Below are 144,179 nucleotides of genomic sequence, written 5' to 3'. Positions count from 1 at the left end.
AAATGCAAAATGGCAAAATGGTTGTCTGAGGAGGCCTTACAAATAGCTGAGAAAAGAAGAAAAGGGAAAGGCAAAGGAGAAAAGGAAAGATATACCCATCTGAATGCAGAGTTCCAAAGAAAAAGGAGAGATAAGAAAGCCTTCCTCAGTGATCAATGCAAAGAAATAGAGGAAAACAATTGAATGGGAAAGACTAGAGATCTCTTCAAGAAAATTAGAGATACCAAGGGAACATTTCATGCAAAGATGGGCACAATAAAGGGCAGAAATGGTATGGACCTAACTGAAGCAGAAGATATTAAGAAGAGGTGGCAAAAATACACAGAAGAACTATATAAAAAGATCTTCATGACACAGATAACCATGATGGTGTGATCACTCACTTAGAGCCAGCAGACATCCTGGAATGTGAAGTCAAGTGGGCCTTAGGAAGCATCACTACAAAGCTAGTGGAAGTGATGGAATTCAAGCTGAGCTATTTCAAGTCCTAAAAGATAATGCTGCAGTCAATATACCAGCAAATTTGGAAAACTCAGCAGTAGCCCCAGGACTGGAAAAGGTCAGTTTTCATTCCAATCCCAAAGAAAGGCAATGCCAAAGAATGTTCAAACTACTACACAATTGCACTCATCTCACACTAGAAAAGTAATGCTCAAAATTCTCCAAGCCAGGCTTCAACAGCACGTGAATTGTGAAAACTCCCAGATGTTTAATCTGGATTTAGAAAAGGCAGAGGAAGCAGGGATCAAATTGCCAACATCCATTGGATCATAGAAAAAGTAAGAGAATTCCACAAGTGCACATGGAACATTCTCCAGAATAGATCACATCCTGGGCCATAAATCTAGCCTTGGTAAATTCAAAAAATTAGAAATAATTTCAAGCATCTTTTCTGATCATGATGTGGTAAGATTAGATGTCAACTACAGGAAAAAAAACTATTAAAAATATATACATATGGAGGCTAAACAACACACTTCTGAAAAACCAACAAATCAGAAGAAATCCAAAAAGAAATCAAAATATGCATAGAAACAAATGAAAACACAACAACCCAAAGTCTATGGGATTCAGTAAAAGGAGTGCTGTGGGGAAGGTTCATAGCAATACAAGCTTATCTCAAGAAACAAGACAAAAATCAAATAAATAACCTAAACTTATACGTAAAACAACTAGGAAAAAAAAGAAATGAAGAACCCGAGGGTTAGTAGAAGGAAAGAAATCTGAAAACTTAGGGCAGAAATAAATGAAAAACAAAGGAGACCATAGCAAAGATAAAAAAAAAAAAACTGAAAGCTGGCTCTTTAAGAAGATAAATAAAATAGACAAACCATTAGCCAGACTCATCAAGAAAAAAAGGGAGAAGAATTGAATCGACAAAATTAGAAATGAAAATGGAGAAATCACAACAGATAACACAGAAATACAAAGGATCAGAAGAGACTACTATTAGCAATTAGGTGCCAATAAAATGGACAACTTGGAAGAAATGGATAAATTCTTAGAAAAGTATAACCTTCCAAAACCAAATCAGGAAGAAATAGAAAATCTTAACAGACCCATCACAAGCATAGAAATTGAAATTGTAATCAGAAATCTTCCAACAAACAAAAGCCCAGGACCAGATTGCTTCACAGGTGAATTCTACCAAAAATTTAGAGATGAAATAACAACTATCCTACTCAAACTCTTCCAGAAAACTGCAGAGGAAGGTAAACTGCGAAACTTATTCTATGAGACCACCATCACCCTAATAACAAAACCAGACAAAGGTGCCACCAAAAAAGAAAACTATAGGCCAATATCACTGATGAACATAGATGCAAAAATCCTTAACAAAATTCTAGCAAACAGAATCCAACAACATATTAAAAAGATCATACATCATGACCAAGTGGGCTTTATCCCAAGGATGCAAGGATTCTTCAATATTTGCAAATTATTCAATGTGATATACCAAATTAACAAACTGAAAGATAAAAACTATATGATTACCTCAATAGATGCAGAGAAAGCCTTTGACAAAATTCAACATCCATTTATGATAAAAACCTTCCAGAAAGCAGGCATAGAAGGAACATACCTCAACCTAATAAAACTCATATATCATAAACCCACAGCAAACATTATCCTCAATGGTTAAAAATTGAAAGCATTTCCCCTAAAGTCAGGAACAAGACAACAGTGCCCACCCTCACCACTACCATTCAACATAGTTTCGAAAGTCTTAGCCATAGCAATCAGAGAAGAAAAAGAAATAAAAGGAATCCAGATTGGAAAAGAAGAAGTAAAACTCACTGTTTGCAGATGATATGATCCTCTTCATAGAAAACTTTAAAGACAGCATCAGAAAATTACTAGAGCTAATCAATGAATATAGGGCTTCCCTCATAGCTCAACTGGTAATGAATCTACCTGCAGTGCCTCAGTTGGTAATGAATATAGGGCTTCCCTCATAGCTCAGTTGGTAAAGAAACCGCCTGAAATTTAGGAGACCCCAATTCGATTCCTGGGTTGGGAAGATCCCCTGGAGAAAGGTAAAGGCTACCCACTCCAGTATTGTGGCCTGGAGAGTCCAGAATCAATGAATATAGTAATATTTCAGGATATAAAATTAATACATAGAAATCCCTTGTATTCCTATACACTAACAATGATAAAACAGAAAGAGAAATTAAGGAAACAATTCCATTCACCATTGCAATGAAAACAATAAAATACTTAGGAATAAATTGACCTAAAAAAACAAAAGACCTATATATAGAAAACTATAAAACACTCATGAAAGAAATCAAAGAGGACACAAATAGATGGAGAAGTATACCATGTTCATGGATCAGAAAAATCAATATAGTGAAAATGAGCATACTACACAAAGCAATCTATAGATTCAATGCAATCCCTAAACAAGCTACCAATGGTATTTTTTCAGAGAACTAGAAAAAATAATTTCACAATTTGTATAGAAATAAAAAAAACCTCGAATAGCCAAAGCAATCTTGAGAAAGAAGAACGGAACTGGAGGAATCAACCTGCCTTATTTCAGTTTATACTACAAAGCTACAGTCATCAAGATAGTATGGAACCGGCACAAAGACAGAAATATAGATCAATGGAACAAAACAGAAAGCCCAGAGATAAATCCACACACCTATGGACACCTTATCTTTGGCAAAGGAGGCAAGAATATACAATGGATTAAAGACAATCTCTTTAACAAGTGGTGCTGGGAAAACTAGTCGATCACGTGTAAAAGAATGAAACAAATACTTTCTAACACCATACACAAAAATAAACTCAAAATGGATTAAAGATCTAAATGTAAGACCAGAAACGATAAAACTCCTAGAGGAAAACACAGGCAAAACACTCTCCAACATAAATCACAGCAGGATCCTCTATGACCCACCTCCCAGAGTAATGGAAATAAAAGCAAAAATAAACAAATTGTACCTAATTAAACTTAAAAGCTTTTGCACAATGAATGGAGAAGGCAATGGCACCCCACTCCAGTGTTCTTGCCTGGAGAATCCCAGGGACAGGGGAGCCTGGTGGGCTGCCGTCTATGGGATCACACAGAGTCAGACACGACTGAAGTGACTCAGCAGCAGTAGCAGCAGCAGCACAATGAAGGAAACTATAAGCAAGGTGAAAAGACAGCCTTCAGAAGGGGAGAAAATAATAGTAAATGAAGCAACTGACAAAGGATTAAAATATACAAACAGCTCATACAGCTCAATACCAGAAAAATAAATAACCAAATCAAAAAGAACTAAACAGACATTTCTACAAAGACATACAGATGGCTAACAAACACATCAAAAGATGCTCAACATCACTCATTATCAGAAAAATGCAATCAAAACCACAATGATGTACCATCTCATGCCCATCAGAATGGCTGCTATCAAAAAGTCTACAAACAATAAATGCTGGTGAGGGTGCGGAGAAAAGGAAACCCTCGTACACTGTTGGTGGGAATGAAACTAGTAAAGCCACTATGGAGAACGGTGTGGAGATTCCTTAAAAAACTGTCAATAGAACTGCCATACGACCCAGCAGTCCCACTTCTGGGCATACACACCAAATAACCAGAATTGAAAGAGACACACGTACTCCAATGTTCATCGCAGCACAGTTTACAATAGCTAGGATGTGGAAGCAACCTAGATGTCCACTGGCGGAAGAATGGATGAGAAAGCTGTGGTACATATACACAATGGAATATTAATCAGCCATTGAAAAGAACACATTTGAATCAGTTCTAATGAGGTGGATGAAACTGGAGCCTATTATATAAAGTGAAGTAAGTCAGAGAGAAAAACACCAATACAGTATACTAATGCATATATATGGAATTTAGAAAGATGGTAACAATGACCCTATATGCAAGACAGCAAAAGAAACACAGATATAAAGAATAGACTTTTGGACTCTGTGGGAGAAGGTGAGGGTGGGTTGATTTGACAGAATAGCATTGAAACATGTATATTACCATATGTGAAATAGATCACCAGTCCAAGTTCAATGCATGAAACAGGGCACTCAAAGCCAGTGCACTGGGACAACCCTGAGGGATGGGATGGGGAGGGAGGTTGGAGGAGGGTTCAGGATGGAGCACACATGCACATCCATGGCTGAGTCATGTCAATATATGGCAAAAACCACTACAATATTGTAAAGTAATTAGCCTCCAATTAAAATTAATTTTTTTAATAAGAAAAAGCAAGAGAATTCCAGAGAACATCTACTTCCGTTTCATTGACTATGTCAAAGTCTTTGACTGTGTAGATTACAACAAACTGTGGAAAATTCTTAAAGAGATGGGGATACCAGACCACCTGACCTGCTCCTGAGAAATCTGTATGCAGGTCAAGAAGCAACAGTTAGGACATGGAACAAGGGACTGGTTCCAAATTGAGAAAGGAGTACGTCAAGGCTATATATTGTCACCCTGCTTATTTAAATTATATGCAGAGTACATGATACAAAATGCTGGGCTGGATGAAGCACAAGGTGGAATCAAGATTGCCAGGAGAAATATAAAAAACCACAGATATGCAGATGATACCACCCTTATGGCAGAAAGTGAAGAGAAACTAAAGAGCCTCTTGGTGAAAGTGAAAGAGGAGAGTGAAAAAGATGGCTTAAAACTGAATATTCAAAAAACAAAGATCATGGCATCCAGACCCATCCTTTCATGGAAAATGGATGGGGAAACAATGGAAACAGTGACATTCTATTTTCTTGGGCTCCAAAATCACTGCAGATAGTGATTGCAGCCATGAAATTAAAAGACCCTTGCTCCTTGGAAGAAAAGCTATGACAAACCTAGACAGCATATTCAAAAGCAGAAACGTTACTATGTTGACAAAGGTCCATGTAGTCAAAGCTATGGTCTTTCCAGTAGTCACGTATGGATGTGAGAGTTGGACTATAAAGAAAACTGAACGCCAAAGAATTGGTGCTTTTGAACTGTGGTGTTGGAGAAGACTCTTGAGAGTCCCTTGGACTGCAAGGAGATCAAACCTGTGCATCCTAAGGGAAATCAGTCCTGAATATTCATTAGAAGGGCTGATGCTGAAGCTGAAACTCTAATACTTTGGTCACCTGATGCAAAGAACTGACTCATTGGCAAAGACCTTGATGCTGGGAAAGAGTGAAGGCAGGAGAAGGGGACGACAGAGGATGAGATGGCTGGATGGCATCACCGACTCAATGGACATGGGTTTGGGTGGACTCTGGGAGTTGGTGATGGATAGGGAAGCCTGGCGCGCTGCAGTCCATGGGGTTGCAAGGAGTTGGACACGACTGAGTAACTTAACTGAATTGAATAAAAATAAGAAACTCAGATGATGATACTGAGTGCAAATCAGGGCAATGGGAGAGGGAGTTTTGGGTGACTGAGACAAGGAGGTCTTGCTATTTAATATGAGATGGTCAGGGCAGACCCTACTGAGGAGGTGACAGTCAATCAGAGACCTGAAGGAAGCCTGGATTATTAGGCTGATTGTTTCCCCGGACCTGTTCAACATGTTCCTCTGATGCCTGGATATCTATAAACTGGTAGTTTGGTCTATAAGTTGACCTGCTACACATTCGGTTTGGGGGCAAGAATCCTTCCTACGTGGTGCTGTGAGGTCTTCCATCAGGAAGCATGTACATCTGGGTCTCGTGACTTTGTGGCCCTAGATAGCCATTGCCTGGATCCACTATTTCATTAGGGTTATGCAAGTGATGAGAATCCATCATTCCTTGTTCAATATGAGTTATTTTTAAAATTCTTGTTACACAGAGATTACTTTCAAACAATTCTCCCTCCCTCATCCTAAAGTCCCTCAGTTTAAAAACATTATTGAATAATTCCTTAAAGTCTATCAGTTCAGTTCAGTCAGTCAGTTGTGTCTGACTCTTTGAGACTCCATAGACTGCAGCATGCCAGGCTTCCCTGTCCATCACCAACTCCCAGAACCTGCTCAAAATCATGTCCATTGAGTCAGTGATGCCATCCAACCATCGCATCCTCTGACATCCCCTTCTCCTCCTGCCTTCAACCTTTCCCAGCATCAGGGTCTTTGCCAATGAGTCAGTTCTTTGCATCAGGTGACCACAGCATTGGAGCTTCAGCTTCAGCCTCAGTCTTTCCAATGAATATTCAGGGTTGATTTCGTTTAGGATTAACTGGTTTGATCTTGCAGTCCAAGGAACTCTCAAGAGTCTTCTCCAAAACCACAGCTCAAAAGTGTCAATTCTTCAGCATTCAGCTTCTTTTATGGTCCAACTCTCACATCCATACATGACTACTGGGAAAAAAAAAAAAAAAAAAAACAGCTTTGACTAGATGGACCTTTGTCAGCAAAGTAATATCTCTGCTTTTTAATATGCGGTCAGGTTGGTCATAGCTTTCCTTCTAAGGACCAAACGACTTTTAATTTCATCTGCAGTGATTTTGGAGGCCAAAAAAATAGTCTCTCACTGTTTCCATTGTTTCCCAATCTATTTGCCATGAAGTGATGGGACCGGATGCCATCATCTTTGTTCTTTGAATGTTCAGTTTTAAGCCAACTTTTTTACTCTCCTCTTTCACTTTCATCAAGAGGCTCTTTAGTTCTTCTCCGCTTTCTGCCATAAGGGTGGTATCTTCTGCGTATCTGTGTTTTTTTATATTTCTCCCAGCAATCTTGATTCCAGCTTGTGCTTCATCTAGCCTGGCATTTCGCATGCTTTACTCTGCATGTAAGTTAAATAAGCAGGGTGACAATATGCAGCCTTGACGTACCCCTTTCTCAATTTGGAACCAGTCCACTGTTCCATGTCCAGTTCTAACTGTTGCTTTTAGACCTGCATACATATTTCTCAGGGGAAAGTAAGGTGGTCTGGTATTCCCATCTCTTTAAGAATTTGCCACAGTTTGTTGTGATTCACACAGTCAAAAACTTTGGCGTAGTCAATGAAGCAGTAGATGTTTCTCTGGAATTCTCTTGCTTTTTCTATGATCCAATGGATATTGGCAATTTGATCTCTGGTTCCTCTACCTTTTCTAAATCCAGCTTGAACATATTGAAGTTCTCAGTTCACGTACTGTTGAAGCCTGGCTTGGAGAATTTTGAGCATTAATTTGCTAGTGTGCGAGATGAGTGCAATCGTGTGGTAGTTTGAACATTCTTTGGCATTGCCTTTCTTTGAGATTGGAATGAAAACTAACCTTTTCCAGTCCTGAGGGCACTGCCGAGTTTTCCAAATTTGCTGGTATATTGACTGCAGCACTTTCACAGCATCATCTTTTAGGACTTGAAATAGCTCAGCTGGAATTCCATCACCTTCACTAGCTTTATTCGTAGTGATGCTTCCTAAGGCCCACTTGACTTCACATTCCAGGATGTCTGGCTCTAGGTGAGTGATCATTGTGGTTATCTGTGTCATTAAGACCTTTTTTTGTATAGTTCTTCTGTGTATTCTTGCCACCTCTTCTTAATATCTTCTGCTTCTGTTAGGTGCATACCATTTTTGTCCCTTATTGTGCCCATCTTTCCATGAAATTTTCCCTTGGAATCTGTAATTTTCTTGAGGAGATCTCTAGTCTTTCCCATTCTGTTCTTTTCCTCTATTTCTTTGCATTGATCACTGAGGAAGGCTTTCTTATCTCTCCTTGCTATTCTTTGGAACTCTGCATTCAGATGGGTAAATCTTTCCTTTTCTCTTTGGCCTTTCACTTCTTTTCTTTCCTCAGCTATTTGTAAGGCCTCCTCAGAGAGCCATTTTGCCTTTTTGTGTTTCTTTTTCTTGGGTATGGTCTTGGTTACCGCCTCCTGTACAATGTCACAAACCTCCGTCCATAGTTCTTCAGGCACTCTATTTTCAAACGTTTCAGATACATGATTTCATAGCTCCCTCTTAAAACCCTTCAGTTTTAATGCTCATGTTATAAGAGTCCCAATTTGGTTGAAGTCATCTACCAACTTTCATTTCTCTAGAACTTTAGTTCCTAGATTGCTATCCCTGTCTCCAATACCTTGAGCCTTGCTAATTTGATTTCTGTTTAAATGACCTTTCCACCTCTGCACAGAGACCTGCCCTCCCTTCCTTGACCTCCTCTCCTCCAGTGATCTACTCAGTTCCTCACTCACTCCCACAGAAATAACCTTGACATCATCACCCAAAGCAGAACACGTACAATATTAAGTTCATGTATCCCACTCTCAGACAATTTCTTCCCATTGCTTCAGCTCATTCTCTCTAGTACCCCAACCAATCATTTGTTGTTGTTGTTCAATCACTCAGTTGTGTCCGACTTTGTGACCCCATGGACTGCAGCATGCCAGGCTTCCCTGTCCTTCACCATCTCCCAGAGCTGGCTCAAACTCATGTCCATTGTGTCAGTGATGCCATCCAACCATCTCATCCTCTGTTATCCCCTTCCCCTCCTGCCTTCAATCTTTCCCAGCATCAGGATCTTTTCTAATGAGTCGGCTCTTCACATCATGTGGCCAAAGCATTGGATCTTCAGCATCAGTCCTTCCAATGAATATTCAGAATTGATTTCATTTAGGATTGACTGGTTTGGTCTCCTTGCAATCCAATGGGACTCTCAAGAGTCTTTTCCAACACCACAGTTCAAAAGCATCCATTCTTTGGTGCTCTGCTTTCTTTATGGTCCAACTCTCACATCCATACATGACTACTGGAAAAACCATAGCTTTCACTACACAGACTTCTGTCCGCAATCATCATACCCTAAAAACAGACACTGAAACATCTTAAAGACTTTGCACCCATGAATATAGACACCAAGGCATATCAGAGACAATTCACCATGAAAACACCCCCCACAAATCATTATGATTTCAAATCCTGACAAAGATCCATGAAAATCTCAGCTACCTCCCACATGGACTGAACCCCCAAATTCATAACCCTGTAATCCCCCAGGTACCTCACATGCTGGGATAAAGACCCTCCAAAGTATAGAAATTTTACAATCTGAGGCACAGACCACCAATAACACAGACCTCATCCTCCAGAACAGACCAGCAAATAACTTAGATACCTCATACATTAGACACATAACCCCCAAAAAGTTCTGAGACCTACAACCCTGACACAGACCTGCTCAAACCTCAGAGACCCCAATCATGTCTAACACCTCACACATCAGACACAAACCCTTAAAGAGCTCAGAAGTATCCCACACCAGATCCCAAACACCTTAGAAACTATACATCCTTAATCACAAATCCTTCAAAAGCTCATAGGCCACATGCGGTGGGCACAGACCCCCGGAAGGCTACACATTCTCATAACATGGACACAGAATCCCAAACAGATTTGTAATCTTATACCTTGTGACACAGAAACTCTAAAAGAATGCAAACATCAGATCCTAAGACAGAAAACTTAAATCAACTCAAAGATCCTCAATACATGGTTCATCTCCACAAAAGCATCATAGAGAACTTACCACCCAGAGACACAGCCCTAGAAAGAATTCAGAGACAGCACATCCTACAAACAGATCCCAAACAGAGGAGAGACAGCTCATTCTACAAAAAAATCCCCCAAACAACTGTAGACGCTACACATCCAAGGATATCTACCCACAAATTGCTTGGGTGCTATCATCTTGAACAGAAACCCAGACAACTGAGTGACCTCACATTCTGGACACGGGAACTAAATTACCTCAGCTCAGAGCCCTGAAACATACATCCAAACAGAAACCAGCAATGCAAACCTTAAAATGCCAAAGCCTCCATACTCGGGGATACAGACCCATAGAATATCAAAACCTCACCATCAGGGAAAAGTCTCACGAAGGTTGACAGTCCCCATACCCTGGACAGCAAAACCACAAAGGGCTCAGAGGCCTCGAACTCAGGTAGAAAGTGGGCAAATCAGCTTAAAAGAATTCACAACCTAGAAAACAGGACACCTGGTGGAAGAGGGGTTAAGATCATATACTTCTACCGCAGGGGCATGGGTTTGATCCCTTGTCACGGAACTAAGATCTCATGTGCCACACAGCATGGCCAAGAAAAAAAATAGAAAATAGGACATGAGACAGCTTAGAAATCTCGTACTTCGGACACAGATCTCCCAAAAGCCCAGAGACCTCACACCATGGGACCCAGAAGAGCTAAGAGATTTCACTCTGTGGAACAAAGACCCAAGTAACTCAGATACCCCACATCATGGATAGAGATTCAACATACTAAACTATAAAGATATCATGACATAGACAAAGACTCTCAAGCAACTCAGACACCTCACACCCTGGGACATAAAACCCCTAAGCACCTAGTATTACCATATGATAAACTGTCCCCATCAGCCTTTGGGATTTCACAACTTGGAAGACAAGATTCCCCAAATTACTCGTACGTTTAACATACTGCAAAGAGACATTAAAAAGTTTACTGATGGGATTCCCATGGTGGTTCAGTGGCTAACACTCCATGCTCCCAATGCAGGGGGCCTGGGTCCAATCACTGGTCAGGGAGCTAGATCCCACATGCTGCAACTAAAGATCCCGAGTGCCACAACCAAGACCCAGCACAGCCAAAAACAGAAAGAAAGAAAGAAAGAACAATGTTACATTAAAAAAAAATATTTTTTAAGAAAGCTTATTGATCTCACATTTCGGACAGTTGCTAAATCACTTCAGAAACCTGGCACATGACTAAACATACCTTAGAACAGCAATGCGGCCTCAAATTTAAGGAGAAAACCTCAAAAATTCAGAGATGTTAATAGTCAGGGATGCCAACCCTCCAAATATCAAACACCTCACAACCATGGTAATGGACCCACAAAGATTTCAGAGAACTCATGCCACAGTCAAATACAAATCAGCTCAGAGACTTGCACGTGCTCAGAGATACACGTTGAGAAGTAGAACCACAAAGGATTCAGAACCTTCACAGCCTGAGATACAGCTTAGAGACCACACACTCGCACATACAGACCCCCAAACAGCCAAAGGAAGTCACAGCCTGAGACAAAGAAACATAGATATCTCAGTGACCTCACATCCATGTGACACAGACTCCCAAACATCTTAGAACCTCAGACTGTGGGTCACCAACCCCCAAATGGGCTTCCCAGGTGGCTCAGTGGTAAAGAATCTTCCTGCAATGCAGGAGACCTGGGTTTGATCTCTGGGTCAAGAAGATCCCCTGGAGAAGGGAATGGCAACCCACTCCAGTATTCTTGTCTGGAGAATCCCCACGGACAGAGGAGCCTGGTGGGCTACAGTCCATGGGGTCACAGAGTCAGACATGACTCAGTGACTAAGCATGTGCACACCCTGGAAACATAGACCAAAGTACTCAAAGTCTTCACATACTGGGAAGCAGAGCCCCAAACAGTTCATGGACTCCGCACCCTAGGACACAGATCCCCAAAGAACTAAGATACGACACTGTCCCTCAGCCAGCCTAGAAGCATTATTTTGCCCCCTGCAGAAAAGGTGACAGTGTAGGTGGTCTGGTGTTGTGGCTGCTGTCTCCCTCCTCCTGCCATGGGGCCAGACAGGGAACTTTCTCCAGATTCTCCTGTATCCTTACTGTGAGAGCTTGGTGGGGTTCTGGAGTAAAAACCTGCCCTGCAGCCCCCAGAAGCTTCACACTCTCTAGCCTGCACTCAGCCTCCAGCAATCTGTCAAAATTTCTAGTTAACGTTCCTCTCAGCTCATATAGCATCCAGTGGCTTCTGCCCCAGGTGAGCAAATGCTCTCTGGTCCTGCACTCCTTGCAGGCACTAGTTTTTTTTTTCCCAGATTTCAGGATGACCATCTGTCCTGTGATCTCAGTTCTCTGATGAGTTCATGCTATTGTTAATTTGCTCTCTGTCCAACTTCTTTCCTGTTGAAGGATAGGAGTTACTTTTCTTCAGTTCCTTACATGTCCAAGTTGAAACCAGAAGTCTTTAAGCACGTTTTCTCTCTCTCTCTCTTTTTAAACTATTTTATTTATTTATTTTTGGCTGCGTTGGGTCTTCACTGCTGTGTGGGCTTTCTCTAGTTGCAGAGAGCAAGTCCTACTTTCTAGTTGCAGTGTGCAGGCTTCTCATTGTGGTGGCTTCTTTTGTTGCAGAGTACAGGCTCTAGGGCCTGAGGGCTTCAGTAGTAATGGCACGTGGGCTCAGTGGCTGTGGCTCGTGGGCTCTAGAGCACAGGCTCAATAGCTGTGATGCACCGGCTTAGTTGCTTCACAGCGTGTGGGATCTTCCAGGATCAGGGCTTGAACCTGTGTCTCCTGTGTAAGTAGATACTTAACCACTGAGCCACTAGGGAAGCCCCTCTTTTCATTTATTTTTTATCTTAAAAGCTTTCCTCCTTTTCATCTATTTTTCTTAAGCCATTATCTGTTGTGTTTATTATGTTCCTTCTAGTTCAGTCTTTGTTTCTGAAATGAGTTTTAGTCCTTTCTAATTCTTTAATTCTATTACTTCATTTTTGGATTTTTCTCATTCTGATTTAAGCTGCTCTTTCATATCTTATACATTTATTAATGTCTTAGTTCATTTGGAAATACTAGGATGGAAGTTTCATTGGTTTTGTTTATCTTTCTGACATTTTCTTATTATCCATAGAGATGTTATTCTGCTCCTTATACTCTTTTTTCTTGTAATAATGTTATATGAGATTTGACTTCCCTTCTTTTATATAAAATCCATTTTCTTGAATGTTCAGAAAGGAACAATGGTTCAGGATTGCTTTTTTAACTTCATGGCTTTATAGCTCCCTCTTCTGTTTTTGCAAAGAGCTCAAAACTGTGGGAACTTGTTCTCTTCTATTCTACTCTTTCACTTTTATCTGGACCTTCTTTTTCCTTTAACTCTATGTTCTTCCTGCTCACATTGGATTCTGTTCCCAGTATTTCCAGTGTGGTTGTTTTGACAGTTCATAAGACTTAAACTGTTCCTCCTTTCAGAATTATTCTTTATTTTTGTGTATGAATGATAAGTTCTATTAATAAATTTTTAAAAATCTCTATGAGATACACAGAGTTGAGTGGGGGGAAGAGAATGAAAACACTAGAATATTATTAATAAAGAATAATTTTAGGGGATTCTCTGGCAGTCCAGTGGTTAGAACTCCAAACTCTCATTGCTGATGGCCTGGGGTTCAATTCCTGGTGGAAGAATTAAGATTCCATAAGCCTCGTGACCAAAAAAAATAATAATAATGTTAGCAGTCCATGGGGTTGCAAAAAGTCAGACACGACTTAGTGACTGAACAACAACAATGTGGGGGAGGGTGGATACTGGGTAGATGGACAGCGATGGCAGGAAGCGTTTCACTGCACATCTGTTAATCTTCATTTTTTAAGTAAATGCATATCACCTATTCCAAATTTAAGTAATTCTTCAAATTGTGCCTCCAAAATAAAAGACATCAACCCATGAGGACAAGAATTGGAGAAGAAAATTCTAGAATATATTTTGGTATATAGGAGGCATATGGATGAGTGGTAACAGCAGAACAGAGAAATCAAAATCATATACTAGCAGTTGGGAGGATAAAAATCAGCATGATATTAAAAATGGAATCCCCAAATGACTCTGAAATCAATAGTATCAGGTACTCTGGAAGTAAGAATGCATTCTAAAACATGAAAAGATTCTCAACATGGTTAATCAGAGAAATGCAAATCAAAATCACAATAAGATTTCACCTCACACCTGTCAGAATGGCTATCACTTAAAAAGTCTATAAATAACAAATGTTGATTAGGATGTAGAAAAAAAGGAAAACTTGTATACCATTGTTGGCAATATAAATTGGTGCAGCCACTAGGGAAAAAAGTATAGAGGTTTCTCAAAACAACAAAAATAGGCTTCCCTGGTGGTCCAATGGTTAAGAATTCACCTTGCAATGTAGGGGACACCGGTATGAGCTCTGGTCCAGGAAGATCCCACATGCTGTGGAGCAACTAAGCCCCTGTGCCACAACTATTCAACCCGCACTCTAGAACTCATGAGCTTCAACTACAGAAGCCCAGATTCCTAATCTACATAACAAGAGAAACCACCACAATAAGAAGCCCTCGCACTGAAACTTAGAGAGCAGCCCCTACTCGCCACAACTAGAGAAAGCTCAAGTGCAGCAACGAAGACCCGGCACAGCCAAAAAAAAAAAAAGAACTATCACATGACCCAGCAACTCCACTCCTGAGTATTTAACTGAAAAAAAAATGAAAACACTAATTAGAAAAGATACATGCACCCCAATGTTCATAGCTTTATTTACAATAACCAAGATATGGAAGCAATCTAAGTGTCCATCAAAGATGAATGGATAAAGATGTGATGCATATATATACTACTCGATCATAAGAAAGAATGAAATTCTGCCATCTGCAGCAACAAGAATGGACTTGGAGGGTATTATACTAAGTGAAATAAAGTCAGACAGAGAAAGACAAATACTGTATGAGATCACTTATATGTGGAATCTAAAAAATAAAACAACTAGTGAATATAGCAAAAAAGAAACAGGTTCATAGATATAGAGAACAAACTAGTGGTTACCAGTGGGGAGAGAGAGGGCGCAACAAGAGAGGGGTAGGGAATTAAGAGGTACAAACTGCTATGTATAAAATAAATAAGCTACAAGGATACATTGTACAGCACAGAGAATATAGCCAATTTTTTATTATAACTATAAATGGAATAAAATCTTTAAAATTTTTGAGTAACTATGTTATGTACCTAAAACTTATATAAATAATATTGTACAAAGTATATAAAATATACTTTGATATAAAAAATGAGAACTTAGACCCAAACATCTCCAGTTCTACCACATGAGTCTGGAAGGATATAAAAGATCTGAACAATTATTAATAACTGACATATACAGGACATTTCAGCCAATAACAGAATAATAAACTTTTTGAGATGCATACAGAACATTTATCAAAATTAACCACATCCAGAGTTTTAGAGTAAGCTTAATAAATTTCAAAGTGCTAAAATATCTCAGAGCATATCCTCTCATAATAGTAGAAATATGTGGTATTGGGACTTCCCTAGTGGTCCAGTGGTTATGACTCTGTGTTCCCAATCCAGAGGGCCCAGGTTTGATCCCTGGTCAGCCAGGAGTTGGTGATGGACAGGGAGGCCTGGCATGCTGCAATTCATGGGGTCGCAAAGAGTTGGACACGCCTGAGCGACTGAACTGAACTGAGGGAACTAGATCTCATATGCAGCAACTAAAGATCCCACCTGCCACAATTAAGAGTTCACATGCCATGGAAGGTTAAGACAAGGCCAGAGGAAATAAGAAATGTATACAAAATAAAACTGTGCATGTTAACAATTTAAAAAGAAAAGTTCACATGCCACAACTAAAAGACCCCACATGCCACAATGAAGACATGGCCCAGCCAAATAAAGAAACAAATAGGGACTTCCCTGGTGACTCAGTGGTAAAGAATCTGCCTGCCAACGCAGGAGACATGGGTTCAATTTCTGATCCAGGAAGATCCCACATGCCACGGATCAATTGACCCTGTGCTCTAGAACCCGGGAGCAGCAACTACTGAGCCCACATGCCCTAGAGCCTGTGCTCAGCAAGAGAAGCCATCACAATGAGAAGCCTGTGCACAAGTAAAGGGGAGCCCCTGCTCACTGCAACTAGAGAAAAGCCAGCACCGCAGTGAAAACCCACCACATCCAAAAATAAATAAATAAAACTATTTTTAAAATGAAATACATATTAAAAAGAAATATATGATATCATAACAATATGATGACAAACATCTAGAACTTCTAGGAAATTTAAGTAGTACATCACTAAATAACAGATGGGTCAATGTAGAAATCAAGATAGAAATTAGAAAACTGAATGATAATGAGCATAGAGTATATCAAAACCAGGAGATACAGCCAAAGCTGTACTTTTATAAGCCTGGGTGCATATGTAGGGAAAAGAAAATCTTGAAGTTAAATAACCTCAGATTTCACCTTAAGGAACTAGAAAATGAGGAATAAATAAAACCCAAGGCAGGACTTCCCTGGTGGCACAATGAGTAAGAACTGGCCTGCCAATGCAGGGGACATGGGTTTGATCCCTGGTCAGTAGCCCCTGCTTGCCACAGCTAGAGAAAGCCCGCACACAGCAACAAAGACCCAGCACAGCCAAAAATAAATAAATTTAAAAATTTTAAAACATTTAAAAAATTAAATCTTAAAAAAATTGTCTGTCTATTATTATTATTATTTTTGGCCATACCACAAGGCATGCAGGATCTAAGTTCCCTATCTAGGGATCAAACTCACACCCCTGCACTGGAAGCATGTAACCTTAACCGGTGGACTGCCAGGGAAGTCCCGTGTAGCAATGTCTATTTTATTCCTGGTATTTGTTATTAGTATATTCTCTCTTTATTCTTGATTAGTTCTTCTAGGTGTTTATCAATTTTTAAATAAGTTTTCTAATAACCAACTCTTGGTTATTAATATATATATTTTATATATTTGTTTCCTATGTGTTTGTTTTCTATACTTCCTTTTTGCTATTGCTTTGGGTTTTTTTTTAATTTTTATATATGTATTTATTTACTCATATTTTTTTATTTTTGGCCATGCTGGGTCTTTGTTGCTGCCCTCAAACTTTCTCTAGTTGTGGCGAGCGGGAGCTACTCTTCATTGCAGTGCATGGGCTTCTTAGCATGGTGGCTTCTCTTGTGGAGCACAGGCTCTAGGGGCGTGAGCTTCAGTAGTTCTGGCACATGGGCTCAGTGGTTGTGGTGCATGGGCTTAGCTGCTCCTTGGCATGTGAAATCTTACTGGACCAGGGATCAAACCCATGTTCCCTACATTGAAAGGCAGATTCTCAACCACTGGACCACCAGGGAAGTCCTAAGATAGATATATATATATATATTTTATATGAACCATTTTTAAAGTCTTTATTGAATGTATTACAATACTGTTTCTGCTTTTTATGATTTGGTCTTTTGGCTGCAGGGCACATAGGACCTTAGCTCTCCAACCATGGATTGAACCCACACCCACTGTGTTGGAAGGCAAAGTCTTAACCACTGAACTACCAGGGAAGTCCCAAATAAATTTTTTTTTTTAAACAAGGATATCACTACAGGTCTTATAGACATTGCAAGTATTAAAACAGGGGAATTGCCAACATCTGTTGGCTCATAGAAAAAGCAAGGGAATTCCAGAAAAATATCTACTTCTACTTCATTGACTATGCTAAAGCCTTTGAGTGTGTTATTACACAGATCACAACAAACTGCAGAAAATTCTTTAAGAGATAGGAATAACACACCACCTTATTTGCCTCCTGAGAAACCTGTATGCAGGTCAAGAAGCAACAATTAGAACTGGACATGGAACAGACTGGTCGTTGAACAACAGAAAGGTCCAAATTGGGAAAGGAGTACATCAAGGCTGTATATTGTCATCCTGCTTATTTAACTCCTATGCAGAGTACATCATGTGAAATGCAGGGCTGGATGAAGCACACGCGGGAATCAAGATTGACAGGAGAAATATCAATAACCTAAGATATTCAGATGATACCACCCTAATGGCAGAAAGTCAAGAGGAACTAAAGATCCTCTTCATAAAGGTTAAAGAGGAGAGTGAAAAAGCTGGTTTAAAACTTAACATTCAGAAAACTAAGATCATGGCATCCAGTCTCATCACTTTATGGCAAATAGATGAGGGAAAAATGGAAACGGTGATAGACTTTATTTTCTTGGGCTCCAAAATCAATGGGGATGGTGACTGCAGCCATGAAATTAAAAGACATTTGCTCCTTGGAAGAAAAGCTATGACAACCTAGACAGCATATTCAAAAGCAAAGACATCACTTTGCCAACAAAGTTCTGTATAGTCAAAGCTATGGTTTTGCCAGTAGTCATGTATGGATGTGAGAGTTGGACCATAGAGAAAGTTGAGTGCCAAAGAATTGATGCGTTTGAACTGTGGTGCTGGAGAAGACTCTTGATAGTCCCTTGGACTGCAAGGAGATCAAACCAGTCAATTCTAAAGGAAACCAACCCTGAATATTCACTGGCAGGACTGATGCTGAAGCTGAAAATCCAATACTTTGGCCACCTGATGCGAAGAGCTGACTCACTGGAAAAGACCTTGGTGCTGGGAAAGACTGAGGGCGGGAGAAGGAAAGGGGGCAACAGAAGATGAGATGGTTGGATGACATCACCGACTCAATAGACATGAGTCTGAGCAAGCTCTGGGAGATTGTGAAGGACAGGGAAGCCTAGCATGCTACAGTCGGTGGGGTCACAACAGTCGGACATGACTGAGGGACTGAACAACAATGCCCTCCTGCACTGTTGGTGGGAATGTAAACTGATACTATTATGGAAAACAGTATGGAGATTCCTTAAAAAACCAGGAATAAATCTACCATATGACCCAGCAATCCCACTACTGGGCACATACTCTGAGAAAACCACAATTCTAAAAGACACATGTGCCCCAATGTTCATTGCAGCAATATTTACAATAGCCAGGACATGGAAGCAACCTAGATGTCCATTAACAGATGAATGGATAAAGAAATGTGGTACATATATACAGCAGAATATAACTCAGCCACAAAAAAGAATGAATTTAAATCAGTTCTAGTGAAGTAGATGAACCTAGAGCCTCTTATACAGTGAAGTAAGTCAGAAAGAAAAAAAAAAGTATTGTATATTAATAACATATGTGGAAAATGGCACTGATATATAGAAAAATGGTACTAATGAACCTAGTAGAGAACGAACTAGTGGACACAGTGGGGGAAGGTGAGGGTGGGACAAACTGAGAAAGTAGCATTGACATATATGCACTATCATGTGTAAAACAGTGAGTAGGAAGTTGCTATATAACACAGGGAGCCTGTCCTGGCACTCTGTGATGACTTAGAGGGCTGGGATTGGGGAGGGGAGGGAGGATCAAGAGGGAGGGGATTTGTATATAATTATGACTGATTTTTTGTTGTTGTATAGCAGAATCCAACACAACATTGTAAAGCAATTTTCCACCAATTAAAAAATTTAAAAAACAAAAAACAGAGCTATGAACAATTTTATGCAAATAAATTTCACAATTTAGATGAAAATATGCAAATTCCTTGAGAAACAAAGCTCTCCAAATGAACACGAGAAGATATAGACAGTCAAGTTTTGATCATGGTAAGCTGAAATAAAATGAGATAAGAAATATCCCCTCATTCTCTATTTTCTGTAAATAAGCATGTAGAATTGATATTTCCTCCTTAGAGGTTAGATAGCATTCACTGGTGAAGTCATCTGGGCCTGGAGTTTTTTGTAGGGGAATGTTGTTGAATCCAATTTCTTTAACAGTTATGGAACAATTAAGAATATCTATTTCTTCTAATGTCATTCTTAGTCATTTTATTTTCAGAGAACTTGCCCATTTTATGTAAGATATCAAATTGTTCAACTTGTTTATTATATTTACTTATTATCCTTCATATGTAAGATATGTAATGATGTCCTAATTTTTATTCCTGGTGTTAGTAATTTGAATTTTCACTTTTTTGCTCTCAGTCCTGCTAGAAAATTTTCAATTCTACTGACCTTTGAAATGATTAGTAAAACTTCATGAAAAGAATGCACCTACATACTGTCATGTACTTCAGGTAGGAATGCAAAAGAATATAAGACCTATGGAGAACAATTTGGCAGTATTCATTGAAATTACAAATGCACATATACCCTTTGACCCAGTAATTACATTTCTGGAAATGTGCAAAACAATGCATATATGATTATTCATTACAGCATTTTCATAATTAGAAACTGAAGACAAGCCAAGAATAAATACATTATGGTACATACACACAAACGAATGCTCAGGAAGTATAAAAAAATGAAGTTCTCTATGTATTGATTTGTAAAGATTCCCAGGATATATGGTTAATAAAGCAAGATGCAAAACAATGTATCTAGTTAGTATGCTACATTTTGTGTAAGAAAGGTGGGGGTGATATCTAGTCATAATTACTTGTACATGCATAAAGATATTCTGGACAGATACACAGTAAACTAACAAAGATGGTTACTGAAGAAAACCCAAGTTCTTTGGCCTGGAATACAAGCCCTTCTAGGAAATGCTTTGAAGCCAGATTGCCTGACACTTTGGTATAAGACTTTGGTCAAATTACTGTTCCTTCACCTCAACACAAGATAACAGTACCTATCCTCATAGGGTTATGAGGATTAAATGGATTAATGGAGTGTCTGGCACATAGTTAACATTCAATAAATCTTAGCTCAGTTATCATGATAATTCTAGCCTACCTTCTCATTCACGTCCTCAACAACTTCTTTACAGCTGTGGCTAAAGGAATATCTCCAACAGATATTTAGTCCCTGTGCTTTCAAGCCTAGCTGCAAATTAGGATCACCTGGGAGACATTTTTTTCAATACTGAGGCCTGGCCCCACTCCCATATAAATCAGAGTCTCTAGGGAAGGGGGTTAGTGGCGCCCAGGCACTGACATTTTTAAACAGCACCCCAGATGATTTTGATCATGCCTACCAGATTATTGATTCCCTCAATGCACCTGACACATGTCAGGCTCATTCCTGCCTCTGCACTTTGGCCCACATTATTCCCCCTCCCACTCCCACTCTGATTTGGGAAGCCTTCTCCATCCCACATCCATTTCTACTCATCTTCCAAGACCTAGTTTAGATACCCTGTCCTCCATAAGGACTTTGCTGTTTTCCACACACTCCTCTTTGATGATTCCCTGCTGCCTACAGGGTAAAGTTCTTCTCCAACAGATATTTAGTCCCTGTGCTTGCATCATTCCAAACTACTTGTTCTTCTGCAGCCACACTTATGCCTGAGCCTCTGCACATTCTCTTCCAAACCCCCAGCCTCAACCATACCCTTAACCAACTACTACTCATCCTTCAAGACCCAGCTCATACAGCACTCCTATGAAGCCTACTCTGAGCCCCTCTGCTAGTCCCCCTAAGGTAGAGTTAGGTATTCTCTGCCCTCTATTCCCTCGCACTTTGGACTTATTTCTAACACTTAGCACATGGTGTTGTCATATATTTGTCTGGGTTGCCAGTTAGTCTGAGCTTCTGGAAGGCAAGGATTGTGATTTTTCCATCTCTCTAACTTCCCTATAGCACAGAACCTGCACAAAGGAAGTACTTAGAGAATATTTGACAAATTCTATTGCTCTGTCGGGGTTTACTGGTATTCACTCTTTTTTTTTTTTTTGGTATTCATTCTGAAAATTGCTAGTCTCCCCTTCAAGTTAAAGCCCTGATAATTGAACAAAATAGTTTGAGGTTAGTATGAACAGCACTGAGGAAACTGGATTATCACCTTTCATTTTAGCCCATTTTTGTCCATAGCCCTTAGATCTAGGGCTAAGATCTCAATACCTTATTTATAAGCCAGGCTTTGAGGTCTAAGATCTTATTAAGGTTAACAAGCCAGCCTTTGAATACCGCCCCCTCAACCAATTCACTGCCTGACAAATAGCTCTGCTTAGTCAATGGTCCTCACCTAGGCTATACATTCAAAATTCAGCTGGGGAGCTTTTTAACATCCTGCTGCTCAGGAGGCCTGGCAGGTCGGTTACTTAGGAATCTCTGGGGGTGGGCCTCAGACATCAGTGCTTCTTGAAGTTACCCAGGTGATCCCAAAGAGCCGTCAAGCCTGACAGTCACTGGTAGATTTAAATCCATACGGATCCCGCCCCTGGCTCTGCTCTTATTTTTTCCTCCGGACTCTACCCTTTCTTCATAACCTGTCTCCATGCTCCTCTTCTCTCACTCCCACTGGCTTGTTCTCCAGTCGTTCACATTTATTGCCTTGATATGACCTGAATGGAAACTGAGTAGTGGAAACAGCACCGAGCTGGGAAAGCCTGCATTGAGCCTGGGTCTCTGACCCTTTGTGGTCTTAGCCCTTCATTCTGGATGTTTGTTTCCTCTTGAGTTGAATGGGGGATCATGCCACTTTTTCTGCCTTCTTAAGAGGCTTGTGTGAGAAGCACAGGAAATAACAGACCCTTCTTTGGAAGGAATGATGTTAAAGCTGAAACTCCAGTACTTTGGCCAACTCATGCAAAGAGTTGGCTCATTGGAAAAGACTCTGATGCTGGGAGGGATTGGGGGCAGGAGGAGAAGGGGACGACAGAGGATGAGATGGCTGGATGGCATCACCAACTCAATGGACATGAGTTTGAGTGAACTCCGGGAGTTGGTGATGGACAGGGAGGCCTGGCGTACAGCAATTCATGGGGTTGCAAAGAGTCGGACACGACTGAGCGACTGAACTGAACTGAACTGAAAGTTCTTTGGGTGCTGGAGAGCCTGTGGAGATGTAGGGAGTATCTAGAGCTGCACAACCAGCATAAGGGTCATACAGTGTTAATACCACTCATGCAATACAAGACCATATCAGGAATTCCCTGGCAATCCAGTGGTTAGGACTCTGTGCTTTCACTGCAGGGGGGCATGGGTTCAATCCCTGGTCGGGGAACTAAGATCCCACATGCCACAAGGTAACTAAGCCCACGCACCACAACTAGAGAAAGCCCTCCTACCACAACGAAGAGCCGGAGCACTGCAATGAAGACCCAATGCAGCCAAATACACACACACACACACACACACAACCTGGGGAGATTCCTGGTGGTTCAGGGTTTAGGATTCGTGCTTTCACTGCAATGGTCTGGATTCCATTCCTGGTTGGGAACCTGAGATCGCACAACATGCACAATGTGGCCAAAATAAAAAATAATAAAATAAAAACCAAATTTGAAGGTTTGACAAAATGTGAAGCATTTTGTCAGCACTATGACAAAATGTGAGGGTTTGATAAAAATAGCAGTTTTATATTATTCTCTACTTTTCTGTACACTTGAAAAGAAGATGATAAAATAACTATACAAGAGAAAGACATAAACTTTTTTTGGCTGCACTAAGTCCTCTTTGCAGTGCATGGGCTCTTTGTTGCTGTGCATGGGCTTTCTCTAGTTACAGCGAGCGGGGGCTACTCTCTAGTTGCGGGCTTCTCATTGCAATAGCTTCTCTTGTTGCAGAGTACAGGCTCTAGGTGCATGGGCTTCAGTAGTAGCAGCTCTTAGGCTGTAGAGTGCAGGCTCAGTACTTGTGGCACATGGGCTTAGTCGTCCCAGGCCACGTGCAATCTTGGTTCTCGAACCAGGGATAGAATCTGTGTTCCCTGCACTGCAAGAGGGATTCTTAACCACAGGACCACCAGGGAAGTTCCAAGATACACACGCTTTTAAAGCAAAATAAATCAAAGGGATTTTTTATCATCATCTTGTCCTAGCTTAATTTTTTTGCCCGCCCTGGTATAGTGTCAGGAAATGATATATCTTGGAATTGACAGCTGCTTCAAATCCTTTTTGTAAGATAGAGATGTATAAATCAATAACAATAATTTTTTTTTAATTTGTCTGTTTCCTCTACCTGATTTTGGACATGTTGCTGAGGACATTTTTGCATGCACTCCACCAAGTAATGAATGCTCAGTATGTTCCCTTGAAGAAAACAAAAGGAATGGGAGAGACCCAGGAAGAGCCTGAAGGGGGAGAGGGAATAGGGGTTCCTTCACTTGGATGAAGTCACCCTCAGGTGTCAGTGGCTACCCAACTATCATCCTCTCCCTTGTTCAGTTGCTGCTGCAGTTTCTTGCAGAGGGGTTGAACAATTCCACTGTGCAGCCACTAGGGGCTCTGTAATAAGGTAACAAAGTCACAGTTCATGGTGCTCTTTTTTTTTAAATTATGTATTTATTTATTTGACTGTGCCAGGTCCTAGTCGCAGCACACAGATCTTCGATCCTCGTTACTTTTTTTTACTGCGGGATCTATAGTTGTGGCATGTGAGCTCTTAGCTGTGGCATGTGGGATCTAGTTCCCTGACCAGGGATGGAATCCGGGCCCCTTGCAATGGGAGTGCCACTGGACCACCAAGGAAGTCCCTATAATGCTTTTTAAGACAGTTGCTCAGCTTTTACAACAACCTAAGAACTGATCTGCTACTTGGAAAACACGGGCCTGGCAAACAAGCTACAGTCACCCGTGTAGCACTTTCATTTGATTCAGACACGGGTGCCCTCCTGGGCAGAGGCAGCTCTTCTGGGTTCAGTGTGGCTAGCCTGTGGATTCTAGAAAAAGGCCCCTGAAACTTCCCTGGTGGTCCCTGGTGGTTAAGACTCCATGCTTCCGGTGCAGGAGGCTAGGGTTCAATCCCTGGTGGGGGAACTAAGATCCCACATTCTGCAAGGCAAAAAAGCAAAGAAAAAGCCCCCCTCTCTCCTGGCTGGCACAGCCTTGCACCAAGATCCACAGCACAGCTAGGTGAACATAGAAACGATTGACTTTAGGATCCCTCTTCCTGAGAAAACTGTCTCTTCAGCAAGTGGTGTTGGGAAGTTGGGTAGCTACATGTAAATCAATGAAGCTATAATACACCTTCACATTATACACAAAAATAAACTCAAAATGGCTTAAAGACTTAAATATAAGACAAGACACCACAAAACTCCTAGAAGAGAATATAGGCAAAACAGTCTCTGACATAAATTATACCAAGGTTTCCTTAGGTCAGTCTCCCAAGGCAATAGAAATAAAAGCAAAAACAAACAAACGAGACCTAATCAAACTTATAAGCTTTTGCACAGCAAAGAAAGTCATAAACAAAACAAAAAGACATTCTATGAACTTGGAGAAAATATTTGCAAATGATGAGACTGACAAGGGCTTAATTTCCAAAATACACAAATAACCCAGTTGAAAAATGGGCAGAAGACCTAAAGAGACATTTCTCCAAATAAGACACACATATGGCCAATTCAGTTCAGTTAAGCCACTCAGTCGTGTCCGACTCTTTGCGACCCCATGGACTGCAGCATGCCAGGCTTCACTGTCTATCACCAACTCCTGGGGCCTGCTCAAACTCATGTCCATTGAACCAACCATCTCATCCTCAGTCGTCCACTTCTCCTCCTGCCTTCAATTTTTCCCAGCATCAGGGTATTTTTCAATGAGTCACTTCTTCACGTCAGGTGGCCAAAGTATTGGAGCTTCAGCTTCAGCATCAGTCCTTCCAATGAATATTCAGGACTGATTTCCTTTAGGATTGACTGGTTTGATCTCCTTGCTGTCCAAGGGGCTCTCAAGAGTCTTCTCCAACACTCAGTTCAAAAGCATCAGTTCTTCAGTGCTCAGCTTTCTTTATAGTCCAACTCTCACATGCATACATGACTACTGGAAAAACCATAGCTTTGACTATATGGACCTTTGTCAGTAATGTCTCTGCTTTTTAGGCACATGAAAAGATGTTCAACATCACTAATAAGTAGAGAAATGCAAATCAAAAGTACAATAAAGTACCATCTCATACCAGCTAGAATGGCCATTATTAAAAAGTCTACAAATAACAAATGGTGTAGTGAAAAGGCAGCCCTCTTACACTGTTGGTAGGAATGTAAATTGGTACAGCCACTATGGAATACAGTACACACACACACACATATACACAATACACACACACACTGGAATATTACTCAGCCATAAAAAAGAATGAAATCATGCCATTTGCAGCAACATGGATGGACCTAGAGATTATCATACAAAGCAAAGTAAGTCAGAAGGGAAAGACAAATACTATATGATATCATTTATATGTGGAATCTAAAATATGATATAAATCAATATATTTATGAAACAAAAACAGACTCACAGATATAGAGAGCAGATTTGTGGTTGCCAAGGGAAAGGTGGATAGGGGAGGGAAGGAATGGGAGTTTGGAATTAGCAGATGCAAACTATTATACATAGGATGGATAAAAAAACAAGGTCCTACTATATAGGATGATATTTAATATCCTGTGATAAGCCATAATGGAAAAGAGTATGAAAAGTATATACATATATATATTATATATATATATATATAACTGAGTCACTTTGCTGTACAACAGGAACTAAATACAATATTGTAAATCAACTACACTTCAATAAAATTTTAAAATAAATAAAATGAGACAGTTAAAAAAATGATCCTCCATCCTCATCCTCTCAGCACAAGATGTCCTCTGTACAGGGAAAACTTTCATGACTTTATAGGGCAGTACTGCTGACACATAAAATAAGTACTTGTGATTTGGCTTGTGAGTATCCCCAAGATCTCAGACTTCAATTGTCCCACCCTCTCCTGCTTTCATGCACTGCTTTCACTGCAGGTTATCTGCATTCCCAAGACACTGGCCTTTACTCTGACCCTGGCTGAGAGGAGCCTGGCCCTGCCTCAGGGCTTTTCACTTGCTCTCCCTGCCTTGCTCCTCCCACTTCTTTCTTTACTTCCCAAACCTTTGCAGATCAGGGTTTTCAGTTCACCAATACAGCCAATCCTTTCTCCAAGTCTCCCAGGCCTTCAGTACCCTCACTACCCCCTGAAAGTCTTATTTACAAGTTTATTGTTGATTCCACCTCCCTAGAGAACTGTGAAATCTCTTTGCAGGGAACACTCCATTCAAACATCACCACCCCTCCCACCCAAACCCTGTACTAAGGGACTTGCCCAAATTTTAGCCTGACTTCTAACAGCCTTCCCTGGTGGCTCAGATGGTAAAGTGTCTGCCTACAATGCAGGAGACCTGGGTTCAATCCCTGGAAAGGGAAGATCTCCTGGAGAAGGAAATGGCAACCTACTCCAGTATTCTTGCCTGGAAAATCCCATGGATGGTGGAACCTGGTAGGCTACATTACAGTCCCTGGGGTCACAAAGAGTTGGACATGACTGAGCAACTTCACTTTCATTTCACTTTCTAACAGCCTAAGGCTGGGTGCCTGAATAACATAGCCTCCTTTTGAGTTCCTGTCTGAAAAAGTTCAGGGTTGTCAAAACAAGCTACCATATGTTCTAGCCAACATCTGACGACAGGCCGCTGATCTCTCTTATGGCATTTACTAAAAAGGGCTTACAATTGTGAATTCCCCTGTCTCTTTGAGATGTACTCTTTGGGACCCTATGGACTGTAGCCTGCCAAGTTCCTCTGTCCATGGGATTCTCCAGACAAGAATACTGGAGTGGGTTGCCATGCCCGCCTCCAGGGGAATCTTCCTGACCCAGGGATAGAACCTGAGTCTCTTATGCCTCCTGCATTGGCAGGCAGGTTCTTTACTACTGAAGCCCATATATACATATACATATATCTCCTAGGACTCAGAAACATCTTTCTCAAGGTCCTGAGAGCCAGTCCTTTGAAATATAATCAAGGAAGGACAGGGCTTCCATTTCCTTCCCAGTAACTATGAGAGGATAGAATAATCCTAACTTCAATAATTGCCAGCTAACAGACACAGCTGGCCTAATTGTAAGCCAATAGGGTAGGGGGCCTCCCCAGAAGAAAAGAACCAGATACAGCTTTTTGACATAAGAGAAGCCATTTTATCACACCAGTCAGAATGGCCACTATTAAAAAGTCTACAAATAACAAATGCTGGAAAGGGTGTGGAGAAAAGGGAACTCTTCTACACTGTTGGTGGGAATGTACGTTTGTGCAGCCACTATGAAAAATAGTATGGAGTTTTTTTAAAAAACTAAAAAGGTCTCTAACCTTCTCAAATGGCCTACTCTGTCAATAGAGTATTTATCTCCCTGAATAAATCTGCTTTCAGTCTAAAAACTAAAAAGAGTTGTCATAAGATCCAGTAATTCCACTCCCAGACATATATTCAGAGAAAGCAGCACTATTTACAATAGCCAAGACATGGAAGCAATCTAAATGTCCATCGACAGATGAATGGACAAAGATGTAGTAACTGTATACAATGTAATATTATTCAGTCATAAAAAAGAATGAAATAATGCCACTTGCATCAACATGGATGGACCTAGAGATTATCATATTAAGTGAAGTATATCAAGAAAGAGAAAGAAGGGAATTCTCTGCTGGACCAGTGGTTAGGACTCAGCACTTTCACCGCTGGAGCCCAGTTACTTGGTCTGGGAATGAAGATCCCAAAAGCCGCAAGGCATGCCCCAAAAAAAAAAAGAGAGAGAGAAAGAGAAAGACAAATACCATATGATATCACTTATATGTGGAATCTAAAATATGACACAAATGAGCTTATCTACGAAACAGAAACAGACTCACAGACTTAGAAAAGAGACTTATGGTTGCCAAGCGGGAGGAGAGGTAGGGGAAAGAAGGACTAGGAGTTTGGGATTAGCGAAAGCAACCTATTATACATAGGATGGATAAACAACAAGGTCCTACTGTATGGCACAGAGAGCTATAGTCAATATTCTGTAGTAAATCATAATAGAAAAGAATATGCCATATATATAAATATAAATATAAAACTGAATAACTTTGCTGTACACCAGAAACTAACACAACATTGTAAATCAACTATACTTCAATTTTAAAAAGAGAGAGAGAAGCCATTTTAGGCCTAAGCCATTTCGTGAGCTAAGCCTGGCCACAATGATTGCCCTTGAACACATGCCCTTGAACACATCTTAAGGAAACAAAAGAACAAACAACTGTTGTCAGGAAAAAGAAGTAACAGCAAAGATAATGAATCAGCTGTAAAGACTCAGTTCTGTTTCAAAGGTAAAGATTAGCCTGAAGCACTTTCTGGAGCTGTTTTGCAGAATTCAAACCTACCTCCAGCACTCAACCACCAGATCAACTGGAACCTAAGGGATGATGATGTTGACCTTTGCTGACCATCATGGCTTCAACTATAGCTTGGACTCTGACAGCCTTTGCCCCAGTTCTATGCTGAATTTTCCACTGCTCAAGCTCCCCCTACCCCAACCCTGCCATGGATATATATACACCATGCAATCTCCTAATAGAATATTTATGTACCCTCAGCTTAAAACTTCCCCGATTTTGCTGTTCAGGGAGACACTGCTTTGGGAAAAATCCCCACTGTTCTCCTTACTTGCTTCAAGTAATAATAAATCCTTCTTTCTCCCACTCTTTGCCTTGGTTATATCTTTTGGCTCGACACCCACCAGGAAGCAAACCCAGTTTTTGAGTAACATAATCGCTCTTACACTGACCAACTGTCTTTTTAAAATTTTTCACTTCCCTCACTCTACTTGAGCCCCTGCTTCTTGTTCCTCTCCCTCTCTCATTCTCCCTTTAAAACACCCTGCACAAAAAAATAAAATAAAATAAAACACGCTGCACAAATCGGAATGGAGCCCAGCTTTTTCCCCTACTGTCAGTACTTACTGAACAAAATCTGTTTTCACTGCTCTAGAGTCTCAGTTCAGTTCAGTCACTCAGTCATGTCCAACTCTTTGCGACCCCATGGACTGCAGCACGCCAAGCTTCCCTGTCCATCACCAACTTCCGGAGCTTGCTCAAAACTCATGTCTATCGAGTCGGTGATGCCATCCAACCATCTCATCCTCTGTCTAGCTTTGTTGTCTAGCTTTAAAGTCTAGCTTTGTTGATATTTTACACTCTCTACCTTCACCCTCCCTCAGAGGGAAGGGACCATGTTTATTTTGTTCACTGCTGAATCCTAAGTGCCTCCAAGAATGACTGGCACAACAAACATTTGCTGAATGAACAAATAAATGTTTGTTAAAATGCATATAGTAGGGGACTTCCCTGGTGATCCTGTGGTTAAGAATCTGCCTGCCAATGCAGGGCACACAGGTTCAATCCCTGTTCTGAGAAGATTCCACATGCCATGGGGCAAATAATCCCATGCACTGCAACTACTGAGCCTGTGCATTCTAGAGCCCACAAGCCCCAAGAGGAGCCACCGCAATGAGAAGTCCACACATGGCAACTAGAGAGTAGCCCCCGCTTGATACAACTAGAGAAAGCGCATAGCAACAAAGACCCAGCACGGCCATAAATAGATAAAATAAAAATGTTTTTTTAAAAATGTATGTAATAAAACGACCCTGTTGGGCTGCTACCCCGCAGGCCTAAAAGGCTTGTGCATGCCCAGCTTCAAGACCGAAGAAAGAGCCCAGAGCCCAAGACAGAGACATCAGTGATTTAATGGATGGGGGATCTTACATGTCTGAAGCAAGGTCCTGGAGCGACACCTCACTGTGTGTTGTGGATGGCGGGCAGGACATGGCCGCAGTCTTCGCTCTGGGAAAGGGGAGACTGCCAGTTATAGGGGGAACTGACGTCAGGTTGGCTCATTGGTTACGAGAAACTAGCAGAGGAGCACGCCCCTCACTGCCCCACTGATAAGAACATTCGTCAGTAGCTGGGGCCTGGGGCAAGTATGTGGGAAAGTCAGTCACGTGAGTAGGTTACAGGTGAAGCAGGCACTGGTCCAGCAGGGGATGTACACAGAGCAAGAGAACAGCCATCTTGAGTGGTCCTTGACCATACAGACCCCAAGACTGGGAGATAAGAGGCCTAGATTTTAGTCTCATCATTTGTCTTGGTTAACTTGTTATGTGAGTCAAGTTACTTCATCAATTTGGTTCAACTACTATCTGTGTAATCTGGGGCAGCATATGGAACATCTCTTTATCTCCGTATCCAAGCAATTCCTTCTGCACAAGATTATTGGGAAGACTGAAATGGTGTATGAGAAACACAGCAGTGTGAGAGTAGGTGCTCAGGAAATAAGTTCCAAGTTTGACCTTTTAGTGGGTCTCCCTTATCTGGTCTCTTACCCAGAGCCTGTAGGTTGTGCTCTTAGAGGAGTACAGACTCTGGAGCCAGACTGCCTTGAATGTGAAGTCCTGCTTTCCTCCTTACTAGAGAAGCACTCACATGCTTATCTGTAAACTGAGGGTGATTGTAATCCCTACCTCATAGGGTTGTCCTGAGGCCTAACAAAGTAAATATACTCAAAACAGCACCTTATGTAACATATACATGTTACATAATATGATTGGGCCGTCTTCATTCAGAAGAAGCATCAAGCTTCAAGAGCCCCAGTGCCTCTGTGACTTCACACCTGTAGCTGGAGCAGTCAAAGGCCCCTTCGCTGTCCTTACAGGGGCCTGGGGGTCAGAAGTCAGTTAGTAACCCAGTCTCAGATTGGGCCAATTAGCACCTAATTCCGTCTTCATTGGGCCAATTCGTACCTCATTCAGTCTACACTACCTGTTCTGTAGTCTGAAGTCACTCTTCTGTGCCCCGCGCCTGCTCCGCTCGGCTTATCTGTGGAAGCAGCGGTTTTCCCAGGCCAGAGACGGCTCCAGAGCAATTTTTTCAATTGCTGTAATCCCACCCTGCTTCACAGACCCCCTTTTCAACTGAGAGTCCCCTGGAGTGTGGGTGAGCCCTTTGGAACTGACTGAAAGACTGAGGGTGGGGTCTGACGCGGTTACTGTGCAAATTTAGCTTTTCTTCAGGGGTATGATATGGGGTCCAATGGACCTAAGATTGAGTCCTCTCTAGGCCTTGGAGATGTGAGGAGGGGATCGAGAGGGGTTTCCTCTGGGTCTAACACAGCCACCCCGTTCCGTTCTCTGGTTTTCTACCTCCCGCGGGCACCACAAACGGCAATCCGGAAGAAAGGAGGACCCACAAGCGCTTGTCTACCGTCGAGGACTCTGCGCCTGCCTAAACTGCCCCGGGTGGCCGCACCCCTCCTCTTTCTCTCTGTGACCTGTTGCTGTCGCACGCCGCTTTGTCCACATCCCCTTACAGTCACTTCCTATGGGTCGGGCCGCACTCTTCCCCTCAATCGCAACGGCCAGCGCCACAACCGACTCCCACCCGACTGGCAGAACGGAGCGAGCAGGACGCGCATGCGCGGACCCCACCTCCACAGAGCACAGGGCGACCCCCTCGGAGGGCCTGGTAGGGGCGGAAGGAGCATGCGCAGATGCCGGGAACTGCTCCGGAAGGGAAAATGGGCTGAGTGGGTGGGTATTGGCAAAGCCAGACCCGTTCATCTCTGCGCCCCTGCTGCCCTCCTTCTCCCTGAGTCTTATCTTCCCACACTCGGTCAGGACTATAGGACAGCCGCGTATTGGAATCTTAGTGTGAATACTTCCGTTTAGCTAGCAACCCCTCTAAAAAAAAAAAAGAAGACTGAGTTAATAAAAATCATATTTAATCTGTTGACTTGCAGGGTGCAGCCTGTATATCACTGTCCAGTCCTTGGTTCCAGAGCAGGCGACTCTTCTTCCTCACCTGGGAGTGGCAGAAATAAAAGGGGAACTTGACCCCTGCTGACCCCCTTTGCTGAACTCTTTGGGTTCCCTCCTTCTGAGCCCCTTTGCCAGTCTCTTCGAGGGCCTGAGCCATCTTTGGGTTCCCTGTGATGATGGATCAAGGTCTCCTCACTGTGTCCCACATCCCCACCAATGGGACAGTTTCACATGGTGCAAGTGGCCTAGGGTGGAGGGCACAAGTGCTACGCATGACAGTTACTACTGACAGACCACCTTTTATACTAGATATGATGCGCTAGGATAGAGTATTCGACCCACTTCACTGAGGAGGAAACTGAGGCCAGAAGAGGAAGACAACTCGACCCAGATCACACAGCCACCCCTTCAGTAGGTGCATGATCAAGACTTATCACAGACAGTGCCTCTAAATCCTCACACTTGGAATAGGAACCCCCGCCCTGTGGGCCTCCCACTTCTGGGTGTTGTCCAGTCACACTGGCAAGAGTTTCACTGCCACTTCTGCCTCACCTGGGCGGACTCATCTCCCGCACCCATCTGTTCTGTTCAGAGTCTTTCCCAACTCAACCCCGGTGGGCATGGAGGGGATTTGAGAGCCAGGGCTCCCCTCATAGCCCAGTAGGTAAAGAATCTGCCTGCAATGCAGGAGACCTGGGATCGATTCCTGGGTTGGGAAAATCCCCTGGAGAAGGAAATGGCAACCCACTCCAGTATTCTTGTCTGGAAAATCTCATGGACAGAGGAGCCTGGAGGGCTACAGTCCATGGGGTCACAAGAGTCAGACAAGACTTGGTGACTAAACCACCAAAATTGTTGGAGAATTGTTGGAGAATTCTCCACCAAAATCATTGGAGAAACTAGACTAGATCCAGGGCTGGAAAGCTGGGAGGCCCCGAGAGGGCCAGCCCTGGGTTGGCCTCTGGCCAGGCGCTGGGCGGGAGTGCTTTGCACCTCCTGGAGGAGGGGTGATGAGGAGCCCCAAGGGAGAAGCATGCTTCCACCCGCATTACCTCCCTCCTCCCAGGCTCCTGCCCCCTGAGGGCGCCGGCTGTCACTCCCAGCTTCTTCGGCGCCAGCTGGCTCCTTGTTCTCAGCCTTCGTGCCTGCCTGCTCGATTTCCTGCTTTCCTACCAGCTTGCCTGCTGGGTCGATATGTCAATCATGTGAAGACAAGGTGGATACAAGTGGAACTGAGGCAGTGTACTGATCACAAGACATTGATTCCACCAAATGATGCAGGTTTATTGGGATGTCACATATGCATTCATTCACTCAACAAACTGTGTTCTTTGCTAGGCCCTGAATGGCAAATGAAGGATTCAGAGATCAGAATACAGCCCTGAACTCTCAGGGATCAGGATAGGTATTGGTGCGGAGGTGGGCATAGAGAGCCATGGGAGCCTGAGGAGGAATATTTCAACATCAGGGTGGTTATCCGTGTGGTAGTGTTGCCATATTTAGAAAATAAAAAATAGAGAGCCCCACTCTGATGAATTTCAGTTAAATAACAAATACTTTTCATTAGTGATATTGGGGGAGTATATAATTTCCTCAGTTCTGTCTCACCACAGCAAAAATTTGAATCGATGGACGGATCAGTGTTATAGCTCAGTTTTATTTGGCAATCAAACTAAAATACATCCTTGAGGCATGAGGGTGGGCCAACCCAAAAGACACAAAGAGAAGAGAAGCCAGAAGTTCAATTTGGGCTCCTCTTTTTATATGTTTTTTCTCCTCCCCTTGAGCCTGTCCTATGTAAACTGGGCTAGCCAGGAGGGCTGTTTGTTTCACCTGAGGTTCTCACTCCAGTCCTCCAAACTTCCTTTGTTCTATTTTCACAGGCTTTTTCCTTTCTTTGTCTTTTAGCCACAGCCATTATGGACTCCTTTTTCCTATTTTAACTACCTAACAGGAATAAATGAGTTAACAACTACATAAGGAAAAGAAAAATATACTTAAAACTGTACCTGGCCTTTAGGAAGAGCTATGTAAATATTAGCTACTGTTACTCTTCAGAGTAGTGTCTCTTAGCCTTTTTTTATGCCAAGGACACTTCTGGCAATCTGGTGAAATCTAAAGAAACCCTTCCCAGAATAATGCATGCCTAAGATAAATAAAGATTACAAAAGAAATACAAATACTAAAATAAGAAAGATATCTGTAACATAGTTATATAAGTACGTCTTTATTAATATATTAAATATCAAACTCTATCAACAGGTTTAGTGACTAACAAAATTTCTAAATAGTTGATGTAATTTGAGAGACCTGAAACAACTATGATGTGCTATGAAAATCTGATTCCTATTGGTGACAAAACCACAGGTACTGCTAATACTACTGTAGTGTGTTAACCACATTTCCTATAATGACATGCTACATATCTGTTAGTGATAGTGAAAATAAAGATGCAACCTTCCCCCCCAAATCCATGGGCTCCTTAAATTCTCTCTGCTGCTGCTGCTGCTGCTGCTGCTGCGTCGCTTCAATCATGTCCAATTCTGTGCGACCCCAGAGACGGAAGCCCACCAGGCTCCCCCGTCCCTGGGATTCTCCAGGCAAGAACACTGGAGTGGGTTGCCATTTCCTTCTCCAATGCATGAAAGTGAAAAGTGAAAGTGAAGTCGCTCAGTCGTGTCCGACTCCTAGGGACCCCATGGACTGCAGCCTACCAGGCTCCTCCATCCATGGGATTTTCCAGGCAAGAGTACTAGAGAGGGGTGCCATTGCCTTCTTTAAATTCTCTCTAGAGACTCTGAAAGGACCCTGGACTCTGGGTTAAGAACTACTGCGTTTAAAGTAAATGGAGCCATTAGTTGAACACTTCCTTTCTTGTCACCTCCAACCTTGTCTCTGCCCCTACTGTCTTTCCTTGGGTCTCAGAGAAAAGAAGTCTTATCTGGGGCTTGCCCTTCGCACTGGGCTCTTGGTCTCGACCTCTCCCACTTCTTTGGGGAATTGTGCCATTGAGTATCTCCTCTCTTTATTGTTTGAACCTCTGTCTCAAGATAATTAGAAAATAGGGAACAGAGTGAACTCAACTTTTGCACACAATAGATACTCATCAGTTAGGGTGCATGAGGGCCAGAGATGAGCCAGGAGGCATGTCAGGGACACCAGAACCAGCAACATCCGGCATTACCCAGAGTTAAGGTTAGGGTTAGCTCTACCAGGAGGTGAGAGAAGAGCAAAGGTTTTTCTTTACTCCTGGGAGATAAAAACCACAGGATAACCCATTTAACCCTTGTGGGTGCCTGAAGTTATCCTGGCAAAGGCACTAGCTCTGACTCTGAGATGACATTGACAAATACAAAGGACCCCAGCAGATGAGTGGGGAGAGCAACTGAACATGTGCCTATAATTTGAGTGAGTTGGGGCACAATTCAAATGAATGGTTTAAATTCTGAAGGAGTGTGTGGGTTGTGAGAATGACTGTAGCGAACATCTGAGAGCATGCTGAGGACGCATGCTAACCAAGTGTTTATCATTTGTATAAATGGAACTGATGTCTAAATGAGCCTGTGTGATGCCAGCCTAAGGTCATGATGACTTTACCTTTGCCCAAATCAATGGCCATTGTTCAGCCTTTGTGTAATCAGAACTTTCTGACTGCACTCGACATGGCTGACCAACTCTCCCTCCTAGAAACTACCCCTTAGCTTTCATGACACCTCTTTTTCCTGGTTCCCCCTGCTTAGCTGTTTCTTGTTGGCCTTCTCCCTGAGTTCCTTTTTGGGGAGCCCATCTAAGTCCTGGTATCAGTAGTGCCTCTCTGCTGAGGACTTTCCACTCTCTAGGCTCATTTTTTTCCACTGAATTTCAGAATGAGACAGCCAATCATTTTCTGTCCCTCTACACCAGATGTTCCTTGAGTGAGTGAGTGAGTGAAGTTGCTCAGTCGTGTCCGACTCTTTGCGACCCCGTGGACTGTAGCCCACCAGGCTCCTCCGTCCATGGGATTCTCCAGGCAAGAATACTGGAGTGGGTTGCCATTTCCTTCTCCAGGGGAATCTTCCCAACCCAGGGATCAAACCTAGGTCTCCCGCATTGCAGGCAGACGCTTTAACCTCTGCACTTAGGCACCTCCAACACATATCCTAAACTAAACTTAGTCATTACCTCCAACATCTGTTCTATCTCAGTTCAGTCCCTGTTGTCTCTCTTAAAAGAAGCCTCCAAGAAGCTAGAAGGAACCTCTTCCTAAAGCTAAAATTTTAATATGTTACCCCCTCCTTGCTTTAAACCCTTTGACTGGTTCTCTCTCACTTCTAGGCCTCTCCATAAGTTGCTGCATTATAATTGTCTGACTTCAGCCTGTACAACACTACTTTTCAGCAACAACATGTGACTTTATAACTCCCCACAGTAGTGCTACCAGGTGAGATAAAAGATGCTCAGTAATGAAATTTGAATTTCAGATAAACAACAAATAAATTTTAGTATAAATATCTCCCAGGCAGTATTGGGGACATACTGATACTAATATTGTGATTTCCCTGATGCCTCAGATGGGAAAGAATCTGCCTGCAGTGCAGGAGACCCAGGTTCGACTCCTGGGTTGTGAATCTCCCCTGGAGAAGGGAACTGTTACCCACTCCAGCATTCTTGCCTGGAGAATCCCATAGACAGGGGAGCCTAATGGGTTACAATCCATGGAGTCACAGAGTCGGAAACGACAGAGCAAGTAACACTTTCACTTCTTTTCACACTAATATTATTTGTTACTGTCAGGAGGGTGTGTAATTTCCTCAGTTCTGTCCTGCTACAGCAAAACTTTGAAGTGATAGACAGATCAGTGTTACAGCTCAGTTTTATTTGGCAATCAAACTAAAATACATCCTTGAGGCATGAGGGTGGGCCAACCCAAAAGACACAAAGAGAAGAGAAGCCAGAAGTTCAATTTGGGCTCCTCTTTTTATATGTTTTTTCTCCTCCCCTTGAGCCTGTCCTATGTAAATTGGGCTAGCCAGGAGGGCTGTTTGTTTCACCTGAGGTTCTCACTCCAGTCCTCCAAACTTCCTTTGTTCTATTTTCACAGGCTTTTTCCTTTCTTTGTCTTTTAGCCACAGCCATTATGGACTCCTTTTTCCTATTTTAACTACCTAACATTCCCCCTTCAAGAGATGGGAGGCTCAATTCTTTGGGAATGGGGCATCAAGGTCTCTCTGGCTACTTCCTGCTGAATTGGGACAGCGAGGGGCATTGGGCCTCCCTCTCTTGTTAGTCTCAAGTCTCAGAGTCCTTATAGCGGTGTCCATCTAAGGGTGAGTGATATTTTCCATGGTCAGCTGTAGTTTTATATATCTTTGTTCAACTGGCACTGCATGTTGTAGCTTGTTGACCTGGGCAGAGATAAAACGGGTTAGACAATCAATAATACATGGAGAAATCATAAGCAGCATCAATATGGTGATAACAAGGATTAGTAGGGGCATTAGCCAACTCCAAATTCCCTCCTGTCAGGAGAAGGATCCCCCAAAGAGATATTATAGCCACCCCAAGAACTCTCCAGCTCATTCTTTGAGATCCTGTAGGATCTGAATGTTTTTCTTGTGGACTCTGAAACTTTCTGTAACTTAGCTGGTGGTATTTACCCAGAAACAACACATCTCATTCCAGATGGCTTGAGTTCCTCTTTGTTCAGGGATCAGGAGATCTATCTCCTGTCTGTTTTGGAGTACAACCCCTGCCAAGCTGTGTTGGCTTTTTAGAGCTATCCTGAGAAATCTTACCCTTAGAAACTTAATTTTGGGGGTGTTCATTAGAATGGCACTCATTTGCAGTCCTGAATAGGTATCTGAGATCTCCCAGGGGCTCATACGTGTATTGAGTGTCCTCTTCTGTTTTCTTCCATGGCTTGACTCATGAGTAGTGAATCCAGGAGTTATGTCCTAGTACCTTGACTGCTGTGGGGGTATAGAAAGTACTACAGGGTAGGGGCCCTTCCACGTGGGCTGGAGTTGAGCATTTGAGGACCCCATCTTTCCAGACTTTAATTAGGACTTGAATCTCTGGAGCATATAGTGGTATCTCTTTAGAATCTTTTGGGTCCTGGTTGACACACCACAAGCATATATCTTGTTGGAATTGCCCAATGGCCATGGTATAAGACTGGAGGGTCTGAGCCTCTGGATCTAGGAAGAGGTCATTGACATAAACAAAAGGTCTCCCATATAGCATCTCATAAGAACTAAGACCAACCTGCTCCTTAGGGGCAACATGGGTGCAGAGGAGAGCTATTGGTAAAGCCTCCTTCCATCCCAGGGTGGTCTCCTGGTTTATCTTTTTTATCACTGATTTTAAGAATTGGTTGGGTCTTTCTACTTTTCCTGAAGACTGAGGCCTCCAGGCACAATGGAGATAATAAGTAATGTTCAATGCTTTAAAGACCCCTTGGGTGACCTTAGAAGTAAATGATGTCCCATTGTCACTTTGTAATGATCTGAGCAGACCAAATCTCGGAATGGTTTTAGGAAGCAGTTTTTTTTACCACCTCCTCAGCCTTCTCAGTCCAGGTAGGAAAGCCTTTAATCTATCCTGTGAATGTATCTATCATGAATAATAGGTATTTATACCCTTGAGAAACTGGCATCTGGGTGAAGTTCATCTGCCAGTCCTCTCCTGGGTAGGTCCCATGCCATTGGACAGGCTGGGCCAGCTAGGGTCTTTGAGCTCCTTGGGGGTTGTTTAATTGGCAAGTGGGACAAGAGGAGACCACTTACCTTATAGTCATTTGGAGGCCTGTTCCTCTGAAGGACCTTTCTAGTAATCCTTGGAGGGCCTTCTCCCCTAAATGAGTGGTGGCATGTAAGGAGTTAACCAACTTCCACTGGAGGTTCCCAGACATAAAAAGGAGTCCTTCCTTGTGGAACCACCCAACACGATCTTCTTGAAAGCCCTCACTCTTAGCTTTAAGAGTCTCACCTTCAGTATATGAAGGAGTTTCTGACAAATTAATCTGTGGAACTGAGGTGGCAACCCCTATTAGGTCATTGTTCTGTAATCCTGCTCTCTTAGCTGCCTGATCGGCTGTTTGGTTTCCTTGTGCCACTTCTGTGCTTCCTTTTTGGTGTCCTTTATAATAGGAGACTGAAACCTCAGTAGACTGAAACCTCAGTGGGCAAATGGACTGCCTCCAAGAGCCTAAGGATTTGATCACCATATTTGATTGGGGACCCTTGGGTGGTCAAGTGGACTCTTTCTTTCCAAATAGCAGCATGTGCATGTAGCACCAGAAAGGCATGCTTGGAGTCAGTATAAATGGCTACTCTTTTTCTTTTTCCCAGCTCTAAAGCTCAAGTCAGGGCTATGAGCTCAGCTAATTGGGCTGAAGTAACTGGTGACAGAGGCTTAGCCTCTATGGTCTCAAAATTGGAGACTACTGCATATCCGGCTCTTCTTTTTCCATCAAAGACAAAGCTGCTTCCATTAGTGTACCAGATTTCCTCAGAATTGGTCAGAAGATCTGATAACCCCTCTCGGGGTTTTGTCCAGTGGTCCAAGGTTTCTAGGCAAGAGTGAAAGGGGTAGGCAGGAGGGTAGCTGGGTTAAGAACCTCACAAGGTGATATAGTCAGGCCTGGACTTTCCATCAGCACTACTTGATATCTGAGGATCCTTTGATCAGACATCCATAAATGGCCTCTCCCATTCAGGAGTTGTTTCACTTGGTGGCTGGTAAAAATAGTTAGTTTGCCCCCAAGAGATAGTTTTAAAGCATTTTCTATCAGGACTGCAATAGCTGCAAGATTTTGAAGGCAGGGAAAGATCTCTTCCCAATAAGGGAGTAGGATACTCAGGGACCACCAAAAACTGGTGGGAAAATATTTGTCCATCCCAACAGCCAAGTGCTCAGGTGAATCTTTTTGTAATTGCTTTTCCTATAGCACCCAAAATGGTACAGGTTTGGGAGGAGAAGGCTCAGGAGAAGGAGGTCAGGACAGAGTAGGTAGCCCCTGTATCAACCAAGAAATTCTCGGACCTACCTGCCACATCCAGTTGCACCCTTGGCTCCAGCCCCATAATGGTTACCTGTGACAGGCAGGCTGGCTGGAGTGGGCCGCTTCAGTCCTGTTGAACCATCATGAGGGAAGGCTTGGCACTTGACCTTGAGGCTCTTGGGTCCTGAGGGCAGAGTGCTGCCCAGTGTCCCAATTGATGGCATTTGTAGCAAGCTGTTTTAGGAGACCTGTCATGGTTTGGGCACTCTTTGGCCCAATGTCCTGCCTGTCTACAGATTGGGCATTTGCCTCGTGCCTTGTCCTTCAAGGACTCAGGGTTTGCCACAGGGTTTCCCTGGAGGGCAGCCAGCATCTGGGCATGCCTTGTCTCTTTCCTTTTCTCCCTCTCCTGGGCCTTGGCCTCCCTCTCCTGTTCTCTGTTATGACAGGTATTGGCGGCTGTCTGGACCATCTCATATAAAGAGGCAGCAGGGTCCTGCTGCTGTAGCTGTTGTAACCTTATCCTGATGTCTGATGCATATTGGGACAGGAATTTGTCCTGTAAAATCACCTGTCCCTCGTAAGAATCTAAGTCCAGATTGGTAAACTTTTGGAGGGCCTCTTTTAGACTTTCCAGAAAGGCAAAGGGGTTCTTGTTGGACTCCTGAGTTATTGCTGAGACCAGGCACAGTCCCACAACTAATAGGCTTCCTTCTATTTCCATGGGTGGACTTCCTCAGGGGTGAGTCTTTCTGAAGCTTATCCTACCCAGTACCATTGCAACCTGAGAGCTGGGTGTCCCCGGGTCAGGGTGCAGATCTCCAGGCAGGCCAAGGCATGACAGCCTCCTGAAGATTGAATCCCCAGGCAGGTCGAGGCATGTCGGCCTCCCGAGAATTGGGTCCCTGGGCAAGTTAAGGCATGTCGATCTTCTGGGACCCCTGGACTGGCGGATCCCCGAGCAGGTTGGGGTATGACAACCTTCCAAGGACCAGATCCCTAGGCAGGTCAACGTAGGTCGACCTCCTGGGACCCACGGACTGGAGTTGGGTGTCCCCAAGGTCTCCAGCGTGACCAGTGCTGGGTAGGATTAAGGGGTTGTAATCTTAACTCATTGCTGGTTTGTCCACTGAGGATGGGAATAGATATCATGATGTAAAGCAATCCAAGCCTGTGCCCTGAGACTGGGAACCTGGCAAAACAGCCACAGGCCCTATCCTCTTATTGCTCTGAGGGAATGTAAGTCACTGATTTCCTCCCCTAGTCCTCCAAAAGAGCAATTAGGGTGTTTCCAATGGTAAACATTTCATTGTCATAGACCCACTTCAGGCAATAACAGAAGTAATGACAAAGGAGTGGGCTATCTGGTCCTGTTAAGGGCATTAGAGTATTTTAATAATAAATGGGGTGGAGTGATGTTGCCTACAAGGGAGCAGGGTCCTGGTTGTAGCAGTTACTAAGTGGCTTAAGAACAAATTGATAAGAGGCAATAGACCAGATGTTCTATAAAAGTGGAGTGAAGATTTGATCCAGGGGTGTGTTTGTAACTTTAGGAGAACATGGTAAGAGTTTGGGCCCAAACAGCCTCCAGAGCTAACTCACAAGGTGGCAAACATTATCCCTGGAAGCCCAGTTGCCCTTGAAGGGATGCCACCAATAGACGGACTTCTAGCAGGCATTGTGTGCCTGTCACCTGCCCTCACAGGTTCACTGAGAAACGTTGTTGCACATGTTGTAGGAAACATGGAAGATGAAGGCCTGAATATCTAGAGAGATTGGATATTATGCAGTATTTCTCTCCCAAGGGCCAGCTATTTTCTGGTTGTCCCTCCAGAAGACTGTAGGGCAACACTGTGGGCCCAGGAAAAGAGCATGAAACAGGAGGGAAGAGGGCAGGGCACAACTTTTGAAAGAATGACATAGCCCAAGGGCATAACATAAACCAATTAAAATCAAAATGGATCCAAGATGACTAAACCTTGATCCTCAACTTGCAAGCTAAATGACACACCTAGAGGTGACAGGACAGTTCCAAGGCACTGTCAAGAGACCCAGGAGTGGGTAGGCCCCCAATTGTTGGAATGACCCACTTATTAGCGTATGAAATCACCCAGCTCATGGCCACCACACTTGCCCTCTGTGATGGCCCACACTCTTGTAGAGCGCTTCTCTCTGAACCCATACAAATCTACCTCTTATCTATTGCTGTATCTCTCATTGATTTTTTTTTTCAATGAGACATCAAGAACCTGAGGTTCATTAGGTCCTGAAACCAGGCACCATGGGTTTTAGCTGGGCTCAAGTCCCAGTTGGATGCGACTGAGTGACTAAGCATAGCACAGAGTCCCTGCCACGTGGGTTTGAGTCCCAAATCTTAGGTAAACGGTTTCAAGTACAACTTTCAGGAATGGAAGGATGATGACCTGCCTAATACTTTGTAAGCAGTGGCACAGATGGAGAGAGGAGCTGGAAGATGGGAGGAAAAAGCAGTGGGGAATATGTGCCAAGGAATCCCCTTCATAATCTGCCAGAAAATCTGCTAAATACCCGACCTGTGCCCACAATTTTCATTGGCCTGATCCTTGGCACAAAGGAGATTAAGGACAGAAGAACCCTCACCCACTTGGCCACCCACTAGGACATAGCAGATGGTGCAACCTTTGGGACACACTGGGGAGTAGAGGAGCCCTTGCCAGAGTCCCTCAGTTGCACCCATTGCTGCTCGCCTGTTTGTGGGGGTTGGGGGGGGGTGCGGGTGTAGAGGAAACAAGAAAGGAGAGACTGTAAAGGAATTAAGATTTTGTTAGCCATATGTCCTTCCAGCCATAGGAGCGAGGACCTCCTACCTTAATCAGAGGTCTTCTGGAACCTGAGCTGTGTGACATTTCTGCCGAATTTGCTTTTGTTGTCCCAGTTTCCAGCACACTGGGCTTCTTGTCACTTCCACTGCACTGGGCTTTCTTGAGTTCAGCTTCCACCGTGGGAGCTTTCACTGAGTTGGGCTTCTGCTGTGCTTGGGCTCCGCCTCGTGGGGGCTGAGCTGAGGTTGTTTCAGCCAGGTTAAATCTGAGAAATGGCACCATATTCCTAACAACCTTACAAAGGAGGTACTTTGATTTTATCCATTTCATGGAAGAGGATAAAGAGGCACATTCAAGTAGCTTTCCCAAGGTCATCCAGTTAGCAAATGATGAAGCTGAGATTCAAACCCAGACCTCTGGTATCAGAGTCTGTGCTGAAAATTCAAGGAGTTGAATTAGTAGGATGCCAAGGGATAATGGATTGAGGACACTGGTGGGAATGGGTAAAGAGAGAGGAGGAATGAGAGAGTGTCTACACTGTCCAGAAGAAAAGTAGGAAGAAACTGCTGGGCTGGAGAAAATAGAAAGGCCCACAGATCAACAGGGTTCAAGGATATAAAAGAAGTGGTGGAGAGAAGACCTGAGATGACTGAGAGAATATGGTCAGAATCAGAGGCGGTGGTTTGTAGATGTGGGGGAATCTTTCCAGGACATGACAAGGTTAACAGTGTGGTTTAGACAGAGGTGGTTAAAGTAGAAAGGAGGTGAAGGTCCTTGGAGCTGAGCATAATTCTTCATGAAAGAATCATGAAGCTGGCCTGAAAATTCTCCCAAGATTGACTGGTTTATTCCTTAATTCATATTGATAGTGTGTAGTACATGTCAGGCAGTGTTCTTAGCATGAGGTAGCCAAGAGGTAAAGGACAAGATCCTGCTGCCATGGGGTTTACCTTCCAGCACATGGAGAACACACAAACACTCACACAAACAAGGCCAGGTTAGACAACACTTAAAATCCTTAAGGCACAATTCCACAGTGCCAAAAGTTTTGGGAAGTATCAGGCTGTTTTTTCATACTTTGGAGCCCAAACTCATTAGGTGACAAAACCTGACCTGAAATAGCATAAGGCTATTTGTAAGTCTTGATTCATTCAATGTAAATTTTCATATTTTTGCCTCTAGAACTACTAATGTTTAATAATTAGCGACACTCCAGACTTTTCTCGGTCGTTATGTATAGAGTATATGCAGTATATAGAATTATGTAATATAGGGTATGTGTCTTCAGAATTGAAAAAATTTCGAATTCCAAAGCATATCTAGCCCCAAGTTTGGAAAAAGATGGTGGACCTGTAATTACTATGCAGAGAATTCAAATATGCAATGTGTTGATTCAAAAAACTGGCCCCTGCACAGGAAGGGCAGGGAGAGACTGAAGAAAGAGGCAGACCATTCCAGATTGGTAGGTGGCAGATTTAATGAGCAAGGGAACTTCTAAGGTTTGTTCTGGGTGACCAAAAGACTAGTAATCTCCACACCCATCTGCCAGAATCTTAAAAGTTTATATAGAGGGGCTCATGGGATTCAGTTAGGTGGTATTCAGTCCAGATGGTCCCAACACCTTACTCTCTCAAGGCTATGTCCTTGAAACAGCTCTAACTGTAGGAACAGTGAGCATATTCCAGGGACAGAGGCAGGGTATGGAGTGTCCCAATGCCTGGGTCCAGCTCTGTGGTCAACCTGAGGTTACGTCCTCTTGATGACATCCTCCAACACAATGGAATGGCAGCTAAGTGGCTCACAGCTTGAGAGGTGAGGGAGAGGAGGTGACATTGAAGTTTAGTTCTGAATGACCAAACAATAGCAACAACAGCAGCAACAAATACAGTCATGCAAAGATCAGGAGAGCATTCCAGGCAGAGAGAATAGTTAATTCAAAGATGAACACAGCTGGGGTGGGAAGATAAATTGGGAGATTGGGATTAATATATAAAAACTACTATACATAAAATAGCTTCCTTGGTGGCTCAACGGTGAAGAATCCACCGGCCAAGCAGGAGATGCAGGTTCAATCCCTGGGTCATAGATGCTGGGAGAAGGCAATGGCAACCTACTCCAATACTTACTCTTGCCTGAGAAATCCCACCGACAGAGGAGCCTGGTGGGCTCCAGTCCACGGGGTCGCAAAAGAGTTGGTCAGACCGAGTGACTAAACAACATCATGTATAAAATAGATAACCAAAAAGAAACTACAGTATAGCACAGGAAACTCAATACTCTGTAATGGCCTATATGGGAAAAGAATCTAAAAAAGAGTGGATATATGTTTATATATAACTGATTCACTTTGCTGTACACCCACAACTAACACAATATTGAAAATACACTACACTTGAATAAAAATTAAAAACAAAAGAAAGAACACAAACACGGCACTGCGGTTGGACCATATTTGGCTCCATTAAGAGTGATATCACTGAGGGATGGGGGCGCTTCATGTTGTCTGAAAGATTGTGAATCTGGTACTAAATCCTTTCATGGATATGGTGTAGTGACCATGAGTGTGGTAGTAAGTCAACATTTAGGAGGCCCAGAGGGAAGTTTTCCTGGGTGGGAACCCAGATAGGGAGATACTTAAAATAAAGGAAATACACAGCTCAATGAGGCTGAAAATGTAGACTAAGGTTATGGTCTGAAGACCTTGGTTTGGGGAGAAGTATATAAAGAAGTCAGATAAGGTAGGCTCAGAATTATAATTAGGATACTGGTGAAAAGATGTTTTAGGGTGTTCTGGGTCTTAAATGACAATCTCTGGTTGAGGTCCAATGTGAAATGTGTGATCTAGGCTTTGGGGTTTAAAATAGGTGGTTAGACATAGAGGACAGTACCAAAGGCTCAAAGATGTTTTTTGCTTCTCTGCTTATGCCTCTTTGGGTTTGTGTTTCTCAGCAGCTGTCTCAGAATGTCGTTTTCTAGTTTCTCTTGTTATGGCTTTCCACATCCGTATCTCTGAGAACCTGTCGGTCACCTCAACATATTTCTCTGTATGTGGCTCTCACAATCACCATCTTTGTATATCCATGCCTGGGTTCTAGAATCTGGTTCTTTGTCCCTTCCTTTGTCTGTGTCTGTACTGAAATTATTTCTTTTTCCAACTGAACTTTCCAACTTCCCTCTCAGAAGGCATGAACCTTTTATTATTCCTCTGATTATTTTATCATTCCTCTATTATCCCTAGTGCCCCGCACAGAGACTGGAATATAGGAGTCTCTCCGATATGTTTATACTTGAACCGAGGCTTTTTCCGAGGAGTAAGGAACACTTTCTCAATCTCCTGTCCCCCTCCCCCCAGCCCGGGGGTGTGGTAGTGTTGCGACGCGGCTATTCGTCGCTTTTCCCCGGGTGTAGAGACTCTCTGCCTGGACCTTGCCCCGGCCGGCCTTGCCCCTGCGGCGGGTGACGTGAGAGGCTGGCGCCCACTTGTTTGGCTGAGCGGCGGACCGCCCACCTCGCCGGCCCCGCCCCGCGGCTCCACCCCGGCCAATTAGCGAATGCCCGACAGTCCAGCCCCGTAGAGAGGCCTGAGCAAGATGGCAGCTGCATGTCGGAGCGTGAAGGTAAACTGGTTTTCGCCCTTCTGCACCCGCTGGGACGGCGCAGCCGTAGAACCAGCGGGGAGAGATCAGTGCTGGGAGAAAGCATCACTCTTATCTAGGCCTGTTATTGCGACGGTGGGGCTCGGGAGGTGAAGGTCAACTCTCCGGGGCACGTGCATGTGGGGTGACTGGATGGCTGTCTGAGAATGAGACACCCAGAGGGTCCCATCGTTAACATGAGGAGGCACATCTGGGTCAAGTCGCGGCGGTGACCGGGAGCCTCCCTCGCAGAAGCCTGGAGAATGGGTGGGGGTGGTCCGCACAGTGTAGCTGTTGACCGAGCTCCTCTTCACAGGGTCTGGTTGCCTTAATAACCGGCGGAGCCTCAGGCCTAGGCTTGGCCACAGCGGAGCGACTGGTGGGGCAGGGGGCCACTGCTGTACTTTTGGACCTGCCCAACTCAGATGGGGAGGCCCAGGCCAAGAAGTTAGGGAAGAGCTGCGCCTTTGCCCCAGCCGACGTAAGTGGGGTTACCTCACCTCTCCCATGGGGTTCCTTTTATAAGAGTGCCTGTCTATGTGGGCAATGGACCCATCTCCTTTTCCCTTTTGGTCTGAGCTGTTTTCATATGCCTCTGGATAAAAAATTTCTAAAGCTGTGATTCACAACAGGGAGGAGGGTGGGGAGGTAGGTTGGGGATTAGCCATATCAGAATCTCCTCAAGGAGATATGTAGAGTTATTGTGCCCTGTAATTTTAATATTTACAAAGTCAAAAAATTTATCCTGAAACAAACTACAGAAAGTAAAGCTGGACGAAATCATATTAGCAAGTAGGGGTACCAAAAAGCTAATTTATCTTCATATCAATAATTCTCACAACTTATCTGATCCACAGCAGTTGAGAATCTCCAGGGGTATGTAAGTTTATCAAAAGAGGGTATAGATTTTAAAGATGTTTTGAAACACTGCTCTGTAATACCTAACATTTTCACCTTTGTCTCACTCTAGAGTTTTCTTTCCTTGGTCCCTCCCTTGCTTACACAATTCTGTTGTCACTCGAAGACTGGATTTGCCCTGCGCCCCCCACCCGCCGCAAGATTTAGTGGTATGTGTGTGATGGTAGATGAATACCTTCTCCACTTTTCCCTTTGAAGGTGACCTCAGAGAAGGATGTGCAAGCAGCCCTGACTCTAGCAAGAGAAAAGTTTGGCCGTGTGGATGTGGCAGTCAACTGTGCAGGCATTGCAGTGGCCAGCAAGACATATAACTTAAAGAAAAGCCAGGCCCATACCTTGGAGGACTTTCAGCGAGTTATCAATGTAAGGTCTTAGAGGTTCTCCAGGGGTAGTAGTAAGAAGTATCTGACTGTGAGTGTCCCCACACCCACAAAAGGCTACCTCTGCTTCAAGTCCTATATCACGTCTCTTCTGGTCCTCCAGGTGAATCTCATGGGCACCTTCAATGTGATCCGCCTGGTGGCTGGTGAGATGGGCCAGAACGAACCAGACCAGGGAGGCCAACGTGGGGTCATCATCAACACGGCCAGCGTAGCTGCCTTTGAGGGCCAGGTGTGTGAGTAGGGACAAGGCTTGTACCCTGGTGACTTGTTGGGGGCCCTGCCCCCTATGACCTCCACTCCCTCTCCAGGTTGGACAAGCTGCATACTCTGCTTCCAAGGGGGGCATAGTGGCCATGACACTGCCCATTGCTCGGGATCTGGCTCCCATGGGTATCCGGGTGATGACCATTGCTCCAGGTAGACATACCCCTCCCCGCCACACCTGGGATTGGGTGGGATCTGTGGGCAATTGAGCAGGGAAGGTATCTACCATCTAAACAGCAGCAGCCTTCTATCTCTGGACATAGGGAAGCACCACAAGTAGAGTTACGGTGAGGAGGGACCAGGTAAATATAAAAGTGAGGGTGGGTCTCTGATTTTGGCTGTCTTATCTAGGCCTGTTTGGCACCCCGCTGTTGACCACCCTCCCAGATAAAGTGCGCAACTTCCTGGCCAGCCAGGTGCCCTTCCCCAACCGACTTGGTGACCCTGCCGAGTATGCTCATCTGGTACAGGCCATCATCGAGAACTCATTCCTCAATGGAGAAGTCATCCGGCTGGATGGGGCCATCCGCATGCAGCCTTGAAGGGGGAAGACAGAGAGAACAAAGGTTCCTCTGTCCCTCCCCCTCCTGGAGTGCTCTTCTCCAGTTCGGAAGGAAGCCCAGTAGCCATTCTGTAACCTCTGCCTATCAGTCACCCTGTGTGCCTAATAAAGTCTCTGTTTCTCATGGAGGAGTGAGCAGCACTGTGTGCTGGGGGAGCTGGCATGGGGAAGAAATGTGAATGGGTGAAGACTGACAGGGTTGGATGCTCAGAACCCATGGGTGGGGTGGGAATGGCAGTACCTTACACTTTGTGTCCTATTACAACATGTAACCTTGATTTTAATGAATAACTTTATTACCCAGGGTCAGAGGTGGGGTACTGGCTCAGCTCTCTTCCACTGGGAAATGGATTGGGGAGGGGGGTGGTCTGCAGCATTTTTTTCTCTGTTAGCTTCTGTGAGCTTGATGGTGAAGGTGGGAGAGGACAATCCTGAGCTCAGCGGCTGTTGGTGTTAAATTGCAGATGATATTGGGCTGTAGGTTGATTGGTATAGATTAATGAATTCAGATAATTCTGCCTGTGAAAGAAATCCAGTGGCCTCAGCTAATGGGCTTTCCCTGGTCCTTGCCATCCCTCCCTACCCTCCCTTGGCATTCATCCTTGCTGCTACCCCCTAGAACTCACTGGGCTTTTTGCTCCTTAGCCAGCTGCTGGTTGAAGGAGCCCAGTCCCCTCCGAAATTCAGCACACAGCTCCTTTTCCTGCTCTTCTAGCTCCATTGCTGCCTGGGCCAAGTTTATGGCCTGGCTTTCCCATTTGGCATCCAGTGCTTGTTCAGCTTGGCGCTGTGCTTCCTTTTCATGGTGTTGTGTCTCCTGTACTTTCTTGATGGTGGCTCTCTGCTCTGGAGTCATGCCCTTCCAGCAATAGGGCAGGACCCTGTGGGGAGCCACGGGGTTTTGGGCAACTTGCGGGTTCTCAGCCAGTAGGTCGCTTGTGATCTGGTTCTGGACCTCCACGAGGTTCACCTCCTGTTGTCGCTGATGCTCACGGCGCTGCCGCTCAGCCAGCTTAGCTGCCTGGTGGGGCCCCCAAATGTGAGTGTTTGGATGCCCAACCTCAGGGAGCTCTCAGTCACAGGGGGAGGGGGAGACATGGCCCTACTCTCCCCGATCTAAGGGAGAGAAGGAAGAGATACTGCATGGCCTTTGAGTGACTTAAGGTGGAGGAAGGGGTGGAATGGGCAGGGAACTCCTCTGCCCTCTGGAAGCCCTTAGACTGAGACACTGGGGAAGGGAGGGCAGTGTTCTGTTTTCAGATCATCCTGAGCCTAGAGGTGGGGAAGGGGACCTCTTGCCCTAAGAGGGCCCTAGGGTGAAGGGGGAAGTCCACAGGTAGATGAGAGGGCTGGTTTGATCGGTAGATTGGGGAAGCCTGATGCCCTGGATGGCTCTTACGCTGTACATACCTGCGCTTTGTTGGCATTGGCCGTGGCAGCCATCATGGCTATGCGGCAGGACTCCTCCAGCTTGGCCAGTTGGGCGGCCCGCATGTCCACAGCTAGGCGTAGCTGGTCATCGAGCATGTCTACACAAAGAAATATGGCCAGGGCACTGTCATTCAGCCATTTGTTCAGCAAGCTTTGTGAATGTATGTTTATGCATGTGCAAGCTATGTCGATGTATGTTTGGGAGTGGGGTAATGTCCTCACTGTAGGGATGTGTGGACGCAGCTACTCTTTGGGGCTAGGGATAATAAAAGTGACAGCCACAAGGTTTTCTCAGGTGCCTCACTGAAAGATGCTTCTAATGGACCTGGGTCTCAATGCCAGCTCTGTTGCTTCGGAGCTGTGTGACCTGGGGAAATTATTTCATCTCTGAGCTTCAGACTAAGGGCTAGGCTGCAGGTACAGCACGAGCAAAAGTATTGAAAGTGCTTCAGTCCAGCTACAGTGGTCTCCGTGCTGTTACTAGAACATGCCAGACATTTCTGCCTTAGGGATTTGTAATAAATGATACTCTTGTCTCATGTTGTTTTCCTTCCTTAGGTCTTTGCTTACTTTGCTCCTCAGTGAGGCCTTCTGTCTTTCCTACCTAAAATTGCGACCTGCCTGACCCCAACATTTATCCTCCTCCTCTGATTAATTTTTCTCCCTAGCATTTATCACCATCCAATATACCTTACATTTTACTTAATTGTTTTTGTCTATTGCCTGTCTCTCTACTCACTACAAGGTAACCTTTGTAAAAGCAGAGACGTTTGTTTTATCCACTGCCATACACTAGCACCTATATCAGAGCCTGGTACGTAGTGGGTCCTCAGTAAATATCAAATAAGGAAGTGAAGAAACAGCGTGATCTGTATCTTAAATTATAAGTAGTCTGCTCTTGCTGGAGCATAAAATGCAAGTGACTAGGGAGTGCTACAGGGGCCAGACTAAGGACTGGAAACTTGACCCTGAAGGTGATGGCGAATATGGAAGGATTTTAACTAAGGGGGTGACATGGTTAGATTTGCATTTTAGAAGGCTCCTTTTGGTGCCAGTATAGAAGACAGTGAGGCTGGTGGGAGACAGTGGAGGTAGGGAAGCCATCTTGGAGGCTATGGCAGTAGGCCGGCTGAGAGGGCTGAAACCAGGCCAGTGATGGAAAGGATGCAGGGGAAATATATGGAGGTTTCATCAGCAGAATTTGATGGATTGGATTAGGGAATAAGGGAGAGCAAAAGACTTGGATGCTTCCCAGGGTCCTGGCTGGGATGACTCCGTGCATGATGTGGCCACCTCTGGAACTAGAGGATACAGAATGCAGACCAGGTTAGGGAGCACTGATGAATTCTCTTTAGGAAGCTGAATTGGAGGTGGTCAGCAGCCACCTGGATATCTGACTGCAGGAAAAGAGTCCTCAGCATAGAGATGGTGATGTGGTAGCCGAAACCAGAATGAGGGTTGAGGGCACCTGAGGCAAGTATGCAGGGTAAGGAGAGCAGTGTACCAAGGACAAAGTCTCTAGAAGGAAGAGGAATCCACAAAGTGTGGACAGAAGAGGAATGATCAGAGAGCTATAGCAGAATATGCTGTCACAGAAGCCAAGGAAGAGAGAGGTTTAAGAAGGAAGATGTGATAAGAGTCAAGTGTAGCAAGAAAGTCCAAGTAAAGGAGAAAAGACTGAACAGAGCCTCTTGTACCTGATAACACAAAGGGCATTGATGATTTTTGTAAGAGTTGTGTCAGTGCAGGTGTGTGGGGAGAAATAAGATCTCAGGAGTTGAAGTGTGACTGAAAAGTTAGGAAGGAATGACAGCAAGTAGAGACAGATTTTTCAAAAAGTATGGCTGTAAAGGAAAAGAGCTAGCTCATAACATCTAGAGGAATCAGAGTGGAGAGAGGCTTTTGTTTTATTCTTAAGGAGGGTTATACAGAGACTTCCCTGTTGGTCCAGTGGTTAAGAATCGTGCCAGTTCAGGGGACACGGGTTCAATCCCTGGTCTGGGAAGATTCCACATGCCTCGGGGCAACTGGGCCCATGTGCCACAACTACTGAAGCTGTGTACCCTAGAGCCCATGCTCCACAAAAAAAAAAGTCCTTGCGCAGCAACAAAGACCCAGCACAGCCAAAAAGAAATAAAAATTTTAAAAAGTTTTTTTAAAAAAGGGTTAGACATAAGCATGTTTGTAGCCTTCACAGAATATGGCCAGTGGAAAGTGTTGAGAACCTCAGGGCCAGGGCGTACCTGAGGGAGCACAGCCTGCATGGGGGGCAGGGGGAATGGGGTCCAGAGCATAGGTTGAAGGCTTGGCTCTGGAGAGGCACAGGGACAGACTTCGGAGACTGGATGGCAGGGGAAGGGAGGATAGGGGTGCCGGGTTTCATTTTGGTCTTCATAGCAACTCAAAGAGGAAAGGTCACCCCATGTTTCCAGATGAGGTCCAGAGGTGAAGTAAAATGCCTAAGGTTACACAGCCAGCACTTAGTAAGTTAGAATCCAAATATCTCAAGGAATCAGCTCGTGCTCCTTTCATGACACTACACAGACTCTCCCCCAGCATTCTGCTGTTCTGTTGCTTAACTCTACCTTCTTGTACACCTGCCTGCTGTCACTAGGTAGCTGGCCCCTGGTGCCACTGCAGCTACTTTTTGGTGATTTGGTAATCACCAAATACTCCTAATTTCTCAATCTAATAGGTTTCTTTTCCTATCTGAACTTCTCTGAGGGCATTTGACATTATTGACGACTCCCTCTCTGAAACCTCCCTTGGCCTCTGAGTCCCCATTTTCTCAATGGTGACAGAGCAAGTATGGTGTAGCAATCAAGAGTGCAGGCTCCGGAGCCAACCTGCCACCTGAGTTCACTTCCCCCCTCCATGACCCACTAGCTCTATAACTTTGGGCAACTTACTTAATATCTCTGTTCTTCAGTTCTTTCAGTTTCCTCCACAGAAAATAGGGATATCACTAGTACTTGCCTCATAGGGTTGTTGAAGATGAAATAAGTTAATATATGGTAGAAAGCTTGGCACAGTACTTAAGTACTCAATAAAGGTTAACTCTTCCTCTTGGTGCCCACTCTGCCTAGAATGGCCTTTTCTCATTCTCACTCTCTACCTTGCCAAAATTGTACCCAGCTTTCTAAAATTTGGTTCCTGACAGCTGACCTGTGCCAACCCCCTACCATCCCTCCCTTCCCCTGTGAGAACTGACCCTCCCATCTTGATGTTCCCTCTGTGCCCTATGGGCTTCCCTCATAGCTCAGTTGATAAAGAATCCGGCTGCAATGCAGGAGACCCCGGTTCAATTCCTGGGTTGGGAAGATCCTCTGGAGAAGGGATAGACTACCCACTCCAGTATTCTTGGACTTCCTTTGTGGCTCAGCTGGTAAAGAATCTGCCTGCAATGTGGGAGACCTGGGTTCGATCCCTGGGTTGAGGAAGATCCCTGGAGAAGGGAAAGGCTACCCACTCCAGTATTCTGGCTTGGAGAATTCCATGGACTGTATAGTCCATGGGGTTGCAAAGAGTCAGACATGACTGAGTGATATCTTGTATATATTTCTATCACAGTACCTATCATAGTACCTAACCCAATGTTAAAGCATAGATATTTACTGGCAAATAACTTGTGCATGTATTTTTTCCTTTTACTCTAAACTGATTTTCTGGAAGTCCTGGTTCTGTGGGTTTCTGGAGGGCAGGGTGCCTGTCTTGTTTATTTTGGTCTTCAGTTGTTCATTCAGTGATGATTTTGTTGAACTCCTGACACTGGCAGGCAATGTACTAGGAACCTGGGATATAGAGGTGGAAACGAGAGATGTGGTTCATCTTCAGTGAGCTGACATTTGGGGGAGAAAGACATTCCACAAATACCTCTATGGTAAGTGGTATAACAAAACAGGGTGCTACAACAGGGGTGGTTTTAAAGGTGAGTGGTGTGAGTAGGTAAGAGATGGTCCTTGCCCTTACTCTAATGGAAGAGGGGAACATGGCCACAGATGTCAGAGTAATAGTAGCTACTGGTTATTGTAGCTACTATTGTACTGATGCTTGTGCTTTACTTACAGCATCTCATTTCATTCTCACATGAGCTGTGTGGTATGGATGATTTCCTCATTTTAAAGATAAGCAAACTGAAGCACAGAGAGGAGGGTTCATTTCCCCAAACTAGCTAGTAAGTGGCAGGACCATTAGGTTTGTCTCTACTCTGCTGTCTTCAGGTAATGGAGTGCCAGGCTGATCAGGGATCAATGGCTACACTGTCAGTTGATGAAGGAGATTGGGACCTTTCAGTATCAGCCCTTACATGAAACTGGACCTGCCCACACAGTTCTGGTCTTCAGCTCAGGATGGCTCCCCACTAGGCCTCAGGTCACAGCCTGGAAGGCCTCGCTGCTTACCTGTACAGTTCTCATCAACTCTGGCTTGCTGTTGTTCTTGTAGCTGCCTCTCCAGGCTGTATTGGAACTGCTCCTGCTGCATTCTCAGACATGCGGCCCTCTCCAGATCTTCCCCAGAGAAGCACTGCAGGCTGGCTTGGCCATAGTAGGGAGCATTGTCACCAAGATAAGCTGGAAACTCCCTCCAGAGTTGGTTTGAATCCCAGAAGTCAAATTCACGCCTGTTCCTGAGTTGCTGCCTCTGTTCTCTAAAGTTTTGGACTTTCTTGGCCAGCCGACGTGTCCGTTCTGCCTCTTCCTTCTCTAGCATCTGAGCCACCAGATCATACTGCACCTGGTTGGTACCTGGGGGTGGTGGATAGGGGTATGGAGAAGGCCCCACAGGAGAGACAGCCTACTCAGCACAGCCACTGCTCCCAAAGGCCCATCTGGTTTGTCTTACCACACCCCCCAGACTTCAGGCTGCACTCCAGAGCAGAACTGCCCTGCCTTAGCCCACTCAGATCCTTGCTTTTCCCCCTTGGCTGGCCTCCAGCCTTGGGCTTTTTACCATAAGCTGCCTTCTTGCTTCGTTCTGTTGCCTCCTGAAGTTTTCGTTCTTCTACCTGGTTGTTCAGGGCTTCAAGATCCACCTGATCCCAAAGAAATAGGCTAAATCAAGGTAGGAGCCCAGCAGTGGGCCTCGAATGCTCTAACACAGACTGCTCAGAATTTATCTGCCTCAAAATCCTCCTATAGGATCCACAGTATCTACTGGATAATGTCCCACCATCTCACCATGGTTTGTAGGTCCCTCAGTGGTCTAGCCTCTGCCTCCAGCCTCTTCTCACCCTCTTCCCTTCTCCCACCCTGAGGAGCTCTGCTTACAGTTCTCTACATATCTTATGCTGTTTCATATTGATGGCCTTTGCTCCAGCAGCTCCCTCCACTTGGAACACTCTTTCTTCCTCTTTTTACCCAAACTCCTATTCATCCCTTAAGACCAGCTGAGACTTCCCTGATCCCTCTAGCAGGTGCTACTCCCATAGCACCTAGGACCCACTATCCTCATTACCTTGAACTTTGCCTCTATTGATTGTCTCCTAGGCTGTGAGCTTGCTAAGGGCAGAGACTGGGCCTTAAGTCAGCTTTGTGTTCCTATTGCCTAACCCAGTGCTTGGCACAGAACAGGCCTTGAAACATTTGCCCACTAGATCTCAAGTCACACCACTCATCCACCCACCCAGCAATCTATTTTTTCTTAAACTATCAATATTTTCTCTTTATTTTGACTATAATTCATTTAAAACATTTCAAAATAGTGCAAAAGGGAGTACAGCTTAGGGAAGAGTAAGTGTCCCTCCCATCAGTTACCAGTTTCTTATGTAGCCTTCCAGAGAGTTTTGGCATATGCATGCAATACCAAATATTCTTTATAGACTTCTTTTGGCTCCATTTACTTGTCTCTTGAAAACCAGACCACTTGGCCTAGAGTTGACTGGAGAAGAGTCTGCTGTCACTGGCTCCTCTTCCCCTGCACCTCTAGGCCTCTTTCTCAGGCCCTCACCACATGCTGGGGTGGGTGCCTTTTTCCCTTCCTCCTTCCTTTATAACCCTGCAGTCTGCTCAAATCAGGGAGGGGCTGTGATGGGCACGGCTATGTTCCTCTCCTGGTGTAAGAGTGAGGTGACCCCTGGTCCAGAGAAAGTCCCCACTGCCCACTCACCCCCATGACTCTGGTCCGCACATTGAAGAATCGACTCTGTCGCTCCTTTTCTTGATTTCTAGCTTCGGTGGGTGCCACCTCCTTGGGATCTGGTGGCAGATCTACCTGATACATCTGGAGCAAGGGCGAGTTGGATGGCCAATTAGTGCTAACCATCATACTTGACTATACCCCCACCCCCCATTCCTTTCTCCCCACAGTATCTTACCAGCTATTGATTCCTACTGATTTTACTTCCTGACATATTTCATATCTGTGTTCTCCATCTCTGCTGTCGAAACCCTAATTGAGGCCTCACAAGCTGGTGGCCAGATAATGTTCCCAGGAACCTCACTGGGCTCCCTTGCTCCAGTGTTAGGCTCTCTACTGCTTTTCTGCCTTGGCTACCAAAGTGATTTTTCTGAAAGCAAATCTGACCATGGCACACCGCAGCTTAAAACCTTTGAAAGCATCTATAAAGCAAGGGGGCTTCCCAGGTGACTCGGTGGTAAAGAATCTGCCTGCCAGTGCAGGAGATGCAGGAGGGAAGATCCCCTGGAGGAGGAAATGGCAGCCCGAGCCAGTATTCTTGCCTGGAGAATCCAGTGGATGGTGGAGCCTGGTGGGCTACAATGAGCTGAACATGACTGAGCATGCACGCATGGCATAAACCAAATTGTTCCCCAATGTTTTGGTTTTATGAGTCTTCATGATCTGATTCCTGCTCACCTTTCCAAGTCTCAAACTGATTTACAACATCCCTTTTGCATTAGGCTCTATTTAGTTTTTTCTGTTTCAGTAAATGCCACCACCATTCCCCCTTTATTTTTATTACTTATGCTCTAGTCAAATTAAAGGCTTAAATTTGCCTGCATTCCTTTGTATTTTGGGAAGCCCAGCCAAAGCCACAGCCAAAATCTCTTGCTAACATAAATCTGATCATGTCTTACACCTGCTTAAAATCCTCCACTGGCTTCCTACCACACTTAGAATTAGATCCATACCCCTTTCTGTGGTTCAAGATCTGGTTCCTGCATACCTCTCCGGTTCATCTCATGCCTCCCTCTTCCTTGTTTACTGTTCTCCAGGTACGCTGGCTTCCTATTAAGTCCTCCAACACTACAACTGTTCCCACCTCAGGGCCTTTGTACATTGCATTCCTTTGTTTGGAATACCATACATCAACTCCTACAGCTAGTTCCAACCTCACTTGTTCACTGTCTAACCATTTTGTAACTAAAATATTTGATGCACACAGGGGAATTATATATAAGCCATATGTAACTTAGGAAAAGGAAGCATGATAAAAGAGACCCATGAACCAACTCCCTAGTTAAGAAATAGAACACGATTAATACTAGTTAAGTGTCTTATGTCTGTTCTTCTTCATCCTTACCCTAAGAATAACCACTATCCAAAATGTCACCATTCCCTTAATAATATGCACTAATATACCATATGTGTGTGTATGATTCCCTGAACATTTAAAAATATTTTGTCTTGAAACTTGATGGAGTATCACACAGTATGCATTCTTCTGCATCTTGTTTTTTTCACCCATGTTCATTTATCAATTAACAAATATTCATGAAGTGCCTACTGACAGACAATCCCTTAAGCGTTTGAGAGACATCAAGGAGCAAAAGTGACAAAAATCTGAGTCCTTGTGAAAGTTACTTTCTAGTGGGGACAGACAAGACTAGAGAGAGTACATTAAATAGTTTGTAAGAAGATGATTAGTGCTTTGGGAAAAAATATAGAGCAGGATAAGGGGAATTGGAAGTGCTAAAGAAACGGGGAGAGTGTTGCAATTTTAAATATGGAAGTCAGGGGAGGCATAACTGGGAAAGAAATAGTTGAAGAAGGTGAGGGAGTCTCCTATACAGATAACTAGGAGGAGAGCACTGCAGGCAGAGGGAACAAGTGCAGAGGCCTTAAGGTGGACAAAAGAGGCACACACACATTCAAGAGGACAGCAGGGAGGCAAGTGTGTGAATGAAAGAGGAGTGGGAAATAACATTAGATTGGGTGGGGAGATGCAGAGCATGTAGGACTTCACAGACCATTGTAAAGGCTGCAGCTTCTACTCAGAGAAATGGGCAGCCATTGGAGGATTTTGAGCAGTGGGAGTAATGTGTCCTGTCTTTGATTTGTAAAGGATTGCTCTGGCTGCTGTGTTAAGAATAGACTGGAGGGGATGGGAAGGGAGGCTAGAGGCAGGGAGACCAGACAGGAGGCTATTGCAGTTGTACAGGCAAGAGATGATGATCACGCCAGGTTAGTAGCAGCAGATGTAGGGAGAAGTGGTCAGATTCTGGATATATTTTGAAGGCAGAGCCAGCAGGACTTCCTGATGGATTGGGTGTGCTGTGAGGAAGCAGTGTTAAGAATGACTTCAAGGATTTGGGCTGGGGCAGTCAGATGCATTGCTATCAACTAAATAGTCTGTATGGAGAGAATAGAATAGGATGAGAATCTGGAGATCAGTTTTGGAGGTGTTGAGTTTGAGAGGTCCATACCCATTGATAGATACAGATAGTATGGAAAATTTTGTTATTTTTCAAAAAGATATGCTATTGGGAATTTCCTTGCTGTCCAGTGGTTAGAACTCTGCACTTCCACTTCAGGGGGCATAGGTTTGATCCCTGGTGGGGAACTAAGATCTCACAAAGCCCCCAAAAAATTTTCTTTGGTATCCGTCCTTACAGGATTCTATATTCTTATCATATTGCCCTCACGATTAGCCGCATAATCTGCTTTGCCCTCTGGAAAGTGAGAACTGACAGTGCCATTCCTAGGCAGAACTAAGAGCCATTAAGTGATAGCCATATTCTCTCTTTACTGCTGTGGGACCAGCAATGTCCCAGGTGAGGGCTGTCCCTTCAGTCTTGGTCCTGGAGTGAAGACAGAGCAGAGATGTAGCCAACCCACAATGGACAAGAAGTGGAGTGAGAAACCTGTCTTTATGAGCTGCTGAGACTTAGAAACATTTTTTAAGAGTTTATTTGGGCAGAAAACAAATTGGGTACTGCCAAACCAGAGTGGTTAAGAGTTTAAGGAAAGATGTTTAAAGAGATGGAAAACAAGGAAATTATTTGATTGGCTATAGCTGAAGTGCTTGTTTTATTTGAGAATGCCTAGTTGACTGTGTTTGGATTGGTTGTTCTTAGGGATTTTTTTAAAAATAGTTTTTAAAGGTTACTTCCCATTCACATTTAGTACAAAGTGTTGGTTTTATTCCCCCTGATATACAATACATAGCTGAGCCTATCTTACACCCAATAGTTTGTACCTCCCACTCTCTTACCCCTATAGTACCCCTTCCCCATCACTGGTAACCACTAGTTTGTATCTGTAAGTCTGCTCCTTTTATATTATCTTCACTAGTTTGTTGTATGTGTTAGCTTCCACATACAGCCGCTGAGATTTTGAGGTTGTTTGTAACCTCAGCATAATTCAGCCCTTCCTGCCTGATACAAGGAATTTAAAGCTATGAGGCAGTAAGTAAGAGATATCTTAAGGTAGGGAGAGGAGGAGCCAGCACTGGAGGCTGAGTGGCAAGTGAGGTGAAGTGCAGTGTGAAAGTCCCTCAGTTGCTTCAGGCTCTGAGAGGTGGAATGGGCTTAAAAACTGGAGTTCCCTGTCTGACAAGCTGAGTGAAGAAAGTGCTTTTGGGAGGAGAGAGTGAGCAACTGATGATGGGTTAAATAGATGAGGTCTGAGAACTGACTGATTTGAAGGGGAGGGTTGCTTCTGACCTTGATGAGAACATTTTTGGTATGGCAACCCACTCCAGTACTCTTGCCTGGAGAACTTCATGGATGCAGGAGCCTGGTGGGCTGCAGTCCATGGGGTCGCTAAGAGTCGGACACGACTGAGCGACTTCACTTTCACTTTCTGACTGAAGTGGGTTCAAGAGAGACTAGGACTCTGCAGCACGAACAATCCAGTTTAGTTAATTGCCAAAAAAGAGGAACTTGTAGATTAAGAGAGATATATATACAGCTGCAAGAGTGTCCCTAGTATATGCCTAGAAGTGGAAGTGCTGGATCATAGGGCATCAGCCTATTTAAACTTTACAAGATAATGTTGTTTTCCAAGAAGACTGCACCAATTTATACTTTCACTATAGTGTATATAAACTCTAGCTACCCCACATCCTCAGCAACACTTGATGTACAGACTTTTTAATTTTTGCCAGCTTGTAGGTATAAAGTTATAATTATCTATTTTAATTGGCATTTTCCTTATTGCTGATGAGTCTGCAACATCTTTTCATGTGTGTTTTGGGCATTTTTTCTTTCTCTTCTGTGAAGTGCCCATTCATATCTTTTGTTCATTAAAAAATGTTTGTCCTCTTCTTATTAATTTTAGGAGTTTCTTGTGTATTCTGCACACCAATCATTTCTTAGTTTACCTGTGGGAAACATCTTCAATTTGTGGCTTGTGTTTTCACTTTGTTATTATTTTATAATAATTTATGTTAATGATCGATACATACAAAGGAAAATGGTTAACACATATAAGTTATGAAGTACAACAACAAAATGAACACCTGCAAACCCTCCACAGAACCCAGATTGATACTTTAGAAGCTTTTTGTGTGCACTTATCATCTTTTCACTTTATGTTATAATTTGGAGGAATTTGAATGCAGTCAAATTTACCAATCTTTTCCTTTAAGTTCAGAAGTTTTTATCATTTAAGAAATCCCCTGAGGTGATAAAGATATTCTCCTATATATCCTAAAATTTCTAAAGTTTTGCTTTTCTCATTTAAGTTTTTAATCTATCTGGGAATTGCCTTTTGTATATGGTGTGAGAAGTAGGGATCCAATTTGATTTTCTCTCCAAAAAGCTACATTTCATCTTAAATGAAGTTATTGTTGTTGTTTAGTTGCTAAGTCCTGTCCAACTGTTTTGCCACCCCAAGGTGTAGCCCGCCAGGCTCTTCCATTCATGGGATTTCTAGTTCCTGTCCATTATGAGATTGCTGTCTTTGGTCATTTTATCCCCTCAGCCTGATCACACCAGTATCTCCCAACTGAACTTCATTTACTTAATTGCATCAACCAGGCTTTCTCACTTTTCTGGACTTGTCCTAAGACTCTTCCCAGCCTCCAGACATCGTTTAAAAAATAGTTACAGGAATGGCTGTAGCAGCCACCAGACCCTTTCCATGTCTAAGTCTAAGCACTGACGCCAGCTTGCTTATATTCCATCTGTCACCACAATATAAGGTCAAACTGAAGGGGAAGATTCTACAGCTTCTTGAACTGCTAACATTATGGCTTAATAAAGAGCAGGTAATAAGGTAAGGGGGGATGATGGGATGAAGCAGAGGGATAGAAAAGATGGGAAACAGGGGAAAGGGACAGAAAGGTCAGGGGCAGAGGGGGAAAAGAGGAAGGAGGAAAACCGGGTGGTTGATAGGGGTGGAGGACAGAGCAGAGAAAAGGAAGGGAAGCAAGGGACTGGGCAGAGGGGGGATGGAGAGGAGGGAATGGGATGGGAGTGAGGCATGAAAAGACAGAGATGAAGAGGGGGAAGGGAAGAAGGATAAGAGGTGGAGAGCACAGGCTTAGGGACCCTGACTCCCAGGGGTTCACACAAAATACCTTTTTCATCAAGGAGTCCCAATTGTGAAGCTCCCAGGTTAGGTCCAAGACTATAGTGGCAGTCTCTGAACTCTGCTTGGAGAAGAAGGAGGGAGGCGGGGCGGGGGGGGGGCGGGTAGGGGTAGTACCTCTGGCCACAGTTGGGGAAAACTGTGGCTCCAGAGTTCCCCTTCTCCATTCACACCTCATCCCCCTTAACACCCTATCCCATGTATAACTCCACCCCACTCCAATTCCAACCTCAGCAAGATTTGAGCTCCTCTAACACGGAATCCTCCTGCTTGCCCCTCCTTCCTCCCCTCCCTGGGGTCTTTCCAATTCCCGACCCTTTTCTTGTCTGAACCTTCCCGCCGGCCAGGCAAAAGCTGCAGCCGAGCTCCCACCTTACTCTTGCCCTGGAGGGCATAACCCTCCTGTGACTTCTGACTTGTCTCAGCAAGGGTCGGCCTCGTCAGCCAGCTTTCCGGGATCCTCAAAGCTGCAGACACCTCACTGCACTGCTTGCCTCCTCAACTACGAGGTCGCCTGTAGCGGCGGTTTGAAATTGCCATGCAACAAGAAAAGGGGGCGGGGCCCGAACGCCAGTCGTAACCTCGCGCCTTGGCAACCGATCAACAAAACCGCCACATCCGTCCGAATGCCCCGCCCCTTGGTTCCATCCTGCGCCGGAAGTCGAAAATCCCGTTCGGCCTGGACTTATTCTCGCGAGGTTTGCTGTCCGCCCGGCCTGCACTGCGGTGTTTCCCGCGCGGGCTATCCCAGTTGGCGGGCGAACGGCGCGGCCTTTCTTAGCGCCGGCGGCGCTGCCGCAGTCATGGGGTTCCTGAAGCTGATTGAGATCGAGAACTTTAAATCGTACAAGGGTCGGCAGATTATCGGACCATTTCAGAGGTTCACCGCCATCATTGGACCCAATGGCTCTGGTGAGATAAGCCCGGCTGCGGCCCTGCGCACGTCCCAGCCTGGACCCCCTGTCCGCAGCAGAGTAGTACAACCCAGGCTTTGCAACCTAGGAGGTTCCTTGCCCTTCTAAGTGTTCGATCCTGACCCGCTTTTCCCGCTTGGGTGCTCTGATTCGAACCTCTTCCCCAGATGTCACTTGCCCGCTCTTTGCGTGACCCCCGTCCCGGCCTGAGTGGTACGGGCCGAGCTGTACGTTACCCCGCCCACTGCCCCCTGCCTCCAGAAGTGGCGCGTCCGGAGCATGCTTCCAGTCGCGGGCCACGCAATTCCTCGCCGGCGCAGCTGCATCCGGCCCCCACACATTGTTTTAACCACCGGGAAGCTCGTGGCCCTCTCCTGGCCTCTGGGCCAAATGGTATACTTCTGCTTCATCCCAGCGCCTCCTCCCGTCTCGCGTTGGTACACTCCAATTCCTTTTTTTTTTTTTTTTTTTAAACTCTTCTCTGGAGGCGGCACTTTTGAATTTCGAACTCCGTGCTCCAGTCTCGGTAGTGCTTGGGGTCTTGAACTCCCCCATCCTCAACTGAGAAGTGGGGATGCCTCGAATTCGCCCCTTTCCTACCACTGAAACCGTCGAAAGTCAGGAGTCTTTAGCTTGTCAAATTTATTAAATGTTTACTGCTTTATAAGGATTTGTTCAATCAAGGTGCTGTGGAAACAGCGGAGAATAGAATAAGCCACGCTTTCAGAGAACTTATATTTCGAGGGGAAAGACGATAATAAAGGAGAAAATAAGTTATTTTTCGGCTGTAATAAGTGCTGTACAGGAAATTAGATTGATGTAATAAAGTGATGATGTGATAAATGACTCGGATGCCTCTTTAGGAAGAGTGGTCATTAGTTAACAATACTGTATTGTGTATTTCAAAATTGATAAGAGTAGATCTTTAAAAAGTCACAAAAAATATTAACTGTGAGGTGATGGATGTTAACTTACTGGGGCAGCCATTTTGCAATATATACAAATACGGAGTCACATAGTACACATGAAACTAATACAGTGTTGTATGTCAGTTCAGTTCAGTTGCTCAGTCGCTGTTGACTCTTTGCAACCCCATAGACTGCAGCGCGCCAGGCTTACCTGTCGATCACCAACTCCCTGAGCTTGCTCAAACTCATGTCCATCAAGTCGGTGATGCCATCCAACCATCTCATCCTCTGTCGTCCCCTTCTCCTGCCTTCAGTCTTTCCCAGCGTCAGGGTCTTTTCCAGTGAGTCAGCTCTTCGTATAAGGCGGCCAAAGTATTGGAGTTTCAGCATCAGCATCAGTCCTTCCAATGAATATTCAGGACTGATCTCCTTTAGGATTGACTGGTTTGATCTCCTTGCAGTCCAAGGGACTCTCAGGAGTCTTTAACACTACAGTTCAAAAGCATCATCATTTCTTCAGTGCTCAGCTTTATGGTCCGATTCTCATATCCATACACTAGTAACAGAAAACATAGCTTTGACAACACGTCGGCAAATAATGTCTATACTTTTTAATATGCTGTCTAGGCTGGTCAAAGCTTTACTTCCAAGGAGCAAGCATGTTTTAATTTCATGCTGCAGTCACCATCTGCAGTGATTTTGGAGCCCCCCAAAATAAAGTCTGCCACTGTTTCCATTGTTTCCCCATCTATTTGCCATGAAGTGATGGGACCAGATGCCATGATCTTCATTTTTTGAATGTTGAGTTTTAAGCCAACTTTTTCCACTTTTCTCTTTCACTTTCATCAAGAGGCTCTTCAGTTCTTTGTTTTCGCCCATAAAGGTGGTGTCATCTGTGTATCTAAGGTTATTGACATGTCTCTGAGCAGTCTTGATTCTAGCTTGTGTTTCATCCAGCCCGGTATTTTGCATGATGTACTCTGCATATAAGTTGAATAAGCATGGTGACAGTATACAGCCTTGACATACTCCTTTCCCAATTTGGAACCAGTCCGTTGTTCCGTTTCTGGTTCTGTTGCTTCTTGACCTGCATACAGATTTTTCGGGAGGCAGATAAGGTGGTCTGGTATTCCTATCTCTTGAAGAATTTTCCACAGTTTGTTGGGATTCACACAGTCAATGGCTTTGGCAGTCAGTGAAGCAGAAGTAGATATTTTTCTGGAAGTCTCTTGCTTTTTCTATGATCCAACAGATGTTGGCAATTTGATCTCTGGTTCCTTTTGCCTTTCCTAAATCCAGCTTGAACATCTGAAAGTTCTTGGTAAATGTACTGTTGAAGCCTAGCTTGGAGAATTTTGAGCATTACTTTACTAGCGTGTGAGATGAGTGCAATTGCGCGGTAGTTTGAACATTCTTTGGCATTGCCTTTCTTTGGGATTGGAATGAAAGCTGACCTTTTTCCGGTCCTGTGGCCCCTGCTGAGTTTTCCAAATTTGCTGGCATGTTGAGTGCATCACTTTAACAGCATCATCTTTTAGGATTTGAAATAGCTCAACTGTTATTAAAACTGGGGGGAAAAGGAAAAAGGAAGAAAGAGTAGTCAGGTAAAGTCTCTATTTCATATCTAAATTCCCTGTCTAAATTATACACCAAGGATTCCTCCTGTCTGCCCACGTTAGCTATCTATTTGGAATCCTGCTGTGTTCCTCCACCTCAGAGGTGTTCTAGCTAAATCACTTCCTAGCCTGAGGGACTGCCCTTGCTGAAGTAGCTCTAACTGATGACCTTCCCTGGAGACTTGCCTAGATTTCGCTCTCAATTAAGCAGGGTTTCTCTATAGCAGCGCTATTGACATTTCCAGTGAGAGAATTCTTTGCTTTGGAGTCCATCCTGTGCATTGTAGGATATTTAGTGGCTTCCTTAGCTTTTACCCACTAGGTGACAGTAGCACCACCCCCCATGACTCAGGTATGACAATCAAAAATGTCTCTAGACATTACCAAGTGTCCCCTGGGGGGAGAGGCAAAACCATTCCACTTCCCCCCATCTTCTTAGATGGCTAATGCTTGGGGTTTCATTGCAGTTGTTTAGGGTTTTGTTTGGTGGCCCCCGTGGAAAGAGCCAGGATGCACCTTTTGGCATTCAGTCCCCTCAACATGGGTAAATTTGTATGTGCAAGTGTTCCAAAAAAACCCCTTGGTCTGACTGGCCCTCCCTTACCTGTTCTTTAGTGTGCAACTCACAAGATTTGCCTTGATTCCCTTCAGTGAATTTCTGCTCTAGACACCTGGTACATGTTAATTTTTATTCTGTCGTGAATTCATGGTGTATATTTTGATATCTTCATCACTGGCCTGTGGAGTTCCCCAAAGAAGACATTGCTTGAAACATTGTATCATTGTTCAGATCATAATGCATGTTATAAAAATGTTTACAATATTGAATGGTTGCAGGTAGGGAGGCCTTTGATTATGTGATGTTCTTGTCATCCTTGGAGAGCATGGGAGAAGCCCAAAGGTTGTAAATGGGTTGCCTAAAAGACTAACTCCTCATCTGCATGTTGTGCTAGTCCTGCTATGTTGAGGGAAACCAAGCTAAGAGTCCAGACCTGGTTTGGATAGAATAGGATTGCCATTTATTGAGCCCGCACTGTGACAAGTATCAGTACTTTACTTATTGGGACATTTTGCATTTAAATTCTCACAGTGACCCTAGGAGGGAGGTACCGTTATCTTTGTTTTATAGATGAGAATACTGAGGCACAACAGGTTGTGATCATCTGCACACTTAATTCTCAGAGCCAGGATCACAACCTGTGCCTGTCACACCTGTGCTACTGCCACTCCCACAGAGAACTATGTGCTTACCCATTGAGTCATGTTTTTAAGATTTTCCAGGTGAGGGAAAGGAAAGTCAGCTAAATGTTAGTTACTCAGTCATGTCTAACTCTTTGCGACCCCATGGACTGTAGCCTGCCAGGCTCCTCTGTCCATAGACTTTTCAGGCAAGAATACTGGAGTAGATTGCCATTCCCTTTTACAAGGGATCTTCCCGACCCAGGGATCAAACCCGGGTCTCCTGCATTGCGGGCAGATTCTTTACCGAATCTGCCACCGAGCAAGCTCAGTAATCCCTTATATTCTGGAATGGTCCTCTCCAAAAGACATTGACTTTTTAAAAAGACCAAACTAGTTGTCTTGTAGAACATTCCACATTCTGTGTTTGCCTTAAGGTTTCCTCATGCTGTCATGTACCATGATTCTCTAGATGCTGTATTTCTTATAAATTGGAGGATAGGTCTAAAGGTCTGTTTAGATTCAGGTTGAATATTTTTGGAAAGATACTTCATAGTGATGCTGTGTACTTCATGTATCACTAAAAAGACATGCCTTTTAAAAAATGTTAAAATACACATAATGTAAAATTTACCATCTTCACCATTTCTGAGTATACAATTCACTAGTGTTAAATAATTCCAGTTGAGCTATTTCAAATCCTGAAAGATAATGCTGTGAAAATGCTGCACTCAATATGCCAGCAAATTTGGAAAACGCATCAGTGGCCACAGGACTGGAAAAGGTCAGTTTTCATTCCAATCCCAAAGAAAGGCAATGCCAAAGAATGTTCAAACTACCGCGCAATTGCACTCATCTCACACGCTAGTAAAGTAAAGCTCAAAATTCTCCAAGCCAGGCTTCAGCAGTACATGAACCGTGAACTTCCTGATGTTCAAGCTGGTTTTAGAAAAGGCAGAGGAACCAGAGATCAAATTGCCAACATCTGGATCATTGAAAAAGCAAGAGAGTTCGAGAAAAACATCTACTTCTGCTTTATTGACTATGCCAAAGCCTTTGACTGTGTGGATCACAATACACTGTGGAAAATTCTGAAAGAGATGGGAATACCAGACCACCTGACCTGCCTCTTGAGAAACCTATATGCAGATCAGGAAGCAAGAGTTAGAACTGGACATGGAACAACAGACTGGTTCCAAATAGGAAAAGGAGTATATCAAGGCTGTATATTGTCACCCTGCTTATTTAACTTCTATGCAGAGTACATCATGAGAAACGCTGGACTGGAAGAAGCACAAGCTGGAATCAAGATTGCTGAGAGAAAGGTCAATAACCTCAGATATGCAGATGACAACACCTTTATGGCAGAAAGTGAAGAGGAACTAAAGAGCCTCTTGATGAAAGTGAAAGGGGAGAGTGACAAATTTGGCTTAAAGCTCAACATTCAGAAAACGAAGATCATGGCATCTGGTCCCATCACTTCATGGGAAATAGATGGGGAAACAGTGTCAGACTTTATCTTTCTGGGCTCCAAAATCACTGCAGATGGTGATTGCAGCCATGAAATTAAAAGACGCTTACTCCTTGAAGGTTATGACCAACTTAGATAGCATATTCAAAAGCAGAGATATTACTTTGCCAACAAAGGTCCATCTAGTCAAGGCTATGGTTTTTCCAGTGGTCATGTATGGATGTGAGAGTTGGATTATAAAGAAGGCTGAGCGCCAAAGAATTGGTGGTTTTGAACTGTGGTGTTGGAGAAGACTCTTGAGAGTCCCTTGGACTGCAAGGAGATCCAACCAGTCCATCCTCAAGGAGATCAGTCCTGGGTGTTCATTGGAAGGACTGATGCTAAAGCTGAAACTCCCAATACTTTGGCCACCTCGTGTGAAGAGTTGACTCATTGGAAAAGACTGATGCTGGGAGGTATTGGGGGCAGGAGAAGATGGGGATGAGAGAGGATGAGATGGCTGGATGGCATCACCGACTCGATGGACATGAGTTTGAGTGAACTCTGGGAGTTGGTGATGGACAGGGAGGCCTGGTGTGCTGCAATTCATGGGGTCACAAAGAGTCAGACACGACTGAGCGACTGAACTGAACTGAAATATATTCACATTTTTGTGCAACCAGTCTTCTGAACTTTTTTATCTTGCAAAAGACTATACTTGTCAAACAACAGCTCTGCATTTTCCTCCTTCCCTCATCCCCTGTGTTTTTGTTGTTTGTTTTTAAACTTGTTTGAGATTGAACTATGTTGAATTTTGTATCATGCTTGTTTTTCCTGTTTGTGGGTATCTTCCTATGTCATCAAAGGTTGTAGAGGACTTCCCTGGCAGTCCAGTGGTTAGGACCCTGCAGTTCCAATGCAGGGAATGTGGGTTCAATTCCTGGTTGGGGAACTTAAATCCTACATGCCTTGCAGTAAGGCCAAAAAAAAAAAAAAAAGTTGTAGAATGATCTATTTTGTGAATATATCATTTCCTTAAATGGGGCTCTAGTTTTTGGCTATTGTGAGTAGTAACTTCAAAGGAGCTATTTTTCTAAGCCTTTGATCTAGGGCTTTGGTCAGGCCCAGTCTTTACAGGGGCAAAACAGTATTTTGTCCTCCTGACAGTCTAAGCACTGAGTGATTAGAGGACATTTCTGTTCTCAGTGTTTCTTTTATTCCTCTCCCCCTCCCATTATTTCCCCTCCTCTACTTTGTCATGTTCTCATTTAGGTAAGTCAAATCTCATGGATGCCATCAGCTTTGTGTTGGGTGAGAAAACCAGCAACCTGCGGGTAAAGACCCTAAGGGACCTGATCCACGGAGCTCCTGTGGGCAAACCAGCAGCCAACCGAGCCTTTGTCAGCATGGTCTACTCTGAAGAGGGTGCTGAGGACCGCACGTTTGCCCGTGTCATTGTTGGTGGGTGAGGCTGGCCAGAAGGTTCTCCTTGGATCCACAGGGGTGGCTAGACTAGTTTGTTGGGGTAAGAGGGAGGCCTGACCCTTGGCTAACTCATGCATTGTCTTGTAGGAGGTTCCTCTGAGTACAAGATCAACAACAAAGTGGTCCAGCTACATGAGTACAGTGAGGAATTAGAAAAGTTGGGCATACTTATCAAAGCTCGTAACTTCCTCGTCTTCCAGGTGGGCTTTTTTTTTTTTTTCTACTGTGTTGGGTGTTTGTTGCTGTTTGGGCTTTTCTCTTATTGGGCAAGTGGGACCTACTGTGTGTGTGTGCCTGTGTGGTGTGCAGGCTTCTCATTGTGGTGGCTTCTCTTCAGGTGGGCACTTTAAACAGTTGTTGGCTATGTACTTTTTTTCCTATCCCCACTGGACTTGCTCCATCTCTGGCTTCCTCATCTCTCTCTGAACTAATGTAACAGCTTCCTCACTGGGCTTCCTGACTGCAGTCTGACCCCCTCCTGTTCATCCCCTAAAATTCATCTTATGAGAGCACAAATATTCCTTCCTCTTAAAACATCTCAGTGATTTCTCATTGCCTTCTGATGGCAGTTCTCAAATTGTAGTCTCCAGATTGGCATCAACTGGGGACATGTTAGAATTGCACATTCTCAGGCCTTACCCCAGACCGATAGGGGCAGAGACAGTGGGGTGAGGCCCAACAGTGTGTGTTTTTCCAAGAGCTGCAGGTTATTATGATTTACACTAAAATTTGAGAACCATTGCCTTAGCATGAAATTCAACTCCTGTCATTCATGAGGCAGCCCTGCTTTGGCTCCTGCTCACCTCGCTGCCCTCATCTGCCAATACTTTTCTAGCCCTGCACTCCAGCCTAATTAAACTTTTTACAGTTCCCCACATTCACCTGCTTTCTTTGGCCTGCAGACTTTGCAATACTAATTTTCCTCTATGTGGAATAACCTCGTCTCTCTTAACTTTTTTGTTTAGTTTTTTCCCCATCTTCCAGACACAGTTGTCACCTTTGGGAAACCTTCTCGCATAGATACTCCTAGCAGTCATCTCCCCTCAAGCTTCATTTAGTTCTTTTTATGTATTCCTGCTGTCACTGCACATAATACATGGTGTTATCTCTGCTGCTATTTCTTCTGTTCCCCATGTACAAAAAAGGCAGGGGATGTCCTCAAAGCTCAGTGGCGAAATGTGGCACCCAGGGTGGGGAAGGGATCAGTGAACATTTTCTGAATGATGGAGTGGGTAGGGGAACTGAACTGAGTAGGGTCTAAGTGGGGAGAGTGTTTTGACCTTTACTAGGGTGCTGTGGAATCTATTGCCATGAAGAACCCCAAAGAGAGGACAGCTCTTTTTGAAGAGATCAGTCGCTCTGGGGAGCTGGCCCAGGAATATGACAAGCGAAAAAAGGAAATGGTAAAAGCTGAAGAGGACACACAGTTTAATTACCATCGCAAAAAAAACATTGCAGCTGAACGGAAGGAGGCCAAACAAGAAAAAGAAGAGGTAGGTGGCCAGGTTGCCTCTGGGATCTGAGAGGCCAGGATGAAGCCAGGGCCTCACTGATGCACCCCTGTCTCCACACCTCTATTTGCACAGGCTGACCGCTACCAGCGCCTGAAGGATGAGGTGGTGCGAGCTCAGGTACAGTTGCAGCTTTTCAAACTTTATCATAACGAAGTGGAAATTGAGAAGCTCAACAAAGAACTGGCCTCTAAGAACAAGGAAATAGAGAAGGACAAGAAGCGGATGGACAAGGTAGAGGATGAGCTGAAGGAGAAGAAGAAGGAGCTGGGCAAAATGATGCGGGAACAACAGCAGATTGAGAAGGAGATCAAGTAAGTGGCAGGACTGAGCCTGCAACTTGTGGAAAGCATCTTCCCCTTGACTTGGCTTTGGCTAGAATCAGGCACATTTCTTGACTTGCATGTTAGACAGATAGTATTTAAGTACTCAGACTCCATGTAGATAGGTACTCGGAAAAGGAGAACTTGAAAAGGGTGGTGGCTTTGCCAAAAAGAAGTGATGGGAAGCCATTCGTGACTAATAGTCCCTTCCTTGAAGAGGAAAACTGGAGCTTCAAGGTCAAAGAACAGAAATTTGAAAAGGTTAGATCAGATGGGGAACAGTTATGTGAACACAGGGTACTCTTGGGAGTTGTTACCGAGAGGTCTGGCCTGGCTAAGGTTGAGGCAGGGGTGGTAGCTTTACCTTCTAGAGTGGCTGGAATGCCAGGCTGAAGCCATCACAGGATCTGTGGGGCATCGGCCCTGTTCTTTTAGGCACTTCCCTGAGGCTTGGAAGGGAAGCGCCTAATCCCCCTTTGGATTAAAAAGCCTTGGAACCCTCCCTTCTCCCACTGAGCTAATTGGTTCCCCCTCCCCTCTGGTGAAAGGGAGAAGGACTCAGAGCTGAACCAGAAGCGGCCTCAGTACATCAAGGCCAAGGAAAATACTTCCCACAAAATCAAGAAGCTGGAAGCAGCCAAAAAGTCGCTACAGAATGCTCAGAAGCATTATAAGAAGCGTAAAGGTGACATGGATGAGCTGGAAAAGGAGATGCTGTCAGTGGAGAAAGCTCGGCAGGAGTTTGAGGAACGGATGGAAGAGGAAAGTCAGAGTCAGGGCAGAGATTTGACCTTGGAGGAGAATCAGGTAAGCTCTGAGGGGTGCGGGGATGGGCAAATAGATTGCGAGGCTGACAGGACTGATTTGGTTGCCCCTGTCCCTGACACAGGTGAAGAAATATCACCGGTTGAAAGAAGAAGCCAGCAAGAGAGCAGCTACCCTGGCCCAGGAGCTGGAGAAGTTTAATCGAGACCAGAAGGCTGACCAGGACCGGCTGGATCTGGAAGAACGGAAGAAAGTAGAGACAGAGGTGGGCATGCCTTACAAGATTAGGGGTGATGGTCCAGAGAAAAGGAAGTAACAGTAGTCTTAACAGTAATGACCATAGTTAACATCTAGCATGGGGCTTCTCTGGTGGCTCAGTGGTAAAGAATCTGCCTGCCAATGCAGGAGACACAGGTTTGGTCCCTGGGAACATTCTCCTGGAGAAGGAAATGGCAACCCATTCTAGTATTCTTGCCTGGGAAATTCCATGGACAGAGGAGCCTGGCGGGCTACAGTCCATGGGATCTCAAAAGAGTTGGACATAGCGACTAAACAACAAAAGGCAAGCTCTTACTGTGTGCTAGGCACTGTTTTTACATATATGCAGTCATCTTTTAAAATATTTATTTATTTGTCTGTTTTGTTTTTGGCTGTCCTGGTTTTTAGTTGCTGCTTGCAGGCTTTCTCTAGTTGCAGTGCTCAGACTTCTCATTGCAGTGGCTTCTCTTTTTGTGGCGCACAGGCTCTCGGGCCCACGGGCTTCAATAACTGTGGCTCTTGGGCTCCAGAAAGCTGGCTCAGTAGTTGTGGAACATAGGCTTACTTGCTCTGCAGCATGTGGGATCTTCTGGACCAGGGATCAAACCTCTGTCCCCTGCATTGGCAGGTGAATTCTTAACCATGGGACTACCAGGGAGGTCCCTGCCTAAGGTTATTAACTGGCAGAACTGGGATATGAACCTGGGCAGTGTAGCCCACACTTTTTTGGTTTTTTTTTGGCTGCACCTTGTGGCATGTGGAATCTTAGTTCTCTGACCAGGGGTTGAATCTGCACCCCCTGCAGTAGAAGGATAGAGTCCTAGCCACTGGACCACCAGGGAAGTCCCGGAAGCCCACACTTTCAAGTATATTTCACTTACCACCTTCCTAATAACAATCATAGTAAAATAATAGGAATGATGGAAAGTTGTTATAATATTCCAAGAGCCTACAATGTTCCAGGCATTGTGGTGCTGCTGCTGCTGCTGCTGCTAAGTCACTTCAGTCATGTCCGACTGTGTGCGGCCCCATAGACAGCAGCCCACAAGGCTCCACCGTCCCTGGGATTCTCCAGGCAAGAATACTGAAGTGGGTTGCCATTTCCTTCTCCAATGCATGAAAGTGAAAAGTGAAAGTGAAGTCATTCAGTCGTGTCCAACTCTTAGCGACCCCATGGACTGCAGCCCACCAGGCTCCTCCGTCCATGGGATTTTCCAGGCAAGAGTGCTGGAGTGGGTTGCCATTGCCTTCTCCGGGCGTTGTGCTAAGCAGTTTTAAATGTTTAAAAGAAGGTATTAGGCATTAATTAATAGCTAGGGGCTTCCCAGGTATGCTAGTAGTAAAGAATCCACCTGCCAATTCAGGAGATAAGCGTTCAATCCCTGGGTCGGAAAGATCCTCTGGAGTAGGAAATGGCAACGCATTCCAGTATTCTTGCCTGGCAAATTCCATGAACAGGAGCCTGGTACACTAGAGTCCATGGGGCCGCAAAGAGTAGGACATGACTGAGCAATTGAGTGCACACACACACAGAATTAGTGGCTAATACATGTTAAGCACTTAATGTGTATTCTATGAAGTGGAAGTTACCTGCATTTTATAGATGATAAAGCAGAAGTGCAGAAAGGCCCAGAAAGCTTTACTTTGTCTTGGTTTGAGCCTGCCTGCTTGGTGAGGAAGATGTTCCAGGCTGGGTAGAACACCTATGAGAGGGTCTCATAGGGCCCATGGTGGCCCCATCAGTTAGCAGAGGCACACTGAACACTGTTTATATCCGATTTTTAATAGGCCTCTTATACTAGTGACAGATTGTCTGTGATTGTTAGGCTGTTAGAATGATTAGGCATATGGGGGATGAGCCAGGACTCTATGGTCTTGGCCTTAACTTGCTCAGCCTATGGTGATGTAGTGTTTTTGTCTCTCTCCCAGGCCAAGATCAAGCAAAAGCTGCGGGAGATTGAAGAGAATCAGAAACGGATTGAGAAACTAGAGGAATACATCACAACCAGCAAGTATGTGGCTTTGTAACATTCCCTCTTATCTCCAGGCCTGTTCTTGTGAACCCTACCTGTCCTGCCCCTCCCCAGGAAGGACCCTCATCATCCCTCTCGGCCAGGAATATTTTCTGGCCAGCCAGGGTAACCCCAGTATTTCCTCACTTTGTAGGCAGTCTCTAGAGGAGCAGAAGAAACTAGAGGGGGAGCTGACAGAGGAGGTGGAGATGGCCAAGCGGCGTATTGATGAGATTAATAAGGAGCTGAACCAGGTAATGGAGCAGCTGGGGGATGCCCGCATCGACCGCCAAGAGAGCAGCCGCCAACAGCGAAAGGCAGAAATTATGGAAAGCATCAAGCGCCTGTACCCTGGTTCTGTGGTAAGAGTCGAAAGGGAATTCATTTCCTGACCACTGTCTTTCATACTCACTGTCAGATAATTTTCCCAGCAGCCCCATGAGGACAGATTGCTAATTCCATTTTTACACCTGGGGAAAACAGGGTCAGAGAGGTTGAATGACTTGCTCAAAACAGCATAGCTTATATGTATAAGAACTGCAATTCAAATCCAACTTGTTCTTACTCTTAACCTTGTGTTCTTTTCATTGCACCAGTTGTATCTTTCTGAAAGTTTTGTCTTGCTTGTGTCCACTCCTTTATGGGAGGTGGAGAAAGTGAAGAGGCCTTTGGGAAAGGGAAGGGGCTGCAGGGCAGGAATTAGTTCCCAGGATGTATCAGTAGCTTTGTGCAGGCTTCAGTGTGAGCTCCTTAAGCATATAACAGTCAGCTCATTTACTAGGTTCTTTTGGCCTCTTGAATGAAATCCTGAGTTTCCAGATTCCCTGAATATTATCCCTCTATTGCTGTAATTCCATCCCTGGGTTCAACTTAATTGGGTTCTACAAATATTTCTTGATCATTTCCGTAGATCAGGGGTCCCCAACCTCCAGGATCTAATGCCTGATGATCTGAGGTGGAGCTGATGTAATAATAATAGAAATAAAATGCACAATAAATGTAATGTGGGATGATTCAAGCGCGTTGCATTTATTGTGCTCTTTATTTGTGGAACCAAATTAAGTTGCATAATGCCTGTGGTGCCAGTGGTCTATGAAATGGTAAAAGTGAGGTTTAGAAAGATGATTCTGGATTCAGACATGACTGCCTGAAGTTGTTGTTGCTTTGGGGCCAGTGAAGTGAAGTCGCTCAGTCATGTCCGACTCTTTGCGACCCCATGGACTGTAGCCTACCAGGCTCCTCTGTCCATGGGATTTTCCAGGCAATAGTCCTGGAGTGAATTGCCATTTCCTTCTCCAGGGGATCTTCCCAACCCAGGGATCAAACCCGGGTCTCCCTCTTTGTAGACAGACGCTTTACCATCTGAGCCACCAGGGAAGTCCAGAGTAGGCCTTTTCCCCATAGTTTGGGAGCTGTGCTCCTGATAGAGATTCTGACCTGCTATCCCCCTTCTAAGCTAGGAGTTAGGGTTCCTGAGCCAGCTCTCAAAAACTTCATGCTTCATTCACTCTTCTGACTTTCCTTAGTACGGCCGCCTCATTGACCTCTGCCAGCCCACACAAAAGAAGTATCAGATTGCAGTAACCAAGGTTTTGGGCAAGAACATGGATGCTATAATTGTGGACTCAGAGAAGACAGGCCGGGACTGCATTCAGTATATCAAGGAGCAGCGTGGGGAGCCTGAAACCTTCTTGCCTCTTGATTACCTGGAGGTGAGGCTGGTGGTGATGGGGTCAGGGCAGTGTGAGAGGGCTGCTCCTCCTAGCCCTCCATGTTCAGCCACTTAACTAAGCTTTTTCTCATAGGTAAAACCTACAGATGAGAAACTCCGGGAGCTGAAGGGGGCAAAGCTGGTGATTGATGTGATTCGCTATGAGCCACCTCACATCAAAAAGGCCCTGCAGTATGCTTGTGGCAATGCCCTTGTCTGTGACAATGTGGAGGATGCCCGCCGCATTGCCTTTGGAGGCCACCAGCGCCACAAGGTATGGATTCCCTTGCCACATTGTAGCTGGATAGGCTTAGTATTGGCGATTCCTTTGTTCAGCTTCTCTCCCCTCCTCTCTTTTCCCTGCTGTATTTAGACAGTGGCACTGGATGGGACCCTGTTCCAGAAGTCAGGGGTGATCTCTGGCGGGGCCAGTGACCTGAAGGCCAAGGCCCGACGCTGGGATGAGAAAGCAGTAGACAAGTTGAAAGAGAAAAAGGAGCGGTTGACAGAAGAGCTGAAGGTAAGCCACAGGCAGGGCTGTCCCTAGGAATGGGAGTCCTAAGCCCAGGCCAGCCGGCCACCTTCTTACCACCTAGCCTTTCCCTCTTGTCCACTTCAGGAGCAGATGAAGGCAAAGCGAAAAGAGGCAGAACTACGTCAGGTGCAGTCTCAGGCCCACGGACTGCAGATGCGGCTCAAGTACTCACAGAGTGACCTAGAACAGACCAAGACACGGCATCTGGCCCTTAATCTGCAGGTGGGACCTGGCTTTCAGCCCTGTTGGGCCATGGCCAATGGCCATCCTCATATTCCTGCTCTACGCTCAGTTCTAGGGGTGGGGAAGTTGTCCCTCTTCCCTCTTTCCTCCCAGTCTGTTCCTGGAAACCAGGAATAGATGGCATTGAGTTAGACAGTCAGGGGTTTAGGACTTGGCTCTATATTAGGCAAGTTACTAAACCTCTCAATGTTCAAATCCTTTGATCATTTTTATATTGGTTTGTAAGAGTTTTTTGAAAAATATATTCCAGAAATGTCTTTTTCAAATGCATGTATTGCAGATACTCAAAGAACATTCTTGTTTTTGTAAACCTCTCAGTGTCCATTTTTTCATCTTAATCTGTAAATAATCTGTAGAAGGATAGGGTCCTTGCACAGATTGAATGAGTTAATACATGTGAAGTATTTAGACTGATTGCTTGTACCAAGTGAATGTTCAGTAAATGTTAGGTGCTATTAACCTAATTAATTCATTCAGCAAATATTTGAGTTGCTTCTGAGTTTTGAAAGTGAGCTACAGATATTTCAGTCCCTGTGAGTGGAGGTACTTTTCTAGCTATATTAATGTGTTTGATTATGGGTGCTTCCCCAGACCACTCTGGAGGTGTTATGTAATATGTATGTCATTTTTCTAAAATCAAAAAGTCTAAATTCCAAGACACACCTGGCCCCAGGGGTTACAGATGAGGAAAGTGTCGACCTGTAAATAACAATGTTTATTGTGTGCCCAGCCTTTTGGATTGAACCTGACAGACTGGAGGCCAGGGAAGGAAGCCATATGATGGTTCAAGTGAGAGATGATGCAGCCTTGAGTGGAGTAGTGCTAAGTCAGGTTCTCAGTGTGTGGAGAGTTAGCCCTTTTTGTCCATGGGACTGGTACACACAGGGTGGCTCTTTTTTTCTAAGGATCCTGGTCTCTTTTGTCTTCTCAATTCCATTTCTTACAGGAAAAGTCCAAGCTGGAGAGTGAGCTAGCCAACTTTGGGCCTCGAATCAATGATATCAAGAGGATCATCCAGAGCCGAGAGAGGGAAATGAAAGACTTAAAGGAGAAGATGAACCAGGTTGGTAGAGGATGTACCTGCCCAGCACCGGCAGGAATAGGATTGGAAGCAGCCTTCTGACCCAAAGGGCCTTTTCTCTCCCTTGCTTCTCTCCTTAGGTAGAGGATGAGGTATTTGAGGAGTTTTGTCGGGAGATTGGTGTGCGCAATATCCGGGAGTTTGAAGAAGAGAAGGTGAAGCGGCAGAATGAAATCGCGAAGAAGCGGTAGGTGGAAGTCTGGGTGGAAGGGGGAGATTGAGGTATCCTTGAGCCCCTAGCCTGACATCTGGGGAGTCAAATACCATCATAAGGTAAGGAGCAGCTTTTAGAATGATGGACATTTATTGTAGTCACCTTTAAAGAACAGGGACATCAGGGGAGCACGTGTCACAGTATCGGGATTAAGAGTGCCAGCTTTAAACATGGTTTACCTGGATTAAAATCCCAGCTCCAAGGTTCATTTGTCTTGGATAATGACCTCTCTAAGCCCCAGTTTCCTTATGTGTCAGATAGGATAATAATGATACCTATCTCATAGATTGTCAGGTAGATCAGAGGTTGGGCTTAATCCTTATAAAGTATTTAGCATAATACTTAGCACCTACTAAGAGCAGTAGATAATAGGCCACAGCAGTGAAAGCCTAACCACTAGAACCACCCAGGGAACTCCCAGTAGATACTAGCTTTGATTATTGTCGTTATCCTAATAGGTGATGAGCGAGAGGAGGGCCAAAGTTCTAGGTTGGAAGAATAGTGAGAACAAAGCAAGTTTCTCTTTTCTTTCCCACTTTAGTTATTCATTTGTTCAACCTTGTGCCAAGTTGTCCTATGCTAGGTATTGAAAACAGTGGGGAGATGAGGGTAAGATAGATGAACATGACAGTCTCTCTGAAGGAGGTCACCCCTTGAATCCTGGGCTTCAGTCAGCCCATCACCCATATTGTAACAGTTCATTGGTCTCCTACCCCCAAGCCTGGTTCAAGGGATATAGAATTGAATCAGAGACTGTTCCTGTCCTGAGGGAGTTTTGGGGTAGTGGAGGAGATAAACAAGTAGATTAGCAATTTCAGAATAATGCTGTACTTTAGGTAGATAGAAAGTACAGAGGAAAATGTTCAAGGAACTGTAGATCAACAAGAAGAAAAAAAAAAACCTAGAGACTCAGTAGAAGAATGGACAGGATGTAGTCATATCTAGCATTTCATGGAAAGAGAAGGTCGAATGGCTAATAACCATGAGTTGATGTTCGGTCTCATTCCTAATCAGATAAAGGCAAATTAAAACAACTTAGCATTTGGTGAAAATAAGTCTACATGAGTCCTTTGACTTAGCAAAGCCACTCCTTGGGTCTGTATCTCAAAGAGTTTTGGCCACCAGGTCTCAAAGAGACAGATTCAGAGTTGTTCATCTTGGCGTACTTTGTGATAGTGGGACATTGATAGCAATGTAGACAGCTGTCACTGCAGGGAAATACAAGTTAAATGTGATGACTGTACAGACTATGGAATACTCTGTTCAGACAGGAACTAGATTTACAGGCAGTAACAAGGATAAATTTATAACACTGTACATTTGTGTAAATTTAAAAGCAACATTTTACAAGTATATGCATTTTAAGGTTATATACATATGTATGTATCTACCTATCTGTATATAATGTACATCACTTCGGTGTATTTGCTCACTGTAGGGAACATAATAGGAGTAGAAATCTGATTGAACCCAAGGAGACAAGGGAAAGGTCTTATACAGACAGTGATCATGAAAGTTACATGAACTCTGGGGTATGATTAACTCAACTGCATCCAAAAGGGAGGAACCCAACAAAGTATAATAGAAACGAAGAACCTATTCGCAATCCTCAGGAAAGGTTTTACAGAACAAGGAGTGATGAACTGGAAACCTATAGAGTGATTTAGCCACCCAGGCAGTACGCAGAATGGAATTCCAGGCAGTGAGAACAGCATGCTCAGAGGTGTGAGAGAGCATGCTTTGTTCTATAAACTAAGTATTGAATGTCTGGAGCAGAAAAATGGGGTCAGGAGGAAGGTGGGGGTGTTGGAGAGGTCAGCAGGGGCCAGATCACAGAAGGCTTTATGAGTCATTCTTAAGAGATTGAACTTAAAATTGCATAGCTCAAAATCATAGAGTTAATTACATTCTATTTGGATTATAGTGACTAATAGGTTTAAGCTGCTAGCAAGACATCTGGCAACATCTGTCACACCATATTGGGGGGTGGAGGGGCAGTTGGAAGTTAGCCCTGCCTGTCCTGCTAATATCTGTGTATGCTAGTTGCATACTTTTTTAGTTTCTAAAGAGTTAGGGAGGAGGGAACTACCAGGGAGCTGTTTTCTCCATTTTTTATTTTTATTTTTTTTACTATCCAATCTCTGCCCTCGTAGAAGTTCTGGGATCTTGGGGCAGAGGTATGTGCAGGGGTTTGGGGACAGTTGGAAAGAGTCAAAGCCCATGAACTGAATACAGTCAGTCAACCTGGAGATGGTGATGATAACTAAAATTTATCGAGTACTTACTGTGTACCAGGCAAGGTTCTAAAAACTTTATACATATTAATTCCCAATAACTGAGGTAAGTACTATTGTTATTTCCATTTTTCAGTTGAGAAAACAGGTAAAGAGATATAATTAACTTGTCTGAGATTCACTACCAGTAAATGGCAGAGTTGGGATACCAGTCCTCTTATCCTACCACATTATATTGTAAGGATGCCATAGGAGAAGAATCCCAGGTTTTGGTGTTTATGGACTGGGATCTGATCTCACATTTGCTAGCTGTATGGCCTTGGGCAAAGTCTTTTACCTCTTGGTGAAAGTTTCCTTTTTTGTAAGATTAGGATAATAGTGCCTACTTATAGAGCTATTCGTTAGAGGATTAGAGGTAATGTATGTAAACTACACAGAAGCTTAATAAATAGAAATTAACAAAGCTAGTGGATTCAGGTGGACCTTTTTATATCTGCTTCTAGGAACTTGTCAGGGGAGGGCTCCAGTGTTTAAAGAAAAATTTAATAGAGTTTGGCCCAGTCTCCTCTGCCTTGTGCCATACCTGCAAAGCTAGGCCAGGGAACTTAGTTCTGTAACTTGAGGGGACAGTTTTATATGGATCTGTGTGGATGAGCTCAGTGGTGACTTATATTCAGCAGTAACTGAGTCCCTGTGCCTTAGGCCTAGTTCTCCTTTCTCCCCACAGTTTGGAATTTGAGAATCAGAAGACTCGTTTGGGTATCCAGTTGGATTTTGAAAAGAACCAGCTGAAGGAGGACCAGGATAAAGTACACATGTGGGAGCAGACAGTGAAAAAAGATGAAAATGAGATAGAAAAGCTCAAGAAGGTAAGAAAGGAGAACATGAAAAACTAAAAACTAGGAGAAAAAATTAGAAGAGGTAATATCCATAATTTATAAAGCCCTCCTCTAAATAAGAAAAACACCAAGACCTAAATAGGGAGAAAAATGAGTGGCATCAACAGTTCAAGGAGAGATTCAGATAACCCATAAATACATATCCATAATTGAGCCTTAGTAGAACTCAAAGGAATGCAAATTAAAACAATAATTACATGTAATTTGTTTCTTATCACATCACCCAAGTTTCAAAAAAAAAAAGGATACTAGCATGTTATGTTGCACAAGACCAGCATTCTTAGGCCATATGGCAGCATCCATTGAGAGTCTTCAGAATACATTTCTCCTAACTCACTAATACCTGAGGAGATCCAAAGTGCTGGCGTAGCTTTGTGCACACAGGTTAATAATTAGTGACAGATATTTATAGTTCCATATAGGAAACTGTCCCGTGTCTCCTGGGAATTAGGATTGAAGCAAATTATGCTACATTCATGTAAGTATTTGTGTAGTTTAATAGTTTCAAATTTGAGTGATATACTGACCTCTTTTAAAGATTTATGTTAGCTTGAAATATCCTTAATGTTAAATATGTACAAATGTACCACTTAACCAAAAAGCCAGGACAAACTTCCAAATTAATTTTATAATTAACCACATGAACTCAGTGAGCAGGTGATGGTGTTTTGCTGAAACTGAGTTCCTATTCACAGTGTGCCTGACTGCCATGGCTCAGTTTCTTTGAGTCAAGCATGCCTGTTCCAGCGGTTATTTGACAACTCATTTACCCACACTCCTTCTTTTTAAATTCCTGTGGAGCATTTTTTTTTTTTTTAATTTCTTTGGCTGCAGGTCTTCGTTAGGGCATGCAGGATCTTTAGTTGTGGCACTTGGGATCTAGTTCCCTGGCCAGGAATCAAACCCAGGCCCCCTGCTATTGGGAGTGTAGAGTCAACCATTAGACCACCAGGGAATTCCCTAAATTGCTATGAAACTTTAGTTCCTTGCAACATCCCTACATGAGGTGATTTGATTCTCACTTGGCTTAAGTACATCATTTTATGTCTGCCTTTGTTGGTTGTTGGTTGTATGGTTTGTTTGTTTTTTTTTCCCTCCATTAAACCCTGATGACTGAAGTAGTCTTCTTTGGTGTCACTGCAATCTTCAATGCAAATAGAGATTGGGAAGTAAAATTCTGGGGCAGGAGTAGGTAGACATGTAGATGATCAAGAATCATCTATTTCTTTTTGACTTTTTATTTTGAAATAATTTTAAATTTAGCAGAAAGTTGCAAAAATAGTACTAAGAACTCCCATATACTTGTCACCAAGATCATCAGCCATTATTTGCCGTATTAGCATTTGCACTCTCTGTATGCATATTATTTCTTATGCATTGCAGATATATCCCCTTCTGTGACTTTCAGATCAAAATGAAAACATTCTCCTTAAAAATCAGAACATAATAAGTAAGATTATAATCCCCATTGACTGGCCACTCTCAATCTTAGTCCTTTTACTCTTCCTAGGGCCAGTGTCATATAGAGTGTATTCTTCCAGACTTTATAGGCATTCATTACATTCTTATGTGTGAAAAGTGAAAGGCCCTCAGTCGTGTAATTACATTCTTACATGTGTGAAAAGTTAAAGTGAAAGTTGCTCAGTCATGTCTATTTGTCCCCCATGGACTATACAGTCCATGGAATTCTCCAGGCCAGAATACTGGAGTGGTAACCCTTCCCTTCTCCAGCGACCTTCCCAACCCAGGGATTGAACCCAGGTCTCCTGCAATGCAGGCAGATTCTTTACCAGCTGAGCCATGTGTACTCATGGAAAACATATAGTATTATGCTTTTTAAAAACATTGATGTTGTTGGTTGTGACAGTAATGTTGATGTGAAAAAGATGCTTAAATAACATTAAGTCAGAATATAGACTTTTAATTATAATTTAGTCTCAACTATATAGACTTGTCCGTAAGTAATATTGGAAGGTGATAGGCTAAATGTTAATTGGTTACCTCTGCCTGGTTGGGTTTCAGGTAATTTCTTTTTTTCCTCCTACTTCATACTTTTTTATACTTTGAACATTTCTACAGCAGGCAGTTTGTATATTGGGGTTGGGGGGAGGTCAACAAAATAATTTGGAAAAAGGTAAAGGAAGCCAGAGGAGTTATGGGGGTTTGTAAAAGCAGAGCTCATCGAAGATAGATTCCAACAAACCACCTGGTAGAAAGGGTGGGCACAGAGGGAGAAGATTCCATTCCATTCTAGTGGGAATGGAGGGAAAGCCTTCACTTCTTGTCCTGTTCCCCCTGCTGGGCCCAGGAGGAGCAAAGACATATGAAGATCATAGATGAGACCATGGCCCAGCTACAAGACCTGAAGAACCAGCACCTGGCCAAGAAGTCAGAGGTGAATGACAAGAACCACGAGATGGAGGAGATTCGTAAGAAACTGGGGGGCGCCAACAAGTGAGTGGGTGCAGGTCTGGGCTTGGGGGAAGTACGTATTATGGGCAGCTTGCTGGATTTGGATCTCACCTATCTCCCTGGATCTTCTTAGGGAAATGACCCATTTACAGAAGGAAGTGACAGCCATTGAGACCAAGCTTGAACAGAAGCGCAGTGACCGCCACAACCTGCTACAGGCCTGCAAGATGCAGGACATCAAGTTGCCACTGTCTAAGGGCACCATGGATGATATCAGTCAGGAAGAGGTGAGTATCATGGCTGGTGGTGGGTGTGGGCTGTGAACAACATAACCAGGGATGGAGGATGATGGTGGCCAGGGAGGGCAGGTGAGAGAGAGAAGGATGGTGGGTGAGGGTAGTGAGTGACAAAAGGAGGGATGCAGAGGAGATGAGGCAGGGTGAGGCTGTGAAGACAGGTGAGGTGAAAGGTAATAGCCTTGAAGTGAGAGGGCAGTTTTGGGGTAGGGTGTTTGTTAGTAGGTGGAGAAGGAGGTAAGCCAGTAGAAGAGGAAATCATTCATTAACCTCAGGGACCTGAGCTAAGATAGTTCCAGCAGATTATGGATATTGGTTGTTGTTCAGTCACTCAGTCATGTCCAACTCTTTGTGACCCTGTGGACTGCAGCATGCCAGGCTTCACTGTCCTTTACTATCTCCCAGAGTTTGCTCAAATTCATGTCTGTGGAGTTGGTGATGCTATCTCACCATCTCATCCCAAGAGCAAAGGAAGATGGAAGCTGAGGGTCCTGAGGGATGGTAACTTAGCTCCAGTGAGAGAGGCCGGTCAGGAGAGGGTTGGGTAAGGGACAGCAGCAACCCAAAGGTGATGAAGCATAGTTATGGGGAAGGGAAAGACACAAGCCAATAGAAGAGCCAAGGCATTTTATCCCCCAGAAGTGAGGCTAGATAGCAAGGGAGTGGGACTGTTAACTGAGAGGTGGTCTGCACTTGTCTTTGACCTAAACATGTATCTCAGTCCTACATGTGTTTCTCCCTCCTTTCTTCCCAAATAGCATTTCCATTTGATTCAGCAAAATCTTCTGAACGCTGGCAGTGTGCTGGGCATCATGGTAGCACATGATATAACTACTTCTAATCCTAAGCACAGCCTTGCCAGGCAGGCATGGTCCCATGTTACAGATGAGGGTTTGTGTGTTTCAATGAGGATTCGAGCAACAGCATGTCTTGCCCAGGGTCACACCATTAGTCAGTGTGTGTGAAGTCGCTCAGTCGTGTCCGACTCTTTGCGACCCCATGGACTGTAGCCTACCAGGCTCCTCTGTCCATGGCATTTTCCAGGCAAGAGTACTGGAGTGGGATGCCATTTCCTTCTCCAGAGGATCTTCCCCACCCAGGGATCAAACCTCGGTCTCCCTCATTGTAGGCAGACGCTTTACCGTCTGAGTCATCAGGGAAGTCATTAGTCAGTGGTAGAGCCCAATTTTGAACTCAGGTCTTTCTGCCATCAAAACTGCTCTTCCTTCTACCACAAGTGCCTTCTATCGAGGTGCTTCTCAAAGGCATCAAAGGCTGCCAAGAAGCCTCCCTCTCCAGCCCCCTCTAGAGGTGTACTCTTATGGCCAGTCAACTGCATTTGACTCTCCCTCTCACTATTGCAGGGTAGCTCCCAAGGGGAGGATTCAGTGAGTGGCTCCCAACGGACTTCCAATATCTATGCACGAGAGGCTCTCATCGAGATTGACTACGGCGACCTGTGTGAGGATCTGAAGGTGAGGTTCAGCCTTGGGGGGTGGGGTCATCCTCCCAGCTGTCCAGAGAGAGGGTCAACCCATCTGGGGCCCCTGTGGAGACAGACCATTTCTGGAAGGAGGGGCAAACTGCAAGGGAGTGAAGTTGTGATCTAGGTTCTCCCCTCATGTACATACAGACACAGGCACATCTTCTACCCCCGACTCCCAGCTGCCCCGGTCCCTGCCTGTTACCAGTCTTCGCCATCCACCTGTGTATGCATCTCAGCCTAGATACATGGAGAACAAACTCCTGTACAGTGAACAGATAAACTTTTTGGGGGGGGGGGTTCCTCAGGGCTCTGTCCCAGGCATCCTTTCCTTATGTAGGGTTCTCATCCTTCATATTTCCTCTCCCAGGATTTCAGCTGCTATCTTTATGCTAGGTCCCACAGGTACCTCAAACTCTAGCCTTCCTCCCCTTGTCCTTGACTCTCTCTCACTTTACATATTTAATAAATTAGCAAGCCCTGTCGATTCTACCTTCCAAATGTCTACTGAATTCTACTTTTCTCTGTTTGTACTGTAATCTAGTACAGGCTGCTTTCACCTCTCACATGGACCACTACAGGAGCCCCCTGAATAGTTTCTGATGCTTTCCAAGCTATCATTATAGCCAGGGAAACTTGATATTTTTTAAAAAGCTTTTTATTAAGGAAACTTTCAAACAGATACGGAAGTAGAGAGAATGATATAATAAACCCCAGTACCAGTCATTTAGCTTCAATAATTAGCAGCATATGGTCAATCCTGTTTTTTATACCCTTCCCCCTCCTAATTGGCAAATTTAAAATCAAATTCTAGGTATTTCATTCATATACCTCAGTATATATCTCTTGCAGGATTCTTTTTTAAAAAATGTAGCCACAGTATCATACCAAAAAATTAGCACTGACTCTGCAATGTCACCTAATGGTCAATAAATGTTTAGATTTCCATGAATGTCCCATAAATACCTTTTTAAAAAAAGTTTGTGTTTTTAAATCAGGATTCAAGTGAGGTCCATGTGTTAAAATTGGTCTCTTATGGTCTATAACATTTTCTTATCCCTTTTTATTTTTTTCTTCCTCTTTATGATAGAAAGTGGATCATTCAGTTCAGTTCAGTCACTCAGTCATGTCCGAGTGTTTGCAACCCCATGAACCACAGTACATCAGGCCTCCCTATCCATCACCAGCTGCTGGAGTCTACCCAAACCCATGTCCATTGAGTCAGTGATGCCATCTAACCATGTCATCCTCTGTTGTGCCCTTCTCCTCCTGCCCTCAATCTTTCCCAGCATCAGGGTCTTTTCAAATGAGTCAGCTCTTCGCATCAGGTGGCCAAAGTATTGGAATTTCAGCGTCAACATCAGTCCTACCAATGAACACCCAGGACTGATCTCCTTTAGGATGGACTGGTTGGATCTCCTTGCAGTCCAAGGGACTCTCAAGAGTCTTCTCCAACACCACAGTTCAAAAGCATCAGTTCTTTGGCGCTCAGCTTTCTTTATAGTCCAACTTTCACATCCATACATGACTACCGGAAAAACCATAGCCTTGACTAGACGAACCTTTGTGGACAAAGTAATGTCTCTGCTTTGCAATATGCCGTCTAGGTTGGTCATAACTTTCCTTCCAAGGAGTAAGCGTTTTTTAATTTCATGGCTGCAGTCACCATCTGCAGTAATTTTGGGGCCCAAAAAAACAAAGTGGGTCATTGGTCTTGTACAATTTTCTATTCTCTGAATTTGACTGATAGTGTCCCATGGTGTTATTTATCATGTTCTTCCATCCCTGTGTTTCCTATAAACTGATTGGTAAATCTATGGTTTGATTGGGTTCAGATTTATTTTTTATTTTTGGCAAGAATAGGTGCTGCTGGGTACTTGTAAACTTCCTTTTGCATCACATCAGTAGATACTGAATATCGGTTCTGTCTTTGTAGTGATAAGATTTGATGAATACATGACATTACCTATGAAATACTAAGCTTTTATATCCACCAATTATATGAAACACTGATGCCAGAGGAACATGTTAAATAAAGCCCAGGGATACAGTTAGCTAAATCCAGACTGTGGGAAACTCAAAAGGACAAAAGGCCTGGTCTCTTCCATAAATAAATGGGAAGAAAGAAATAAACAAAAAGGGAGAACTTTTATAAACTTATGAGACAAATCAACCAGTTAAAATTTGTCACCCTCCCTTGAATCTACTGCAAAGAAAAGAGAGGCAGGGGAATTTATAGATTAAATGAGAATTAAGAGACATGCAACCAAGTGTAATGTGGGCACCTTATTTGGAACCTGCTTTGAAAAACCTGTAAAAAAAGTTTTCGCATAGCATGATCAGGATGATTTGAACTGTCCAGATAGTTTATGATGGATGTTCAGGAATTGCTGTTAATATTTCTAGGTGATAATGGTATTGTGGTAAAAAACATTCTTAGTTTTACAACAGTGGTTCTCAGCGGGTGGGGTAGATTTTGCCTCCCCAGGGGACATTTGGTAATGTCTGGAGATACTCTTTTCACACCCACTTGTCACAACTAGAACAAGGGTTACTACCAGTATCTAGTGGATAGATACCAGGGATGCTGCTAAACATCCTACAGTGTACAAGGGGCACTACCCACAACAACAAATCATCTGGCCCAAAATATTAGTGCTGAGATTCAGAATCCCTGTTTTATAAATACACACTGAAATTATTTATGGATCAAATGTCTGAAAATAATTGAATATAGTAAGGAATTAGGTGTAGATGGCAGCGTATTGGCCATGAGTTGATAATTATTGAAGCTGATAATAGGTACGTGATGGTTCATTTCATCATTATCTGCATTTTTGTGAATGTTTCAAGATTTACATAACGTAAAGTTTAAAAAGAAAAAACAATCATGATCACCAGGTTAAGGTGTTGTTAGCCCCATCAATTTTATAAGGGAATTTTATCAAGTTCCCTATCAGCCTTTCACAGCAGGTTTTAGCAGTCATTAACAAATGATCATTGTCTATATCTATTAAGGGCTGCAAAATGGTAATTTTCTGATTTTTTTCATTCCTCCTATGTTTATTAATTGGATTTCTAAAAAGAACTTTCTCACATCAACTGTTTAGTTCCTTTGAAATACAGTTAGTATAGAAAAGGTAGAATAAATACTTAATTCCTTGCCTTTATTTCTCAGCTTTTAGAGTTGGTTGCCCTTATAACGTTTAAAGGTGACCAGTAAGGTTTCTAATTTATATTTTTTATGAACTTAAGTGCTTAAATGTGTTTTGGTATTTTTCAGTCTATTTGGAGTCATTTTTCTTTCTGATACTCGTATTATCCCATTCTTGGCCATTGGGAGCCACTTCACGTTGATTTTTGCTGATCTTATTTTTAGATTTTTATTACAGAAAACTTCATATGCATGAGTAAAATAGTACCGTGCTGCCTCATGGCCATCACCGGTTTCAGCAGTTATCAACTCATGGCCCAACTTGTTTCATGTGCACCCCCACACACACCATCCTCTCCGCCCTCCCCACCCCCAGGATATTTAAAAGTAAATTCTGGACACCATGTCATTTCATTTGTATTGTAAATATTTCAGAATGTATCTCTATAAGAGAAAATTCTTTAAAATATTTAGAATTATCATACCAAAAACCCAATAGCTTAACATTGTTATATATTATTATATAATTCCTTAATATTAATATTATGATCAGTATTCACATTTCCCGGATTGTTACACACACACACACACACTCTTTGCTTGTTTGAATTGAGAGTCAAATAAAATGAAAGAAACAGATAATTGATTTAGTGATTGGTTGATGTCTCATTTAATCCAAAAGTTCCTCCTGTCTATTTTTATTTTTCTCTACAATATTTATTGTTGTTGAAGAAATTTGCATACTTTTCCTGAAGGATTTTCTGTGTTCTATACTGTTGATTATGCCCTGTGGTTTTTAAAATATTGCCCCAGAACAAAGCAAAAAAATGAGTTCTGCTAGACCCTGTAGTTCCTGTAAGTGGGTAGTTAGATGTTGATCAGTGCTGTTAAATACAGATGTAGTATGACTCACGTGTAACTTTTAAAAAGTGAAATTAATTTTAATACTATATTCTGTTTAACCCAGTATATCCAAAAGAATTAATGTTTCAATGGTAAACATTATAAAATTTATTGATGAGATATTTGACCAGCTCTCTGTACTGAGTTTTCAAAATTCATTATCTGTTTTACACTTCTAGCGTATCTCCATTTGGATGCTAAATTTTCTTCAAAAATACTTGATCTGTATTTAGATATCCTAAAGTTTACAATTGAAAACGGAGAACCACATACCCAAGTTGTTCCAAATATACTTAGTTTAGTAGTAACTGAATTGTCAGTTTTTAAATTTAAATTATCTAACATTCAGTAAAATAAAAACTTCAGTTCCTCAGTCATGCTAGCTGCATTTTTCATGTTCAGTAGTGATGTGTGGCTTATGGCCAGTATATTGGACAGCTCAAATCTAAAGGTTTGATTAGATTCAAGTTTTGGGGTTTATTTGGTCAAGACTGCTTCAAATGAGGTTGTTACTTCCATCAAGAGGTTTATAACATTTGGTCAGTGGCTCTTTTTGTGTAGCTTGCAGCCATGATGATTATTGCTTAGACCCATTATATAATTTGTCAAGGGTTGCAAAATGGTCATCTTAGTCTATCATTTCTTTATTAGCTAGAACACTGTAAAGAGATTTTCTCTCCTCAATTATTTGGTTACCCTGGGGTATTTTGTATAGGAAAGGCAGGATATATGTGCTGGATTCTTTCTCTTTATCAGTTTATAGTGAGTTGGTTCTTTGGCATTCTCAAGATATGGCCACCGAGTTGTTTTCATGTTGTTATGAACTTTTAGATTTAAACATTTGACGTGTTGCACTCTTATGATTATTATCCTTATTGTATGAAGTCGTTGGCATCTTTGGCCCATGGGGACTCATTCAAATTGGCTTCTGAATAATTTTGACACAACTCTTGCACTCTCTGATATATTCCTTGATTTCTGGTGTGTCCATCCAGGCTCATCCTTTACATTTTCCACCCTAGATATGGAATTAGCCATTTCTCTGAAAAGCTCTGACTTCTTTTTCTCAGTTCAATTCAGTTCAGTCGCTCAGTCGTGTCCAACTCTTTGCGACCCAATGGACTGCAGCACTCCAGGCCTCCCTGTCCATGGCCAACTCCTGGAGTTTACTCAAACTCACGTTCATTGAGTCAGTGATGCCATCCAACCATCACATCCTCTGTCGTCCCGTTCTCCTCCCGCCTTCAATCTTTCCCAGCATCAGGGTCTTTGCCAGTGAGTCAGTTCTTCCCATCAGGTGGCCAAAGTATTGGAGTTTCAGATTCAACATCAGTCCTTCCAATGAATATTCAGGACTGATTTCCTTTCGGATGGACTGGTTGGATCTCCTTGCAGTCCAAGGAACTCTCAAGTTTCTTCTCCAACACCATAGTTCAAAAGCATCAATTCTTTGGCACTCAGCTTTTTTTATAGTCCAACTCTCACATCCATACATGACTACTGGAAAAACCATAGCCTTGACTAGACAGACTTTTGTTGGCAAAGTAATGTCTCTGCTTTTTAACATGCTATCTAGGACTTCCCTGGTGGCTCAGATGGTAGAGCATCTGTCTACAATGCGGGGAGACCCGGGTTCGATCCCTGGATCAGGAAGATCCCCTAGAGAAGGAAATGGCAGCCCACTCCAGTACTCTTGCCTGGAAAATCCCATGGACGGAGGAGCCTGGTGGGCTGCAGTCCATGGGGTCACAAAGAGTCGGACACGACTGAGCGACTCCACTTTCTTTCTAGGTTAGTCATAACTTTCCTTCCAGGGAGCAAACATCTTTTAATTTCATGGCTGCAGTCACCATCTGCAGTGATTTTGGAGCCCAGAAAAATAAAAATCAGCCACTGTTTCCACTGTTTCTCCATCTGTTTGCCATGAAGTGATGGGACTGGATGCTATGATCTGTTCTTCCTAACCTTGTATTTCCTATAAATTGGAAGTTTGAACTGTTTTAGAGGCTTGATACGTTTGTGTTAAGTAATTTTTTTGCAAGAACATTTCACTGCATACTATCCCCCAGCCCCATCCCTGCCTCTGGCTGTGCTGAGTGATTTGCAGAATCTTAGTTCCCTGACCAGGGATTGAACCTGGGCCACGCCAGTGAAAGTGCTGAGTCCTAATCACTAGACCACCAGGAAATTGCCTACTGTGTACTTTATATTGCCGGAGGCACGTGTCAGTGTCCTACTATGCATGATGCTAAGTTTGAGCCTCAGTTAAGGTATCTATTGCCAGATTTCTCAATACTAAGCATACACTTTTACCATTGTAAGTAATAAGGAATCTTTAGGGTGACTTTTTGGCATCTTGTGAATATCTTGTTCCCCTAATATTTTTTTTTAAACCCAGTGGCTTTCACATTTTGATTCATCTTAATTTTGTTTTATAATTATGTAAATTCTTCATTTGATTCTAAATCCAGAAGTATAATACAAAGTATGTGAAGAGAAGTTTAGTTTTCTTTTCTTGTCTAACTTCACCTCCCTCTATGTGTGACCATTTCAGTTTTTGGATTATCATTTTGTTGTTGTATGTTTAAAATACAAACATACTTATATGCAAATATATTCACATTCTCTCTCTTAGATAAAAGATAGCATTCTGTTGTGTACCTTTCATATTTTATTTCTGCTGAATCCATGAATCACTCCATAGCAATATATAGAGAGAGGGATGTTCAAAAAGGCTGTTCTTCAAAAATATGTGTGTGTGTGTGTGTGTATCCATCCTTCCTGTGCTTGAAGTCATTCGGTGGCACCTCACCTACGATAAAGCCCAAATTTCTTACAAGGCATAAAAGACACTTTTATCATTGGGCTTCTTCATGTGCCTCCAGCCTTGCCTCTGTCTAGTGTACATGCACGCACACACACACACACACACACACACACACACAACAGTTGCTACTGTTGCCATGTTGAATTGCCCTTTATTTGGCACTTTTTTTTTTTTCCTGCACCGCTTGGTTTGCAGAATCTTAATTCCCTGATCAGGTATTGAACCCAGGCTCCAGCAATGAAAACACCAAATCCTAACTACTGGACCACCAGGGAATTCCCGTTTGGTGAAGTTCATTAAAGTTGGTTACTCTTTTGAATTGCTTTGATTTCCTTGAACGAACCATGGATAAACCCTGGCTTTGCATGTGATATGTGCATAGAAGACTATTCTTTCTCTCCATTCTCACCATTCATCCTATAGGCCTGAGCTAAAAAATACTCCTGAAAGCCTTCCCTAGCCCGTATCTGAGTAAGTGCACTTGTGTGCTGACCCATCACCATCTGTTTATGATTGTTTGGTTATTCACTATATGAGATTGTTTACTTATATACATTCCTCTGTTACTCCATGAGCTCTATGAGTACAGGAGCCCGGGCTCACACGATAAGAGGGCCAGTGCCTGATGTTGGAAGGTATTTAGTAATATTTATTGACTAAAAGTGACAGAAAAGCACAAGCCCAGATATGCATTGCAGTATCCATAAGACTTAAAACCAAGTTCAAGTGGAATTTGCTCAGGTGTAGTGATCTGAGCAGAAAATATGCATTGTCTTATTCATTGTACAGCTGTAAATGGAGTCCAGACGAGCCTGTGTGGGAGCCTGTAGGTCACCCTGAGATGGTGCTCGCTCATGACCTTGGCTGAGAGCCAGAGAGGGGCACCATCAGCTGAGAGATGGAGAGGCTGACAGGGCCTGGGGGAAGGGCTTTATAATTGTTGTTCAGATGCTCGGTTGTGTCCGATTCCTTTGTGTCCCCACGGATTGCAGCACACCAGGCTTCCTTGTCCTTCACTGTCTCCCGGAGCTTGTTCAAACTCACACCCAGTGAGTCAGTGATGCCACCTTGTCCTCTGTCATCCCCTTCTCCTCCTGCCTTCTATTTTTCCCAGCATCAGGATTTTTTCCAATAAGTCAGCTCTTCGCATCAGGTAGCCAAAGTATGGCAGCCTCAGCTTCAGCATCAGTCTTTCCAGTGAATGTTCAGAGTTAATTTTCTTTAGCATTGACTGGTTTGGTCTCCTTGCAGTCCAAAGGGGAAGGGCTACAGATGAGAAAAGTGATGTGAGCCTGTAATTTCTAGGGACAGTGGGAAATGGTTACTTTGGTCAGGATCTGATGAGAGCAGCAGGGTTGGGAAAAAGAACCTGCCTTCTGCATGGGAGCAGGCCCCCACTGGATCAGGTATCTCTGTAGGGGCCTGGCCCTTCTTAATGCTGCTGGGCCTGGGCTTTGCAGGATGCCCAGGCTGAGGAGGAGATCAAGCAGGAGATGAACACGCTGCAGCAGAAGCTGAATGAGCAGCAGAGTGTGCTCCAGCGTATTGCTGCCCCCAACATGAAGGCCATGGAAAAGCTGGAAAGTGTCCGAGACAAGTTCCAAGAGACCTCAGACGGTAAGAGTTTCTTCTTTTACTCGGGCCTAAGATGAAGGCAGGAGTCTGGAGGTATAGCAGGGGCCTATTGTACATACCAACAGCTCCTGTTGTTACATGCTTTCTTACTCAAAACTCCCAAGAGCCCTAAGTAGTAGGGAATTATCACATCTGCTTTAGAATAGAGAACTGCTGAGCTTTAGAGAAAGAATGACCTGCCTAAGGTCACACAGCATGTGACCAGCCCACTGGACACAGGTGATTGTGGAATTGTCTTCCTGGGCCCCTCCCCAGGCATTCCTCTCCCTGTGGGATGTCCCTGCTCTGTGTATAGTCACTTGTTTTTGCCAGAGTATGGATCTCAGCCTTGGCAGAGCCTGGGTACTGAGAGGTCACCTGTCTTTCTCTTGTGGTAGAATTTGAGGCAGCCCGAAAGCGAGCCAAGAAGGCCAAGCAGGCATTTGAACAGATCAAGAAGGAACGCTTTGACCGCTTCAATGCCTGTTTTGAATCGGTGGCCACCAACATTGATGAGATCTACAAGGCCCTGTCCCGTAACAGCAGTGCTCAGGTAGGCTGGAGCCCCTTGCCCAAATGACCCTTACCCATCCTCATTTGACCTTCCCTCTAGGCTTCCTGTCCTCATTCCCATCTAGACCTGACTCATCTCCTTTCCCCCTAGGCATTCCTGGGCCCTGAGAACCCTGAGGAGCCCTACTTGGATGGCATAAACTACAACTGTGTGGCTCCTGGCAAACGCTTCCGACCCATGGACAACTTGTCAGGGGGGGAGAAAACAGTTGCAGCTCTGGCCCTGCTCTTTGCCATCCACAGGTAATGCTGTGCCCCCTGCAGGGCAGTTGGTGGAGACTGTGCTGAGGCCACCAGAGGCTCTGGGGTCCAAGGATATGCATAGATCTGCAGAGGTGAAGATGATCTGGTGGACTCTGGATTGCATCTGTTTCCCTACCTGCTGCAGCATATCTGTCCTTGGTTTCCTGGACTTATCTTCCCAATCCACCCTCATCCATTCTGCATGCCCTCCCCTGCATGTATTCAGTCCCACCTCCAAGCTTTTGCTCACATGGTTGCTGGCTCATAAGCCCTTTCTTTTCATGCAAATCTAGCTTGGCCGTCACCTACCACCCCTTCACATTGCATTCTCCTCCTCCTGTTCCTCTAGGAAGCCTGCTTCAACCACTGTGGCATACCCTGACCTCCCCTTCCTAAATGCCAACAGTCCTTGAATCTGACTGCCCCCTACAGCTTAGTGCTTGATTGTACAGCGTCAGTCAGTGAGCATTTCTTGATGGCTGCTCTTTACCATCCTGTTGGGGGATTAGGGACACAGATGAGTCAGACATGGTTTCTGTCCTCGAGGAGCTCATGGTCTAGTGGAAGCCAGATGTGTAAACAGTGAGCTAAATTATAACTGGGTGAGCGTGTGTGCTGTTGGACGCACAGAGGAGAGCCACCAACCCAGTCTGGGAGGGTGTGGGTGGCCAAGAAAGGCTTTCAAGGGCTGGTGACACTTGAGTAGGAAATGCGAAGGATAAGTAGAAGTTAGCCAGGGAGACCAGTAGGCATTCCAAGGCAGAGGGTACAACATGCACAGAGATAGGGAGACATGGTGTGAGTGGGTAGGTGGGGTTCAACCTCCAGGTAGCTTGGTCAGTATGACTAGAGCCTAGGACAGCTTTATCTCCTCAACCAACCTGGACACTCCAGAGAGGACCATGTCTTTTGGTTCTGCGGGATCCTGGAGCGCAGAGATGGATGCAAAGGAGAGTTCGGTTGGTGTACTGGCCTTTAGGGACTCAGGCAACATTCAGACCTGGGGTTTTTAGTCTCTGAAGAAACAGAAGGGGGTGCCAGCCTGTGTGATGGGCCCTAGGGCTGTCATGCCCTACCTCTGCTCCCATCAGTATCAGCTTACCTACCGGTTCCCTCCCAGCTACAAGCCAGCCCCTTTCTTCGTCCTGGATGAGATCGATGCTGCCCTGGATAACACCAACATTGGCAAGGTGGGTGCAAGGAAAGTGGGGCCCGGGAAGGAGGCCCCCAAGTCGGGGCTGGGTTTCAGGGAACAACTCCTGAGTGTGCCCTAGCCGTTCCTGCCGCCTGTTCTCTGTGCCCGGGAGGCTGGGCCGAGGGTCATCCACACTGTACTAGTCAGTAGCCTCCTCTCAGCCTCTCTTCCCCCAACCCTCCACCCGCTACCCTACCCCACCTCCCTCTGGTTCTGACTGTATAAGCCAGGGAGTGTTAGGGCTTCAGCCAGCCCTACTAAATGCTTGGTGGCCCCTCCCACAGGTGGCAAATTACATCAAGGAGCAGTCAACTTGCAACTTCCAGGCCATCGTCATTTCTCTCAAGGAGGAGTTCTACACCAAGGCTGAGAGCCTCATTGGAGTCTACCCTGAGGTAGGGCAGGCCTGGCTCAGGAGCCAGCCCCCACTCCCTGCCTGACTCCCCAGGGCAGGAAGGGAAGGCTGCAGTGGAGGGGCATGGGGGGTGGGGGAGCATAGGGACTCAGTTCATGAACAGCCTTGTTGGAGCCCTGTCCTGGAGGCTTACCAGCCCAGCTGGGCAGGGCCACTGGATTTGGTGACAGGTAGAAAGGCAGGGCAGAGGCACCCAGACAGAGAAAAGGACAAAAGTACAGAAATAGGCAGGTAGAGAAGGCACATGGGACTGAGCAAATCTTCTCACACCCAGAGAACCAGAGCCTGGGCTTTGGGCAGGTATGTAGGGAGGAGGGTTTGAAGCTCCCCAGTCCTAGGGCACTAGACCCCTCTTAATTCTCTCCTTACAATTTTATTTTTCTTTTTCTCCCTCCTCCTTCAGCAAGGGGACTGTGTGATCAGCAAAGTCCTGACCTTCGACCTCACCAAGTACCCAGATGCCAACCCCAACCCCAATGAGCAGTAGCAGTAGTTCTGCCCTCCTACCCAGTCTGGATCCTTAAGCTGCCCCTCTCCCAATCTCTGGATATTTGGTTCCCAACCGTCCCCTACTTCCTGTCCCTGTTTGGTGTAATCATGGGATTTAGGCACTGCTATCAAGCACGAAGAGGAACAGAGGTGATGTTAGTTCTGGAGCAAAAATTCCTGAGTTTCAGGGAGCATCCTGGCCTCTGGAAGGAGGTGGTGAGCTGAGCTGAACTGAGCTGAACAGGGCCATCTGTCCATCCCCCTTCCCTCCCTTCCAGACCTTCTCCCATCATCCATAATCATGGGTCCTCTGGGCCCCCTTGCATTTTGCTTATGTGTGAGTATGTATGTGTATGTATATATGTCTGCATGTGCGCATGTGGGTATGCTTGCAAAATAATAAAGATAATAGAGACCCATTTTAGAAGGAGCCTAGGCTGAATTTGATTCCAAGAGAGCTTAGTATGACAGCACCCCGGAGCTGGGCAGAAGTATTCCGGACCTCATAGGATTCAGGCAGTTACGTGAAACTGCCCTCATTCATGTTTTCATTCATTTTGTGTGTTAATCAGACACATACTGAACACCTATTTGTCAGACTGTATGCTAGGAATACAGAACTGAGTCAGACATGATCTCTACCCTCCTACTAGAAAGATGCTAGTTCATGAGTTCCCATGGTTAGGTGAATCAGGTATAGGTGCTTTGAATTTGAAAAGAGGATGATCACCTCCAGGCTTTCCGGAGGTCACTTTTGAACTGGACCTTAAGTTGGTAGGATTTGGTTGGGTACTAAGAGCAGAGCCTGGGCTCTGGGGACAATTCTAGTCCCGTTTTTTATTACTTTCTAGTTTGATGCTGGGCAAGTCATTTGACCTTTCTGTGCCTCAGTTTCCTCATTTATAAAATGGGGCTAACAGTATTTACCTACCTCATAGGATTTAGTGATGTCAAACTCCTCACTGGAGGCCTTATCCTTGCTTAGAGCCCAGTAGGTGCCAACACCTCAGAATACAAGTCTTCACATGCCTCACGCCTGAGGGTTTCTGATCCCAATTGTTAAGGACAGAAGGAGCCTCCAGATTTGGGAGATGGTGAATGCTCTGGTTATTGGAGAAGTTCCAGGGCATTGATGGGGTTTACCTGGTAAGTGGAGGGCCTAAGGAACCCTGTAGCTTAAATCACATATAACTGAGTGCCTAAATCTCAACCTGGGTTGTGAGGAGGTAGGGGAGAGGTAGCCTGGGCCACATCCTGGCTAAATGTGTGTGATGTTCCTTTTGGGAAATAACTGTTAGTTGCAGAGGCAGCTCAGTGTGCTGCCATGAGATCAGTCTTTGCTACTTCACATATACCATCAGACCATCACCTTGTCCTGATCTGTATACTACATTTTTGTTTTTTAAAAGTTTGATCAATTGTAATTACCCAAGTAATGAGTGAATTTTCTTTTTAAGAAATTAGATTGTTGCAAATAATAGTAGTCATTCAACTACCGTTCTCCAGTCCCATCTAAATTGCTGTAATGGCTGTTGTACATCCATCTTAACTTTATGACTTTTACATGTGAATTCATTGAATATATTGTGTTTAATGCAGATGATATATTGACTCATTCTGCAGTTGTCTTTCTTTGCTTAGCTATATTTTTGAGATTTATGCACGTGGCTAAATGTAGAAACAGTGCATCCTTTGTAATTGTTAGGTAGATTGCCATTATGTGACTCTACCACATTTTATTTACCCATTTCTCATGTGATAGACTGTTTTCTGTTTTTGCTTTTATAGGATGCTAAGCAGGAGCATTTGTGTGTGTGTGAAAACTTACCTAGGGTAGATTCCTAGAAATTGAATTGCAGAGTCATAGGCTATTTATACTTTTGTTTTTAATAGATACTGCCAAATTGCCCTCCTGTACTACTTACCCAGTATTTTTCTTGAGGTTGTCTTAGGTCTAATATTGTTATCTACTTTAGTTTCATCCTAAGTAGCGATAACCGTGAAACAATGGGTTTGATGTGCTAAGTATGTATTTTCTAGTACATATGAAAAGGGACAACTATCAAGACAAAATAAATTTATCTGTGTTCAACCAAAGAAGTCACATACCACTTGTGGTGTGTGTGCCATAATTTGGGAAATGCTGGCATATGTGGAAAAGCACAATTTGGGAGTCACCCTGATTCAAATCCTAGCTGTACAAACTTGAGCCCGTTAGTTCACCTCCCTGAGCCTTGGTTTCCTCACAAAGGAAAGGAGGTAATATACACCTACCTTGCAGCCATGTAAGGAAGATGAAATATATCTGAAGCAATTTGGCTGACATCTAGGTCATCACAGGCTTTTAAAGGTAGTAATTGCTATTCTTCCCACTTTACAGATGAGGAGACTGAGGCCCAGGAAGGTGAAGTAACCCAGCTACCAGGTAGCAGTGAAGGTTTGAACCCAGGCCCTCCAATTCAGTCTTGTGTTTTCTCATTGTGAGGGTGGTTATCAACCTTGGCTGTTCACTGGAATCACCTGTGAAGCTTTTTCTTTTTCTTTTTTTCTGTCTGCACTGTGTGGCTTGCAGGATCTCAGTTCCCCAACCAGGGATTGAACCTGGGCCGTGGTAGTGAAAGCCCAGAATCCTGACCACTAGGCCACCAGTGAACTCCCTCTTTTTCCTTTTTGAGAATCAAAGCAATATATATACCAGTTAGAACATAAAATAATACAGAAGGGCTTATAATGAAAAGCAGCAGTTCCTTGCTGCACTCCCATGTCCAAAGGATGTGGAGCTCCTTGCTCTGGTCCCACGCCTGGAAATCTAATTCAGTAGGTGTGGATGATAATCTGGGTAATTGCCTCAGGCTAAGGCCCTGGTACATAGGAACAAAAGTGCTACAAAGGATTTAAATCCTGAGGCTCAGAGAGGTGAGATGACTTGTCTTGAGATCCCAGTGGTTCCATTGCAGAGTCGAGACTTCAACTAGGATCTCCTCTGTTTGCCCAGTGCTTTCTCTTGTGTCACAGTGCCTCCTATCATCACAAGGCAACACATGCTCAGTGCAGGCTGTGCCCAGAAGAGAGCGGACGCTGGTGTGTTTCTAAGAGCCAGCTGGACCTGAGTGAAATCCCTAGGGCTAGTTGGGGGACACTAGTTTGACTCCCTTATGTTCTGGACCTAGTAGCCTTAGTCTGGGGACACAAACATGAACCAAATCTTTATCCTGTCCTTGAGGAGTTCAGTGTCTAGTTGGGGAGGCAATTCATAAACCAATGTGATCAGCGCTGTGACAGGAGCATGGATATAGGAAGGGCATCTGGCTTAGGTAGAGGTTCAGGGGAGACATCCTCTAGTCTAGGGTGAAACCTGAGCTGAGTCTCAAAGGACTGGTAGAAATTGGCCAGTTGAGTTGGAAGGGATTTCCAGGTAGTGGGAACAGTATGCACAAGACCTGTGGTCAAGAAACAGCCCACCAGTTCAGAAATACTGAGCCATAAGGTTTTCTGGGCTGGGGAAAAGTAGCAAGAAGTGAAGCTGGAGAGGTAGTCAGGAGCCAGATTTGAAGAGAGTCGTAAGAGCCTGGCTATAGAACAGACTTACCTCATAGAACAGTTTGGTTCCCTCACTGGCTGTATACCAGAAACACATGTTGCATCCTGGATGACATCCCCCTACCACCACCACCACCTAAAAATTCAGTTTCCATAACTGGGTAGGGGCCTCAGGATCTGGAGAGCTTATAAATGAGAGGATGTAACTAGGGTGCAGCCAGGTTTGGGAACTGTGGGTTGGAGACAGCAGAGGAGACTAGATAAAAAACAAGCCCCTTTCTGGCTAGCCAGTGTGAAAGCAGATTAGGTTAGATGCTCAAACTATATGCTTCCTTAGTTTCCCAGTTCAATTCTCAACACTTTTATATTTGCCTGTTTTGTCTCTCCAAATAAGCTATAAGCCCCGTGGGGGTGGGGCTATCTTGCTACTAGTATACACCCAGCAAAAAGCACAGTGCCTGACCCCAAATAGACATCCAAAAAATAGTTTTTGAATGAATGAATGCATGTGTGAAGGAGAAAGTGGAGACATATTAGTTAGGGAACTATTGAAAATACTAGTCTACTGAAGGGCAAGGGCAGTGGGACTGGATTGGAGATGATAAGGTGTGAGCCATTAAAGGAAGAGGTGAAGCAGACTTGGTGACTGATTATTGGATGTGAAGTGTGACTGGGAGGATAGAATGGATGCTTGTTAATAGCCAAGATTCCTACTCTGTCCCAATCATTCTCTTTCATCATCTATCTGAATCAGAATCTCCCTCCAGCCTCCTCAGCAGTTGAAATTCCTCAAGTTAAGTAAGCATTCTGTGTGTGCTGTGTGGTCTCCCCCTCCTCCCCAGCCATTGATTCATTCATTGAGTTCAATAAATCTTGGCTAAGCACCTCCTGTGCCCTTCCAAGGTGGGACTCTTGACTCCCTCTTCCCTACCTCAGATGTTTTTGAGGGCTTCCCCAGATAAGACTTACGTCCCTTATACAGTAACCTAAAGGGAGATACTCAAACACCAGACCTGTAAGGGAACCTACAGACTTCGTCCAGTCCCCTCCTGAGGCTCTCAGGGGGAAGAAACTTGCCTAAGGCCCCACTACTAGGAAATGTAGGAGCCAGAACTGGAACCTGAGTTCCCTTTCCACATTGCCCCTAGAGCCTTGATTTCTCCCATTGCAGATCAGAACAGGCAGAAAAGGCCAAGGAGAAGGTTGGCCTTTGAAAGTCACTGGTACTGGACAGGCGAACAAGAAGCTTGCCAGTTACACTGCTCCCTTTTGGAAGCCCTCAGCAGACCTGCCATGCCCACAGTCCCTTTTAAGGGGTTTCTTAAGCATGAGTTGCCATGCTCTGTACCATGTGACCTCACAATCCTGGCCACAGATGACAAAGTTGGGATAGTATCTTACTCATGGACAGCCAGTCTCTAAGCTGGATGATGGCCTATTAGGTAGACTGATGTAAGAACTCTACCTCCTAGCCATGGCCTGTATGAGATGGCAAATGTATGAAACAGTCAGATCCTTTTTCAGGGAGGCTGAAAGTGAGGCATTCAGAAGAAATGAACAATTAGAATTTAGCAAGGCAGACGTGGTGTTGGATGAAGAATGTCAGAAACTGAATAGCAAAAACAAGGAGAAAGCTGCAAAAACCATGAGGCATGTGAGAATGTGGGGCCACAGGTAGCAGAAGCCATGAAGCAGCAAGACAATGGGCCAAAAGGACACAGAAGCCATGAAGCAATAGGAGCCACGATGTAGCAGTAGCCTAGAGGAACAGAAACCATGAGACAAAACCCTGAATCTGTGAAATCCACAAAGCAGCAGAAGGCTTGAACAGACAAGATCCATGAGGCAGCAGAAGAAATGAGACTGCAAGAGCCCCAAGGTAGCTGCAACCTTGTGGCAGTGAGGCAGCAAGAATCAAAGAGGCAGGATAGACCAGGCAAGCAGAAATTACAGCACAGAGAAGCCCCCGATTAATTGGAGCTGAAGCCCCAGAAGCCAGGAAGCTGCAGGAGCCAGGAGGCCCAGAAGCTGTGCCCTGAAGGCCACTGGCTGGCATGGAGGGGAGCAGAGAGAAGGTAGTCAGTAGCAGTAGGAGGAGTATAAACACTGCCAGAAAGAAGTTGAGTCACCATTTTGAGAAGCACTAGAGAAGGGAGCAACAGATGCCTGCAGCTGAGGGGGTGACAAGATAAGCCAGGCTCTAGCGCTGCTTTGGATCATAAACCATTTTCAAGTTTCTGTTCTGTGAGGCTGCCTGTGTAGCTGTTTTTGTCTTCCTTATTTCCCTGTGAATGCTTCAATAAATCTCCATCACTAAGCTGAGTGTGTCTGTTCCTTATAATCTAAAAAAGGTTAACACTGGTGTGTACTTTAGATGGGTGGAGAATAGGGCAGAAGATCTTACAGGTAGGTTTGAACCAAGACACAGGTGGAAATTCATTCTTCTCTCACACCCTCACTGGCACAGGAACTTTTCATTCACTTACTCATTGGCTGCTTTTCCTCATCCAGTCATTCATTTATTCATTACTTCTGGATAACTCATTCATTCACTTATCATTCATGCAATAGTATAAGCATTTGCTCATTAGTTCTTTCCAGTATTCACTTAGTCATCACTTTGCCATCCATTCATTCAGCAAGCATATATTGAGCTCCTGCAGCATGTCAAGCCCTGTGCTTGGTTCTGGAGATAAAATATATTCCCTATACTCCAGGAATTTAGTTTACCTGAGGGCTCAGATAATTAAGCAGATATGTGCATCAACTGTGACAAAAGAACTGACAAGTGAAGATGAGGCAGAGTAGAGAATGTGACCATTAGGTGGTTCTTCCTGGGGTGGGGTGGGATGGAGGGTATTTTCAGGAGAGCCTTAATAGAGAAGGGGGCACTTGAAGGAAGAATTTCTGTTTACCATGTAGAAAAGGAGGAAAGAATATTGCCAACGGAAGAATTGCTTAAGAAAGATACATAGTGTGAAAGCACATGGGTTTTGGGGGGACCAGTGGAAGAAGTGGAAGCCAGGCAATCACACTTAGCTTTCATTCTATGGGCAATAGGAAACCGAAGAAGGGTTTGAAGCAGAGAAGTGACAGATCGGTATTTTAGGAAGATGACTCTAATAGCTGGTATGAAGGATGGTTGGGGGCATGAAACATTGACATAAATAACATATGAGTAGAGAACATGCATGTGTCATAGAGGCATGAATGAATACTCAGGAGTTAGTGAGAAGGGAGAAAGTTCTGCCAGTGGACTAAGGAAGACTTTGGAGGAGGTGGAATTTGAGCTAAGCCTTGAACAATAGGGAAGATTCCAACTAATGGAGATAAGGAGTAATATTTCCAAGCAAGTATGGCAAGTCTGGGTTAATGAATATTCCAGTTTGACTGCAATAAAGCTACGTTTAAGGGGAGAGGTAGGAAAGGAGACTGTAAGGTTTCTCAAAGATTTTTATATTCTGTTACCATTAGGTCTGCCAGGAACAAGGGGATTTGGGGGGAGGGAGTAAGTGGTGGGCAGGAATGTCCTTTTTCTGTTTTTAAAAATTAATTTTAAATATGTGTTCATTTTCAAATAGAAGTAATGCATACACAATGTTCAGAAAACAAATGAATAAACCAGTACCAAAAAAGTACTGACACACATGTGCCCCCATCCCTACTCTACCATCTTATTAGCATCCACTTTTAGTTATTTCTTCTGATTGTTATTTCCATATCTAAATAGTATTCCATGTGATGTGTCTTTCATGTCCTGCTATGACAGATAAGGATTTAGATAGTTTACACCAAGTTCAACTCTTGTCCTTCCTGCTTCTAATATGATTTAGTTTCTCTGTTAAATAACTTTTCTGAGGGGTTTCCCTGCATGATAGCACAGTTGGTAAAGAATCTGCCTGCAATGCAGGAGACCTCGGTTCAATTCCTGGGTCAGGAAGATACCCTGGAGAAGGGATAGGCTACCCACTCCAGTATTCTTGATCTTTCCTTGTGGCTCAGCTGGTAGAGAATCCACCTGCAATGTGGGAGCCCCGGGTTTGAGCCCTGGGTTGGGAAGATCTGGAGAAGGGAATGGCTACCCACTGCAGTATTCTGGCTTGGAGAATTCCATGGGCTGTATAGTCCATGGGGTCACAAAGAGTTGGACATCTACCATCTTGTTATTAGCATCCACTTTTCATTATTTCTTCTGATTGTTATCCCCACTTCTAAATAAGCCATATGATGTGTCTTTTATGTCCTGCTATGACAGATGAGGATTTAGATAATTTACACCAAGTTCGACTCTTGTCCTTCCTGTTTTTAATATGATTTAGTTTCTCTATTAGATGACTTTTCTGAATTTAAGCAACACTGTGATTCCTTGTTCCGTGAGTGAGAGACCATTTTTCTGAACCAGAACTTTGTTAGATAAGAATACCTTTCCTATTTGCCTTCTTCCCCACTGTTCAACCTCTCAACTTCTATCATCTGGTCTTTTATATATCAAAGTTGGTAACATTGAATTCTATTCTGTAATCAGATTAAGGCTTTTTCTGTGTGTGTTGTCTTTAGTTTGATCCTAGAAGTTTAAAAGCAATAAACAGTTATTATTAACATGACTGTAAATATTGTTCATTGCAGAGCCAATCGATGTACTTTTATAATTTTTTCCTTGTAGCAATTTTTCGTTTTTTTGGAAGTTTCTAATTCTGTTTCTCTTTTACTATTTTACTTTTTCATATTTTCTATTTTTTCTTTTCAAAAATCTCTATTGCATTAGGTACATCAAGTCTACCGCCCCCCAAACAAAAAAGACCCTCTTGGAACCCTCCATCCCTTTCTCAAATCTGGACTAGTTGTTCTCCAGGCCTGATGCATGACTGTCATTTTGGAACTTTCCTTTGCAGCTTTCCTTGGTTATATGACTATTTGGTGGTTCCCATTGTTTTGATGGTATACATCCTCAAGTAACTTCTCAGAAAGGTTGTATAGGAGATAGACTTCCTGGATACTGTATTCCATTCTTATGCTTGGATACAAAGTTTCATTTCTTGTGGGCTTTTTTTGTTTGCTTGCTTGATTGTGGTTTTGTGGCTGTACCTTGAGGCATTTGCAGGATATTAGGATATTAGTTCCCTGACCAGGGATTGAACTCATGCTCCCTGCAGTGAAAGCACAGAGTCTTAACCACTGGATCGCCAGGGATGTCCCCTAAAGTTTGAGATTCAAAACCATTTTCCCACAGAACTTTGAAGTTTCATTGCTCTTATGTAAATATTAACTCATTTATTTGTTCTGTCTTTCTGGGACCTCAAAGACATGAATGTTAGATTTTTTTCTTATAGTGTCACAGGTCCCTGAGCTCTGTTCACTTTTTTCCTAGTCTATTTTCTCTCTTTTTCTAGACTGGGTAATTTCTGTTGTTCTGTATTCCAGTTAACTGATTCTCTCCTCTGTCCCCTCCTTTTTTGCCATCCATCCATCCATTTTGTTTGGGTTATTGTATTTTTCAGTTCTATAATTTCCATTTGATTCTTCTTTATATATTCTATTTCTTTACTGACAATTTGTATTTTTTCACTTGTTTTAAGCATATTCCTTATTGTCCATTAAAGCATTTTTATGATGGGGCTCCGTAAAAACCCTTGTCAGATGATTTTTAACATCTCTGTCATCATGGTGTTGAGTCTATTGAGTGTCTTCTCATTCAAATTGAGGTTTTCTTGGTTCTTGGTATGATGAGTGATTTTCAGTTGAAACCTGGGGATTTGGGGTATTGGGTTAAATATGAGGATTACTTAAATATCTTGTTTTACCTTGCCTCCTCAGACACTGTTCCAGCAGTGAAAGAGGAGACACTGACTTGTTACTATCAGTTGGACATGGAAGTCCAGTATCCCCACTCAGTGTCTGTTCATACCCCCGAGAGAGCGTTTCCTCATTACTCTTAGATGAGGGTGGAAGTTCTGGCTCCCCACTCAGCCTTCCCAAACACTACCCCAGTGAGGAGGGGAAGAGTTACTCTTTATAGCCAGCAAAGGTAGAAGTCTAAGCTCCCCACTTGGCCTTTGCTGGTGGGACTACAGTTTTTCCTGTGGTGTTTGGCTGGAGTAGAATGGTTATTATCTAATTACCATCTTATCCAGCACCAAGTCTAGGATATGTGAGGTAAAAAGGGAACTGAAAGAAATCACTACCACGTTGCTCCTCTGCTACTGAGGCCCTCAGCAGGTTTGCCTTCTCTCCACTTCTCAGTCTTATGTTTATATATAATGTCCCAGGATTTTAGCTGTACTTAGGGAGAGGAATAGGGAAAAGTACTTCTACTCCATTCACTCCCCTCTTTAAATAGTAAGTTTTTGAAAACTGTGTGTGTGGTGTTTTTAAATTTCCTAATTATGTGTTTAAGTTTGGGGATTTGTCATTCATTGCATTGGTCATTGGATAGACCTCTTCATTTTGAAATTCTTTAATTCTGGAAAATTCTCATATTCTTTGATAAAGTTCTTTGATACGTTTCTCTTTTCTGTTTTTGTTGTTGTTCTCTCCTGGAACTCATTAAAGTGGAATGTTAGACTTTCTGAATTGATCTTTTGTATTTTTATCTGTTCCTTCTACTGCTGCCACACCTCCTACCTCCTTCCCTCTCCCCTTCCTAGTTTTCTCTCTCCCTTTGTTTTTGTTTACTTTCTGGAAGAAGATTTAACTTTATTTTCCAACTCTTCTCTTGCATGTCTTTTCTTCCCTTCTTCTTCCTTCCTTCTTTTCTTTCTCTCTTTCTTCCTTCTTGCATTGGGTCTTTGTTGTCCCACGTGGGCTTCCTCTAGTTGTTGTAGGTGGGGGCTGCTCTCTAGTTGTGATGCACAGGCTTCTCTAGGCACATGGGTTCAGTAGTTGTGGTTCACCGGGTCTAGAGCACAGGCTTGGCAATTTTGGCGCACAGGCTTGGTTGCCACGCAGCATGTGGCGTCTTCCCGGACTAGGGATGGAATCTGTGACCCCTGCATTGGCAGGCAGATTCTTAACCACTGGACCACCAGGAAAGCCCTGCATTTCTCTTCATTTTACCAATCATATTTTACAATTTCCAAATATCCATTCATGTTATCTTTCCTTATATCATCCTGTACTTGTTTAATGGATTTACTATTATCTTGAATCTCTCTTGGAGTAATAGAGGTATTTTTATATATCATTGTGTTCTTTGAAATATTTATTTCCTTTGGGATTTGTTTTTCCCCATTTGCTTATTGTGGTCTCTTTCAATTTGTAATCTTTTCTCAGATCCCTGGTAATGTATAGTGGTTTGCTCATATTTAAGAACACAGCAATAAAATTGGATTCAAAGCTCTGTGTGTGGGGTACAGGGCTAGGTGACTGGTGGCTTACCTTTAGAATGATTGGAAAATAGCTGACTACTATGCTGCACCAAAACGTAAAGATCTTTCTCTGAGCTTGTTCAGTTGCCTTAGAGAAGAAATGTCTGGTTTTGCCTAATGGGTAGATGCCTGGCTACTGTGAATTGTACACAGAGGGTTGGGTTAACAGTTCAGTATACAGCTTCCCAATTTATCACCGTTTTCAGACCAACATCTCACTCATACTCTATATCATACCTGGCTTTGTTAAGACCCAAGACACTCCAGGCTACTACACAGAAAGATCAACTCCTCAGTGGCATCACCTCCATGCATACTCCAGGCTGTGGCTTCCTCTACCATGCTTCATCAATCATCAATCCTCCATTTTCTTCCTATCTTCCAGACATTTGGAATCTCTTTTGCTGATGGACCTGCTCCTGACGGACATTCTCTTCATCATTGTGTTTTTATACTTTTTTTTTTATTCCTTTACTATTATTTTAGCAAGGTTTCAGGTGGGAATGGAGATAAACATGTGGTAAGTCTGCCATCTTGTCCTAGAAATCTACTAGTCTACTTATAACTGTTTATTTTTTACTTTTCTGATAATAATCTTCATATCTTTGAATAATATACATTTTTTTTCTATTTATCAACTTACCACTTTTAGACATTATCTGTTATTTCCTGCTATTAATACCACCAACTGCTCTCCTCCCATGCCCCCAATATAAGACATGTCATTAATTATATGTCCTCTATTTCTTACCTTTGTACATTTAAATAGTAGATTTATATTCCCTCTTTCAATCTCTCAACTTCTCTCATTTATATTTTTATATTAACAAGATTAATAATATTTATATTCTGTTCGATAACCAAAATTAAATCATCCATACTTTGCTAACAGGTCATTCTAAAAGGTTTAAAGTCAATAAAGTGTTTATGTTGTTATGATTATGTAAATGTTGTTCCTAATGCTCCAGTGTCCTAGGATTACATTTCTTTTCTTATACAGTTTTTGTTTTTTCCTGGAGTTTCTAATTGCCTTTCTTTTTTCCTTGCGTTGTCTGACTTTATCTCCTTCTTAAGTTGTTCCAAATTCTTAAGGAAAGTGTAAAATCATTTGAATCCCCTTTTTCCCCAGATACCTTCCTCCTGGAGCCCTCCGTCTTCCTGCTCCAATTTGGACTGGTTGCTCTGTAGGCCTGCAGCACAACTGTCATCCTGGGACGTCCCTTCATTACTCTTCTGGGTTGGACCCAATCTTTCCTGGACCTTATATCTTCCTCTTTGTTAGTTTACTCCTTTGTAGTGGCCTTTGTAGTTGTTCTCCACCATCCATTCCTCTCCTCCCCCATTGTATTAACAGCTGTGCAGTTTGAGTGGAATTGACCCCATTGCCAGCTCTAGGTATAGAGCTTTATGATATAAACCAATCTGAGTAATCTCCCACGTTATCACAGTGATGATTGGTTCAGAGATGATCCAATCACTGAAGCTTTTTGTTCAGATTTTGAGGGAAGACATAGCTGTCTTCCCTTGGACATGAGCAAAGAAGTATGTAGTCTGATTGCTGTTAGCCACCTTTTGAGCATGTGGAAGGCTTACCTGAGAATGGAGCTGACAAATGGAGAAGGCAGTGCCAAGAGAATTACAGAGAAATGGATCCATATTCCTGATCATACCGGGCCTGAAGTCTTCCCTGCCTATGGACTTGTCAGTTAAGTGAGCCAATAAATTGCATTTATTATTTAAGCCAGTTTGAGTTGGGTTTTATATTGCTTGCACATGAAAGCATTATAACTTATGTTGTTGCTGTCTCCCTTTAGAGAAGGAATGTGCATTTTTTCTTATATGAGGCACTATATTGTGAAAGCATATTTTTAGAGTAAATCTGAGATGAAAGATACATGCTGGATAACCAAAGGAGTGAACTCTATTGGCTGCCTAGTATTTAAATCTTCATCCTGTTTGGAGGGATTCCTCTTCGTGTGAGTCTCAATGAGAGACAGACCTCCACTTCCTCTATGGAAACCAAAGGTAGTTATACTTCCTTTCCCTGCCCACCAGGCAGCAAGGACCGAATATTCTATTCATAGCTTTGAATCCAGTGTGAACAACACAAAGGAGACAGGAATATATAATATTAACAAGTGGATGACATATTAGGAGAATATGCTTGCAATATGTAAAACTGACAAAAGATTAATAACTAGAAAAGGAAGATAGTAAATCCAAGAGGAAAATGGGAAAAGGAAATGAGTAATTAACAGAAGGAAAAACTTGAATTAACACAAGGGGAAACTTGAATACATTAAGAGATTTTCAACTCTGCAAATAGAGAAATGAAAATTAAAATAACATTGAGAAATCACTACAAGAATGGCAACATGGAGAAAGTCAGATATCATCAAAGCACTGATGATAAGAGGAAAAGGAAACTGTGGGTGGAGTGTAAAATGGTACAGGTGTTCCAGAGGATAGTTTGGCAGTATCTCCTGTAGAGTATATGTGTACCCTACAACCCAGCAGTTGCACTCCTGGGTGTATATTCCAGAGAATACTTAACACAGGTCATTAGGGAAATATAGTTGAGGTGGTTTATTGCAGCATTGTTTATGCTCACTTGCTTGCTTAGTCACTCAGTCATGTCCAATTCCTTGCAACCCATGGACTGTAGTTTGCCAGGCTTCTCTGTCCATGGGATTTCCCAGGCAGAAATACTGGAGTGGGTTGCCATTTCCTTCTCCAGGGGATCTTCCTGACCCAGGGATCGAACGACATCTCTTGTGTCTCCTGCATTGCAGGAGGACCCTTTACCACCAAGCCATTGAGGAAACCAGCATTGTTTATGATAGTGAAGAATTGAAAGCAATCCAGGTGACCATCACCATGGGACTGGATAAGCAAACTGTGATATATTCATAGGATGGAATAAACAATAAAAAGAAAATAGTTGAATTTACATGTAGCCACGTAAGTCTCTAAAACTTAGTGTTGAGTGGTAAAGATAAAAAAGAGAATGAGGTTTATAGTGCAAATTTACCATTTGTATAAAACTAACATCATGGATGTGCACATATGTAAGTAGATCTATGGAAGGTGAATTGGAAGTGTGTATACATGACATACATTAGAGTCACTGAGCTGGGCAGGAGAGTGGGGGAAGGGGTGGGAACTGACAGGGAAAAATAATGCTATAATGAAATCAAGCAGAAGTGGGGCCTTGAATGGACTGATGAAAATAATATGCCATGGACTGAAGAACATGATTAACACAATCCTAAAGCTGACCACAAATAAATGAGAACAGACAGATGATTAGAGTTTGGCTTCAGTGGCGTGTGATGATAGGATGATGTCCAGGGGTCAGAGCAGCGGGGCTTGCAGTGCCCATAGCATTTAGATCCAGTTGTCCCCACAGTGTGGCCTTAGCTGTGGCTTCTGCCCGATTCTCCAGACTTCTGTGAGCTACAAAATGACCTGGCAATAAGTCCCTCTTCTGCTTAAGTTAACTAGAGGCAGCTTCTGTCACTTGCACTCAACAATCCTGACTGATACATCACATATTTTCTTGGAAGACACTCTCAAGTAACTTCCTAAGAAGGTAAATTTTGTGGTCTTGGCATATCTTAAAATGTAGCGTTATTTTACCTTAATATTTGAATGATAGTTTGTCTTTAGAATTCTATATTAAAAAACAGTTTGCCTCTGAATTTTTTAAGTACTGCTTTTAGCATGTAGTGTTGCTAATTGGAAGTCGGGTTCTCAATTTTTGTTGACGACTTGTTTTCCCTAACTCTGGAAGCTTATGTTTTTTCCCTTCATACTTTTTTTTTTGAAAACACTTTTATCCAAAACATTACAAAAATATTCTTTAACATTAATTTTAGAATCTATACATACTAATACAAATGCTCTAGTTTATTCATATGAATTGCCACACAGCATTCCACAGACATTCAGGTTGTTTATAGGTTTTTACTACTATAAATAATGTTGCAGTAAGCATTCTTGTATATGACTCTTCATATACATGGAAAATTCACTAGGAAACATACTTAGAAGTGGGATTTCTGGGCTCCAGAGTATGCATAGCCTCTGTTTTACTTTGTGTGTGTATCTATGTGGTAACAACACAACATGAGATCAACCCTCTTGATAAATTTTGAAGTATATATTATTGTATTATACACTGTAAGTACAGTGTTGTATAACCACATCTCTAGAGCTTATTTCTCTTACTTGACTGAAACTTTTATGCCCATTGATTAATAATTCTGTTTACCCCCATCCCACCAGTCCCTGAAAACTATCATTCCACTCTTTGTTTTTTATTCAAGTATTTCTGATACTCAAATAAGTAGAATTGTGCAATATTTGTTTTTCTGTGATAGCTTATTTCACTTAGAATAATGTTCTCAAGGTTCATCCATGCTGTCACATATTTCAGATTTACTTTTTTAAGGTTGAATAGTATTCACTGTATGTATATGCAACATTTTCTTTATTGGCTTATCTGTCAATGGACATTTAGGTTGTTTCCATATCTTGGCTATTGTGAATAGTGCTACAGTGAACGCTGGAGTGCCAATATTTATTCAAGACGTTGACTGAAATTCTTTGGATAAATATCCAGTAATGAGATTGGCGGATCATATAATAATTCTATTTTGAAAATTTTGAGGACTGTCCTTACTGTTTCCCATAGCAGCTATACCATTTTGCATTCCCATCAGCAGTGTGCATGAGTTCCAATTTCTCCAACAACATTTGTTCCCTTTGATTTTGTTTTGTTTTTGATAATTTGGATGTGCTGCTTCTTCTGGTGTTTGGAACTGTTTGAGATATATTGACTTGTTTTTTAAATATTGGTAGAAATCATCATTGGAGCCATGTTCTATGTTTTCTTTGTTGGGAGGTTTTTGACTACTGATTCAGTCTTCTCAGTAGTTACAGATCTGTTCAGAATTTCTATTTCTTCAAGATCTAATCTTGGTAGGTTATACGTTTCTGGGAATTTATTCATTTCTTCTACGTTAAGCTATTTTTTGGCATATAATTGCTTATAATTGTCTTTTGATCTTTTCTTGTAAATTTATTTATTTTAATTGGAGGCTAATTACTTTACAATACTGTAGTGGTTTTTGCCATATATTGACATGAATCAGCCATGGGTGTACATGTGTCCCCCATCCTGAACCCCCCTCCCACCTCCCTCCCCATCCCATCCCTCAGGCTCATCCTAGTGCACCGTCCCTGAGCACCCTGTCTCATGCATCAAACCTGGACTGGTGATCTGTTTCACATATGATAATATACATGTTTCAATGCTATCTCTCAAATCATCCCACCCTCACCTTCTCCCACAGAATCCAAAATTCTTTACATCTGTGTCTCTTTTGCTGTCTCACGTATAGGGTCATCGTTAGTGTTTTGAAATATTACAATGATGACCCCCAAAGTGTGTATTTTCCCCCACCTGTTTTACTGGGCACCTGGTGGTTGGGCCTTTTCAACCTGAAGACTCATATGCCCCCTCCTCCAAGAAACCAGTTTTATTTCTTTGCAAATTTTCTCTCATCTATTTTCCCTGTTCCCTTCCTATATGTCCTGTTAGTTGGATTTAAGACCTCCTGGGTCATTTTCTTTTCTTTTTTTTTTTAAATTTTTTCTCATATTTTCCATGTCTTTCCTTTTTTGTTCTGCATTCTGGAACATTTTCCTGACTTTATCTTCTATTGAACTTTTTCATTTTAGGCAGTCATTTAAAATTTCTAAGTACTCTTTCTTAGTCTCCAAAGATGCTTTTTTCATAGTATCTTTTTTTTTAATGGATGCAATATCTTCTCTGTATGTGTGCTTAATAGAACTTTATCAGAATCTTGGGAATAACAGATGATAATTACCAGGCCAGAAAGGAAAACTAAATGGATACCAGATATTACCTCTCCAAAAGAATGTCACCTACGCCCCTCAGGAGGGAGCCACTTATTGGATGTCCCTACCTGATACCACATGTGGGAAAGATTATCCACCAACTGGATGATGTTTGGCCGTATGCTCCCTACCTAGAGTCCAGATCTCCAGCTCTCACCTTGACATCAGAGAGAGGAGGTCACTGTTCTGTTCCCCACTCCAAGGTCAACCGTACTTCCTATGCCAGCACAGCACTCCCCATACCCTTTTTCTTTCTGGAACATTCTCACACCTACTTCCTGCAGTGGTGACCTGATCCATGTGGCCTGTACAAGGCAATCACAGTAGTCAGCAGCACATTTCACAGGGTGGGTTTTTAAAGTTAAATAACAATATATGTAGTAGAAATAATTGAGCCTAGTTCCTTTTTACCATCTTTCTTCCAACAGGAGCCAACAGCAATCCAAGCCTGAACAGTTCTTGATGGTTCATACTACGTATCTTCTGTGAGCAAAGGCTATGCACACACATCTCTCAGGAACAAATAATAATTCTCATGGATAGTCCAGTCGAAGCCCATGAATAGGATTAAAAAAAAGAACTCAGTAGAAGCATAACACTGTTAGTTCAGTTCAGTTCAGTCGCTCAGTCGTGTCCGACTCTTTGTTAAAGTACACCCAAATTACATCACTGGTCAGAACACTTAAGATTTGTATCGCAGTAGATAACATTTGCTGAGTGCTTACTCAGTACCAGGCTCTTGAATTACCTTCATTTCATAAAGAAGGAGAGTGAGTTTCCCAGGTGTCTATTGCACAGGGTCACAAAGCTAATAAATGGCACACAGGAAATTGCACCAGGACTGTCTAACCACAGTCAACCCATGTAACTGCTATGTAGTGCTGTAGTGGTTTCCAACAGCCACATTCAGGTTAATAGTGATGGAACAATTTTCTGTCAGATCAGTGGGTGGATACCCAAGATACCTTAGTCCAATAAAGAGCCAATTCTGCCTCGTTAGCTTCTAAGGCTAATTGATGTTCTTTTCTCTCTGGAGACAGAAAGCAACTACCAGCTTTTATTTCTCAAATGTTTTTGTTTTGTAGAAACCATAACATTTTATTTCTAAATTTTTATTTTCATCAAAGTAATATTAATACTTTACATAGTTAAAAAATAAACTAATGCTAAAGATCTCATAAAAAACCCCAGCAATATCCTGTCCCACTCCTTCCTACTTCAAATCCTGCTCCTTAGAGGTAACTGCTTCATTTTACCAGTCTTTGGCTTTTCCTTCTGGCATTTACTACTCCAAACCCCTCTTCTCTCTTGTCATCTCCCATTCAGAGGATGAAGAGGCAGATAATTTCTTAGCCTCCCCTGCAGCTAGAGAGATGGCCATGTGTCCCAGTTATGGCCATGGCATATTTGCTGGCGGCCTTTTGAAAGGCTCTTGTTTTCCTGAGACACACAATGTCCCCTTCTTTTTTCTGCCTTGAATGTAATTGTGCTGCTTGAAGCTGTGACAGCAATCTTGTGATCATGAAGGGATGAACATGAGAATTTAGACACCACACAGTAAGGAAGATAAAGTTAGAAAGAACCTGGATCCTTGAGGGCATCATTGAGCAGCTGAACCCTGGCATGGCACTTCTGTTAATAATAAGTTAACTTCTTTAAAAATAAATAAATAGGAACTTTTCTGGTGGTCCAGTGGCTAAGACTCTGCGCTCCCAATGCAGGGTGCCCTGGCCCAGGAACTAGATTCTACATGTCCCAACTAAGAGTTCACATGCCATAGCTAAAGATCCCACACGCTACGCTAAGATGTGGCAGAGCCAAATAAATAAGTGAAAATGCTACAAACAAATAATGTTGTATTTGTTTAAGCCACTATAAGTTGGGTTTTTTGTTACTTGTAGCTGAAAGGATTTTTAACTGACCACCATGTTTCTAAGGAAGGTACTTACTATTTTTTAAAATTTTAACTGGAGAATAATTGCTTTATAGTGTTATGTTGTTTTCTGCCATACAACAACTCAAATCAGCCATAATTGCACATATATCCCCTCCCTTTTGAGCCTTCCTCCCACACCCCCATCCTTCCCCTCTAGGTCATCACAGAACACCAGGCTAGGCTCCTTGTTTTATATATTAATGCAACTTCTTGCTGCTGCTGCTAAGTCACTTTAGTCGTGTCCGACTCTGTGCGACCCCATAGATGGCAGCCCACCAGGCTCCCCCGTCCCTGGAATTCTCCAGGCAGGAACACTGGAGTGGGTTGCCATTTAAGTAAAAGTGAATTTTCTCAGTCGTGTCCGACTTTTGGCGACCCTATGGACTGTAGCCTACCAGGCTCCTCTGTCCGTGGGATTTTCCAGGCAAGAATACTGGAGTGGGGTGCCATTGCCTTCTCTGCTAGCTATCTATTTTACACACAATTATGTATATATTTCAATGCTATTCTCTTAATTTCTCCCACTGTCTTCTTCCCCCACTGTGTCCACAAGTCTGTTCTCTATGTCTGTGTCTCCATTGCTGCCCTGCAGATAGGTTCACCTGTACGATATTTCTAGATTCTATCTATATGCATTAATATATGGTATTTGTATTTCTGAGTTACTTCACTCAGGCTCTATACTATAGACAGGCTGTTACTATAACAGGCGCTAGGTTCATCCAACTCAGTTCAACTGATTCTAATTTGTTCCTTTTTATGGCTGAGTAGTAATCCATTGTGTGTATGTACCACAACTTGTTTATCCATTCATTTGTTGATGGGCGTTTAGGTTGCTTCCATGTCCTGGCTATTGTAAATAGAGCTGCAATGAACATCGGGATACATGTGTCTTCTTCAATTGTGGTTTTATCAGGGTATTTGCCCAGTAGTGGGATTGCTGGGTCACATGGTAGTTTTATTCCTAGATTTTTAAGAAATCTCCATACTGTTCTCCATAGTGGTTGTATCAACTTACATTCCCACCAACAGTGCAACAGGGTTCCCTTTTCTCCACACCCTCTCCAGCACTTGTTTGTAGATTTTTGATGATGGCCATTCCAACTGGTGTGAGGTGATACCTCATTGTAGTTTTGATTTAATTTCTCTAATAATATGCTACAATTTCTTAGCAATATGAGACATTACCTCTTGACATCGCGTTATGGTGGAAAAGGATTTTATCCCTCTCCACACATACATTCATACTTTTCCTCCCTTCCAATGTGTTTGTATCCCGATTCCTGGTAAATCCATAGTTGCTACAGAGCCAAGAAATGTACTATAATTACCTGGATTATTTTGGCCTTTTTTGTGTTCCTGTATTTAATTGCCTAGGTTTTTGTTCACTTGAAAAGCTCCCAGCCTTAATATTTGCTACATCAGTTCATTCATAAATCTATTAGCATATTTACCTAAACCTCTCAGCCCATAGATTTAAGATGAAACCAATAAAACATTGATTGGTTGGGAGCTCATGGAAGGGGTAGGGTTTTGTCAAGTTTGCTATTAAATTTCTCCTTAAGGTGCCCCAGTGGGGACCAACACAACCTATGTTGTGAAAGTAGGAGTCCATAAAGTGGAGGCTTTGCTCTGGGACTGTTTGATTTCTTTGGGGGACTCTCTGTATTCTGCTTGAGAATACATGTTTGGCTCTTGTGCTTTCTACCCATGAGCACAGAGAAGGTGAGAGGGAGGGTGGGGGAGTCAACTATTCCAACACATACTTTCAATTCTCCCCTTAATGGGGGGCTCTGCACCTCACTTGCACTGTCAGGATAACTTTTCTGCACCAGAGTCTCACCAGAATTTTGCAAGATAGACCAACGTTCTCTTCATGGATGCCCCCACCACGTGTGGATTTTGCTCCACCTCTGCCTGCCGTGCTTTCTCACTATCACTCTTCCAGCCCCTTTCTGCTTGCCAGAAACTTGTTACAGTCTCTCCTTGATTGACGGAAAATTCTCCAGTTTTCTTTGGAGATGTGGGTTTATACACTTGATTCCTTTACTCTTATTTTATGAGTTCTCAGGAGTTAGAGGAGACAAATGTGTTCCACCTTCTTGAATAGAAGTTAGAATCTGAATCTGTAAACTGTCTCAGATTATCTGAATATGCCCCAAGTGTGTAGACCAACATTTGTGAACCACTGGCAATGAAAAAAGCCTGGGTTTGGAAATCTGGTGGATTTGAGTTTGACTTCTGACTCGCTGACCTCCTTACTCAAGTCATATTTGTGAGCCTCAATTTTCTCCTCTATAAAATAGGAATAATAATGTTTATCTGATAGAATTCTGGGAAGATTTTCTTAGCTACAGTATGTAAATCATCCAACACAGGGATTGGTTGGCAGGCAGACAGTAGGTGCTCAAAAAATGGGAGTGACCCCCTTTTAATGGGAGCAAGTGGGAAATGTGATTGGAAGGATTTGAATCAGGTTCCAGGAAGGCCTCAAGATGCCAGGACTTAACCGCATGACACTGAGGAGCCTTGGCAGGCTCGTGAGCAGGTGAATAATTTGATCCCAAAGAATTCAACAGATTGTTCCCTCGGTCTGATGTGGAGAGAGAGGAAGAAACCATTGATTGGCCCAGCAGTTCTTGGGTTAAAATCTTTGTCTGCATCTGAGTTATTTGTAACCCGTTGTCATAGCAACAAGTTTGGGAAGCGAGCCAGTGCTGCGAGCTCCTGACAGTAGGGAGGGGAGGGCAGTGGGAGAAGACGGAAGATTTGGACCTCGCTTTCCTCTGATTTGTCTGAAGTGTTCAGCTGGAGAAGATGATGAGCATCCTCCAGGGAGAATCATTGGATGTTAGAGACTCTCTTATCCAATCTCCTAATATTCCAGATGTGAAAATAGGCCCAGAGAGGTCCAGAAGCTGGCTCAAGGCCACACAGTAAGTCAGTGATGGAGACAGGGCTAGACTTTTTAAAAAAGGATTCAGGGTCATAGAACTGAAGCATAACAAACCTGGACAAGACCTTTGAACACATTCCATCCACCTCGCCACCAACACACATATGCTTTTGTTATTTTTCATGTGGGAAACCTGGGACACAAAGTGGGTTAGAACTGACTCGGGGTCACACTGCAACTCAGGTGATAACTTGAGATCAGAACCCAGAGGCCTTGGTTTAAGCATTTCCTGAGGAAGTGGCATTCTGGGGTCCACTGTTCAGAGAAGTCCCTCATTCCTGACTGTCAAAATATGGCCTCCCAGGGTGAGAGTGACTTGACTGCTTGGCTATTTTTTTTTTTTCTGATTTTTTTGGCTACAACACTTTGCATGTGGGGATCTTAGTTCCCCAACCAGGGATCACACCCATGCCCCCTGCAGTGGATGTGCACAGTCCTAACCACTGGACCACCGGGGAAGTCACTGCCTTGGCTTTTCATGCCCTCAAATCCAACACACACATGATCATATATATCTTGTAAATAAGTGTTTCCCCCTGACAGTGGCAGTGATATTGCACAAATGGTAGCCCAGCCCCGCCTCTAGAGCAAACACATCTGCCCCACAAATCTCCCACTCCAAATCACCCACAGGGCTTGGCACCTCCTAGACTTTTTTTTTTTTTTTACTTCACTGGGTCTTCATTGCTTTCTCTAGTTACAGACAGCAGGGAAACCCTCGTGCTGGTGCTGTGGTGTGTGGGCTTCTCATTGTGGTGGCTTCTCTTGTTGCAGAACATGGGCTCTGGGCACGTGGGCTCAGGAATTGTGGCACTCAGGCTTAGTTGCTCTGAGACACATGGGATCTTCCTGGACCAGGGATAGAACCCGTGTCCCAAGTCCTGGATATTCTGTTATGTGATTCACGCCTCACAATGGTCATTCTCTGTCTCTCAGTTTAGCAAGTGGAGACCTAAATGACCAAAGGAAAATAAAGTGACTGGTCCAAGGATACACAGTGAGTCTTAGCCTGAATCCCTCCTCTTCCAGAAAGGTATTTCTGCCCCTGATATCCCACACTGAATTCTCAGCCATTAGAATTCCTCCCATCATGATCTAATTACTCCCTGGCACATGTGCTATACGTTTCCTCTGTATTCTCTGCTTTATGTGCAGCCCAAACTCCCCTTCTCTCCTCATAACCAATCCCTCACCAAGTCCTGCTGATTCTTCTTTCTGTCTCCCAAATACTCCACCCTTTTTCCTCATCCTCTGCCACTACCTTGATCTAGCCTCAGCATCTCTCATATGAATGACCCCAAGTCTACTCCCCGGCCTCACTGCTTCCAGACTGGCTGTTTTTAACCTACTATTCTGGACACCAGCAGTGAGAACATATGGGTTTAGAAGTTAAAACATTGCTTCCTTCTATGACACCCATCTCCACATAAGGATAAAGTTCTAGCTCCTTGTTGGGCAATTAAGGCCACCCATGGCCCCTGCCAAGCCTCTCGAGCCTCATCTCTTGCTACCCTGGCCTCACACATTGTGCTCTGGCCACTGAACTAACAAGTGGGTCCTTCAATGTACCAGGCTCTCCCTTAGGTGTCTTTAGAGTGTCTTCTGCATGGAAGACAATGACTCTCCAAATCTAATGAACTCACCTCAAGCGTCATTTCATCCAAGCAGCCAGCCTTGATTCTTAAGCTGGATTGGATCCTGTCCTCTGGGCTCCCACAGCCCTTGGAGCTCCCCTCTCCCCTACCCTGTGTGGAATTGATGTCTGGGGTTCTCTCTCCTACATGTCAGAAGCTCCACAAGGGCAGCTGACTCTGTCTCCGGCAAAGCCCAGAATCTGGCTGGCCTGAGTGGAAGGGTCAGCAAATATTCATCGCATGCATTCAGGTGCATGAATGGTTGAATGACGAACACAATTTGGGTTCAGCTCTGTGGTTGTCCAGTCCTTCTCCAAAGGGCCTGCATGTCACTCTTTTCTGGCCAGTTCCTCTCTCATCTCCTGGGTGTTGTTGCTCCGGGATGGGGAGTGGCTTGGTTCATCAGCTGGTACAGCGTGAGACCAAACCAGCCAAGTGAGCAGGGAGGTGAGGTGTGGTGGGAGAGAAGGGGTGCAGTGCAGATAGAAAGTGAAGGCACCCACTGGGATAGGTGCTATTATTCCCCCCCCCCCCCGCCATAGGTAAGTACAGTGAGGCACAGGGAGACTTAGGTGACTTGCCAAAGCCACACAGCTAAGAACAGCAATGTAAGACTCCAACCTGATGAAGTCCAAGTCACTTCCACATTGTTCCCAACATCCCCTTTAGACAACGGCTTTGCAGTAGTGGTGGAGTCATGCCACAAACTGGCACCTTAGAGAAACAATTGTCAAGGCAGAAGAGAGAGAAGAAATCATATCCTGAACACCTATGGTGACCTTGGTGACACCAAGATGTATGGAGGAGGATGCAGGAGAAGCGTAAGGGAGATGGAGCATCAATGCTGAGCTTTATTACTTACTCGAGTCTATGTGTGTGTTTGTGTGTTAGTCGCTCAGTCGTGTCTGACTCTTTGCAGCCCCATGCACTGTAGCCCGCCAGGCTCCTCTGTTCATGGAATTCTCCAGGCAAGAATACTGGAGTGGGTTGCCATTCCCTTCCCAACCCAGGGATTGAACCCAGGTCTTCTGTGTTGCAGACAGATGTTTTACCATCAGAGCCACCAGGGAAGCCCAAATCTCTCTATACATAACCTCTTAACAGTCGCAGCAGCCCCTTTATGTGGAAACTATTAATGTCTTATATTAATATAATATACTGGTTTTGTTCAAGCAGTAGGATGTGTTTTTCCCCCATATTTTCATCAATAAACATATATTACTGTTGGAGAGAGGGTTATTCATTTTATTATTTGGGGACTTGCCTGGAGAATCCCATGGATGGAGGAGCCTGGTGGGCTACAGTCCATGGGGTCGCAAAGAATCGGACACGACTGAGTGACTTCACTTTCTTTCTTTTCATCTCTGAAGAACTTGAGGCTCCTAGAGAGGCAGTTACTTACCTAAGTTTAGGCACCTAATCAGCAGCAAGGGCAGAACTTGCATAGGAGTGCCAGGCTCTACAATGAGGGGAGATGAGAAAGTTGAGAATCAAAGTGGATCATAGCTTCAGCAAGGGGCAGGATAAGAGTGATTGGATTGAAAGGGGCCTGATTGATAGAAGGGAGAGGTGGGTGGGGGCTGTGCTTTGAAAGAAAAGATGGAGTGTGGCCTTGGAGGGTCCGGAGCTAGAATACTGGACCCACACTGGGCACTTTCCATTAAAAAAATAAAAAATATATTTTATATATTAAAAATCACATAATATATAAAATATATATTCTTTCTCTCACAACCTCTGCTCAGAAATCCCCAAATAATAAAATGAATAACCCTTTCTCTAATAATAATATATGTTTATTGATGAAAATATGGGGAAAAAGCACATCCTACTGCTTGAACAAAACCAGTATTAGAATTTTGGTGCACTTAAGCTATATTCCAGGCCTGAAAGACATTTGAGTCAGGCTGTATAGTCAATTATACTTTGCCATTTTTACACAAATGTTTCCCCATTAAAATTCTTTATAAACATCATTCAAATGGCTGTACAATATTCCACTGAATACTTATGGAATTCCTTTCTGCATGGGTTTTGGCATTTCTTTCATTACTTTTCTTTCCTCCTTTAGAATTATTTGATTTTTTTCTGTGTCTTATTTTGAGAGATAATATAAGAGAGATCGTTGTTTGCATGAAGTTAGGAAAAGCAAGGTAGGCTTGTTGGAAACAGTATTTGAGGGGAATGTTAGATTATGTTAAACATGAACAGGATAAAATCCTTAAAATGACACATGAAGGTATACAGTGGAAAATAAGTCTCTTTCTCATCCCCACCCTCAGTTCTCCAGTTACATACTGGGCTCTCAACTGTTAGCACTTCCCTATGTGTCCTTTGTGTGCATAGCTATGTTTTTATTTTTTAACAGCTTTATTGAGATGCAATTTACACACTAGAAAATTTATCCGTTTAGTGTATAATTCAGTGACTTCTAGTATATCCAGAGTTTTGTAACCATCACCACAATCAATTTTAAAATAGTTTCATTACCTCTCCCAAAAAACCTATACCCATTTGCTGTCATCCCAAAGCTCCCATCTCCCAATCCCTAGGAAACCACTGTCTGTCTCTGCAGATTTGCCTATTCTGAACATTTCATGTAAATAGGATCATACAGGGACTTCCCTGATGGTCCAGTGGTTCAGAATTTGCCTTGTAATACAGGAGATGCGGGTTCAGTCTCTAGTTGGGGAACTAAGATCCCACATGCCATGGGACAGTTAAGCTGCACATCACAACTAGAGAGCCCGTGAGCCACAACTACTGAGCTCATGTGCTCTAGAGCCCATGCTCTGCAACAAGAGAAGCCTGTGAGCTGCAACTGGAGAAAGCCTGTGAACCACAACAGAGTCCAAGCACCACAACAAAGACCCCACATAGCTAAAATAAGTAATTAAAATAAATGAGATCATACAGTATGTGGCCTTCTGTGACTATGCTAAATCTTTCACTTAGCATAATGGTTTCAAGTTTCATCCATATTGTAATATGTATCCATACTTCATTCCTTTTTTTAAAAAAGTATTTGTTTGTCTGCATTGGGTCTGAGTTGTGGCACATGGGATCTTCATTGCATCATGCAGGTCATTGCTGGCACACGAACTCTCTAGGTGTGGCTCACACACAAGCTCAGTAGTTGTGGTGCCTGGGCTTTGTCTCCCCATGACATATGGAATCTTAGTTCCCTGACCAGGGATTGAACCCACATCCCTTGCATTGCAAGGTGTGTTCTTAACCACTGGAACACCAGGGAAGTCCCACTCTAGGTTTACCCAAGAATTGAATGGAAAGTGCAAGAAAGTTTCCATATACCCCCTTACCCAAGCCAGTCTCTTATTATTAACATCTTGCATTAGTATGATACATTTGTTACAACTGATGAACCAATAATAATAACAATTTTTCTTTTTTCCAGCTTTATTGAGATATAATTGACTTATATGTTATTATTAACTAAGGTCCATAGTTTATATTAAGGTTCACTCTTGTGTTGTACATTCTAGGGGGTTTGAAAAATATATAATGACATAATCCACCACTACAGTGTCATACAGAGTAGTTTCATTACCCTAAAATTCCCTGTTCCACCCATTTACCCCCTTCTTCCTCTCCCTGAACCCCCGGTGTCTTTACTGTCTCCATTCTTTCGCCTTCTCCAGAATGTCATATAATTGGGACCATGTGTAGTCCTTTCACATTGGCTTTTTCCCCTTAGTAATGTGCATTTAAGGTTTTCCTGTGTCTTTTCATGGCTTTCATAGCCCACTTCTTTTTATTGCTGAATGATATTTTGTTGTCTGGATGTACCACAGTTTATTTATTCACTCACTTACTAAAGGATATTTTGGTTTCTTCCAAGTTTTGTCAGATACAAATAAATAGATTGGCTATAAACATACATGTGCATGTTTTTGTGTGGACCTAAGTTTTCAGCTCATTTCAGTAAATACCAAGGAGTACAGTTGCTGAACTATATTAAGGCAGTGGACAGATGAGCCCCATCCCACCCCAAGGTAAAGTAATAGGAGATGTCATTGCTTGGACTGAAACTCCAAGAGAAGAATAGCAGGACAATTAAGACACCACATATTTCTCATTCTCAAAGTTGGGAGACCTCCCCAACCACACATGTGCAGACAGGCTCCTTGGAGGTCAAAGGGAAGTGATGCTAAGTGATGCCAAGCTACCCATTGGCCTCTTCAGTGGAATCCATCTTGGCTAAGAGATGCGTGCACACACATGGGAGGACCCTGAGATATACCTAATAGGGACTGTGAACCAGGCAAATCAAAATGATTGTCCAAAGGAAACCTGGAAGAAATGGCCCATAAAACTAATTCAAACAGCCATGAGGGCTTGACTCAGGCACTCTACCTCTGAGTCTGCCCGTGTGTCTATCTACACATACTGTACTCTTTTTCTTCCTAATATACACTTTACTTATTTCACTGCTTTCTGTCTTTGTGGGAATTCTTTTCTGCAAAGCGGAAGGGCCAGGGCCTGGTCACTGACCACTTGTCTAGTGGCTAGGATTTGGTGCTTTCACCACCATGACCCAGCCTCAGTCTCTGGCTGGGAAACAAGCCCTGTTTCAAGCTGCTGCAGACTGAGCCCACCTGAGATTAGTATGGTAGCAGTATGTTTAGTTTTTTAAGAAACTGCAAACTGTCTGCCAAAGTGGCTGTACTATGTTGCATTCCCACCTGCAATGAATGAGCATTCCTGTCTCTCTACCTCCTCACCAGCACTTGGTGTTATTTTGGATTCTAGCCATTCTCATAGGTCTATGATGGTATCTTATTGTTGTTTTAATTTGCATTTCCCTAATGACATAGATGTTGTACATCTTTTCATGTGCTTATTTGCAATGTGTACATCTTCTTCAGTAAAGTGTCTGTTGAGATCTTTTGCTCATTTGTAAATTGGATTGTTTTTCTTTCTTTCTTTTTTTTTTGTCTTGAATTCTTTGTATATTCTGATTACCAGCCTTTTATTAAATATATGGTTTTTTTTTTAAGTTTACTTTTGCCTGTACTGGGTCTTTGTTGCTGCCAGAGAAGGCAATGGCAACCCACTCCAGTACTCTTGCCTGGAAAATCCCATGGATGGAGGAGCCTGGTGGGCTGCCATCTATGGGGTCGTACAGAATCGGACACGACTGAGCGACTTCACTTTCACTTTTCATTTTCATGCATTGGAAAAGGAAATGGCAACCCACTCCAGTATTCTTGCCTGGAGAATCCCAGGGATGGCATAGCCTGGTGGGCTGCCGTCTATGGGGTCGCACAGAGTTGGACACGACTGAAGCGACTTAGCAGCAGCAGAGCCTTTCTCTAGTTTCAATGAGCGAGGTCTACACTTCATTGCAGTGCATGGGCCTCTCATTGTGTGGCACTGGCTGTAGGGCGCTTGAGCTTCAGTGGTTGTGGTTCCCCGGCTCTGGAGCACAGGCTCAATAGTTGTGGTGCATGGGTTTGGTTGCTCTGCAGCATGTGGGATCTTCCCTACCAAGGACTGAACCTGCGTCTCCTGAGTTGGCAGGTGTATTCATCACCACTGACTCACCAAGGAAGCCCCCAGATATGTGTTTTGAAAATATTTTCATCTATTCTCTGGCTTGTCTTTTCATTCTTTGTGTCTTCCACCAATGGTGAAACTCAATTTATCGATTTTTGTCTTTCATGAATTGTGCTTTTGGTGTTGTTTTTAGTTATTGCCAAACAATGACTAAATACTCCAGTACTCCAATACTTTGGCCACCTGATGTGAAGAGCCGACTCATTAAAAAAGACCCTGATGCTGGGAAAGACTGAAGGCAGAAAGAGAAGGGGACAACAGAGGATGAGATGGTTGGGTGACATTACCAACTCAATGAACGTGAGTTTGAGCAAACAGATGGTGAAGGACAGGGAAGCCTGGGGGTTGCAAAGAGTCGGACACGGCCGAGCAACTGAACAACAACAAAACTCAAGGTTACATAGATTTCCCCTCTGTGTTATCTTCTAGGAATTTTGTAGTTTTACATCTTACACAAAGGCCTATAATCCATTTTGAGTTGATTTTTGTAAAGGGGTTAAAGCCTTTGTCTAGATTACTGTTTTTGCATGTGGATATTCAGTTGTTTCAGCACTATTTGTTGAAAAGACTATCCTTTGTCCATTGAATTGCCTTTGCTCCTTTGTCAAAGATTAGTTGACCTGGGACTTCCCTGGTGGTCCAGTGGCTAAGACTCTGTTATCCCAATGCAGGAGGCCCGGGTTTGATCGCTGGTCAGGGAACTAGCTCCCACATGCCTTAACTAAAAAAGATCCCATGTGCCACAGCTAAGACCCAGCACGGCCAAATAAATAAAATAAATATTTTTTAAAAGATTAGCTGACTGTATTTTTGTGGATCTATTTCTAGGTTCTGTATTCTGTTCCATTCATCTATTTGTCTATTATTTCACCAGTACCATATTTGTCTTGATTACTATAAGTTTATATCAATAGGAAATCTTAAAGTCAGGTAGTGTCAGTCCTCAGACTTTTTCAATATTGTGTTGGCTATTCTGGGTCTTTTGCATTTACAGATGAACTTTAGAATTAGTTTTTCAGATCCACAAAATAATTTGGTGGATTTTGCTTGGTATTGCATTGAATCTATAGATCAAGTTGGGGAGAACTGACCTCTTGTCTTCCTATCCATGTACATGGAATATGTCTCCATTTATCTTCTTTGATGTCTTTTATCAGAGTTTTATAATTTTCCTTATATAGATCTTGTACATATTTTGTTAACTTTATACCTAAGTATTTAGTTTTTTGGTGCTAATGTAAGTGGTATTGTGCTTTTTATTTAAAATTCCAATTGTTCATTGCTGATATATAAGAAAGCAATTGGCTTTTGTATAATAACCTTGTACTTTGCAGCCTTGCTTGCTCTAACTGTTTGTTAGTTCCAGCCATCTTTTTGTTGATTCTTTGATATTTTCTACATAGACAATTATGTCATCTGTGAACAAAGACAGTTTTATTTCTTCCTTCCCAATCTATATACCTTTTATTTCCTTTTCCTGCCTATAGCACTAGCAAGAAATTCTAGTATGATGTTAAAAAGGAATAATAAGAGCAGATATCCTTGCCTTGTTCCTGATCTTATGGGGAAAGAAGTCTAGTTTCTCACCATTAAGTATGATACTAACTCTACTTTTTTGTAAGGTTTTCAACTATGAATTGTTTCTCTTAAATTTTTATTTAGATAACTTCAGACTTACAAAAGAGTTCCAAGAATAGTACAAAGAAAACTGCTGTATACTCAATCCGGATTCCTTAAACATTGACATTTTACTACACTTATCTTACTCCATTTCTCCCTGTCTCATATATATATATATATATATATTTTTTTTTTACCTGTGAACTAACTCATAGTCACTTGCAGACATGATGCCTCTTTACTCCAAAATACTTCACTGTGTTTTTCCTAAAACAAATTATCTCACATAAACACAGAGCAATTATAAAAATCAGGAAATTCAGATTGATTCAATGCTATTATAATTATAATCTACAGAACTCATTCGGAACTCACCAGTTTCCTCAACAATGTCCTTTATGGCAAAAGAGAACTGAATCATGTTCACTCATTTGTCATATCTCTTTAGTCCCCTTTAACAGCAAAGACTTCAGTCTTTGTGTCTTCTGACACTGACATTTTTGAAGATTACAGGTTAGTTATTTTTAGACTATTCCCCAATTTTGTTTTTTCTGACATCCCCTCATGATTAGATTTTGTTATGCATTTTGGTAGAAATATCACAGAAGGGATGCTGTGTCCTTTTCAGTGCATTATATAAGGAGGCACATGGTGACTAGTTGTGTTTCTCCACTGTAAAGTTACTATTTTCCCCCTTGTCATTAGTGAATATTTTGTGGGGAGATACATTGAGATTGTATATATATCCTGATCTCAAACTTTCACCCACCAGTTTTAGCATTCACGGGTGATCCTTGAGGTTACCAGATGGTGACTGTCCAATGCCATCATTCTTTGGACTTGTTTTAGTTGGCTCTCCAGTGTAAGGGAGAGCTTTCCCTTCTCCTACATTTATGTACCTATATCCTCATGGAACTGTGGTTGTCTATAATATTCAGTGGGTTAGTACCATTCTTTATTTTGATGTCCAAATGTCCCAGATTTGGCCAGCAGAAAGATGACTCCTGGGTCCTTTTGGCAGATCTCCATCTTTTCTTCAGCACTTCCTTATTTTCTGACACCACGAGATGCTCCAGGCTCATCTCGTACTTTCCCTGCCTCAGTCCTGGAATCAGTCATTTTCATCAAGGAGACTTGATCCTTTTTAGTTGAGAATGGCATTTAGGAACAAAGATTTGAGTGTTAGGTGTTATACCCATATTTTAAGTGTTTGGTTTTTCTATTTAGGGGGAAAGAAGGCTGAATCTACACCAGTCAGTCAGTTCAGTTGCTCAGTCATGTCCGACTCTTTGCGACCCCAGGGACTGCAGCATGCCAGGCTCCCCTGTCCATCACCAATTCTCAGAGCTTGCTCAAACTCATGTCCATCGAGTTGGTGATGTCATCCAACCATCTCATCCTCTGTTGTCCCCTTCTCCTCTTGTCTTCAATCTTTCCCAGCATCCGGGTCTTTTCCAAGGAGTCAGTCCTTCCCATCAGGTGGCCAAAGTATTAGGGGGTCAGCTTCAGCATCAGTCCTTCCAATGAATATTCAGGACTGATTTCCTTTAGGATTAACTGGTTTGGTCTCTTTGTAGTCCAAGGGACTCTCAAGAGTCTTCTTCAACACCATAGTTCAAAAGCATCAATTCTTTGGTGCTCAGCTTTCTTTATAGCCGAACTCTCACATCCATGGGGCCCCTCATATCCATACACGACTACTGGAAAAACCATAGCTTTGATTAGATGGACCTTTGTCAGCCAAGTAATGTCTCTGCTTTTTAATATGTGGTCTAGGATGGTCATAGCTTTTCTGCCAAGGAGTAAGCGTCTTTTAATTTCACAGCTGCAGTCACCACCTGCAGTGATTTTGGAGCCCAAGGAAATCAAGTCTGCAGTGTTTCCATTGTTTCCCCATCTGTTTGCCATGAACTGATGGAACCAGATGCTATGATCTTAGTTTTTTGAATGTTTTTAAGCCAACATTTTCACTCTCCTCTTTCACTTCCATCAAGAGACTCTTTAGTTCTTCTTCGCTTTCTGCCATAAGGGTGGTGTCATCTGGGTATCTGAGGTTATTGATATTTCTCCTGGCAATCTTGATTTCACCTTGTGCTTCATTCAGCATGGCATTTCGCATGATGTACTCTGCATATAAGTTAAATAAGCAGGGTAACAATATACATCCTTGACATACTCCTTTCCCAATCTGGAACCAGTCTGTTGTTCCATTTCTGGTTCTAACTGTTGTTCTTGACCTGCATACAGATTTCTCAGGAGGCAGGTAAGGTGGGCTGGTATTCCCATCTCTTAAGAAATTTCCACAGTTTGTTATCCACACAGTCAAAGGCTTTGGCATAAAGCAGAAGTAGATGTTTTCCTGGAATTCTCTTGCTTTTTTGATGATCAAATGGATGTTTGATCTGTGGTTCCTCTGCCTTTTCTAAATCTAGCTTGAACATCTCGAAGTTCTCGGTTCACATTACTGTTGAAGCCTGGCTTGGAGAATTTTGAGCATTACTTTGCTAGTGTGTGAGATGAGCACAATTGTGTGGTAGTTTGAACATTCTTTGGCATGGTCTTTCTTTGGGACTGGAATGAAAACTGACCTTTTTCAGTCCCATGGTCACTGCTGAGTTTTCCAAATTTGCTGGTATATTGAGGGCAGCACTTTATCAGCATTATCTTTGAGGATTTAAAATAGCTCAACTGGAATTTCATCACCTCCACTCGCTTTGTTCTTAGAGATGCTTCCTAAGGCCCACTTGGCTTCACATTGCAGAATGTGTGGCTCTAGGTGAGTGATCATACCATCATGGTTATCTGGGTCATGAATATCTTTTTTGTATAGTTCTTCTGTGTATTCTTGCACCTCTTCTTAATATCTTCTTCTGTTAGGTGCATACCATTTCTGTCCTTTATTGTGCCCATCTTTCCATGAAATGTTCCCTTGGTATCTCTAATTTTCTTGAAGAGATCTCTAGTCTTTCCCATTCTGTTCTTTTCCTCTATTTCTTTGCATTGATCACTGAGGAAGGCTTTCTTATCTCTCCTTGCTATTCTTTGGAACTCTGCATTCAAATGGATATATTTTTCCTTTTCTCCTTTGCCTTTAGCTTCTCTTCTTTTCTCAGCTATTTGTAAAGCCTCCTCAGACAACCATTTTGCCTTTTTGCATTTCTTTTTTCTTGGGGATGGTGTTGCTCACTGTCTCCTGTAAAATGTCACTAACCTCCATCCATAGTTCTTCAGGCACTCTTTCTATCAGATCTCATCCCTTGAATCTATTTGTCACTTCCACTGTATAATCATAAAGGATTTGATTTAGGTCATACCTGAATGGTCTAGTGGTTTTCCCTACTTTCTTCAATTTCAGTCTGAATTTGTCAATAAGGAGTTCATGATCTGAGCCGCAGTCAGCTCCCAGTCTTGTTTTTGCTGACTGTATAGAGCTTCTCCATCTTTGGCTGCAAAGAATATAATCAGTCTGATTTCAGCATTGACCATCCATGTATAGAGTCTTCTCTTGTGCTGTTGGAAGACGGTGTTTGCTATGACCAGTGCATTCTCTTGGCAAAAATTTATTAGCCTTTGCCCTGCTTCATTTTTTACTCCAAGGCCAAACTTGCCTGTTACTCCAGGTATCTCTTGACTTCCTAGTTTTGCATTCCAGTCCCCTATGATGAAAAGGACATCTTCTTTGGGTGTCAGTTCTAGAAGGTATTGTAGGTCTTCATAGAACCATTCAAATTCCACTTCTTCAGTATTACTGCTCGGGGCATAGACTTGGATTGCTGTGATATTGGATGGTTTGCCTTGGAAACAAACAGAGATCATTCAGTCATTTTTGAGACTGCACCCAAGAATTGCATTTCAGACTCTTGTTGACTATGAGGGCTACTCCATTTTTTCTAAGGGATTCTTGCCCACAGTAGTAGATATAATGGTCATCTGAATTAAATTCGCCCATTCCAGTCCATTTTAGTTTACTGATTCCTAAAATATCAATGTTCACTCTTGCCATCTCCTGTTTGACCACTTCTAATTTACCTTGATTCGTGGACCTAACATTCCAGGTTCCTATGCAATATTGTTGTTTACAGCATTGGACTTTACTTCCATCACCAGTCACATCCGCAACTGGGCGTTATTTTCGCTTTGGTTCCATCTCTTCATTTTTTCTGGAGTCATTTCTCCACTCTTCTCCAGTAGCATATTGGGCACCTACTGACCTGGGGAGTTTATCTTTCAGTGTCATATCTTTTTTGCCTTTTCATACTGTTCATGGGGTTCTCACGGCAAAAGTACTGAAGTGGTTTGCCATTCCTTTCTTCAGTGGATCACATGTGGTCACCTCCTACTGCGCTTAAAATAGAAACCCCCAAACAGCAATGTTCCCAACTTCTTGTCACAAACTACCTGCAAACTCATGAGATTTTAACCTGACCTATCCCTGTTCTTTCCCTTCTGTCACACTGGAAATGGTGTCATTCATCATGCTGACTGATCCTTCTGTTGGTGCTCTGTGCCCCATTCCCCACTCAGGAAAACCTTGATATTTCAGTTTCCTCTCTCCCTCCTGTATCTTTCATATTTCCCTCTCTATTGACTCATCCCTTTAAACATGTTCAGGTCTCTTATAACATAAAAAAATTGGCCTATTTACAATACCATCAAAAGGAACAAAATACAGAGGAATAAATTTAACCAATGAGATGGAAGACTTGCATGCTGAAAACTACAAAAGATTTGTCGTTTGTTGTTTAGTTACTAAGTTGTGTCTGAGTCTTCTGCAACCTCATGGACTGTAGCATGCCAGGCTCCTCTGTCCATGGGATTTCCCAGACAAGAATACTAGATTGGGTTGCCATTTTCTTCTCCAAGGGATCTTCCTGACCCAGGGATATATAACCTGTGTCTCCGGCATTGGCAGATTCTTTGCTGAAGGAAATTAAAGAAGACCTAAATAAAGAAAGATATCCTATGTTCATGGATTGAAAGTTTTAACATTTTTAAGATGGCAATACTACCCAGATCCATCTACATGTTGAGTTTAATTCCTATCAAAATCCCACTGACCTTTTCTTCAGAAAAAGAAAAGTTGAGCTTAATATTCATATGGAACTGCAAGGGACCTCACATAGCCAAAATAGTCTTGAAAGAGGAAAGCAAAGTTGGGGGACTCACATTCCCCAGTTTTGAAACTTACTACAGTGATCAAAACAGTGTGGTACTGGCATAAAGACAAACATATAGATCAATGGAATAGAACTTGGAGTCCAAAATAAACCCAAATACCTATGGTCAATTGATTTTCAACATGGATGCCAGCATCATTCAATGGGGCAAAGACCAGTCTCACCACAATTGTTGTGGGATAACTGGTTAACCACATGCAAAAAAAAATTGAACTCTTTACCTGACACCATCTATAAAATTTAACTGAAAACAAATCAAATACCTAAATGTAAGAGCTAAAACAATAGAACTTCTATATGAAAACATAAGTGTAAATCTTTGTAGACTTGGATTTGGCCATTAAAAGCACAATCAACAAAAGAAAAAAAATGAATTGGACTTTATTAAAAAAAACTTTTGTGCATCAAGGAACACCATCAAGAAAGTGAAATGATAATGTACAGAGTAGGAGAAATTATTTTCAAATCATACATCTGATAAGCAAGTTGTATCTAGAATACAGAAAGGATTTTTACAACTCAGCAACAAAAACAACACAATTGAAAAATGGGAAAAGGACTTGAGTCGAAATTTCTCCAAAGAAGATATACAAATGACCATGAAACTCATGGAAAAAATGCCCACTATCAGTCATCAGGGGAATGCAAATCAAAGCTACAATGAGATACCACTTTACACCCACTAGGATGGCTCTAATAAAATAAAGGAAAATAAGTTCTGGCAAGATTTAGAGAAACTGGAACTTCGTACATTGCTCATGGGAATGTAAAATGGTGTAGCTGCTGTGGAAATCAGTTTGGCACTTTTTCTAAAAGATACACACAGAACTTCCACATGACCCAGCAATTCCATTAAAGCATATACCCAAAATAATTGAAAAAAGATATTTAACCAAATGCTTGTACATAAATGTTCATAATAGTGCTATTCACAATATCCAAAAGGTAGAAACAACCCAAATGTTCATAAACTGATGAATGGATAAAACAAAATGGTGGTATACCCATATGATGGAATATTATTTAACTATAAAAACGAATGAAGTACCAATACATGCTACAGCATGGATGAACCTTAAAAACATTATGTAAGTGAAAGAACTCAGACACAATAGATCATATATTATATGATCCAGTTACATGAAATGTCCAGTAAAGGTAAATTCTTATAGACAGCAGATTGTTTCCCAGGGCTGGGCACAAGGAGGAAGTGGGGAGTGATTGGCTAATGGGTACACGGTTTCCATGTGAGATGATGAAAATATTGTGTAAATAGATAAATGATAGTTGCACAACAACATCTATGTATTTTCACTGAATTGTATACTTTAAAATTGTTAGTTTCATGTTTTGTGCATTTTACCTCAATTTAAAAAATAATTGCCTCCATTTTTTAAAAAGTTAAGCATAAATTTACCATGTGACCCAGAAACTCTACTCTTAGGTATCTACCAAAGAGAAATGAAACATATGTCTGCATGAAAAATTGTACTTGGATGTTCATAGCATTATTTATAATAACCAAAAGGTGGAAAGAACCCAAATTTTCACCAACTGGTGAATGCATGAACAAAGTGATATATCCATACCATTTGGCAATAAAAATAAAAAATGAATCTTAAAAACATTTTGCTCAAAACAAACAAAAAACCATTTTGCTCAATGAAAGAAGCCATGCACACACACACAAAACCTCACATATTATGAGTCCATTACTATGAAATTTGCAAAAGTTGCAAATCTATAGAGGCAGAAAGTAGGTTAGTGGTTGCCTGGGTCTGGCGGCATGAATGGAGAGTGACTAAAAAGGAGCATGAGGGATCTTTCTGGGGAGATAGAAATGTCCTAAAAGTGGACTGTGGTGATAATAGTACAATTCTGTAAATATGCTAAAATTAATTGAATTGTAGAGTTAACGCAGGTGAATTTTATGCTATGTAATTATACCCCAATAAAGCTGTTTTTTAAAACAACAACAACAACACAAGACCACTCTATACAAGAGACAAGACCACTCTATCCAAGAGAAGTGGAATACATTTTCTATTCAAATCCACGTAGAACATTTCCCAGGTTAAGTCATATGTTAGGCCATAGAAAATTCATAATAAATTTAAGATGACTGAAGCATCATATCAAGCATCTTTTTCAACCACATGGTATGAAACTAGAAATCAATTACAAGGAAAAAAACTGGAAAATTCACAAATGCATGAAGATTAAACAACATGCTACTTAACAACCAATGACTCAAAGGAGAAATTGAAAGATAAAATTATTCATTTATTTGGCTGCACCAGGTCTTAATTGCGGCACATGGGATCTTCAAGCATTGTTGCAGCATGCAGGATCTCTTAATTGCTGCATATGGGATCTTCAGTTGTGACATGTGGGATCTAGTTCCCTGACCAGGGATCAGACCCAGGACCCCTGCATTGGAAGTGTGGAATCTTAGCCACTGGACCACCAGGGAATTCGCTGAGATGCAGCAGTTCTAAGAAAGAAGTTCATAATGATGAACACCTACATTAAGAATGAAAATCTTAAATAAAAATTCCAACTTTACAATTCAAGGAATAGAAAAAGAATAAAATAAGCCCAAAGTTAATAGAAGGAAGGAAATAAAGATCAGAGTGGAAATAAATGAAATAGAAACAAAAAAGAAAACAGAAAAGATCAATGAAACTAAGAGATTTTTTTAAAAAGATAAACAAAATAGACAAATCTTCAGCTAGACTTAAAAAGAAATAGAAGATTTAAATCAATAAAATTAGAAGTGAAAGAGGAGTTATTACTTATTTACCACAGACATGCATAGACTCATAAGAGATTATTATGAGCAATTAAATGTCAACAAATTGGGCAACCAAGAAGAAAAGGATAAATTCCTGGAAACATACAACTTACCAAGACCAAATCATGAAGAAATAGAAAATCTGAACAGGCTAGTTACCAATAAGGGGATTGAGTCAGTAATCAAAAACCTTCCAACAAATAAAAGCCCTGGACAAGATGGCTCCACTGGTAAATTCTACCAAACATTAAAAGAAGAATAAATGACAATCCTTCTCAAACTCTTCCCCAAAATAGGAGGAAACACTTCCAGTCTCATTTTATGAGGCTAGCATTACCCAGATACCAAAGCCATATAAGAGCACTAAAAGAAAAGAAAATTATAGGTCAATATCCTATATTCAATACCACATTAAAAGGATAATACAACATGATCCAGTGGGATTTATTCCAGGGATGCCAGGATGATTATCCACAAACCAATAAATGTGATACACTGCATTAACAAAATGAAGGATATAAATCACATGATTATCCTAATAGATGCAGAAAAAACCTTTGACAAAATTCAACATCCATTCATAAACAAAAACTTTCAACAAACTTGGTATAGTGAGAGAATGTACCGCAGCATAATAAAGGTCATATATGGCAAGCTTCCCTGGTGGCTCAGATGGTAAAGAATCTGCCTGCAATGCAACAGACCCAGTTTCGATCCCTGGGTCATGAAGATCCCCTGGAGAAAGGGGTGGCAACCCACTCCAGTATTCATGGGGAATTCCATAGACATCTGAGACCCGAGGGCTACAGTCCATGGGGTTGCAAAGAGCCAGACACTACTGAGTAACTAACACACATGGCCATACTGTCTAAAGCAATGTACAGATAAGACTATACTCAATGGTGAAAAGCTGAGAGCTTATCCTCTAGGATGAAGAATGAGACAAGCATGCCCACTTTCACTACTTTTGTTTCACATAGTACTAGAAGTTGTAGCCAGAGCAATTCGGCAAGAGAAAGAAATAAAAGGCATCCATATAGGAATGGAAGAATTAAAACTATCTCTATTTGCAGATGACATAATATTATATATGCTGCTGCTGTTGCTAAGTCACTTCAGTCGTGTCTGACTCTGTGCGACCCCATAGACGGCAGCCTATCAGGCTCCGCCGTCCCTGGGATTCTCCAGGCAAGAACACTGGAGGGGGTTGCCATTTCCTTCTCCAATGCATGAAAGTGAAAAGTGAAAGTGAAGTCGCTCAGTTGTGCCCAACTCTTAGCGACCCCATGGACTGCAGCCTACCAGGCTCCTTTGTCCATGGGATTTTCCAGGCAAGAGCACTGGAGTGGGTTGCCATTGCCTTCTCCGAATATTATGTATAGAAAACCCTGAACACTCCACAAAAAAACTAACCAACAAATTCAGTAAAGTCTCAGGATACAAAATCAATATACAAAAAAAAATCAATGTACAAAAAAATCAGTTGCATTTCTACATACTAACAATGAACTATCAGAAAGAGAAATTAAGGGACTTCCATGGTGGTCCAGTGGTTAAGACTATGTGCTCCCAATGCAGGGGGCCCAGGTTCAAGCCCTGGTCAGGGAACTAGATCCCACATGTCACAACTAAGACCCAGCACAAATAAATAGTTTTTTGAAAAAGAGAAATTAAGAAAACAATCCCATTTACTATTGCATCAAAAATAATACAATTCATAGGAATAAATTTAACCAAGGAAGTGAAAGATCAGTACCTTAAAAACTCTAAGACATTGATGAAAGAACTAGAAGACACACAAAAAATGGAAATATCCTCCATGTTCATGGATTGGAAGAATTAATATTAAGATGGTCATACTGTCTAAAGCAATGTACAGATTCAAAGCAGTCCTTATCAAAATTCCAATAATTTTTTTTCCACAGAAACAAACCATACTAAAATTGTTGAAACCACAAAGACCCCCAAATAGCCAAAGCAATATTGAGAAAGGAGGACAAAGCTGGAAACAGCACAGTTCCTAATTGCAAATGATATTACAAAGCTATAGTAATCAAAACAGCATGTTATTTGACCCTAAAAGTACTCATTACAAGGAAGAAAAAATTTTGTAACTCTATGAAGTGATGGATGTTAACTAAACTTTTTGTGGTAATCATTTCACAATATTTGTATGTCAAGTCATTAGGTTGTACACCTTAAACTTATACAATGCTGTATGTCAATTATATCTCAATTAAACTGGAAGAAAAACAGTATGTTGATGGCATGAAAGCAGACATGTTGATCAATGGAAGAGAAAAGGGAGCCCAGAAATAAATCTATGCATATATTGGTCAATTTATTCATGACAAAGGAGTCAAGAATACACAATGGGGGAAGGATAGTTTATTCAATAAATGGCGCTGACAAAACAGGGCAGACACATGCAAAGAATGAAACTGGACCCTTATCTTACGACAAACACAAGAATAAACTAAAAATGAATTAACGACTTGAATGTTAGACCCAAAACCATATAACTCCTAGAAGAAAACATAAGGTATAAGGTCCTTGACATTGGTCTTGGCAATGATTCTTTGGATTTGATACCAAAAGCAAAGGCAACAAAAGCAAAAACAAGCAAGTGAACTAAAAACTTCTGCACAGCAAAGGAGTGAAAAGGCAGCCTACAGAATGGGTAAAATATTTGCAAATAATATGTCTGATGAGTTAATATTTAAAATACATAAAGAACTCATGCAACTCATTAGTGAAAAAACCCAAAGTGAAAGTGAAGTCACTCAGTCATGTCCGACTCTTTGCAACCCCATGGACTGTAGCCTACCAGGTTCCTCCATCCATGGGATTCTCCAGGCAAGAATACTGGAGTGGGTTTCCATTTCAAACAATATGATTATAAAACAGACAGAGGAACTGAATAGACATTTTCCCAAAGAAGACATACAAATTGTCAACTGGTTAACAGGTACATGAAAGGTGCTCAGCATCACTAATCATCAGGAAATGCACATCAAAACTACAGATATAACTTCATACTTGTTAGAATGGCTATAATAAAAATAAAAAAAAAGACAAGCGATGACAAACGGCAGCAAAGATATGGAGAAAAAGGAATCCTTGTGCTCTGTTGCTGGGAATGTAAATTGGTGCAGCCACTATGGAAAACAGTATGTAGGTTCCTCAAAAAATTAAAACTAGAACTACACTATGATCCAACAATTCCATTTCTGTATATATATCCAAATGAAATGAAAACAGGATCTCGAAAGGTATCAGCACTCCCATGTTCACCCAGCATTATTCATAAAAGCCAGGATATGGAAGAAACCTAAGTGTCCATCAATGAAAGAAAAAAATGTAACACACACACACGCATACACACACACACACAATGGAATATTATTCAGCCACAAAAAGAAGGAAATCCTACCATTTGCTACAGCATGGATGGAACTTGAGTGCATTATGTTAAGTGATATAAGCCAAACAGAAAAAGAGAAATATTGCATGGTATTCCTTACATGTGGAATCTTTAGGAAAAAAACAGAGAGAAAGAGTTAAACTCATAGAAACAGACAGTAGAAAAGTGGTTGCCAAAGGCTGGAAGTTGGTGGGGGGAATGGGGAGAGGTTGATAAAAGGGTAGAAACTTTCAGGTATATGATGAATAAGGTCTGAGAATCTAATGAGATTTGTGAGAATCTAGCGTGATGACTGGAGAAGGCAATGGCACCCCACTCCAGTACTCTTGCCTGGCAAATCCCATGGACAGAGGAGCCTGGTAGGCTGCAGTCCATGGGGTCGCTAGGAGTCGAACATGACTGAGCAACTTCACTTTCACTTTTCATTTTCATGCATTGGAGAAGGAAATGGCAAGCCACTCCAGTGTTCTTGCCTGGAGAATCCCAGGGACGGGGGAGCCTGGTGGGCTGCTGTCTATGGGGTCGCACAGAGTCGGGCACGACTGAAGCGACTTAGCAGCAGCAGCAGCAGCAGCATGATGACTAGAGTTGATAACACTGTATTGTATAACTGAAATTGGTTAAGAGAGTAGAACTTAAATGTTCTCACCACACACACGAAAAGGATAACAAGTGCCTCAGAGCCTAATCAGTATATCTCTGTCTCTGTCAGGGGTGAATAGTTTGAGAACATTATTTGTACCCCTGTCCATATTTCCTGTTCACTGTTTTCCTTTTTTATCTTTTTTCCTTTGATCACCTCTTAACCCATTACATTTTGGCCTCTGCTTCTTCCTTCTTAACCCATTGTAATTTGCCATCCACCCCCACCACTCCATGTTCTCTGCAAGGCTACCAGTTATTTTATTGCTAAATCTAGTGGTTGGTTTCCAGGCTTTGTTTTGTGTGATATTTGGCATGTTAACCATTCCTTCTATTTTGGAAGATGATTTGCCCTTGGTTTCTCTGACACTACACTCTCCTGTTTCTACTCTACTCTGTGTCAGTGAATTCCTCCATTATCCAGCCAGCCACTTCAGTCATAAATCCAGGCTTCTTCTCTGACTCACTGTTAACTACCACACGAAATCCATTCACTAAGCATGCTGATTTTTACCTCGTAAATATTCTCTTGTTCAGAATTCTATCAGGGGTTCATGTATCCTGGAAGGTTTCAGAGAATCCATGAATGCGTATGCTGAATTGAAGGCAAAATTTGGTATGATTGTGTGTATTAGCATTTCTCTGGGGAGAATGTATAAGCCATAACTTTCATTATATTCTCAGACAGGTCTGTGACTCAAAATAAAGTATAACACCATTGATCTAACTCCATCCATTTATTGATATTTTTATCCCCTCCTCCCTGCTCCCCCCATCCCACCCACTCTGACCAGATGTAGTTACTACAAAGACCCATTTCTCCATATAACAGTCTCTCTGCAAGACAGCAAAGAGATCAAACCAGTCAATCCTAAAGGAAATCAACCCTGATTATTCATTAGAAGGACTGATGCTGAAGCTGAAGCTCCAATACTTTGGCTACCTGATGCGAAGAGCCAACTCACTGGAAAAGACCCTGATGCTGGAAAAGATTGAAAGCAAAAGGAGAAGAGGGCAGCAGAGGATGAGATGATTAGATAGCATTGCCAACTCAGTGGACATGAGTTTGAGAAAACACCAGGAGATAGTGAAGGACAGGCAAACCTGGTCCTTTGCTGCAGTCCACGGGGTCGCAAAGAGTCAGACATAACTGAGCGACTAAAAAACAACTTTCTCTTAGGGCCACAAATAAGGATGGGCTATTGCTGAGGACATGGACTGAGGCTAGCAGGGCTAGATGCATTCTGCCTCAGGAGGCTACTGTGCGCCACCATGGCCTGCTCCTCTCCCCTCTTTCTGCCAACAAATCATTTATTCTTTCATTTTCCTTCCTCTCCCATCTCTCCTTATCCAATTTCTCCTTTTCTCTCTTTCTCATTCTCCTTCTCTTCCTCTTTTTCTTCCTTAGCTTCTCCCTCATACTTTATTAACACATTAATTATAGGGCAATCAGACTTTGACCATGGAGCTTGAAGCCTCTTAAAATCAGGACTAGAGGCGGCATTCACCTTGCTCATTGGCTCTTACTTCCAGAGTCCCCAGCACAGCCTCCACAGAAGAGAAAAGGGGAGGGAATGGGCCTGCGCTTGGAGGTATGGAGTCAGTAACTAGGGAAATCCCAGCCCCAAGTATAACTGTAATGAGTTAGAAGAAATATGTGAGTCAGGTCAAGAAATCATAGATCTTACAACTTTTTATCAAAACAAAGTTTGGAAGAAATTTAAAAATGTATCTAACCCAATCTTCCTCCCTTCTTATCCGTCTTGATTCCTTTCTGTTCTTCACCCCATACATCCATCAACAAGATTTTTAGCTCTCCCTTAAAATTTATTCCATTCCACTATTTTATGTGCTATAGCTTCTGGTACTATTGCTATCTTGAAATTGTGTAGTGTCCTCCAACTTTCTTCTTCAATGTTGCTTTGGTGGACTAGATCTTTTCTTTTCCATATGAACTTTTAAATCACTTTGTCTATATCTACAAAATAGTTTAGCAGGGTTTTGACTGAATCTATGTTGAATCTATAGATCAACTTGGGAAGAACTGATATTTTAACAATATTGAGACTTCCTATTCATGGGCTTCCCAGGTGGCTCAGTGATAAAGCATCTGCCTGCTATGCAGCAGATGTGGATTTGATCCCTAAGTCAGGAAGATCCTCTGGAAAAGGAAATAGCAACCCACTTCAGTATTCTTGCCTGGAGAATCCCATGGACAGAGAAGCCTAGTGGTCTATTAGTTTATGGGGTCGCAAAAGAGTCAGACATGATTTAGAGACCAAACAACAACAATTCATGAACATGGACTATCTCTCCATTTATTTAGATATTCTTTGATTTCTTTCATTAATGTTTTGTAATTTTCCGCATTCAGATACTGTACATATTTTTTTATATTTATACTTAATTCATTGTTTTGCAGCTATCATAATTAGTACCATTTTCTTAAAATTTCAAATTCTAATTTTTACTACTGGCATATAGGAAAGCAACTGATGTTTGTGTATCGACCCTGTATTCTGTATCCTTGCTATGTATACTCTTATTAGTTCCAGAAAAGTTTTTCTTTTTTTGTAGATTGTTTGGGATTTTCCACAATCTTCCAAATTTTCATAAATTGTATTTTTCATTTAACTCAAAATATTTAAAATTTTCTCTTGAGACTTCTTCTTTGACACATATGTTATTTACAAGTATTTTAATTTATAAACATTTGGGGATTTCCTGGAAATTTTTCTGTTGCTGGTTTCTAGTTTAATTCCATTGTAGTCTGAGAACATATTTTGTATGATTTCTGTTCTTTTAAATTTGTTAAGATGTGTTTTATGGCCCAGAATATGGTCTATCTTGATAAGCATGTTGCAAACTTGAGAAAATTTATACTCTGCTGTTGTCAGAAGGAGTACTCTGTAAGTGCCAATGAGATCAAGCTGACTGATACTGCTGTAAATTAATTTAAAAAAGAATGGTTCACAGATTAAAAAAAAAAAGAAACAAATCTGAATTTTACATTTTAAAACATCCAGAAAACTTGGTTAAAAACAAAATTATTTTTAAAATCCTACTTAAAAAAATAGGTAAAAATAGATCCAAAATCTTTACACTTACCTTTCTTCATCATCACTCTCCTAGCCTAAGCTATTTTGGTCTCCTGCTTAGACCTTCTGACTGGTCTCATCACTAGCCTCCTAACTGGTCTACCTGTTTTCAGTTTTGCTCCCACTATAATCCATTTCCCACAAATCAGACAGAATGATCATAGACATGTCAATCCTAGCTCAAAACCCTCTAGTGGCTTGTCATTGTACCTGGAGTAAACACCTTTGTATGGCTGGCATGGTCCTACACGGGCTTGCTTCAGAATTTCTCTCCTACTTCATTTACTACCAATCAGACTTCTTCTGACTGGTAATCCCTTAAATACCCCCAAGTTCATTCTCACTCTACAGCCTTCACCCTTGTGTTTCACCTTGCTTGGGAAGCCATGTCTCTGGATCGTCCTGAAATGATCACTTTCTTGTCATTCAATCTCACCTCAACTCTCCCTCCTAGGAGAGACTTTCCCTGACTAGTCTTGTAGTCTATAAGTGACAATGTGGTCAAGTTGATTGATAGTGCTGTTCAGGTAAAAATATATCCCAAATCTGTCCAGAGACCTTCACTGACTATTTAATCTTGTTCCCCAGATCTACCCAGTCACATTACCTTTGGACAATATTTTCAAAACACTTTTACTTTCTGAAATGATCCTGTTCCTGTATTTGTTGGTTGTTTATATCTGTCATCCTTTCTCTAAAATGTTGCCACCGGGAGAGCAGGGACCCTCTTCATCACTGAATTGTCAGCACCTAGAGCAGAGTAGGCACCTAAATATTTATTGAATGACTGCACTTCTGTTTGAACATTCCCAGTCACTTGGAGCTGACTGCTTTGATCCATAAGGCAGCCAGTGCCTCTTTGGATGGTTTTTTGTGTTAGAAATTTCATCTTTCACTCGAGCTTAGCACTGCATTCTTGACCATATAAACAGATTAGAAGAGAAAAAAATAACTTACAATCATTATGAAAGATGCTGAGACTTTGATAAAATTTAACACCTGTTAGTGATAAAAAGATGTTCTAAGCATGTTAGGAATAAGAGGTAACTTCCTTAAACCGATGAAAAGCATCCTCCAAAATCCCACAGGGAATGTATATAATGGTTGCACACTGAAAATTTTCCCTTTAAGATAAGTAACAAGACAGGGATGCCCATTATCACTCCTTTTGTTCAGCATTGAATTGGAGATCCTGCACCATAAGGGAAGGAAGTGAAATAACAGGAATAGGGATTTGGAAGGAAGAAATAA

At 42.8% G+C, this 144,179-nt stretch overlaps 3 protein-coding genes, 1 long non-coding RNA gene and 1 other non-coding gene across 11 annotated transcripts; 3 read left to right on the top strand and 2 right to left on the bottom strand.

The window, feature by feature from the left end:
• Positions 1-30,527: 30,527 nt before the first annotated feature.
• Positions 30,528-32,269, bottom strand: LOC121818185 (uncharacterized). The gene is made up of 2 exons (XR_006058248.2): positions 31,618-32,269; positions 30,528-30,642 (listed from the first exon to the last, which is right to left on the bottom strand). It is a non-coding gene; the product is annotated as an uncharacterized LOC121818185 (long non-coding RNA).
• Positions 32,270-46,967: 14,698 nt separating this feature from the next.
• HSD17B10 (hydroxysteroid 17-beta dehydrogenase 10) lies at positions 46,968-49,284 on the top strand. The gene is made up of 6 exons (XM_004022064.5): positions 46,968-47,011; positions 47,346-47,510; positions 48,146-48,310; positions 48,431-48,559; positions 48,639-48,747; positions 48,946-49,284. The coding sequence occupies exons 1-6, from the start codon at positions 46,985-46,987 to the stop codon at positions 49,134-49,136; spliced, it is 786 nt and encodes a 261-aa protein (XP_004022113.1). The 5' UTR covers positions 46,968-46,984; the 3' UTR covers positions 49,137-49,284.
• Positions 49,285-49,430: 146 nt separating this feature from the next.
• RIBC1 (RIB43A domain with coiled-coils 1) lies at positions 49,431-62,817 on the bottom strand. Of its 3 annotated transcripts, none has more exons than XM_004022066.5 (8): positions 62,672-62,817; positions 62,289-62,360; positions 56,693-56,806; positions 55,538-55,619; positions 54,988-55,332; positions 50,567-50,685; positions 49,783-50,177; positions 49,431-49,675 (listed from the first exon to the last, which is right to left on the bottom strand). In XM_004022066.5, the coding sequence occupies exons 2-8, from the start codon at positions 62,295-62,297 to the stop codon at positions 49,594-49,596; spliced, it is 1,146 nt and encodes a 381-aa protein (XP_004022115.2). In that variant the 5' UTR covers positions 62,298-62,360; positions 62,672-62,817; the 3' UTR covers positions 49,431-49,593. The 3 variants fall into 3 exon arrangements, with proteins under 3 accessions (XP_004022115.2, XP_042097805.1, XP_042097806.1); XM_042241871.1 differs by having other exon boundaries at positions 49,431-49,631; XM_042241872.1 differs by having other exon boundaries at positions 49,431-49,600.
• Positions 62,818-63,036: 219 nt separating this feature from the next.
• Positions 63,037-109,885, top strand: SMC1A (structural maintenance of chromosomes 1A). 5 transcript variants are annotated; one of them, XM_012106660.3, is made up of 26 exons: positions 63,037-63,211; positions 69,639-69,827; positions 69,939-70,051; positions 71,141-71,344; positions 71,438-71,676; positions 72,234-72,492; positions 72,575-72,715; positions 74,638-74,720; positions 74,875-75,082; positions 76,247-76,432; positions 76,526-76,705; positions 76,805-76,951; positions 77,051-77,188; positions 78,156-78,272; positions 78,371-78,477; positions 81,466-81,607; positions 83,946-84,091; positions 84,183-84,336; positions 85,710-85,820; positions 94,173-94,329; positions 94,725-94,879; positions 94,991-95,142; positions 96,263-96,332; positions 96,622-96,732; positions 108,531-108,665; positions 109,275-109,885. In XM_012106660.3, exons 1-26 carry the CDS (start codon positions 63,103-63,105, stop codon positions 109,425-109,427), a joined length of 3,906 nt encoding a protein of 1,301 aa, XP_011962050.2. In that variant the 5' UTR covers positions 63,037-63,102; the 3' UTR covers positions 109,428-109,885. The 5 variants fall into 5 exon arrangements, with proteins under 5 accessions (XP_011962050.2, XP_060264187.1, XP_004022116.2 ...); XM_060408204.1 differs by having other exon boundaries at positions 78,156-78,276; positions 78,375-78,477; XM_004022067.4 differs by lacking the exons at positions 108,531-108,665; positions 109,275-109,885 and adding an exon at positions 97,156-103,098.
• A 27,414-nt stretch (positions 109,886-137,299) lies between these two features.
• On the top strand, positions 137,300-137,372 carry TRNAG-CCC (transfer RNA glycine (anticodon CCC)). The gene has a single exon. It is a non-coding gene; the product is annotated as a tRNA-Gly (tRNA).
• Positions 137,373-144,179: the final 6,807 nt, after the last annotated feature.

The sequence above is a fragment of the Ovis aries genome, chromosome X (genome assembly GCF_016772045.2).
Source record: "Ovis aries strain OAR_USU_Benz2616 breed Rambouillet chromosome X, ARS-UI_Ramb_v3.0, whole genome shotgun sequence".
Taxonomy (NCBI): domain Eukaryota; kingdom Metazoa; phylum Chordata; class Mammalia; order Artiodactyla; family Bovidae; genus Ovis; species Ovis aries.
Note: the sequence above shows the minus strand (reverse complement) of the source record. Positions and strands in the feature narration are given on the sequence as shown.

What these genes read in the sequence shown, in the direction of transcription:
- HSD17B10 (XM_004022064.5), top strand. Translation starts at nt 46,985, where the DNA reads ATGGCAGCTGCATGTCGGAGCGTGAAG. An exon ending in GCGCCTTTGCCCCAGCCGAC is followed by an intron (nt 47,511 to 48,145) that starts GTAAGTGGGGTT and finishes TTCCCTTTGAAG; the next exon opens with GTGACCTCAGAGAAGGATGT. An exon ending in ACTTTCAGCGAGTTATCAAT is followed by an intron (nt 48,311 to 48,430) that starts GTAAGGTCTTAG and finishes CTGGTCCTCCAG; the next exon opens with GTGAATCTCATGGGCACCTT.
- RIBC1 (XM_004022066.5), bottom strand. An exon ending in AAGCAAGAAGGCAGCTTATG is followed by an intron (nt 55,333 to 55,537) that starts GTAAAAAGCCCA and finishes CACCACCCCCAG; the next exon opens with GTACCAACCAGGTGCAGTAT. An exon ending in CCAATGCCAACAAAGCGCAG is followed by an intron (nt 50,178 to 50,566) that starts GTATGTACAGCG and finishes GGGCCCCACCAG; the next exon opens with GCAGCTAAGCTGGCTGAGCG.
- SMC1A (XM_012106660.3), top strand. Translation starts at nt 63,103, where the DNA reads ATGGGGTTCCTGAAGCTGATTGAGATCGAGAACTTTAAATCGTACAAG. An exon ending in CATTGGACCCAATGGCTCTG is followed by an intron (nt 63,212 to 69,638) that starts GTGAGATAAGCC and finishes GTTCTCATTTAG; the next exon opens with GTAAGTCAAATCTCATGGAT. An exon ending in GGTTGACAGAAGAGCTGAAG is followed by an intron (nt 76,952 to 77,050) that starts GTAAGCCACAGG and finishes TGTCCACTTCAG; the next exon opens with GAGCAGATGAAGGCAAAGCG.